This window comes from Pecten maximus, chromosome 7 (genome assembly GCF_902652985.1).
Source record: "Pecten maximus chromosome 7, xPecMax1.1, whole genome shotgun sequence".
NCBI lineage: Eukaryota > Metazoa > Mollusca > Bivalvia > Pectinida > Pectinidae > Pecten > Pecten maximus.
In genome coordinates, this window is record NC_047021.1 from 12558154 (window position 1) to 12680636 (window position 122483).

Below are 122483 nucleotides of genomic sequence, written 5' to 3' on the forward strand. Positions count from 1 at the left end.
TTTGTGATATAACTTCTGATTAAACAAAAGGTCAAGACCTGTAATAGGTCAGGAGAAAGGTTGTATGGAAAGAAGACAAAATAGGTCAAGGTCAACATAGTAAAAGTTGTTAAGACACCCCAGCAGGTTCTTCTGATTGACTGATCTACAATGGTGATGTATTCGCCACATTTTTATTGTTCTGATGAACAGACTAACTTTGGCCTAGAATCAGATTATTTGATTCCGACATACAGTAGTTTGCGAAAAGAATTACCTCGACCAATGTTCAAGTTAATATGAGTTGACTTTGTTAAAGAACTCTAACAACCAGGTCCTCAAAATCCCAAATGCAATGGATACAAATAAAGGTGAGTGGGCCCATGAATATAGCGGAAGATATCGATGCGAGCATGAACTTTTTGGATCCGGTCCGAGAGATATATCAAAAGGTAAATTAACTAAAATCTTCGCATGTTCAGCAATAACTAATCCATCGGTATAAGGTGTTGATTTCAGCGAAGGATTCGCGATTTCTTCATTCTAAGGCACATTAATGACGCGAGGGGAGACGAAGGATTGTTTTTTGCATTTTCACTGCCAAAAACTTTATTAACTGCATATGTGATCAGATCGAAAAAGTTTATGATCGTATCCATTGGATCGTATCTTCCGCTATATTCACGCCTCACGCTCCCTCCGATTGCAGCGCCTCGCCACCCAATACAAGATCTAGAGGACCCAAGTCCTGCGCCGCTACGACAATCAATCTAATATTAAAATCAGACTTGTAGTTTCCACTCCTCTACGATAAACTGCAAGGTTAGGAGAGGTTACTAATTAGTAAGAGGGAGAGCTATGCCTTGCAGTCCTTTCTGAGTCAGGGAGAGCTGAGCCAGGCAGTCCTGTCGGGACTTTCCATATCCGTCTGATGAACTACACAGGTGTACTGGTTCATGCAATATTCCAGCCAAGTTACCTGTGCTCGGAAAACCTCCACAGTTAGATGACTATTGAGTTCCTTTTAACGGTATCACGATATAAGTTGTGTCAATTTGTATCACTCTATAAGCTTGTCGTTACTGCTAGAGTTATCTTCCCTTACCGGGGACTCCCTAATACAGAAGCTGCCATGGACGCATACGTTTTACACGCGTCATGTTGATAAATAAAAGTACAAGAACACTACACTGCATCAGAGTACATTTACGTTAATTTAACCGAACACTACATTCCTAATACATGTACAGTAAAACTCACTTGTGTCGAACACGGTTGAATCGAATACATCGGATGAGTCGAACGTTTCGTTCGGTCCCGATTTTTTCCCTTCTTTATCTTAGTAAATTAAGCACGGATGACTCGAACACTGTTGAATCGAATACTGCGGTTGTGTCGAATATATTTTGTGGTCCCTCCCTTCTAAACTATACCAAAATTTCCATTTTTGTGTCGAACATCGAGGCGTCATGTTGTCTCAGGTAAAATTTGCTGGCCTCGTCTGATTGACCGAGTGTGACCGATCAGCCGTAACGGTGTTACCAGAGCCTATTGTTAGTTTCCGGCTGTCGGTTACGCATCATCCCATTGTTTATACAGGTGCTCGGGTGAAGTAAAACGTTCAGGTATACATAACTAAGAATAAAATGTGCACGTTTTAGTCTACAAACCAATATGTGTTCTGTTTACTGTTTTGATGCACACGGCCGCCGAAAAAAATAAGGAAAGAGTAAATGATAAATTACATATCTTCCATCGAAAAATGCAAAAAAAAAATACCTGTCTGTCAATGATTTATTTATATATGCCTAAATTCTGAATACGACGATGCAATAGTAACAATGATATGCGGGATGTTTTTACTTTGTTCAAAAGATTGTGGCAATGCATGATTATGCAGCCGATAAACACTGACCGCGGCCTTCACCTTTGATACAAAATCAGCACGCGTACGGTCGATCAATTTTCCCGGACTGTTTATTGTTTAATATTGTTAAATTGGAGAACAATATCAACGGATTTTACGATAAATAATATGAGTAGAATATATACACTTACATTCTGATAATGTATGTAACGTTTTCATAGAATATTATGTTGTCATTTGCGACTCCCGTGTGTAAATCGTGTGTCTATGTCAAAGATGATTTTACGCATGAACTTTGTTTTTATCTGTAACTGTGCACAATATTGTTTATTAGATAAAGGAATAATTGTTATCATGTACAATTAATTAATTTCTTTGTTATTATTTATTGCTTATTTTCGACTATGTTATCATGCAAGCACTTGTTCTGCATACAAACCGATGATAGTCGGGTATTTTGTCTCCGTATACAAGCACGGATAAGTCGAACCATCGGATAAGTCGAATATTTTGCTTGGTCCCGTCGACTTCGACTTATCCGAGTTTTACTGTAGTATAAACTTTAACATATTGTTTAACATTGTAAAGAGACAGTCACCATATAATCTGCTCATTGCAGATTCAAATTTCCTCAATAAATAGTTTTTGCTAGAAATCGTTACTATCAATAGCGATCCATTAGCCGTTTGCATCTATATACACACGCAAAGGGTTGGTTCGCCCTTTTGCATTTGAGTGTTGTCAGTGTAACGATGTAGTAGGCGAGCTGCATTGGCGAGTTAATAGAAACAGAGACCTATATACTATATAGTATATAGGTCTCTGATAGAAAGCTCTGTAAAGGCGGCGATTGCAATTTTCACAGGCGTTTGTGATTTGGGAATCCTGATAAAAAAAAAAGAATTTTGCAATACCTTCGAATTCATGTAACATAATATCAATTTACTGTCAAATTTTCAAACGCCTTGACAATTTTTTCCATAACATGATAATGTATGGTGTCACTATCGTTGGCAATGAACACTGACCATATGGACATTTACATGTTTTGAAATTAGCAAGAAAATCTATTTAATAATAAAAAAAAAACAAGCTCAAGTGCCCTGACACCGACAGATTAACTATATATATTCTTATTGTGTAACCCCAATTACGGGGTTTAGAGGGGGTGCACAAAGTTTAAAAAAAAATCATTTTGTAGTAGTAGTAGTTAAAAATGATAAAAGGGTATGTGTTTGGCCTAGTGTTTGTTTACCAGGGCTTCAAGGACTGGTTGTGGTATGTGTGTCTCGAAGTCATCTAGTGTGGTGCATTGTACTTCTGCTACCGGGAGGAGGTTCCATTGTTTTAATGTGTAAGGGTGTGCATGTCTTGTTCTGGAGTAGGTGGTGTGGAAGATTTTGCTGTAGTCTGTGGTTACTTGTTTTTGAATAATTTTATAAAAGTTTGAATCTTGTTTGTAGTCTTCGTGTTTTCAGTGATGGCCACATTATAGGTTTTTAACATCTCATATTCTGAGCTTGTGTATTTGGATCTGGTTAATTTGGTTTGTGTTGTTTTGGTCCCTGGACCCATATGGAAGAGCAATATTCCAGTTTTTGTCGGACAATGGCCTTGTATGGATGTTCTTTGATGTATTATCAGTTGATTTTTAGGTTTCGTTTCAAAATTCCAAGTGATTTGTTTGAGTTGGATGTGATGTTATTTAAATAAGATTGTTTTGTAGTGTTATGGCCAAGTGTTATTTCCTTGTGACTACTTGTTGTAATGTGTGGTTGTGGAGTTTGTATGAGTGTTCAACTTTTGTGTGTTTGTTAGATGTAGATATGATAATGCATGTTAGGGTGGTGGCATCCATTACATACCATTCCTAGTGTTTCTAGACATTCATAAAAATTGTATTAGTTGAAATAGTATGTGTCCAGTTTTCTTTCTTATATGTCAACAAGTACACAAAATACAGACATACGCTGACCAATATCAAAACACAAAGATAATTCAAATAGTGAAGATAAATTTAAGATATTTGAAGAGAGCCATAAACACAAAAATAGAGAAAGATACCTGGCATTCACAACTCTAAAATATTTTAAGTTAAAACATAGGGATTCATATACATATGTATTTACATTAGGGTGATTTGAGAGAAAAAAACAAAGACCAGAGTCATTTCTAGATTTTTATCTTTTCATAACTAGATAAGAAATAAATGAAACAGCAGGTGATCCCGCCAATGCACCATCGTTTACCGTGTCCTTCCGCTCCGTCATTTTTTGTTTGTTTGTTTTGCATTTATTCAAAACAAAAAGACATAAAATAACAGCAAATACAATAATTCGTGATAAATTAGAATTATTTTATGTCTATAGATGGCGAAGAAAACAATACGGAAATGAAACGGAGACTATATTTCGGAACTGATGTAATGTGTAGAAAATCAGCAAGTAAAACGATGTTTTCATACTATGTTTATAGGTTTTTCATGGTCAAATGTTTGTTATTTCATTTGGTATGTTCATATAAAAAATCAACTCTCAGAATGTAAATATATGCATACGATTTGCGTATCAAAGTTACCATGCATGAAGATTATAATTGGTTCATTAAGCCATCTGCAAACACTAATCGCCTATTATTGCTTACATATATCAATAGATTACCTAAAGCGAATGGATACAAGTATAAATAAAGATAGATATAGGGGCCAGAGGACCAAGTGATTGGAAGTCCCCTACACCTACAAGGATTCTGGTCCCAAAAGAGTAAGGTAAACCTATAAAGAGTCATTCAATTATATGTACATGAGCCTACTAGTTGTTGCATATAGTGCGTGCAACATACTGTGAAAGATAGGGAAGTCTTATATCAGCCTGAATTCATTTGGCAGACTGTTCCACACCTGAACCGTCTGGTACCAGAAAAAAACCTTTGTTATACAACATTTGCCCTTCTAAGATCATAAACGGTATTGTACTGTGTAATAAGATTCTGCAGGCATTCGGCAGATATCTTATAAATATTGTTTAAAACCTCGATTGACATACCTTTAATTCTTCTGACATGAAGGCATGCTAACCAAATATATATAGCACCAATGAACTTCTGGTTGTACAAGGGCATACATCAGTCCACCAGGAGCCTTAATAGTGCAGTCTGGCACCCATATCCCTTTCTGAATGCGGTAAAAAAAAAATTAAAAATATCAAAAATAATGAAAGTTTTTAATTTTTTTTGTCTATGATTTTCTTTGTAAAGTGGCCATGGGTACTTCTTTTTAAAAATGAGAACCACTTACGCCTGTTTGAGTTGATCAGGAAATATGTTTTTGGAAAAGCAGAAATTTACTAAATCATATAAAGGAGAACAGAAAAATTTGCAACAAGTTTGAGGACTTTAACAGAAATATCATCTACTCCTATAGCGTTCTGGCTATCAAGTTTGGATATAATGTTATTACTGTTAGAGGGATTGGTATGATACTTGTGTGAGGAGACAAATCAACATCAGCTTTCTGTTCAGTGCCGACTAGCCACGTTTACAAAGAAGTCATTAAAAACTGTAGAGACATCCTTTTGATCAGAAATAACGTTGTCGTTTTCTGAGAGCACCGTAGTCTGATCATTGCTACATGTGTTTGATAAAAAAAGGTTTGACAGTTGGCACACATCCGTAGATCTTTAATAATCTTTTGACTTTTCTTTATCTCGGTAACTGACATACATTGAATTATGCGTCAACATCTGGTTCTTCATAAAATTTGATAGAACATGATATCATTATCTGTTTTCTTTTTTAAGAAATTATAACCCCTTTTATTTTCCCATCAATTTTGTTTTTAAAAATATAGGCCCTAGCAGCTGTACCTAATATTAATAACATGATATCTTTAACTGTGAAAGGCTGAAGTAAGGCTTTAAGACATATATATCATGGTCAGATATTCTAGAGTCCTGTGTTCCATATCTTACTGTCGTCATAATGTGTACACAATGTTGGTTTATAATCCATTGTATTTGCATATTTATTTTTGAAACTGAAACAGAAAAAAACAGATTCAACATCAAAACAGAAAAAGTAAAGACACCCATTGTACATTTCTACAAGGTTAACTTTGAAGTTAACCATTGCAACATTTGATTTACAGGGGTATTTTAACAAAAGAAAAACGTGTATTTTACCACAGAAATTAAATCAATAAATAGTATTTCAAAACATCATTACATGTATATGTTTTTTTTACTCTGCTGCCACTATTTAAACTTAAATTTCATTATTCTTTCTACTAAATGGTATTTTCAGAAGTCAAAGAAATGAAATAAAATTTGAAATCAAATTAAACAATACATCGACAAATAATGTTATATGTTAATATCATAATATCAATATGTTATATAACCAATTATGGCCTGACGTTTGACGAGAAACCTGAAAAATACGTTATGTCCCTTCTATTTTTTTTTATTTTTATTTTTTTTTTGTACTCCCCAAACAAACATCTCAGTAAGTATGATCAAGCTAGGCTAGCCTACAAAGTGAATGTCATTTTGAAAAAGTATAACCAAGGCGGATTAGTTATCCGGAACAAATGAAATAAGCAATGGAAGGGACACAAATCTTAACGAGGATTAAAATTATAATACATGTATATAACATAATCTTCACCCTTTTCCTATAAGCATGAAAATTATCTAATCATTTAAAAACACAAAGGTAATTTATAGAAATATATATACAGTAATATTGGACCATAACCCAAACTGGATCTAAATCATGGTAAAGCAAGTTTATCATATTGTTACAAAGAAAGTGTAAGATTTTTATTGATACACTCAGACACATGAATATGTGTAACATGAGGACATTTGTGACAAACAATAGAAATAAGCATGACAAGAGTTTTGACAAGTGTAAAATGCAGACATGTACGAGGCTCGTATGTGGCTTCACAGGCGTTCGCTTCTGGTTAGAATAAACAGAAAAAATATTAGTCCCTACTCCTACAATTTTTCTATGAATACTAACCTGAAGCAGACGCCTCTAGTCTTAACACAAAATTTAAGTAAATGACAATATCCATATTCTTCAATGTCTAAACACAAAATGTCAAAGTAAATGACAATTACCATATTCTTCAAAGTCTAAACAGAAAATGTCAAAGTAAATGATAATTTCCATTTTCTTCAAATCTAAACATAAAATGTCAAAGGAAATGGCAATATCCATATTCTTCAACAGAGAAGCAAAAATGATGCAAGTGAGTGCATACAATTCTTAGAAACTTCTGTAAAATTACAGCTACATTGTATATAGGAATGCCATACTCGTCCAACTGAGGAATGAACAAACACAATATAAATAGAAAAAATAAAAATAATTCATGCATGCACTGTAGTGGTATTAGTATGTCGAGGGGAAAATATTTCAAAATTCAAAACATTTAACCATTTTAACAATTTAACACTATCAAAATTGACACTGAACTATGATGCAAGCCTTACCATGACACAATCAAAATTTTCAGAAATAATATTTCATGAATGCAACAAAAATTGCTGAAAATGTTGATATGCATGATAACTCATTTAATGAGCATCAACTACTGTACAAATTTATTTACAACTTTAGGTCATCAGTTTACATCTTGTTAATTCAACAAAAATGTTGCAACACAAAATAAAGAGAATGCCATGATCATGTATACATAGTTATTCAGAATTCAGTATCAGTTCAGCAATTTTATCAGATCAGGATATTGGGATACATAAAACACCAACTGGAAGCTCCAACATCGATAGATATGAAATGTCAACATATTGAGACATTCCGAAACATAAATATCAACATATTGAGACATTCCGAGACAAAACTGCCAACATATTGAGACATTCCGAGACATAAATACCAACATATTGAGACATTCCGAGACAAAACTGTCAACATATTGCGACATTCCGAGACATAAATACCAACATATTGAGACATTCCGAGACAAAACTGTCAACATATTGAGACATTCCGAGACATAGATGTCAACATATTGAGACATTCTGAGACATAGCTGTCAACATATTAAGACATTCCGAGACATAAATACCAACATATTGAGACATTCCGAGACAAAACTGTCAACATATTGCGACATTCCGAGACATAAATACCAACATATTGAGACATTCCGAGACAAAACTGTCAACATATTGAGACATTCCGAGACATAGATGTCAACATATTGAGACATTCCGAGACATAAATGTCAATATTTCATTATAGACAGGAAATCTAAACCTAAATCCCGAAATATTAAAACCATATATATACATTTCTATATCCAAAGGTACTAGATGTCAAGACATCCAAAATAATCAATGCTCATATCAAAAGACAACAAATGTCAACACATAAGGGCATACATTTACTTCACTTTAAGGTCGAAATGGCAAAATCTCAATAGGCGTAACATTTCATAATTATTAGATGAAAAGATATATGGGCATCTAGTTGCAACATCGCAAAATTTCAAATGTCAACATAAACACATAAAATAGTGACACGTTGAAGTATAAGACACATTGCATTAAAGCTTTCCTCGGGTAACCAAACAGCCTGTGTTGAGCAGGTTCACCACAAACGTGCACTTAAACTCTCTACCGTCCTTTTCTCTGTGCTAGCAGTCATCTGAAGAACATGTTAATGCGAACAAAGGTTTTATGTAGTTAAAACCACGAAAATTATAATCATGTTATGTTTTTCACGAGGAAGCGAATGACCCTGTGGTGAATCAGCCAAAGTGACTGTGTGGATGTCGCCATCATATGTCGAATCTAAATATGGAAAATCTGGGGAACTTAAATTGGAAGTGGAAATAAATACCTCCTGAACATTTAGAAGTTCGTTTCTCAGTATTGCTGCCCTAGTTCTTTGCTTCCTCGTCGTTGAATGAAACAAAAGGATAATTGCTGTCGTCCGTCGATGTGGGGATGCCAGAAAGATCATTTTTGTTTCGACAGAGTCAAGAAAGAAGTCTACTGGGATAAGTCTTTAGCAACCTTTAATTGATTTAGGTGTGCCACATTTTTAAAGTGTGACACAATGAGGGCTGTACACTGAGCCGATTAAAGGTCCTAGGCGGCCTGTGTAGCGGTGTACCTTTGGGTTCCATTAACAAAAAGACATAGTCTCCAACTTGAACAGATAGAGGATTTGTCACATTATTAACTATATTTGCCATTTCCACATTGGATTTAAGTGCATTTTCCATCACATCCTCACGGATAACAAAAGGTTAGGCAAATTGTTGAACATGCGGATGGCAGTCTTCAGATAAATGCAAAATTTCAGTTCGATCGGACGAGTGCATATTAATAAATTTTAGCATTAAATCTGACGAAGTTACGAAAACTTGTCCTGTAGTCCGGCAGCGGTCGACACTTGTGTGTCCAGGGCAGCTTGTTTACCCCCAGGAATTCATTAATGAAGTTTTTATTAATATCTTTTCTCAAATATACAGATATTATTCCCTTATCTAGGAACATAGAAAATTAATTTCACTTCGATCGGATGGTTGCATACCACTAAATTTTAGCATTATATCCTACGAAGTTGCCCTGAAGTCCGGCTGCGGTCAGCACTTGAGTATCCATGGAGGTTTTTTTACGCCCGGGAATTCGTTAATCAAGATTTTGCTATATTTTTCGATACTATTATCTAATGCTAATTTAATATAAAAATTACTTATTAAACTCCTTTATGTCCAATACATATATAATCTGTCAAAATGAATTGCAGTATGTTAAAGTTAGAACATGAAATAAAACACTAATAAAAATCTGATTATTTCATCAGTTACGTAGGATGATAAAAAAAAAAGATTAATCTCAACAGAATGTGAAAGCGAGGGTCTATACGGACGGAATATAACACTGATATGGGACTAAATGGGTGTTTTGTGGTAAATAAATATCTCATCTATCCATATATGTAAGGTAGGTGTTATGTCACGCCCGATTTTATTGCGTTTGCACCAAAATCTTGGCGACACCAAACGGTGTCGGAGAATTCCACGTGTTCATATACTTTGTACATTGTAGTAGTGCATTCTGGCCCTACACCAGACATGGTGTCAGGGCCAGAGGAAACTCGGGCCAGATACCTGTCTAATTCAAGATAAACCATGTTGGTACTTGAACTTTTACGTACACCAAGCAATCTTTTACAAAAAATATGAAATATGAATGAAATCCACCTATTTTACAACCATTAGCCTAAATGCTATTGGGATATGTATTAAATAAAGACAGTTGTGTTCCAAAAGTCGGAGCATAGATGGTGGCCCTGATCGTAAGAGATATCTGATAAAGCAAAGAATATTTGATCAAAGTCAACAATATCTGAGAGTTTTATTAGAGGCCTCACCTAAATGTGTCAGCACTTAGTAAACCAACATACCCTACAATAGTTTATGCTATTTGACAAAGTTTATTCCTATGAAATACCCAATCTGTTTATCAAAGCTTCGTCTTTCTGCACACAATTTAGCTTTTGAAACTGGTATATACAGTAATACAACGACAGAACAAAGACTCTGTATGAGCTGCAATTTAGATGTGGAAGACGAATATCATTTTATTTTAAGATTCAGGAATCATCATAATCTGGGAGTAAAATACATCAAACCATATTACTGGCGAAATCCATCCGTATACAAACTTTCACAGTAATTAAGTGTTGATAATATTTGTGATCTTCGTAAACTCGCTAGATACAATGTATATATTTGAGGCTAATTTGTATATCGACATAATTTATGTAAATTTATTTGATGATGATGATGATGATGATGATGATGATGATGATGATGAAGATGAAGTAATAAATGAATTGAATTGAATATATGATTTTCGATATCATTTCACGTTCATTCGCTACGTAACCGACGAACCAGTGAATAAGTTTTTGATTTGTATTTTATTTCAGGTTTCAATCTTTGTGACAGTTTAACAAATGATTATCATGTGAAGTGGACTAGGGCTCCTATAGACGTTATTATTGCAATCCAATAGTAGTAATTCACATCAATACACACTATCACTACTATAAATTCAATATATGTTACTTCCCTTACATTGCTGGACGTGCATGCATTGTATCCCGTAATATGCAACTGTCGATTAAAATTATTTTTGAGTAGCATTTGACAATGGTATCATCTGCATTTTACAGAAAAATATAGCAAAATCTTAATTAAAGAAGTTCTGGGCGTGCAAAAAAAAAAAAAAAAAAATCCCGGACATTCAAGCATCGACCGCAGCAGGACCGCAGGGCAACTTTATCGTAACTTCGTAAGATTTAAATTTAGTAATATGCAATCGTTCGCTCGAAGTGAATATTCTGTATATCACAGAAAATTATAGTAAAATCTTAATTAATGCATTCCTGGGCGTGAGGTAACCTCACTGGACTCAAATGTTGACCGCAGCCGGACTACAGGGCAACTTTATCGCAACTATTTCTTTTATTCCATCTATTTTTACGGAAAGGTGGGTTTCGTTCACTTAGCTTTTTCGGAATCAACTCAAATAACTGTTCGTACATAGGATTTTTTCCCATGGTTCTCTATCTTTGTATTTTATAAGCTTAATATAGAAAAGCGTTCAGGATATACAAAAACTCTTCAGACTTGGCGCATTTATCTAGAAATGAATGTATGGTAGATTCTGCCACTAAGTCAGGTTTGTCCTGATAGACAAATCCTCCAAGGCTTGACCAAAATATCTCAGTGGTTCTCTCTTATACCTGTGTGATCATTTGGCTCCAATCACATAGTTATCTTTCATGGCTAGAAATACTATTTTTTGTCACACACGATTATAGCTACGTTTGCATGACGTTGAAGACCGTAGATGCAGCATGGCCACGTAGCGTGCCTCTTCCGTTCCTCATTCCACATATTCATAAATGGGTCCTGTATGATCTGCTCTAGCTACATTTCGTTACATATGACTTCCTTGTTACATGGAGGGTTTATGGAAGGTTAATCTAACCCTCCCTCACCCACCATGGAAATCGCAAAAAATCAAAAGGCTCTTAACAGACAGGGATATATATGGGGCGCCGTTTTACTATTTATTCCCATTTGGTGATATCACCTATTCGAATAGGTGTTATCACCTATTCAATCAGTGATATCACCTATTCGAATAGGTGATATCACCAATTCATTTTTCAAATAAGTGATATCACCTATTCGAATAGGTGATATCACTTAATGAAACGAATAGGTGATATCACTTATTCGAATAGGTGATATCACTCATTCGAATAGGTGAAATCACCAATTGGAATAGGTGATATCACCAATTCGAATAGGTGATATCACTTATGAAATTTTATAAGTGATATCACCTATTCCAATTGGTGATATCACCTATTCGAATGAGTGATATCACTATGGGGCGCCGTTTTACTATTTATTCCCATTTGGTGATATCACCTATTCGAATAGGTGATATCACCTATTCAATCAGTGATATCACCTATTCTAATAGGTGATATAACCAATTCATTTTTCAAATAAGCTATATCACCTATTCGAATTGGTGATATCACCTATTCGTTTCATTAAGTGATATCACCTATTCGAATGAGTGATATCACCTATTCGAATTGGTGATATCACCTATTCGTTTCAATAAGTGATATCACCTATTCGAATGAGTGATATCACCTATTCGAATGGGCGCCCCATAGATATAGGGCCAACTACACATGGAGTACCATAACTGATTCATATATCCCTGTCAATTCAAGGCCATTCATTTTCAACTTGGTTGAAATGACGTGAGCAAGCTCTCGCGGTTGTTTGGAGCGCGCCAAATCTAAAGTTTTGAGATATATCATTAGAAGCTGATTAAATAATCCATATAGCCTAATCCATTATAACTAGCTGACCAAAGCGCGTGAATACTCATTAAATATAAATACATGTCTGTGCTAGGGATCGAGCCCAGAATCGCTGACGTGCTAGTCTAACGCTCCACCAAACGATCTAAAAAGATATCTCTAATTGTTGAGAGATTTCTCAAAATGTAAATATATATCTGTTAACCACGTGAACCTTGAACCATGACTTGTGGCTATTTTAAACCTACTGCTGCTTCTGAGATTGAATTATATATGGATTATAAATGTCATTGTTTATTTGCATGCGTTCGATGTGTATCTGGTGTTTGGATGACGTCTATTTTAATCCTCGAGGTGTCTCGAGAAGAGTAATACGAAGGAGGGGGCTGCTTGTAAACTTCGAAAAAAAATCAACTGAAGGACAAATCGGTTTATTAACAGTTACATGTACAACCAGAGATAAAATCCAAGATGTACACAGTTTTTTTCTATTTATATTATAAGATGTTAATTAGGCCTAGCAAACATCTATTTTATGACCCCTAGTAACATCGAAAATGTAAATAGTTTACCTCCGATAGAAAACTGCGGTCGCGCTGTCGGTCACGCTGTCCGACGAGACATATATACATACATACAGTTTTGACAAACAAGACGCCAGTACATCAGTCACGGATCTTAATCGTTAGTTTCTTTTCAAATAAAGAAATAATAATCTTATTTAATAAAATCCTCATGAAAAACGGCAATGTAGTTTGTTACAAGTTGCCTTCAAATCGTGTTGATATTTCTTGCGTATTCTAGCAAGATACAAATAAATATGAAACTGCGAACGGTCGCTGGTTTAGTTACATTAGACATAATCGCCATTTCGGCCGATTTTTGTTTTGATTTTTTTTTTTTTTTTTTTGAAAATTATGTGTACGCACTTGCGTACCCGCGTAAGTATCCACAGCAGACCTGTTCGAGACGAGGAACGCTAGACTCGCGCAGGTCAGCAACAGCCACATAACAAAGCGTAGCCGAATCAAATTGAATAATTCTTGCTTAAGTTTAACTATTACAATTTTTTTTTTTAAATGAATAAAAATCAACAACATGGCGCAAACTTTCTGTAAATTACAAGGTGAATACATACAAAAATCAAACCGAACTACTCATATCTTATATTTTTCTTTATTGATTTCATAAACCCACATGTTCCCACAAGTGTATCACATTTTTATTTACAAATACAGATTCACAAAACAAAACAAGAAAAAAAAGACTTCAACGACACAAAAATAAATTACTGTTGATAATTAAGATCCCGTTTAGTGTGTTACTGTCCGTGATAGCTGTTCCATCTGGACTTTGACGGGGGTGTGACTTAACTAACAATAATACACTGTTCTGCAAATGACAATGGAATTACTAATCCTATTAAATTCTAAAACCCTAGTAACTAGTAAACCTATAATATTAATGTAACAAGCTACACGTAGTAACCTATAATATTAATGTAACGAGCTACACCCAATAACCTATAATATTAATATAACAAGCGACACGTAGTAACCTATACTATTAATGTAACGAGCTACACGTAGTAACCTATAATATTAATGTAACGAGCTACACTTAGTAACCTATAATATCAATGTAACGAGCTACACGTAGTAACCTATACTATTACTGTAACGAGCTACACGTAGTAAGCAGCAAAGATAACTACGAGTAACGGAAACCATTATGGCCATGTGTCTTGGATGTAATCACGCCATCACATCTTATACATTTTGTGCCATTAAAAATAACCTTTTTCGAATACAAGCGCCACCTGTTTGAGTTGGATATTGAAGATTTTTTCATCTCAGTATAGGTTATATGTATTACATGTTCAACCCTCGTAATGATGCAGTGTTTAGCACTTAATGTACAATAATGAGTTAGAATTAGCTTAGACATTAAAACAAGGTTTAACGACATTGTGACATTACATACTTGTCATCCAAAGGAGAATGACACTAATAACAATGTACCGCTATCACATTCACTCACAGAAGAGAATCTTCATAGTGGATCTTACAAACAAACTGATGGTGACATCGTAACGCTATCTTACCAAACACTCACAGAAGAGAATCTTTATAGTGGATCTTACAAACAAACTGATGGTGACATCGTAACGCTATCTTACCAAACACTCACAGAAGAGAATCTTCATAATGGATCTTACAAACAAACTGATGGTGACATAGAATCTTCATAATGGATCTTACAAACAAACTGATGGTGACATCGTAACGCTATCTTACCAAACACTCACAGACGAATACCGGGCTTGGAATGACATCTCTCTAACCGAGTATACACCTAACCACTTAAAAGGAGAAATCAATTAAGAAAGACACGATATCTTACCGCTTGTTCACACAAGAATTACCAGTGTCTGATGATAAAATACTACATCTTACAATTTCTTCTTAATAATGCACAGTTCCTTATTTAAGTCTAGATATACATACTTCAAAGATGTAGCTTTCTGAAGTAATATTCCTTATACAAAATAAGGAATCATTTTTTTTAATATTTAACGGATTAAATGTTCTCGGGGTGAAAATGAATCGCCTACCTGGATTCTTCTGAACTCTATACTTGTACCAACTAACTTAGCGATGACAACAATCAAGTTTCTGATACCGATATATAGATATATGGGAATTAAAACACAGCCCTAATAACAACAAAATTTCTATTTCACAATAGTCGTCATCAAACCAATAGCTTTCTGAAGTATTATATCTAAGATAGCTAGTTGTTTGTAGTCTTGTTTTAAATACTTTCAGGCTGGTGAATACATTATCTTAGTACTCATATACGCTTATAAAATGTCAAAAATACCTGCAAAATGTCAACGATTGATTGAATGTTGAGGACTGGCAAATGCATCTAAAAACGACAATTGGTACAATACCATGCTTGACAAATGATAGTCATATTAAATTGCACGAAATATTGTTTTGTTATCATACATAAAAAAATGGTCCAAAATGATAAGTATTGATTTACATATGACAAAGGCGTCATTACTCACAATTCCGGTCAGTCTTTATGTAGACTTATACGTACAACTGTCGGCTTTAGTGATATAAAGTCTCATACATTTCGTGAGAAACTTTGTGTATGTTTCGTTCGAGATTGGTTTATAGCCTTGGCACACTAAATGAACAAACACAACTGGAATATGAACAAAGCAAATTAAAAACTGTAGAATTTAACGGTGAACTTCAATTTGTATTTACATACTGATTAATCATTGAACAAGTTTAAACAAATCTGACGCTCTAAAATGTAAAACAAAAGACAGAAAATATTTTTATAATACTGGTGAAAATAAAAAGCAAAAAACCATCATGAATATTTGGACAACGTGGTGTTTTCAGAAATCTCTAGTACATTTCCTGGTAGGTGTGTCTTGTAGCATTGCAATTGTGTCCGTGTAATTTGTGTCATAAACATGGTGTTACAGCAATTGTAATAATCTTTCTTCCTGTCTTAATGTTAACTTTAGTTGTCTACTTCTCACACATTTGATAGATCTGGGACTAATGAGAAGTGCAAAAATTTATATTGAAATACATATAAATGATATTACTTGAAATAACTGGCACTAATTATCATGCTTAAATCTCCAAAATTATAAATACACACTACACATACTTCCAGTGACTTGCTTCTATTGACTGAAACTACACATACTAATATGCCCACTGGCCAATATTCTCCCAATAACTGGGAAAATGGAACAAGATATTTCTGTTAAATGAACATGAAGTGTGACTCAAAACACTGCTTCATTATATTTTAATCATGCAATGTTGAAGGTAATTAAATCTGGAAATCATGTGTCATTTGTCTGTGAATGACTCTGAAATGATTGACTTTACAAAAGCCTAGTTATGAGGGGAAAAGAAGTTTATAAAAGTCACCATAAAAAAACTTTTAACATCGAGACACATTAGTCAGTGCCTGAGTTGATGCTCCCATTTTGCATTCTGCTGTTCAAGCAAAAACGGAAATTGAGTTATATTTTGGTTGTTGTATATGGTATCCTTACACTCAAAATAGTTAACTTTGGACTAATAACAAAGGGAGTGAAAGGAATACCATATAACAACAAACGTGACTTTGTGTGACCTGTTTCTACTACAATAGATCAGGTTTTCTGGGGATTAATTGACCACTTGTGTGTCAACATGTGTTCTTTTCTGACCTACAGTGAAATGATGCTAATTATTATGCAAAACTGACAATTTCAGAAATGTGTTTCTATGATTTAGACATGTTTGCAGCTCTGGATACAACAGCATAAAAGTTTTCAAAAAGCTGCTATCAAAATGAGAAGAAATTGGCACAAAAGAAAAAAAAAATACTGCAAACCTCTATTGAAGCATGGACATAGATATATCTAAATCTGTGACTGAAGTTTGACTGAAGTGAGTCTTTAAACAACAAGAGGCCCAAAGTGCCTTAACGATCACCTGAGATTTGAAATATTTCAGTTAATTTAATTGACCCTTTTTGGCCCCACCCGTCAGTCCTTGGGGTCAGTCAGGGCCAACATATGCATACCATCAAACTGTTATCCCATGCTGATAATGTTGACCAGGTTAGAATGAGTTCCAATACAAATCCAACAAATAATGGTCAAAAATGTGATTTCCCTATATAAACTATAGTAAAGTTTAACCCCTCCCCAGGCGCAAACGTGATACCCAAAGGGTCATGAAATTCACAATTTAAGTAAAACACCATGAAACCCTTCCTTCTATGAAAAGTATTTGATTCTATTTTATATAGGTATTGAGAAGAAGATTTTTGAAATTTCAGTCGATTTGACCCTTTTTAGCCCCGCCCATCAGCCCCTGGGGGTCAGTCAGGGCCAACATATGCATACCATCAAACTGTTATCCCATGCTGATAATGTTGACCAGGTTAGAATGAGTTCCAATACAAATCCAACAAATAATGGTCAAAAATGTGATTTCCCTATATAAACTATAGTAAAGTTTAACCCCTCCCCAGGCGCAAACATGATACCCAAAGGGTCATGAAATTCACAATTTAAGTAAAACACCATGAAAGCCTTCCTTCTATGAAAAGTATTTGATTCTATCTTATATAGGTATTGAGAAGAAGATTTTTGAAATTTCAGTCGATTTGACCCTTTTTAGCCCCGCCCATCAGCCCCTGGGGGTCAGTCAGGGCCAACATATGCATACCATCAAACTGTTATCCCATGCTGATAATGTTGACCAGGTTAGAATGAGTTCCAATACAAATCCAACAAATAATGGTCAAAAATGTGATTTCCCTATATAAACTATAGTAAAGTTTAACCCCTCCCCAGGCGCAAACGTGATACCCAAAGGGTCATGAAATTCACAATTTAAGTAAAACACCATGAAACCCTTCCTTCTATGAAAAGTATTTGATTCTATTTTATATAGGTATTGAGAAGAAGATTTTTGAAATTTCAGTCGATTTGACCCTTTTTAGCCCCGCCCATCAGCCCCTGGGGGTCAGTCAGGGCCAACATATGCATACCATCAAACTGTTATCCCATGCTGATAATGTTGACCAGGTTAGAATGAGTTCCAATACAAATCCAACAAATAATGGTCAAAAATGTGATTTCCCTATATAAACTATAGTAAAGTTTAACCCCTCCCCAGGCGCAAACGTGATACCCAAAGGGTCATGAAATTCACAATTTAGGTAAAACACCATGAAAGCCTTCCTTCTATGAAAAGTATTTGATTCTATCTTATATAGGTATTGAGAAGAAGATTTTTGAAATTTCAGTCGATTTGACCCTTTTTAGCCCCGCCCATCAGCCCCTGGGGGTCAGTCAGGGCCAACATATGCATACCATCAAATTGTTATCCCATGCTGATAATGTTGACCAGGTTGGAATGAGTTCCAATACAAATCCAACAAAAAACGGTCAAAAATGTGATTTCCCTATATAAACTATACTAAAGTTTACCCCCTCCCCAGGGACAAACATGAGACCCCAGGGTCATGAAATTCACAATTTTGGTAAAGCACCTTAAGACCCTTCCATCTATGGAGAGTTTTTGATTCTACCAAATATGAGAGTAGAGAAGAAGATTTTTGAAATTTCAGTCAATTTGACCCTTTTTAGCCCCGCCCATCAGCCCCTGGGGGTCAGTCAGGGCCAATATATGCAAACCATCAAACTGTTCTCCCATGCTGATAATGTTGACCAGATAAGAATGAGTTCCAATTCAAATCCAACAAATAATAGTCAAAAATGTGATTTCCCTATATAAACTATACTAAAGTTTACCCCCTCCCCAGGGGCAAATGTGAGACCCCAGGGTCATGAAATTCACAATTTTGGTAAAGTACCACAAGACCCTTCCATCTATGAAGAGTGTTTGACTCCACCATATCTGAGAGTAGAGAAGAAGATTTTTGAAGTTTTAGTCAATTTGACCCATTTTGGTCCCACCCCTCAGGCCCCTGGGGGGTGGGGACCATATAATTCACAATTTTGGTTGACCTTCAGCCATAGTAACTTTCTGCCAAATTTCATTGAATTTGGTTCAGTGGCTTGGAGAAGAAGTCGAAAATGTAAATAGTTTACGGACGCACGACGGACGACGAGGGACAAAAGGCAATTAGAATAGGTCATAGTTCTTTGTCTCAGGTGACCTAAAAATGTTCGAGTCTATGTATGTATACATTGGAATCCTCGGTACATTATATGATTGTCTATATTTTAATTCAAAAGCACATAAAAAAGCAAAATTTATCAGCTTAAAGTTGGTATACAGCAATTGAACCCTGAACAAAACAATCCAAGAAAATTAACAATTAAGTGGCAGAGTAGATAAACAATACAAACAATCAAATAATGTACATGTATAGGTAAAATGATTGTGTTTACGCCCTTTTCAACACCATAAAAATAGCAGTACATTTATATAACTTTATACCAAATCATAATTAACTAAAATCAGAATGAAATCTAAATTGCAAATTTTCTATAACTAAAATGGAAATGAGCAGATTGTGTTGCTAACAGTCAAATCAATATACAAATGTAGACCTATAAATCATTTTAAATAATAATATGATCATTTCAACAATACAGTGACCATGCATACTTTATGAACAATTCGGTTTCAAAACTCTGAACATTGTTAAAAGTGTATTGTAATCCTGTAGAACAGTTTTTTTTCATTTGGAAAATAAAAATCAAACAACATAAAGATATAAAACAATGTCTACTAGAGAGTTGATCATGTCACCAGTAAGATATTTACCAAGCAGTGGACATACACAGACATGTGTCCATTCTAAACACCATTGTTCATTCTATACATCCTATCATAACCCATCATTCTTTGAACACATTTACATAAACCACTGTTCACTGAACACATCATATACAAACCAGTGTTTATTGAACACATCATATATATAACCAGTGCTCATTGAACAGATCATATACATACACCAGTGATCATTGAACACATCATATATACATAAACCAGTGTTCATGGAACATGTACATCATATGTATAAACCACTGTTCACTGAACACATCATATATATACAAACCAGTGTTCATTGAACAGATCATATACATAACCAGAGTTTATTGAACAGATCATATATATAACCAGTGCTTACTGAACACATCATATATATAAACCAGTGTTCATTGAACACATATACATGTATTACCAGTGTTCATTGAACACATCACATACATTGTATATAAATCAGTGCATAATGAACACATATTTAAGCCAGCATTTATTGAACATATCATATACCGTTATAAAACCAGTGCTCATTGTACACATGGTAATATACATAAACCTGTGTTCATTGTACACACCATATACATAAATCTGTGCTTATTGAACACATGGTAATATACATAAACCAGTGTTCATTGTACACACCATATACATAAATATGCATTAAATTCATTGAACATGCCATATATATTGGTTGAACTAGAAGGTATAGGTACATCCTGTTTGTGTATATGAACCTATACCAACCATGATGAGTGCATCCCATATATGATCCTGTGTTTATTGTTCATTGTAAAACAAGAGCTCATTGCATTTGTATGTACCGTAATTTAGTGGGTATAGTTCCATGCTCGGGGATAAGTCCGCCCCCAATCTACGGTATATGGAATAGCTCCTCTATCAGCCATCATTGTCACAGAGGCATGAATTCAACATTAACAGCAGAAATAAGGAGAGACAAAACACACACCGTATTTGGCATATTACATCATTTATATTATACAATTAGTAAAAAGATTCAAAATTCATTATAAAATCTAACCAACAGATCAATATATGTCTGTAATATAAATGATAACATTTTTTTTAATCTAAATCTATAAATTTATCAGGAGACATTTCTTAAAACATAAATTAAGTTATTCAGCACTGAATCATAAACATAAAATACATAACCTTATGTAACTTTTAATACACACATAAATAAGTATCAAGTCCATGGCTTTACATTATGTAACATTCTCCTATCAAAATTTTATAAACTTCATTAGAGAATATATTACACAGTGCAACAAATGAACAAATTTTCCATAAACAAGACTTTTCTCTTTGTAGATTATTATCTCCAAGACAATTACAGTTCTAACACATATATACAGGTTAATGGCACACTCTGGATTTCCTGATAAAACCTCGTTGTTTTTCAAATTTATTATTTCTAACTAACATAGTTTAATTATTCCATTCTGGATTCATTTCAAAAAGTTGCCATATCTCATTTGTATCCTTGGTTATTGACAATACTAACAATAACAAACGATAAAAAACTGGATCCATATTCGTTAGGGTGTATAACTAATGGCATAACTTGTGTATTTGTACAACACAGTTTTACATAATGCATACATCATTCTCCTGTCAATATAGCTAGACACAATAGCAAGGTGTTTTATATGGTCTAGTACAATGGCAATCATACAACAATGTCTAACACGGTGCATGGTTAGGCGTAACACTGAGGGTGGTTGGGTGGCACAGTGGTAACATGCTTGCCTTTCACCTAGGCGGCCGGGTTCAATTCCCTGAACGGGTAAGAAGGTAGTGGGTCACCTGCCCGACCATGTTCCCCAGGTACCCGGGTTTTCCCACCAGACCAAGACCCTCATGCGCTTCCATCAAAGCCAACAAATGCAATTAAATTGATATATACTGCCTCAAAACTGTTGTAAAATGAATAAAGTTTACACCTACATATTACATTAGGCATAACATTTAATTTAAACATAGATCCTGATATAAATGTATGTGTGTCTACATTTGGTGATGTTAATGATAGTACTATGTATCTTACACTCATCCTCGGCCCCAAGTGAAAATCACACAAACACTGTAATACACTATACTTAGTGAGAGTAAAGTTATATTTCTCATATAACAGTTTAAATGCACTTATATTTTCAGTATATATCAAAAACCCTCAGCTGTAACAATGCTAATACTTTACTACAATATACTCTGGATCATATATCTTTAACGGTACACAATTTAAACAATAAATTAACTTAATGATTAAAGAACACATCATAGTCACTAGGCAAAATATTCAGTTTTTGTTTTTGTAACAGAGTCTTCATCAACTAAATGGTCTCCCTGCAGAACTTATATAATCCTTGATAAATTCATGTTTAATTAATCATGGTTAGTCAATCATGGTTAATTAAACAGTCCTTTATTATCAGCTTTTAATTGACACAATACTGTTTTATGTATAATTTATTGAACTCATGTTTTTTTGTAGTAATTTAAATCTCTCTCCTTTTTCCCTTTTGAATATATTTTTTTTTTAAAAGAAAAGAAAAAAATACTCTCCTTACTGTATACTGCAGTTCCTGATTCTCACTTAACAGAAAGGCTGGTATCATAATTGTTGTTGTAAGTATATTATTTAGCTTAAAGAGAGTGCAATAAAAGATTATATAAATAACTGTGGAATGGGAATAGGAAACTTAGGCCAACAGGGTACACACTACTACAAGAATACAATTGTTATTAGATTTGCCCTACTGGTATTGATCATTGTGAAGAAGCGTATTGAAAAATATTTCCTCCATCAATGTGTTTCTTTTGAAAAACTAACCAGTTCAGAAATAACACCAAATTATCAATTTAATGTAGGCATTAAATTTAGGACTTTTAATGTAATAAAAAAAGGATATACATTTGATTTTCACTCTCATATCAATTTTACCTAATTCATGATGACACTCTCTGGCATTTCATCTCGGAATTTATGATAATAATTTACATACCAGTAATGAGTGATAAAATAGTAAAAAAAAAAAAAAAAAAGATTATTCTTTTTAATACTGGAAAAACTGATTATTCAATATTGATTCTTCAGAATGATAGCTACACAGTATAGGGATACAAGGCATGTCAGTTATACTGAATCAGTCTGAAAATTTAATTCTGAACCTAAAAAAGGAGTAGTAGAAAGTAGAAGTAGGATGTAAATGGACGGAGAGATTATCCATAACATAGACATAGATCATTACTGAGACAATAAATGTGAGCCACATGGTATACCACAGGGACCTGAAAATTGGTTATAGCATATGTGACGGACCTATCTTTGTGTGTGTTGATCATTCATAAATGTTTATAGGGGCTCAACTAACATTCGGTAAAAATTGTCTTTACAGTCAACAGTGTCATTTTAATGGAGTGTTAATATTAGCCCCAGTCACTTAGTCTAAAACAAATTCTCAGATCCCTGTGCTTTCTATCTTGAGGTCCAAACAGTGATGTAAAAAATGTTAATCATATATTAATACCATAGTACAGGTAATTACTCCTAAGAAAATCATGAAAAATGAAACATATATAATAGATACATCTATACTGTGGTTAAGTTATTCATCTTGAACGTCTAGTTAAGAAAGGTAATGACTCCAAGAGAAATATGCAATTGAAATGAAAAATAAATAACAGGTGTGTACCAGGTTTTATAAGAATTATCTGTGAAAACAGAGTATTAAATGTACTCTGGAAAAACTTGTGTCCTTCTAAAGATGGGTCTCCTTATATCTCAATATCAGTATAGCCCCTATACTATGCTGACTTAAGTACTAACCATGCATTGATTAACGTAACAAACCATAAATAACCTTAGTTTACAAACTATCAATTTACCTAACAGACCATTCATTTATCTAGCTAACCTTGGTTTACAAACTATCAATTTACCTAACAGACCATTCATTTATCTAGCTAACCTTGGTTTACAAACTATCAATTTACCTAACAGACCATTAATTTACCTAACAAACAGTCTATTTACCTAACAAAGTAAAAACATTAACTTTTCTAACCAACTATTATTTTACTTTGTTTGAACATAACTTTAAGCTTTTATTAAAGATTATTATAAAGTTAAAAAGTTTAGTGTTTTTGTTTAAAAATATGCTATATTACAGTAAGGTATACAGGATTCTGATTTAAACATGTTCTGACACACATCGCTCATAAAACATGTTGTCTTTACCTTTTATATATGTGAGAATATGGCTATACTGTACCATAATATCTTCATATGTATTTCTGAAAATGTCCATGTAGGTATTAGCAGGAGGTATTGATACAAATTTATTTATATATATTATTTATTAGTATACAGTGCAACTTCCGAAAACCGAACCTTCTAAAAACCGAACACCTCTGAATACCGAACGAATTGTCATTGTACGGAATTGGTCCTTCTTTATTATAGTATTAAAAAACTTCCAAATACCGATCCCTCTGAATTCCGAACACCGGACTGATTTTGTGTCCGGTTCCTGTTAAAATATACCAAAAATTACTTCTGAAAACCGGCCTTACCTGGGCGATTATGACACGAGGTCAGGCCAGTCAACCGTGAAACAACAACTGTGACGGGTATTGTGTGAAGCCTTATTGTCTCGGGACCTACGTAGGTGATTTGTACAGGTATCCAATATATACCCCAAGGGGGCATTATGACGGAAGGCCTAGTGTATAATCAACACGACAATTATGAAACAATGCCACACTTCATTGAAGCGCGTCGGTTCGTTTATCTTCTCAATGCAAGTAGAGCTAGAAGCCTGAGTTTCGCATTTAATTTAAATGAGGCCCAAAAGGGGTTGTTTTCGTAAAGAAGCCCGTGATGTTTTTTTTAGACAACAGCGATGTCGGAAATACGACCAGTATCATCTGATCAATTGTAATTGATATTGAAACAAAACATCTTCACACCCTTTAATATTATTTGATGTGTAAAATATTCTGTATCGGACTATTGGCCCCATCCACATGACGAGGCTTCACCGGATGTAACAAAATGTAGGCCGATCGTAAAGTGCAGTTGTACATGTGAAAATACTGTTTAAAACTATTGTTATAGTCATTTGCCTTTCTTATATATTCTGCAATATAAACATTGATTAACTTTCATAATATGCATATTATTCAGACAATCCAAAGCAAGGTGCTTAACGAGGTTCTTAGATCGTAAACGACACTACTATTATACCTCAGTATGTACGTGCCGTTTTGGAATCGGGTGCATTCTAATAAAACATCGTCCAACCAATTATATCCGGAATTTGACCGGTCATTTTTCGATCAACTTCTCCAAACCGAACCCTCTATAAACCGAACAAATAGTCATGTCCCATGCATGTTCGGTTTATAGAGGTTCCACTGTAGTTGGAGTTTTCTCTGGCCCCCACATCATCAAAATGTCTGGTGTTGGGACTAGAAAAAACTCAAGCTATGCAAACTTAGAGTCATAGAAGATGATTTCTAGGACAGAGACAATAACCTAAGCACTTGTTACTTTAGTGGAAGGTGCTGGTACAAATTTGCTGTACATGTAAATAGATGCCATCACTAAAGATGCTCCAAATGCAAACTGGACAGAGATATGGAAATCAAAAAACAACACAGACATTAGACACGAGATGATGATGGCAGCTGACGTGGCAAACCCTTTCAGAATATTGTCAGCATATTTCACCACTACTGCCACAAGCAAGCCACCAAAGGCTTGAATGAAGATGACAATGAAAACAATGATGTCGTACCCAAAAAAGAAACCTTTATCGGCTACCTTTTCTCCATCTTTGAAGTACATGGCAATAAATCCAATGACAACACCTAAAGACCCAAGCTGTACATTTCGTATCCATACAGACTGCTTCGTTCCCTTGAGAATCTTCTCAAAGTAAACACCTGCAAACCCTGACATTAAACAGGAAATGATGACGGCGACAAGTCCGAGGGTTGGATTCTGATCTACCGCTGTAGATCCTGTGGTCGCTGTCTTGGATGATGTGTTGTCTGGTTGTGTCTGTACTATTGCTACCCCAATAAATAGCACAACTAGAGACACCCACTGGAACCGACTCAGTTGTTTCTTCAGCATGGCCACAGAGAACAGGGCTGTTGTTAAGATTTTCAGCTGATAGGTAACCTGTAGGTAGATAAGTATACATCTTAACTATAAATTATACTATAAACTATAAATGAAGGGATTCTGGTCAAACATAATTTGCAACAAACTGAATATTGCACATTGTAAGTCTATACATTGTACCTCCCCCTCCCCAGGGGAGGAAAGGCTGTTTTCATCAGAGGAAGTCACAAAAATTGGTTATGCTTATTCAAGTGAGTGCTTGAGTGACAATTAGTAAGTACTGTCAGTTCAAAAATGGGAAAATATTTGAAATTTTATGTAAACGAGACACGTTTTGCCATGACCACTTAAATACATTCATGGTGGCCATGGTCTGATGAACGTGGATATGCATGACGAGACACATCTTCTGATACCCATGATTGATTCCACTATATTACACTTAATGGAGGAGATACACATACTTGTTTATATAAGGGTGCATGGATATACGTATTGAATGCTATTTTTTAAGTTTATCGTAGAATTTTAATATTTCATGCGTGTCATTTGCTATATAGATCTCGTAAACAGTCTGACCTATTTATTCATCGTACCAGGTTATGTCTCAGTTATAACTATAAAGGGCTCAGTGATATTTTTGTAAACTTGTTTTGTAGTGACTAAAATAAAATACCAAACTCACCTGGTGTTGGTAAGCAATCAAATCAATGTAAAGACACTTGCTTGTGTTAACACATGTGCTGTAGATATACATGTATATAGGAATACATTAAACTGTTACAGACACAAAAAGATATGCTAAGTGCTGGTACTTGTGCTGTAGATAAATGTGCTGACTGCTGATCATATTTAACATCATAATAATGTATAAACAAAATTACAGGAATTAATTTTATTGATTAATTTGTTGACTTTGTGGAAATATTCTAGACTAATGACAGTAGAATCCAGGCACAACCTAAAATCATCTCTTAATTAATATAATACAGTTTTAAAAATAATGATATACACATTAAACTAATTTGCAAAATAACTGGGGAAAAAACTTATTTCACTATATTACTAAAAAAAAGATATTACAACTAAAATTCATCCAGATGGAAGCGTATGTGAGATTTTACTGTGGTAAGAAACCAGAGTACCTGGAGAAAACTATCAGGAAGTAAGATTGTTCTAATTAAGATATGTTGCATAAATGAATACCTGGAATGTTGCAGCATCTAAGTTGGACACAGCCACATATAAGAGGTTGTTTTGTAGGACGTAGATCAGTGAGGGTACTGATACATTAATACAGTCCATTGGTTGACTGAATATATTGTCATACAAATGTTTCATCCAATTCTTTACACTGAACTTTTCCTCGCAAAACACGATGATCAAGCATGTTAGGCACTTCAGAGCTTCAGAGATGATGACAGCCGTGGTCGCCATAAACATATCTCCCTGTCGAATCCGAACATAACGCATGACCAATATAAGAGCTGCATTCTGTAGGGTCAGCAACACCAAGCTGACCGACTTCAAAACAGCATTTGATTCTATAATAACACAAGACAGTTGACATTATTCTAGAACATGAACAATCATGTGTTAGTCATAGGTTTCAAATAATGCAAAATGCCATTGTTCTGTAGGAACAGTAATTTAAAAGTGTGACAGGAACGGGAATTAGCAATCCTCAGTCAATATATATAGAAAACTTTGTATTCCTATATAAACAAGGACATAGTCGTCAAGATTCCCCCATCATGCAAATATTGTATTAGCATAAAAACATGAAACACATGACAGAGTATTTAGAATCATTACATGTTGCAATAATCAAACTTGAGCTATAGTGACTTTGGTAACGAGTTTACCAAGCAAGTTTAATTAAAATCTGATCCTAATTCCGATTCTAAATCTGATTCAATCCTAAACAGTAGATATAGAGTCTATTACCATCTCGGACACTGCATATATCAGTGCTAGAACGCTTCATATTGGTCATTAGTCTGATGAAGGTGACAGTGTAGTCATTGAACATCACACACTTAAATATCATATTGATGGTGTTATATAACTTCTTTCATATGTTCTGTTTTACAGTTATCGTAGAATTTTAATGTGCGACATATGCTGTATAGATCTCGTAAACAGTCTGACCTATATTGTACCAGGTTATGTCTCAGCTATAACTAAAGGGCTCAGTGATATTTTTGTAAACTTGTTTTGTAGTGACTTCATCCATGATAAGATACCAAACTCAGGGGTTGCTAAGCAATCATATCAATGTAAAGACACTTGCATGTGCTATAGAAATACATTGTACATGTATACAGTTGAGTGTAAGCTAACCTTTACACCCTAGTGCACTCCTAGTGCACTACGTTTAAACTAGTAGTGCACTACATTTATATTAACCTACAGGTAAACTAGTAGTGCACTACGTCCAGTCAGGTGTTACCACAAATGATGGACAGTACGTGCCACTGGACACCTGTGTTAGATACCTGTAGTTGTTACATATACAGACCTGTGTAAATTGACTGCCTTATTTCTGTCATCCTGACTTCACCAGATATATTCAAATGTTGATAAAATTGTATCTAATATTAACACAAAATAAAATTGGCTGCGGTTCTTATATGGTATATTGCACAAGAGGAATTAAAACTCTATCAATTGGATTTGTAGTGGGTTTTTGTTTTTTTTAAAGATTTCATTATAGTGTAAAATTAAGGTTTATCTTCCTGATTTCAAAATTTTGATGCTTTTCATTTATTATTTTAGATGTAATTAATATACATTTTATATTAATGATTAATTCTACCTTAGGCCTTGATGACTGTTTGTGGATTTTTTTCTCATAAATATTTTTAAATTCTATGTATTGTTACTTCACAAATATCTGTTAATTCAACCATGAAATACTTTCATAGTACATAATCAAGAATCAGAAGTTTCATATATTCTCATTTATGTTCTGTAAGAGACATATAATATCTACACAACAAGTTATGTACATGTACCTGTATGTATAATTGGTACTTTCAGGACATGCATGTTGTCATGGCCACCTGGGCCCCAGGGCCCAAACTCTACCTTATGGACAACCATAACATCTTACCTATATATATGTATCAGATGAGGATCACAGTTTTAAGGTTAAGGTGTGCCTGTTTTAACACCTGGCTATAGTTTTGTCAAGTCCAATTACCCCCCCCCCCCCCCCCCCCCCCCCCCCCCCCGGGTCCATTTATAGCATGCTGTGCCAGGCTCCTCTGCCTTACCTACCTGTAATTAGCATCTAAAACTAATAATACTAATTTATTTCATTAGAGTGTCACACATTTGTTCAAACATACATAGGTAAAATATATTTGAATTAAAATGTCCAGCCTATTAGACTTATGAGACACTATTATAAAAAATATACATGCTGTATTATAAACATGAGAATAATTATATGCAAACTTATTTACACATCTAAAAAGAAACTGAACGAACGTCTCTTCTTTAAAAAACTAGATATCGTGCCATCAAAAAATAATTAATTTTTATTTACATAAATAAAGTTGATATGCTGATTTTCTTTAATTACAAGAAGAGGTAAAATCCCCATCAGTTATACATTTTAAGGTAAAAAACAATTAATCATTTTCTTAATGCAATAGGGAAACACTTAATGCTGATCAAAATGTATCCCAAAATTTAGTTTTTAAACAATATTGCAAAAAACATGTTAGCGTGAACTGTAGAAAAAAAACTTTGGCTAAGGTCCACATGATCCACATGTGTATATAATAATACATATATTAATTGTTCCCTCAGGCCATTATCTCATTCTGTGTTACCTGTAACTGATACATGTACCTAGAATCAGATCCATACCTGCATAAGGGTACATGCATGTACAGAAATTTCAACTATTTCAGTAATGGAAGATGGAAGGTGTATAACAAGTAACATATACCTTTTGTAAACTTAAAATTTTGAAATGTAGAACTGTTCTGATCACTTAATTACCAGTACATTCATAGAATCTCTTTCTTTACATGTTAAATCAAGGTTGAATAAATTTCTTTATGTGTTCAGGTTTCTGACTTTAAGCATTGGATGTATACACATAGAATGTACAACATATATTATGGGCTGAATTAGGTTTTAATAAGCAAATATCACATCAAAAATGAAATTATGAATATGCTGCTTAATTTGATCTGAAATTAAACTACAATATAAATTAAATGTATCAAATTGAAAAAGTTCAAGTAACGATACTTGTTTTCAAATGTTTTATTATATACTTTCATGTGATGAAAACAAAATTACTGGAATTAAACATGTGAAATATATAACTGATTAATCAATACAAAATATAAAGTACCAAAAGATAAATGAAACTTGGCTTGAACCACAGGTCCTAGCCTCGTCTGTCAATACATCCAATATATAATCATGAGGCTAGGACCTGTGCTTGAACAATTCAACTTAGTTAAAAGGATTTATAAGGTATATCTCTCTTAACTTAGTTACAGTGTAATTAACAAGAATAGAAAGGTTGAAATATAACATCAAACTAAACCTTTTTAATAACTCTTTGAATATAACTGCTAGATAGCCTATATATACAGTACAGGTAAAAATCACAGGTAGCCTTGGGTACTGCCCATTACCTGTATGGGAATTAATTTGCTGTTCATCACCTCTTAGGGAGTAGTGCACTACTAGTTTAACGTAGTGCACTAGGTGTAAATGTTAGCTTACACTAAACTGTATACATGTATATCCAGAGACATATATACAGAGAGATTGGCAGCTCTCTATTTGCCCTTGTGTTTACATAGTGGCCCCTGACCTTCCCACAATCCTTTGCGGTCGCTCGGTTCAGTCTTCACTAGACGCCATATTGGAGAAAACTTGAAAACCAGACACATAATTATCGATAATTTCTATTTGAAATCATCACCAAGATCCAATTATGTGCTTTAATTTTATTAATATCAAAGTGCAGAAGTGTCATCAATATGAAATATATCACAATTTGCTGTCCAAGTGTTTGTATTTTGAGTATGAAAGTCAAGCACAACGCAGGAAAGATCGGCGGGAATCTCCAATTTTCAAAAAGTCCCTATGGGGTTTTCGAGACTACGGATAAATGACAACAATGTGCATGATAATCAAGACCACATTCCATAAGTATGATAGTTTTTGGTTAATGTGGTAACTTTTGTAGTGGCCTAGATAAAACAATGTGCTTTTTGTGTGCGTTTAAAATTGACGATGTTTTGGTCGGACGTAATGGCTGCTTAATTACAAAACTTGGACATGTCGAATAGGACCCAATGGATTTTAGAAAATACGGATAAATGGCAACAATGTGCATGATCAATAAGACTATATCCCATAAGTATGATAGTTTTTGGTTAATGTGGTAACTTTTGTAGTGGCCAAAATAAAACGATGTGCTTTTTGTGTGCGTTTAAAATTGACGATGTTTTGGTCTGACGTAATGGCGGCTATTTACAAACTTGGACATGTCGAATAGGACCCAATGGATTTTAGAAAATACGGATAAATGGCAACAATGTGCATGATCAATAAGACTATATCCCATAAGTATGATAGTTTTTGGTTAATGTGGTAACTTTTGTAGTGGCCAAAATAAAACGATGTGCTTTCTGTGTGTATTTAAAATGACGATGTTTTGGTCTGACGTAATGGCGGATTAACCAGAACATGTCGAATAAGTTCCAATACTCTCGATAAGGGATATGCTTGAGTGGTCACGAATAAAGGGAGCCACTATGTGTACGGGGAAATAGCGATGTTACTAATCTCTCTGTATATATGTCTCTGGTATATCTAATCATAATGAGCTCGAGATTTATAATCAAATATACTTTTAATTGAACTTCCACTTATACTAATTTTTTAATGGAAATGAAAGCTTGTATTGAAAGCTTATTATTTATTTAGGTACACGTAGGGGCTACAGCTCCCCTACATTAACCCTTGAAAAGCTTGACTTGTGCCTTTGAATTTATTTTACTTCCCTCATTCAAGAGAATTTCACACTCGATCGTGATCATAATACAAAAGATTTTATTCATTTTGTTAGTGCATTAAGACCTAAAATACTGTATACTGTTTGATTACAAAATGTGATATGCCACATGATATTTGAATAGATATTATTATTAGATTAGATTCTTATTTTCAAAAGTTCAACTATTTAATAAGGATGCCTAGTTAAAACTTCTTGAGAAGTGTGCAAAATAATGATAGGATATATGATATAAATTGGTATGTATTCCATACCACACACAACCTAAACAATTCGAATATTTTCAACAGGATACGGAGACAGATTTTTTTATAAAGGTGGATGCATGAGAAACGGTTATATCTGGACTACGTGGCTGCCAACTTGACAACGCTATCAACAACCAAGCCAGTGAAGATAAGTTACAGACTTGCCGGTAGCTGATCGTGAGGAATCAATTGTATGTAAACATTGATTAAAACCTGTGTGGAAGTGTAGAGTTACTCGAATAAAGGAATAAACAGCATGATTATATTTAGATAATGTAAACCGTGATGTTATCAGTCTCACCCGATGGTTTGGGGGCCGCCATTGCGTTGGTGGAGTTACGGGTCGAATTATCTCCGACGTTGTATTGCAACATTACTTCCGTTTCCTCTTTGCTTTGAGCCATTATTATGTTTTGGAGGCGTGGTGATTTTAAACGATATTTACATATCACAGGGTCCAATTGCTGTGTCACAGCTGTGGTGAAGTCAGAGTCAATACTTAACACATCAGAATGGACTGATATCACGAATATGTCCACCGTACAGCTTCACACCTGTCACCTGTCTTCGTGTCAAACCGGAACAAAACAGTAAATAACAAAATTAGAATCATAAAGCGGGCACATTTTCCGGACCTAACGGGGAATGTCACCTCGCATGCTCAAACTGGGACCACAGAAAATATACAATTGATTTTTTATGAACAGTGCAACCACAATAGCAACAACAACAACTAACACAACTACATATGTTGATCTCTTGTCATGATAACATAATTCACTGTACTGTAGGTCCTACTGTATATTTCTCCACAGACGTATATACTGATATACAAGTCTCTGATTTCTCGGAGTAGAACAGACACTTTATATATAAATATATACTTTGAACAGTATATTTCCCAATATTTATTCAATATCTTTTTTAAATGACCTTCCAGAATACTTTGATGAATCTTCTGGCCCTGCGATTTCCAGTCGTCTTCCATTGATTGTTTAATGTATGCAGATGACATTGTTTTATTATCCTCTTCTGCTAGTGGCGTGCAGAAGAAACTTAGGCATATTACAAAAATACTGTAAAGACTGGTGCCTGAAAGTTAATGTTGATAAAACTAAAATTCTAATATTTAATAGTCCCGGTAAACTGATCAAATTGATATCCATTCTTCTTCAACAATCATATTGTGGAGTGTGTTCAACAATACAGATACCTAGGTATTATGTTTTCCTCTTCTGGATGTTTTGCTGGAGCCAAATAGGATTGTGCCAACAAGGCACGAAAAGCTTATTTCAAGCTAAGGAAAGATTATTTAGCTTTCGATCCTTCTGTAAGAACTAGCACGAACGTCCATGATCATACTATCAATCCAATAATGTTGTATGCCTCTGAAATATGGACAGAACGAACTGCAAAATTAGTACTTTTGGTATGAACTCCCAATACCAATTTACACATCTTCATGTGGAGAATTTCACTTTCCCACTTGTTATACAATGTAGATATCATCAAAACTTATGAACTGATTACGCTTAAATCTAGTTGCGGTGTTGTTAAAACAACCACTTGAAAGATTCCCGGTACATTTTAATATCTTAAAAAATATGCGTTTACACTGGTTCCATCTGGAACACTCTGTAGATAAATTCCCACTACTGCAAGAACCTGTAAACTAAACTAATTGATTATTTTGGCGTCCAAACATATGTTGTTCTTGAAAATTTGTCTGAAGAGGATTTCGTCAAGACCCTTTTTAAGGGCAACCACGAAAAACTATATTTTGAAAATGAAACGATTCATCAAGAGTTCATATTAGACTGTGCATTTTACCTCCGAAAAGCTGCAAACGTATACTTCAATATTGATAACTAAATATATGTCCATGAAATAAGAGACATTGTAGTTACGACTACCAAAACAACATAATTTCTTTGTAAATATTATTATTATATACATGTACTCTCATTTTTGAGGAATAAAGAATGATGATGATGATGATGATGATGATGCTCAAAATTGCTAAGCCAAAATAATAATCACTCTTGGCATAATTGTATTAGATTTATATTATCTACTTTAAACATACAGCAGAACACAGTAGACAGATTTTCCAGTGCTACTCAATTTAAAGGTTTGATAAGAAATTACTTGAGAAAATATTATATTGAAAAATGACATCAAAACAGAGAAAAAAAAAAATAGATGGGAAATTGGTACGCTACCTTAAAGCTGAAATGTAATTTTGGGGTTTAACCCTATACTAGTTCTATAGCAAATTTTCATGCAAGAAAACATATTGCTAAGCTTCTCATATCTGCGCATACTCATGATAGAACAGGGTCGCTATAGAAACATTCCCCGGAATGAACGTTTATGTACACACTGTGAAACTCGCTGTATCGAGGATGAAACTCACTTTATAGTACCATGTACTAAATACAATGCTGATAGGAAGGAGCTATTTAATTTATGTTGTATGAAAGCTCTCATTTTTCAAATTTAGATCCAGAACAAAAATACATCTGGTTGATGAATAATGAAAATGGAGATATTTTAAAGTTGTTATCTATTTTCATTATGTCAAATTTAAAATAATACAAACTATTTCTGTATCCATTGTGTAATGATTTTGTAATAGCTAATCTAGCTGACTTCCAAGTCATGGGTTACAACATGAACATGTTACAAGCAATTTGTTTATGTGTTTGTAATTTATATTAGTATAAATGCATGTCCATTCATATGTCTTTTGGCCACTCTACCTCCTTGTGATTGTATTTCCTATATTGCCCCATGTGGGCCGGAATTCGTTAATAAAGAATTGGATTGTATTGTATTTCGACTAAATCATCTGGCCTTCTTCAGCTTCAGGAGTGAGTGCACTGACAGTCACTAGACCTTAGGTGGTCTTGTGATAGGAGCAACAACAACAAAGTCAGATCTGTGTAACTCTAAAAGATACAACACTTTTAAACTTAAGCTTGATGTCTGCCAAATGAAAGCACCGCCTGATGCAAGGAGATCTTAAAAATATCAAGTGATATAATTTGTTTGGCGTGTCTTCTGTGAGCGTCCGAGTCTCTGATTAAGATTGTGTCCCTTTGGTTATTTGTATGATATATATATTTATTTGCAACATGACCATACGTGCATATACTTACAATAGAACAATACAATCACTTTAAAAATAACACGTCTTTATGGTCATTTAGTCTGATCACAAGCATCTGCATTTGGCCAGTACATGTACTTATAGAAAAAAAGTAGGGGTAGGGGCAGAGACGTAACTAATGTTAGTGTATAGATCTCTGGTAGGGGCAGAGACGTATATAACTAAGGTAAGTACATTGTATATAGATCTGTGGTAGGGGTAGATACTTATATAACTAAAGTTAGTATATAGATCTGTGGTAAGGGCAGAGACGTATATAACTAAGGTTAGTGTATAGATCTGTGGTAGGGGCAGATACTTATATAGCTAAAGTTAGTATATAGATCTGTGGTAGGGACAGAGACTTATATAACTAAAGTTAGTATATAGATCTGTGGTAGGGGACAGAGACTTATATAACTAAAGTTAGTATATAGATCTGTGGTAGGGGTAGAGACTTATATAACTAAAGTTAGTATATAGATCTGTGGTAGGGGCAGAGACTTATATAACTAAAGTTAGTATATAGATCTGTGGTAGGGGTAGAGACTTATATAACTAAAGTTACTATATAGATCTGTGGTAGGGGTAGAGACTTATATAACTAAAGTTACTATAAAGATCTGTGGTAGGGGCAGAGACTTATATAACTAAAGTTAGTATAAAGATCTGTGGTAGGGGTAGAGACTTATATAACTAAAGTTACTGTATAGATCTGTGGTAGGGGCAGAGACTTATATAACTAAAGTTAGTATATAGATCTGTGGTAGGGGCAGAGACTTATATAACTAAAGTTAGTATATAGATCTGTGGTAAGGGCAGAGACGTATATAACTAAAGTTAGTATATAGATCTGTGGTAGGGGCAGAGAATTATATAACTAAAGTTAGTATATAGATCTGTGATAGGGGCAGAGACTTATATAACTTAAGTTAGTATATAGATCTGTGGTAGGGGCAGAGCCTGACTTATATAACTAAGGTTAGTGTATAGATCTGTGGTAGGGGCAGAGACTTATATAACTAAAGTTAGTATATCTGTGGTAGGGGTATAGACTTATATAACTTAAGTTAGTATATAGATCTGTGGTAGGGGCAGAGCCTGACTTATATAACTAAGGTTAGTGTATAGATCTGTGGTAGGGGCAGAGACTTATATAACTAAAGTTAGTATATAGATCTGTGGTAGGGGCTAATATCTTTTTTTTCTATAAATACTGACCAGAAGCAGACACCTGTGAATATAGTGATATTTCTTTGAGAGTTAAATATTTGTCTTTCCCTATCTACATATATATGCTTGATAACATATCTTAGAAAGGTTGTCATCTTACAGACTTCATTAAAAGACAAATCCTATTTTGACTATACTATAGTACTCAACAACTGGCAGTATTGAAACAATTGTCACGTAATCACCGCTTAGCAAGGACAAGACATCAATCAATAATCGATGTAAATAATTCCTTTTTTTATTCTGCTTCTGTCTTTTACAAAATTAAAAAAAAAACTTTCGTTATGTGCCATTCAACATACTTTAAAGGAAATCGCGTGAAAAAAAAACTAGGAAAAAAACTGGAGTTGCACCTTTTCTCATAAATATCACCGTCGTTTTGCTTATTGACAATTGTGCCATTGGGGATTTCGAGAAGCACATATCCTCTAAATAACGATAGTAACCAATTACAATGTAGTATCATATCAAAGATTTCGCCCAAAATAAATATGTTGGGGAAATACAAATTTCCTTTGGACAGATATAGTCTACAAACTACATGTATGTCTTTCATTCTAATTTGACTGATATATCACTACGGCGATGTCATTTGTGGCATCGCCGTAGTCTTACTAAAGCTCAATCCCAGCATTCATTATCAATCGTGGTACTAGACTAACTAAACTGAAACAGACTGGCTTAACCTTGAGGAAAGACGTAAACAGCATAAAATCATTCTTTTCCACAAAATGCCTCAATACCTTCTCAATATTCTTCCCTATCCTTAACCCATCTTTAACCTTAACCCATCTCCATAACCTTAACCACATCGCCCTAACCTTAACCCATCTCTTACCTTAACCCATCCCCCTAACTTTAACCCATCTCCCTAACATTAACCCATCTTTAACCTTAACCCATCTCCCAAACCTTAACCCATCTCTCTTACCTTAACCCATCTCCCTAACCTTAACCCATCTCTCTAACCTTAACCCATCTCCCTAACCTTAACCAATCTCTAACCTTAACCCATCTCCTTAACCTTAACCAATATCCCTAACCTTAACCCATCTCTAACCTTAACCCATCTCTAACCTTAACCCATCTCCCTAACATTAACCCATCCCTATCAACCACGCTAACATTTACCCATCTCCCTAACATTAACCCATCCCTATAACATTAACCCATCCCTACCTTACCCATCTCTAACAGAACCCATATCCCTAACATTAACCCATCCCATAACCAACCCAATCTCCCAACCCTAACCCCATCTCCCAAACCCATCTCTAACCTTAACCCATCACCCTAACCTTAACCATCTCCCTAACCCTAACCCTTCTCCCTAACCTTAACCCATCTCTAACCTTAACCAATCTCCCTAACCTTAACCCATCTCTAGCCTTAACCCATCTCCCTAACCTTAACCCATCTCCCTAACCTTAACCCATCTCTAACCTTAACCCATCACCCTAACCTTAACCCATCTCCCTAACCCTAACCCCATCTACCTAACCTTAACCCACCACCCTAACCTTAACCCATCTCTCTAACCCTAACCCCATCTCCCTAACCTTAATACATCTCCCTAACCTTTACCCCCACCCCCGCACACCCTATTTACTCACATTTTCATAAAGCCACTCAAATTACGTTGACAAGTAAATTGTGTACCTGTGTAACTGTGTATGTGAATTTCCGTAATTAAGCCATCATGACCTAATTAAATTAAATGATGCCAGAAAATCGGATTTATATAAGTTGCTGGATCCTATTGATAAGTACTGTTCTACTTGTTGTTATGAATTTAGCCCGACTTTCCTCTGGCCCTGACACCATGTCTGGTACCAACATCAGACATGATGTCAGGATCAGGACAAACTAGGGCTATTATGAGCTTAATGTTGAATTCTGAATGAAATAAAGTTCACTGATTAATTAATATTTTAGTGGAAAGCGAAAATATGTCTAAAAATACAATAGTTTATTATAAAATCTCCACCATAATATGTTTATAAATAATTATGTTTTTCGACCTTTAAAAAATATGGTATAGACCTATAACTACGATGATCGGTCAAAAACACCAGAAACTTCAGGATCAAGTACTTTGGTATATCAAGATAAAACTTGAAATATGATAAAGAAATACATGCAAGTGGAAATTGCCATGCGTGTGTCCTAGTTCTTTTCCAAAAATAATTAATGTCGGAAAAGCACGTTAAAAATGCTAATGAGAACGCGGGAATATATTATATATGGACTTGGCGTTGGATTTCACGGCGGTTAGATCAGTCAATAACTGGTCAGAAGTCCAATAGCCCCGGAACTTTAGACATGAAATTAAGCCATGGCAAGCAGAATTAAGAGTTGGACGCAAACAATAGAACTCAAATTTCTGCACGGAAACCATTTTTTAATATCGACGAAAAATAGAACAAATCATTAAAACCGACTTTCTACTGATAGTAAACGATGACCTTGAATTTCATCTTTCTAACACGGGAAACGATCTCAAACAGATCTGGTTACTGTCGACAATCAGACCTTATTCTCAAACAGACCTAAAGTAAATAACTGATGAAGTAGGTAAAGGTCACATGATTTCTTAATGGTCTATTTTAATATCAAATACTTTAAGAAAATGACCGAAAAACCATTACAAACCCCAAAATAGATTGACAACCAATGATCACAACTACATTATGTACACTTGTATATATATTTGGCAAGTTAATGGTCCCGCAGGGTCTTGCGGGGTTTATCAGTTATTATCTACCTTTCCCCCCACTGAATTCTTAAGACCTGCTAGTTATTTATCAGAAACTACAAAAACTATGATTTTTACTATAATATTTATTTTGTAAGAACTTTGAACAACAACATAAATGTTCATTTTACACCTCACACTTTGACCCCCCGATTTTCTACGAGCACACACAATACGGACTAGTGTTTTGAATAGCATACCATATGCAGCTGCTCTTTAAAGTATCTTTCTCCAAACTATTAGCCTGATCAATGATTGGCCGAAGAAATGCACCTCTCCTTTGTTTCCCTGTCTTATGAGTTAGCCATAACCTTGAGTTTGTCTGAGCTTGTACAATTGGCCATAAATCACGCGTGAATTGCTTCCTATATAATTGACCTACAGCTTATAAAGGAACAGGTTTACACAAACATACATGAAATGTCCACAACCTCTCCCAATAACTCCATTGTATCGTTCAAATATTGTTGCTAGCTGAACTTTTAAACATTTTTATCATGAAAATGTTTCTAATATTTTCAACAAACTAACAATGCTCATGACACTAACTCGAGATCTGTACTAAACCTTACGAGTGAATGTGGTTATCTTTAGTCTGGTTCATGACCGAGAATACAAGAGAGATAAAGTATCTTACAGATAAACACAACGGGACAATAAACAGTGACGGAAAAACAGGATAAACACAAGATCGTGACAACAAACAGTGACGGAAAACCAGGATAAAACAAGATCGGGACGTAAAACAGTGACAGGAAACCAGGAAAAACACAAGATCAGGACGTAAAACAGTGATAGGAAACCAAGATAAACACAAGATCGGGACGCCAAACAGTGACGGAAAAACAGGATAAACACAAGATCGGGACAACAAACAGTGACGGAAAACCAGGATATAAGCACAGGATCGCGACACCAAACAGTGACGGAAAAACAGGATCAACACAAGATCGGGACGTCAAACAGTGACGGAAAAACAGGATCAACACAAGATCGGAACGTCAAATTGAAGACTGAAAACCAGGATAAACACAGGATTGGGACGTCAAACAGTGACGGAAAAACAGGATCAACACAAAATTGTGACATCAAACAGTAGACGAAAAACCAGGATAACATGTCTTCGTTGAAAGAAATATGTGAGGGTCTCCCATTGGACCCTCTCCCTCCGAGAAGACCCAGAGACGAGTCCGTGCCCCACGCTCCCGTACGGACCCCCGATCTGTCTCCCGCGGAACAGAGGGTAGGTTTAATGATGTAGATAGTACAGTACAGTATTTACAATTATACATTAGATTAACAATATAGTTACATTATTGTTTTAGTAAATAATACTCTACCGGTATAGTTACTTAGTACATGCACTCTTTCATGTCTGCAGATAACCTTATTACCTTCATCAGAGTATACATATATATATACATACAGCGTCACGTCACCCTAAACACGTACCTCATCATTCGAGACTGCAATTAACATATCACTGAATCACTAGATGACATCAATATAAGTGACTTTAGTGATGTATGGTGGCATTTTCCCATAACTGGAATATTATATACTTTCTCAGGTTTCAATCATTTTACATCTATTTATTCATAATTGTGTTTTTGAGCCCTCTCTCTCTCATCTAAGATCTCGATCAATTCATCGTACACAACCCCTAATTAACTACACCACACCCTTCACCACCAACAGTACCGAACCGCATTAATATACATGTACATGAATTTACCTGTATTTGTTTTTTTAACGTTTTTATGATTTTTATCAACCTACTATAGATTACCTGTTATTTTTTTTGTAAATGACGCCATCATTTCCCCCAGTGGTTGACATAATGACACTCTGCATTTTAATCAAAAAGATATTGTTTCATATCGATCATGTTGAGGTGTAGCTTATTATTCCCTCAAAGATCGGCAGGTGATAAACAATGCTGCTGTCCGTCCGTATTTCCGCCGTTAATTATTCTGTTTACATCACCTTTTCCGGACAATAGGACAAAAACCCATGTTCAAGAGGACCGATCAAACTCAGGAGGACCGATCAAACTCAGGAGGACCGATCAAACTCAAACTTCAGTCGCGGCTTTCAGATCAAAAGTTCTCGCTTGAGATTTCTTTCCGGAGCAAAACGTCAAATTTCAAGGCCATTGTTAACTACAAAACTGGTTTCCGGACAATAGCTCAAGCACAGTATAAAAAAAAATCAAATCGTGGCTCAAGTGAACCGATCAAGTCCAAACTTCACACACCGCTTCATGATTAGGCGTGCTTGATTGGGATTTTTTTTGCCGGTCAAAATGTCAAAGCCCAAGGTTATTACTTCAAATCAAATTTTGGATTCCGCTTCCGGACAATCACTCAAGTTCAAATTGAACCGGCCCACTCAAACTTTGTAGCTACTTCCTTATTTGGACTTTTTGTTTGGGATTTCATTTTGGGCCAAAGGTCAAAGTCACTGACACTATCAATAGAGGATTTGATTATCCCCAATTGCTCATGTTCCCGTGGACCGAATGATAACCTCTAATTCACAGAGTGCTTCTCTATCGATACAGGCTTTTGATACGAAAATTATGGTCAAATATACAGGTCACTGTTTCTAATAATAGAAACTTATGTCCGAATTACCATTTCCTCACAATAACGAAGTTCAAGTAGACTGGTCACAATCAAGATTCACGAACTGCTTTCTTATGGGGAGTGTGTGCTTAGGACTTCTTTACATGTCAAAAGGTCAAATGTCAAGGTTATGGTTACAACAGATAGATAACTGGCTTCCGCCGAATAACTTAAGTTCCTTTATAACGAATATACTCAAAGCTTCACACAGTGGTTTACTACCGACACACCTTGATTGGAATTGCTTTTTGATTCTGCATGAGTGATCAAAATCAAACTTCGCATACGACAGAAGTGCCCCCTCGCAATTGATTTTGAAATCAAGACATCGAAGTTCAGATGTCAAAGTCAATCATTAGAAACCTTTCAAACCCATGTTAAAATATTTGCATTTATACTTATTTTCAATACCAATAAAGAAAAAAAAACAAAAAAACCCAGAAAAAGTAGAAATGAACGAGAAAAAGTAGAAAGGAAAGAATTATATATCCCAAACTAATACATTTGTTTCAATATAAACGTAACTGTCAATTAAATCTGTATTTATTTTGACAGTTAGCATTGGAAAACTCTTTGCGATATTTCCCGTCGAATCTACACGAGACGTTGGCCCCGGAGTTCGCCGAGGAACTACAAACTTATGGGCATATATACATGTACCGATTCCTGCCTCAGATACAGATGAGGTACTTTGGGTATTCAACTTTGAAAGATACGTCAATAGAGTAACATTCACATAATTTGAAATACATATATTTTGCCCGAGTGCATAGCATTTTGTGAACTAATTAACTATGTTTCCTACCACAGGACATTTAATCTACTCTCCGTCGGCGTTCCACTCCGACAAACAATTTTGATGACCGATGTATGCCTATGTTTACTGTTTGTTACTGTCCTACAGTTCGTTTCGATGTTAGCTGTGATGTCATACGTTATGACATATAAGGGTGTTTCTATCAATACGCCACTTGTATCGATTTGTATTGATGGGTAACTATTTCAGTTCTCAATTACAGGGCGTTTCCTATCGGAGAGATACCGGCCAGAAATAGACATGCCGCAGCTATAATGCATATGATTTTAAATAACCTTGATCCCCGAGTGGCTCAGTTCCCACAGGAGTTAGTGACGTATGGTGGAAATGGACAGGTGTTGTCCAATTGGGCACAGGTAGGCCAAGGCTATGTAGGTTATGCTGATGTTTATAAACGTTCGTTTGTGTTTTTTTTTCAAATGATCTATAATCTTTACTCCTTTAATCCTCACTAACAAAAACATCGCTTACAAGTGTGTAAACATCAAATGTGGTGCGTAGGAATATATCAGCCGTACCGGTGCACACATGCGCAATTACTGTAAATGCGCGCAATGACTATTTTCGTTTCTGTTTTTATTTCTTTCCCAATAAAATATGAAAAAGATAATTAAAATTAAAATTTAAAATTAAAAGACAATCATTCACAGTCAAAATAAAACGAGAAACACAAAACTTATCAGTTTTTGTCATATTATGAAAATGAACCGATATCTTTGTTAATTATTCCTTGCTATTTAACAATCAGTTACCTTTTTGTTTGTAAGTTTTGGTTGGTGATGAAATACTTGTCGGAGATGACAGATGACCAGACACTAGTGATGAACTCGGGACATCCACTGGGGCTGTTCCCGAGTAGTACGTCAGCCCCTCGGCTGGTCATCACTAACGGCATGGTAAGTAGGTCCACACAGACAAACCTGGTACCTTAAACTAAAGATGGTAGGTCCACACAGACAAATCTGGTACCGTCAAACTAAAGATGGTAGGTCCACTCAGACAAATCTGGTACCGTCAAACTAAAGATGGTAGGTCCACACAGACAAATCTGGTACCATTAAACTAAAGATGGTAGGTCCACACAGACAAATCTGGTACCGTTAAACTAAAGATGGTAGGTCCACACAGACAAATCTGGTACGGTTAAACTAAAGATGGTAGGTCCACACAGACAAATCTGGTACCGTCAAACCAAAGATGGTAGGTCCACACAGACAAATCTGGTACCGTTAAACTAAAGATGGTAGGTCCACACAGACAAATCTGGTACCGTCAAACTAAAGATGGTAGGTCCACACAGACAAATCTGGTACCGTTAAACTAAAGATGGTAGGTCCACACAGACAAATCTGGTACCGTCAAACTAAAGATGGTAGGTCCACACAGACAAATCTGGTACCATTAAACTAAAGATGGTAGGTCCACACAGACAAATCTGGTACCGTCAAACTAAAGATGGTAGGTCCACACAGACAAATCTGGTACCGTTAAACTAAAGATGGTAGGTCCACACAGACAAATCTGGTACGGTTAAACTAAAGATGGTAGGTCCACACAGACAAATCTGGTACGGTTAAACTAAAGATGGTAGGTCCACTCAGACAAATCTGGTACCTTAAACTAAAGATGGTAGGTCCACACAGACAAATCTGGTACCGTCAAACTAAAGATGGTAGGTCCACACAGACAAATCTGGTACCTTAAACTAAAGATGGTAGGTCCACACAGACAAATCTGGTACCGTCAAACTAAAGATGGTAGGTCCACACAGACAAATCTGGTACCGTTAAACTAAAGATGGTAGGTCCACACAGACAAACCTGGTACCGTCAAACTAAAGATGGTAGGTCCACACAGACAAACCTGGTACCGTCAAACTAAAGATGGTAGGTCCACACAGACAAACCTGGTACCGTCAAACTAAAGATGGTAGGTCCACTTAGACAAATCTGGTACCGTTAAACTAAAGATGGTAGGTCCACACAGACAAATCTGGTACCGTCAAACTAAAGATGGTAGGTCCACTTAGACAAATCTGGTACCGTTAAACTAAAGATGGTAGGTCCACTTAGACAAATCTGGTACCGTTAAACTAAAGATGGTAGGTCCACACAGACAAATCTGGTACCGTTAAACTAAAGATGGTAGGTCCACACAGACAAATCTGGTACCGTTAAACTTAAGATGGTAGGTCCACACAGACAAATCTGGTACCGTTAAACTAAAGATGGTAGGTCCACACAGACAAATCTGGTACCGTTTAAACTAAAGATGGTAGGTCCACTCAGACAAATCTGGTACCGTCAAACTAAAGATGGTAGGTCCACACAGACAAATCTGGTACCGTTAAACCAAAGATGGTAGGTCCACACAGACAAATCTGGTACCATTAAACTAAAGATGGTAGGTCCACACAGACAAATCTGGTACCGTCAAACTAAAGATGGTAGGTCCACACAGACAAATCTGGTACCGTTAAACTAAAGATGGTAGGTCCACACAGACAAATCTGGTACCTTAAACTAAAGATGGTAGGTCCACACAGACAAATCTGGTACCATTAAACTAAAGATGGTAGGTCCACACAGACAAATCTGGTACCTTAAACTAAAGATGGTAGGTCCACACAGACAAATCTGGTACCTTAAACTAAAGATGGTAGGTCCACACAGACAAATCTGGTACGGTTAAACTAAAGATGGTAGGTCCACACAGACAAATCTGGTACCGTCAAACTAAAGATGGTAGGTCCACACAGACAAATCTGGTACCGTCAAACTAAAGATGGTAGGTCCACACAGACAAATCTGGTACGGTTAAACTAAAGATGGTAGGTCCACACAGACAAATCTGGTACCGTTAAACTAAAGATGGTAGGTCCACTCAGACAAATCTGGTACCGTCAAACTAAAGATGGTAGGTCCACACAGACAAATCTGGTACCATCAAACTAAAGATGGTAGGTCCACACAGACAAATCTGGTACCTTAAACTAAAGATGGTAGGTCCACACAGACAAATCTGGTACCGTCAAACTAAAGATGGTAGGTCCACACAGACAAATCTGGTACGGTCAAACTAAAGATGGTAGGTCCACACAGACAAATCTAGCTGGTACGGTTAATCTAAAGATGGTAGGTCCACACAGACAAATCTGGTACCGTCAAACTAAAGATGGTAGGTCCACACAGACAAATCTGGTACCGTCAAACTAAAGATGGTAGGTCCACACAGACAAATCTGGTACCGTTAAACTAAAGATGGTAGGTCCACACAGACAAATCTGGTACCGTCAAACTAAAGATGGTAGGTCCACACAGACAAATCTGGTACCGTTTAAACTTAAGATGGTAGGTCCACACAGACAAATCTGGTACCGTTTAAACTAAAGATGGTAGGTCCACACAGACAAATCTGGTACCGTTTAAACTAAAGATGGTAGGTCCACACAGACAAATCTGGTACGGTTAATCTAAAGATGGTAGGTCCACACAGACAAATCTGGTACCGTCAAACTAAAGATGGTAGGTCCACACAGACAAATCTGGTACCGTCAAACTAAAGATGGTAGGTCCACACAGACAAATCTGGTACCTTAAACTAAAGATGGTAGGTCCACTCAGACAAACCTGGTACCGTCAAACTAAAGATGGTAGGTCCACACAGACAAATCTGGTACCGTTTAAACTAAAGATGGTAGGTCCACACAGACAAATCTGGTACCGTCAAACTAAAGATGGAAGGTCCACACAGACAAATCTGGTACCGTCAAACTAAAGATGGTAGGTCCACACAGACAAATCTGGTACCGTTTAAACTAAAGATGGTAGGTCCACACAGACAAATCTGGTACCGTTTAAACTAAAGATGGTAGGTCCACACAGACAAATCTGGTACGGTTAATCTAAAGATGGTAGGTCCACACAGACAAATCTGGTACCGTCAAACTAAAGATGGTAGGTCCACACAGACAAATCTGGTACCGTCAAACTAAAGATGGTAGGTCCACTCAGACAAATCTGGTACCTTAAACTAAAGATGGTAGGTCCACACAGACAAATCTGGTACCGTCAAACTAAAGATGGTAGGTCCACACAGACAAATCTGGTACCGTCAAACTAAAGATGGTAGGTCCACACAGACAAATCTGGTACCGTTAAACTAAAGATGGTAGGTCCACACAGACAAATCTGGTACCGTCAAACTAAAGATGGTAGGTCCACACAGACAAATCTGGTACCGTTAAACTAAAGATGGTAGGTCCACACAGACAAATCTGGTACCGTTAAACTAAAGATGGTAGGTCCACACAGACAAATCTGGTACCGTCAAACTAAAGATGGTAGGTCCACACAGACAAATCTGGTACCGTTAAACTAAAGATGGTAGGTCCACACAGACAAATCTGGTACCGTCAAACTAAAGATGGTAGGTCCACACAGACAAATCTGGTACCGTTAAACTAAAGATGGTAGGTCCACTCAGACAAATCTGGTACCGTCAAACTAAAGATGGTAGGTCCACACAGACAAATCTGGTACCGTCAAACTAAAGATGGTAGGTCCACTCAGACAAATCTGGTACCGTTAAACTAAAGATGGTAGGTCCACACAGACAAATCTGGTACCGTCAAACTAAAGATGGTAGGTCCACATAGACAAATCTGGTACCTTAAACTAAAGATGGTAGGTCCACACAGACAAATCTGGTACCGTCAAACTAAAGATGGTAGGTCCACATAGACAAATCTGGTACCTTAAACTAAAGATGGTAGGTCCACACAGACAAATCTGGTACCTTAAACTAAAGATGGTAGGTCCACTCAGACAAACCTGGTACCGTCAAACTAAAGATGGTAGGTCCACACAGACAAATCTGGTACCGTCAAAATAAAGATGGTAGGTCCACACAGACAAATCTGGTACCGTCAAACTAAAGATGGTAGGTCCACTCAGACAAATCTGGTACCGTTAAACTAAAGATGGTAGGTCCACACAGACAAATCTGGTACCGTCAAACTAAAGATGGTAGGTCCACATAGACAAATCTGGTACCTTAAACTAAAGATGGTAGGTCCACACAGACAAATCTGGTACCGTCAAAATAAAGATGGTAGGTCCACATAGACAAATCTGGTACCTTAAACTAAAGATGGTAGGTCCACACAGACAAATCTGGTACTGTCAAACTAAAGATGGTAGGTCCACACAGACAAATCTGGTACCGTCAAACTAAAGATGGTAGGTCCACTCAGACAAATCTGGTACGGTTAAACTAAAGATGGTAGGTCCACACAGACAAATCTGGTACCGTCAAACTAAAGATGGTAGGTCCACACAGACAAATCTGGTACCGTCAAACTAAAGATGGTAGGTCCACTCAGACAAATCTGGTACCGTCAAACTAAAGATGGTAGGTCCACACAGACAAATCTGGTACCGTCAAACTAAAGATGGTAGGTCCACACAGACAAATCTGGTACCGTTAAACTAAAGATGGTAGGTCCACACAGACAAATCTAGTACGGTTAAACTAAAGATGGTAGGTCCACACAGACAAATCTGGTACCGTTAAACTAAAGATGGTAGGTCCACACAGACAAATCTGGTACCGTCAAACTAAAGATGGTAGGTCCACACAGACAAATCTGGTACCGTCAAACTAAAGATGGTAGGTCCACACAGACAAATCTGGTACCGTCAAACTAAAGATGGTAGGTCCACACAGACAAATCTGGTACCGTCAAACTAAAGATGGTAGGTCCACACAGACAAATCTGGTACCTTAATCTAAAGATGGTAGGTCCACACAGACAAATCTGGTACCGTCAAACTAAAGATGGTAGGTCCACACAGACAAATCTGGTACCTTAATCTAAAGATGGTAGGTCCACACAGACAAATCTGGTACCGTCAAACTAAAGATGGTAGGTCCACACAGACAAATCTGGTACCGTCAAACTAAAGATGGTAGGTCCACACAGACAAATCTGGTACCTTAATCTAAAGATGGTAGGTCCACACAGACAAATCTGGTACTGTCAAACTAAAGATGGTAGGTCCACACAGACAAATCTGGTACCGTTAAACCAAAGATGGTAGGTCCACACAGACAAATCTGGTACCGTTAAACTAAAGATGGTAGGTCCACACAGACAAATCTGGTACCATCAAACTAAAGATGGTAGGTCCACACAGACAAATCTGGTACGGTTAAACTAAAGATGGTAGGTCCACTCAGACAAATCTGGTACCATTAAACTAAAGATGGTAGGTCCACACAGACAAATCTGGTACGGTCAAACTAAAGATGGTAGGTCCACACAGACAAATCTGGTACCTTAAACTAAAGATGGTAGGTCCACACAGACAAATCTGGTACCGTCAAACTAAAGATGGTAGGTCCACACAGACAAATCTAGTACGGTTAAACTAAAGATGGTAGGTCCACACAGACAAATCTGGTACCGTTAAACTAAAGATGGTAGGTCCACACAGACAAATCTGGTACCGTCAAACTAAAGATGGTAGGTCCACACAGACAAATCTGGTACCGTCAAACTAAAGATGGTAGGTCCACACAGACAAATCTGGTACCTTAAACTAAAGATGGTAGGTCCACACAGACAAATCTGGTACCGTCAAACTAAAGATGGTAGGTCCACTCAGACAAATCTGGTACCTTAATCTAAAGATGGTAGGTCCACACAGACAAATCTGGTACCGTCAAACTAAAGATGGTAGGTCCACTTAGACAAATCTGGTACGGTTAAACTAAAGATGGTAGGTCCACACAGACAAATCTGGTACGGTTAAACTAAAGATGGTAGGTCCACACAGACAAATCTGGTACCGTCAAACTAAAGAAATGACTGTAAAGTGGAAAAAAGTTCCAATACTGATTAGATGATAAGTCCAGACGAATATATTAATTTATTTGATTAGATAAAACGTTTTACAAATATGTTACAATAAACCATTACATTGATAGGTTATACCGAATTACTCGTCAAGGGCGGACTACGAGAAGATGTTCGCATTGGGAGTTACAATGTAAGTTGTGTTTGTTATCCATCAATAAATCCTCAACATAAAATGTCCATTTGATCACAAACAATTCAAAAATCAAACCATTTTTGTTGTGTGTGTGTGTGTGTTTAAGACAAGTTTCACTTTGTTGAAATGCCTCGCTACAATATCATTAAGCCTACGCCACCTTCCCCAGTTTTAAGATATTTCTTCTGTTTGTTATCCGTACTAGGTATGGTCAGATGACAGCCGGTAGCTATTGTTATATTGGGCCACAGGGAATTGTTCACGGTACCACGGTACGTATAACTAAACAGGCCAAACACATATCAATATATCAGTCGTTTAATGTTGGCAAATAGTGCTCAAGCAAGTCTTTTGATTTCTTCGCTTACTTTCATGCCTTGTTTTCTTACTCATCCTAGAATAATGTTTCGAGTATTTCATAGATAAAACAAAGTCACAACTCACAACTTTATGTGATATGGTATCCCTCATGATAATTGGTTGTTAATTACATACAGTTGTGTGTATTCTTTCATTTATTCTTAACTTAGTACAATGTAATATTGTATTACCTTTCTACAATGGACTATTGTAGTATCTTACTACAATGTAATACTGTATTACATTACTACAATGTGATACTGTATTACCTTACTACAAAGTAATACTGTATTACCTTACTACAATGTAATACTGTATTACCTTACTACAATGTAATACTGTATTACCTTACTACAATGTAATACTGTATTACCTTACTACAATGTAATACTGTATTACCTTACTACACTGTAATAATGTATTACCTTACTACGATATTATACTGTATTATCTTACTACAGTGTAATGCTGTATTTCCTTCCTACAATGTAATACTGTATTACCTTACTACAAAGCAATACTACATTACCTTACTTCAGTGTAATTCTTATTGATATTCACTTAATGTGTAACATATTTGTAGCTAACCATACTTAATGCTGCCAGAAAACACCTGGGTGTCACGGACATGGCCGGAAAGGTAAACCAGACATTGGATTAAACTTAAAGAATTGTATATATTCCTTTGGTAGATCATGTTGAATGCCACTCGGGGAAAAAGGAAAATATTTTTTGCTATATTTAATGAGAGAAACTTCACATCACTCAATGTCAAATTTACTCCTACATCTATGTCTCTACTGTCATGTTACCCCATAATTAATTATTAAGATATATATGTACATGTAGATGCATTTTTCTTTTGAATTCAAATTTATTAATTGATTTATACAGTACTGAAAGTAATTCATTTTGATGTCTTTTCTCAGTCACCGTATTTAGATAAACACTTGAATCCTTTTGTCTTTTAAGATATAACAAAATCATACATGATGGTTGAGATACATGGATAGTTATATAACTGTTCCAGGTGTTTGTGACCTCTGGCCTAGGTGGAATGAGTGGGGCTCAACCAAAGGCTGCTACTATCTGTGGTTGTATTGGACTTGTGGCAGAGGTATCAATTTAAAAAAAAAATCTGTTTTTGTTAAGTTGCGAAAAAGACAATAATTTATGATTATACCATTATCGTATTGTTGTTAAAGTTTTATATTCAACACTTTCCGCGTGGTCGATAAAAATGAATAATGTTAAGTGCAAATACACACACATACACACATATGTACACCCACAGAACTATTGTCAGGGATGGTAAATATGTAATTAGGCTGTTTGATTCTGTCAACAGGTGAGCAGGGAGGCGTTGGACAAACGACATAAACAAGGATGGCTGATGCAAGTCACTGACAGTTTAGACGAATGCATGACAATCATTCGTCAGGCGCGGAAGCAAAAGAGAACATTGAGTCTAGGGTACCATGGAAATATAGTGGATGTTTGGTAACTGCAATTTATTATTAATTTCTTCAAAGATACATCATGATACTTCCTGAATATTGAAAACAGCCTAAGCACCACTATGAATTCGTATCATTAAAGCGATAGAAATAGCATGAGCCCAATTGGCAACGAAACAGTGCAATGTTCGTACAGTTATCTCTTATAAATGATATAGCTTACCAGTATTCCTATTTAGCAAATGGGTTCTACTTATATGTTGTTGTTTTTTTTTTATCTAAATATGAATAGCCCAACAAAAAGAATTAATTAATAAAATGAAAGTTTATTTTCCAGATAATTATACGCATATTGTTTATGAATTAATAGGGAGAGATTTGTTTATGAATACGAGAGTACTGGAGATATGTTGGTGGAACTGGGATCAGATCAAACCTCCTGCCACAACCCCTACCTCGGCGGATACTACCCGGTACAGGTATGGTCATTAATCCGGAAGTACTGCCCTGTACAGGTATGGTCATTAATCAGGAAGCTCTAACCGGTACATGTATTGTCGTTTATCCAGAACGAAACCTAACGATTGGCGAAGAGATGTAGGCGGTAAACGAGTAATTACATCATGTAGTTGACAGAGACAAAATCTAACAAACCAGTAGCTAACTATAGCTTGTAGAACACTGACTATAGTCAGTTAAACGAAACCTAACAATAGATGGAGTCATGTAGACAATAAACCAGTTACTTACTGATCTATTACACACTCCAATAATATCATATATTTATTACATGTATGGTGTTCGATCTACCATTGCACACGTTTCTACCATAATTACGCCACGACGAAGTATATCTGTTACGTGTATCCATGGATTAAAACAGCTGTCTTGATTGATGTATTACATCGACCCATCTTCCTGTTAAATCAATTGACCTAGTCAAACTGTTTCTTATGTTTGCATCTTGCGGTATGTTTGACGATATCTTAGTTATATTGTATATACATTTACACGTAGGCAGACCCTTGCTGCGATGGACGACGGACGGTCAATGTCTGACAGATGACAGTCGTAAGAGCTAGGATTCCCTTCCATTGCCGTTAGTGTTGCAAAACAATGATCCTCGAAAATGCTACAAGTATCGGATATCTTTTAACTTTGCAGTAATATCTAGTATAATTAAACATTTATAATGCATTTTAGCAATGTGTTAGCCTACCGTCACATCTTGAAATCTTTAAAATTTAAAGAGAGCAGTGTAGGCAAGGTACATGTATGAATATTCGTCCTAAGTAGACACGTCCTCGGCGCTATATAGTGAGACGCATTTAATTGATAATCCACTTATCCCTATATCCAGATCGATTTTTGTTTTTCGAAAGTCTATCCCTGTGGTTTAAATTATTCTTGTGAAATATGGGGGAGGTCTAAATGTGCAATAATAGAAAGGATTCATTTGGAATTTTGTAAAAGTATACTTGTCAAGAAATCTACCTGTAATGCTATGGTTTATGTTGAATTAGGTCGATTGCCATTGGCAAATGAGCACATATTTAGGATGATAAAATATTGGTTTAAGTTGTTAAGTCATGATAATTGTATCTAGAATGAAGTTTACAGATTTTTGTTACTAGAAACAGAAAAAGTTTGTCCGAAATCTAACAGGTTAGTGTTTGTAAATCAGAAACTTTTTGAACTGGGATTTGGTTTTATATGGGTGAGACATACTCCTTCCGACATCAGTTTATTACCTTTGATCAAACAGCGTCTAGAGGGTCAGGCTAAGCTAACCATATTTAATTCTTTAAATATTTCTAGTAAATGTGATTTATATAAGTATCTAATAGACAATGTCACTTTACAAAATTATTTAACCAAGTCATTACATAAACAACATAGAATTGCAATTACTAAGCTACATTTGTCTGCACATAATCTTGCTACAGAAGTTGGTAGAAGTATAAACATTGTTAGGAATAATAAACTTTGTAACAGCTGTACACAAAACGAAGTTGAGGATGAATTTCACTTTTTACTTATATGTCCTAAGTATTCAGAATTAAGGAAGAGATTTATTAGAAAATATTATTGGTAAAATCATCGGTCTTTAAAGTTTTAAATTTACTGAATTCAAGTAAAATAAAGGAACTGCATATATTAGGTAAATTCATTGTACATGCAAATAAACAGAGAACGATGTGATATGTGTTTAATTATATTGCAAATTTATTGATAGTACACTATATATGTTTTAAAAGTGGTAAGATGATTCGATACAAGTAATAAATATCACCATACATATGTGTAACGATGTAGATTGTTCTTTATATTATGTACCTTATGTAATATGTATATCATGCATGTTAATGTTGATCTCCATATGTTATCCTTTGTATTTTGTACAATATGAAGTATTATGTTTTTTACAAAACTGATTGGCTGTCAAGCCAAAGGTAATAAAAGATCTCGTAATTATTTCAGAGCATATTAGTATCATTAAAACTGTTCTGTAGTAAAATTTGGACATTTAAATACATTATCTTTTGTTGTAGGTTTCCTACGAGGAATCATTAACACTAATGCACGAAGACCCTATACGATTCAAAAATCTTGTTCAGGAAAGGTATTCGTTTTAGATACCAGCTCTGTATGCTAATACACAGGAGTTTTAACAATGAATCTGGCAGATTAATTTGATACGAGTATTACATTATGTAATGTGCATACCGCTATAGAAATAAAGAAACCACAAAGCTATCTTCTTGGCCAATTTTGCGATCTGGGAAAACTGATCTACTGTCTCTTGTTTGACCTTGTACGACCTTATATTTTAGATCATTAAGGCCACTGGTTGACCATGACCTTGTGTTAATGAGAATTAATGAGATATTTTATGACCTTGTGTTGGTGGACCGTTAAGACATTATATGACCTTGTGTTGGTGGACCGTTAAGACATTATTTGATATTGTGTTGCTAGATCGTTAAGACATTAAATGACATTGTGTTGGTAGACCGATCAGACATTAAGTGACCTTGTATTGGTGGACCTTAAAGACATTAAGTGACCTTGTGTTGGTGGACCGTTAAGACATTAAATGACCTTGTGTTGGTGGACCGTTAAGACATTAAATGACCTTGTGTCGGTGGACCGTTAGGACATTATATGACCTTGTGTAGGTGGACCTTTAAGACATTAAGTGACCTTGTGTTGGTAGACCTTAAAGACACTATATGACCTTGTGTTAGTGGACCGTTAAGACATTAAATGACCTTGTGTCGGTGGACCGTTAGGACATTATATGACCTTGTGTCGGTGGACCGTTAGGACATTATATGACCTTGTGTCGGTGGACCTTTAAGACATTAAGTGACCTTGTGTTGGTGGACCTTTAAGTCATTAAGTGACCTTGTTGGTGGACCGTTAAGACATTATACAACCTTATGTTGGTGGACCGTTAAGACATTATATGACCTTGTGTCGGTGGACCGTTAAGACATTATATGACCTTGCGTTGATGGACCATTAAGACATTATATGACCTTGTGTTGGTAGACCGATCAGACATTAAGTGACCTTGTGTCGGTGGACCGTTAAGATATTACATGTACATGTATATATGTCGTGTGTATTTAACTGTTAAGACATGGTGTTTATGGATATGAAAGATCGTCAATTTAAGACATTATACAGGGTATGGACAAGAGTTGATGAGTTGTTAAACGTGATTATTATAACCTTGTTCGTTTAGGACTGTTACTACTGCTAATTGTTCCTGTGTAATATTGCATGTATATCTATATTGTGTTGATGGACCGTTATAAACCATTTCAGCCTTCGAAGACACATTGCTGCTGTAAACAAGCTTTCCGATAGAGGAATGTTTTTCTGGGATTATGGGAATGCCTTCTTATTGGAGGCCGACAGGGCAGGTATACCTGTCTTCTATTTCCAAAGAAACAATAGAAACAGTTTATCATAATTGTTGTGACATGTAATTGTTTATACCTTATACTACGTTGTAACGTCAGACACGTATCTTTTTGCACATGTGTATTTTTAGTTGGACTTGCACCTTTGACCTATTCATGAAGATTCCCAAAAGAGAGTTATATTTTCCCTAGAACTGTTTCAATGTCCCACATTATATCACTCGATCGATCCTCAAATGTTATAAACAACACACAAGTTTGAAAGGAACGACATCTTGAGCTAGAACCTGGTTTTTTCTGTACACTATTTTTGTCTGGGAAACGTGTTTTTGGTTCTTCATTTTAGGAGCTGATGTTGGTCGACAGCAGGGACTGAACGGGACATTGTTTAGATACCCTTCCTACGTTCAGGATATCATGGGCGACATATTTTCCCTAGGGTTTGGGCCATTCAGGTATATGTTATCTACCAAAATCGACAATATCTCATAGCCTCGTTAATTTATCCTCTGACCACGTGTGGTATATGCACCAGCGGTTGAAAACCTTCGTATTTAATATTATCATTCAAATGTTGTAATTGATTCATGCTGTTAGTTCTGGCTCAAGTAATGGTTCTACTCTACAGAAGTGTATCTCTAATCGCCTGTGAGATTATTTTTGTAAAAATATCAATATCATATTATAAACAACACACGAATTCAGTAACTATAAGAATTACACTTACAGATGGGTGTGTACATCTGGCGACCCGTCTGACCTTGAAAAAACTGACGAAATAACAACATCAGTACTGGAGGACATCATCAACAAAGGAGGTATGTTGGAGTAGCTAGGATACACTATCATCAACAATGGGGTATGTCAGAGTAGCTAGGATACACTATCATCAACAATGGGGTATGTCAGAGTAGCTAGGATACACTATCATCAACAATGGGGGCATGTCAGAGTAGCTAGGATACACTATCATCAACAAAGGGGGTATGTAGCTAGGATACACTATCATCAACAAAGGGGGTATGTCAGAGTAGCTAGGATACACTATCATCAACAAAGGGGTATGTCAGAGTAGCTAGGATACACTATCATCAACAAAGGGGGGTATGTCAGAGTAGCTAGGATACACTATCATCAACAATGGGGGCATGTCAGAGTAGCTAGGATACACTATCATCAACAAAGGGGGTATGTAGCTAGGATACACTATCATCAACAAAGGAGGTATGTCAGAGTAGCTAGGATACACTATCATCAACAATGGGGTATGTCAGAGTAGCTAGGATACACTATCATCAACAATGGGAGTATGTCAGAGTAGCTAGGGTACACTATCATCAACAAAGGGGGTATGTCAGAGTAGCTAGGATACATTATCATCAACAAAGGGGGGTAAGTCAGAGTAACTAGGATACATTATCATCAACAAAAGGGGTATGTCAGAGTAGCTAGGATACACTATCATCAACAAAAGGGGTATGTCAGAGTAGCTAGGATACACTATCATCAACAAAGGGAGTATGTCAGAGTAACGAGGATACACTATCATCATTAACTGGGGTATGTCAGAGTAGCTAGGAAACATTATCATCAACAATGGGGGTATGTCAGAGTAGCTAGGATACACTATCATCAACAATGGGGGCATGTCAGAGTAGCTAGGATACACTATCATCAACAAAGGGGGGTATGTCAGAGTAGGTAGGATACATTATCATCAACAAAGGGGGGGGGGGGGTATGTCAGAGTAGCTAGGATACACTATCATCAACCTTGGTGGGGGGGGGGGGGTGGGGGGGGGGGGGTATGTCAGAGTAGCTAGGATACACTATCATCAACAAAGGGGGGTATGTCGGAGTAGCTAGGATACACTATCATCAACAGTGGGAGTATGACAGAGTAGCTAGGATACACTATCATCAACAATGGGAGTATGTCAGAGTAGCTAGGGTACACTATCATCAACAATGGGGTATGTCAGAGTAGCTAGGATACACTATCATCAACAAAGGGGGTATGTCAGAGTAGCTAGGATACACTATCATCAACAAAGGGGGTATGTAGCTAGGATACACTATCATCAACAATGGGGGTATGTCAGAGTAGCTAGGATACACTATCATCAACAAAGGGGGTATGTCAGAGTAGCTAGGATACACTATCATCAACAATGGGGGTATGTAGCTAGGATACACTATCATCAACAATGGGGGCATGTCAGAGTAGCTTGGATACACTATGCTAATCATCAACAAATGAGGCATAGAAGAGTAGCTAGGATACACTGTATAATCAACAAAGGGTAATTTAAATGTCACTGTATTGATAGCACCTATGTATATATTTACTAATCACATGAAAAACTAATACGGTACTGTAGAAATAATTCGATGTGGTTTCTTGACAATTTTATGATACAAGTATTTCTCATGAATACATTTTCTTTTTTCAGTTCCAGAAGGAATCAAACAACAATACAATGATAATATTAGATGGATCAAGGAGGCGAAAAACAACAGATTGGTAATACAAATTAAGAGGCCAACTATCTCGTTATCATTTATAAAAAAAAACCAGATTGGTAATACAAATCTAGAGGCCCAATATCTCGTTATCATTTATAAAAAAAAAACCAATATAATGGTAATACAAATTTCGAGGCCAACTATTTGGCTCCTATCAATATCTCGTTCTCATTAATAAAAGAACAAAAGATTGGTAACATCTAGAGGCCATCTATCTCGTTCTCATTAATAAAAAAACAATATAATGGTAAATACAAATCTAGCGGCCATCTATCTCGTTCTCATCAATAAAAAACAACATATTGGTAATGCAAATCTAGAGGGCATCTATCTCTCTCATCAATAGAAAAATAACACATTTTTAATGAGATAACGTCATAACCACTGACTGATAAATAATGTTTGATTAAAAAAAAATATGTCTCAAGATTATATTCAAAACATTTACCTGTTAGTGACTCCACCACCTCTGTGTATACAACACTGGTACATTGAGTGAAGAGGATGACCCCGGTTACATCAAAGTTCCTTCCTTTGCATTTCATAGGAATGATTACACAATTTAGCGAAACAATCTTAGTTATTGAATCTTCCATAAATTCTGTACTGATTTCGTAAAGTAAAGGGATATTGATGATGCCCCAGATAAATGTATGATTTTAATTTCGCTAGGTTGTTGGCTCCCAGGCGCGAATTTTGTACTCCGACCAGAAGGGTAGGATAGCAGTAGCAACAGCTTTTAACGACGCGGTGGCTGACGGGAAACTTAAGGTACAGTGTACAATAACATAATACTGAACATAATATTATAATAAATATGTTATTTATCCTTTTATCTACACCTCAATATTTAAATTGTTGTATAACTCCTCTTATATCGGAGATCAGGTTCCATTTAGAAACATCGTGGGATTTTCAACGGTTGACCTAGTGATCCCTTGTTCCTTGGACGTGGACAACATTCTGGAATACATCAAAACGTTTTCCGAAGATTTTTTGGCAATCGTGCGACTGTCATACTTGACGGTACATATATCTTTATTCCTGAAATTCTGGTCACAAACTCCAGATAATCTACAACTGTAGCGAGACGCATGTTATCAAGGCCATCGTAAGAATAGTAGCAGCTTGTCTCAATGGAATCATAGGGACTCATATATGTTAGAACACCGAAGCGAGACGCAAAGGATATGGCGCTTGCTGACAAAATGAAAGCGCGCCTTGGTCTTCAACGTGTGAAAGATGAGTCAGGTCGTGCCAGAAAGGCCAAGTCACTATTTTGTCAAACCAGATGCGACTGCGGATAGTTGTGACTTTCCGAAGTTAGACATGGAAAATATCACTGGTAGCTGGCTACATCAATGAGCACTTCCGTGACGATGTCGACACGCACGGGACATTGTACGATGTCAATTGTAAGTTTGGATCCGGCATGGCAGCTCCGACACTATTAATCCCATAGAGGATTATTATTGCCAGTGTCCTGCTGGACAGAGAATTATGGGGTATGCGCCCACGTAGCCAGTATCCTATACTATTTAGGAGACTACATGCATTTGAAGCCTTTGCACCTAGAATTCAAAAGGTGGAAGACAAACCTCAGGTAATGTAGATTGTTATGTAGCTATACCAACTGTTATCTTCCGGGTAATAGGTATGGTCCACTTGGACAATTAGAACTAGGATGTAGACCAACACTGACACGACCAATCAGATTCTAGGACGGGGAAGTCATATTAGATTACAGATTAGGTGGTTTCATGTGTACACCTAACATCAATCTATCATGCGTCAGTCCCTGTGTACCAATAAAACAAAGTATAAACATTTTATTTCAGTTCACTTTACAATATTTCAATGCAATCATATTTTCCCACTGTGCTCGTTTGACTTTTAAAAAGTACATAGCAATATTGTCAATACATTTTATTAACTTGCACAAATCTCATAAATACCATTCTTTGGCAATTTATCTTATTCTGTTTGAATAAGTTTAGAACATAATTACGAATGGACTGCAATAGGAAGTTGTATTTTTGATCTTCAGAAAAATTTGCTTAATGTAAAAAGAGCATGCTGTTACTCAAAATCCATCAGAATTTTTCTCCTGCTCCTAGTGTATTCAAAAATGCAATTTCTTCCTTGGTATATATGATATCTAAAAAGCATACTTTTTTCACAAAAAAATGGGGCTATTATTCTTGAGTATGTACATGTTTGGACTTAAATGCCTATCCTATTTGTAAATATAGGACTACCGAGGCTACCAATAGCACAGACAAGCCATTTTGAAACCCCACCTTAACCAGTACTCATGAAAGAAGTACGAAGTCATGAATAAATCGTCATTAATCGTCATTAAAACATACTTTTGGAATACACTGCCTTTGAAGTCACCAATCGGAATACAATGCCGTTGAAGCTACCAATCGGAATACAATGCCTTTGAAGAGATAGATTGGAATATAATGCCGTTGAAGCCACAGATTGGAATACAATGACATTGAAGCCAGATTGGAATACAATGACATTGAAGCCAAATATTGGAATACAATGACATTGAAGCCACAGATTGGAATATAATGCCATTGAAGCCAGATTGGAATACAATGACATTGAAGCCAAAGATTGGAATACAATGACATTGAAGTCACAGATTGGAATATAATGACATTGAAGCCACAGATTGGAATACAATGACATTGAAGTCACAGATTGGAATATAATGCCATTGAAGCCACAGATTGGAATACAATGACATTGAAGTCACAGATTGGAATATAATGCCATTGAAGCCACAGATTGGAATACAATGACATTGAAGCCAGATTGGAATACAATGACATTGAAGCCAAATATTGGAATATAATGCCATTGAAGCCAAAGATTGGAATACAATGACATTGAAGCCACAGATTGGACTACAATGACATTGAAGCCACAGATTGGAATATTATGCCATCGAAGCCACAGATTGGAATACAATGACATTGAAGCCACAGATTGGAATACAATGACATTGAAGCCACAGATTGGAATATTATGCCATTGAAGCCAGAAATTGGAATACAATGACATTGAAGCCACAGATTGGAATATTATGCCATTGAAGCCAAAGATTGGAATATAATGCCATTGAAGCCAAAGATTGGAATACAATGCCATTGAAGCCAAAGATTGGAATACAATGACATTGAAGCCACAGATTGGACTACAATGACATTGAAGCCACAGATTGGAATATTATGCCATCGAAGCCACAGATTGGAATACAATGACATTGAAGCCACAGATTGGAATACAATGACATTGAAGCCACAGATTGGAATATTATGCCATTGAAGCCAGAAATTGGAATACAATGACATTGAAGCCACAGATTGGAATATTATGCCATTGAAGCCAAAGATTCCATTTAAATAAATAAGTACATGTACACGTAAACGAATAAACATAAGTATACGGACGTATATGATTTAATACATATAACAGGGCCCAGTGGTGTTGAGTCGAGATCATCATGATGTCAGTGGGACAGACAGCCCGTTCCGGGAAACGTCCAACATCTCCGATGGATCAGCATTTACAGCAGGTATGGCAATTAATCAAACAGTATGAAACGCGTTCTTACAAAATCCATTACCAAGCGGTTCCTGTCTGCATCAGAGTTTCGCGTCCGCTTTGAGTAAAACATGGAAACACGTTTCTATACAATATCACCTGATGTTGATGGCATTCCGACCAATATTTTAGCAAGTTAGTTTTTCGTTAAAGAAACAATGAGCTTGTCCCGAAAACAAATATATTTATTCAAAACTATTGCGTAAAGGTTAAACTTTAGTTTTTATACAGTGCATGCATTTATTTCAAATTCATAAAATCGTGAAGAAATGAAAGCAATCTTTAACATTTACTTTTTCACTTCACTCCGCATTATTAAAACTACTAAACTACGATCACGTCATTTCCCGATGAAAATTTTGGGTCGCGTGTTTCTGTTCTGACCGGCGCGTGAATACATTGATTTATACCGCTTCAGACTTCGATTTTGCAAATTTTGTAACATTGGTATACACATATAAAAATCAATTACGAGTACATGTATATCTATATGTGTAGTTTGTCCTTGTCGTTTATTTGCTTCAATATGCGTTGAAAATAATATCCCACGTTAACTTTAGAATGTATTATTATGAATAAGTGAGTAATGAAAACTCATTTTATACACGCAATGTATTGTGTAATATCTTACGAAGTCATTGTTTGCCATCCATTCTTTTTTTAACAGACATGGCAGTGCAGAACGCGATCGGGGATGCTTTCCGAGGGGCTACATGGGTAGCTCTTCACAATGGCGGTGGAGTGGGTTGGTGAGTAAATAATCATGTCAATATATATTAACTTTCAATGATTATTCCTACTTCCTTGTAACAAATCTTATCAAATTAGCTTATTAAATTGTTATTGTTTTTAAGACGGTAGTAAGAATTATATTGTTGAATGTAAATATATGTGACGACAGTAAGAACTATTTATAGAATGATTAATTACTTGGTATGTAAGAGTGGATGCCTTTTTCCTTCAATGTATATACTATGTTATCCATTCAGTTGTAAAAATCAAACTTAAATTGAATTGAATTTAGATGTCGTTCATTGACAGTTTCTAATTCATGAAATATTTTCTTCGTGTTGTTAAGTATGAATGTGAATTTTTTTTCGTATATCACGTTTGATAAACGTCGTGCACTTCACACATAAGTGAACGCTTCACTGTCCATTGGTCCGATGAAGGTGGTCGAGAGTTTAGTCACCGAAAAGTCAAATTAAAAGTCCATTACAGGTTGTCATGTAAGAAAGTCTTTTCAGTTTCAACTTCCATTTAAAGATGCTACATCGCCGTCAGCGTAAACACTACTTAATAATGCAGAGCACTCAGGCTATAGAAACATATCTAATTAACACCATCAAATAAAAAAAGAGTCCCCAACAGTCCCCGATACCGATTTGGACTTTTAACTTTCCTTATACACTTCCCATTGCTACATTTGTAAATTGATATAAATATACGTGTCAGCTGCGCGCGTTTTCTGTACAAATTAAACTTCCAATGCATATTGAAAGGATAGTTTAATGCCTTTATGTTTGAATATTGTGTTCTTTCGTACTGCATGTACATCACGTACATCAGATCGCCGGTGATAAAAATGGTTATGGTCACCTCTGCTTTCCTAAAGTGTCTGTGCATATGTTGAGACCAACGATTGTATTCTTTCTTTAACAGGGGCGAAGTGATCAACGGTGGATTTGGTCTTGTGTTGGACGGATCAGAGGTATGGAATCATCATATTCGGCCATTAATATCGTAATATTGATTTTAAAATATCGAAACTGACAAAAGAATAAGCTAAATCCGTAATCATAACTCATTATCAATCGGTTCACGCTCATTAGGATATTCATGATGACTGAAGACATCACAGAAAATATCTCCTGGTATAAATTCTGTATGGATAAACATATTTGTTTGTACCTTAGGATGCTAGACAGCGAGCAAAACGTATGCTGGCGTGGGATGTATCCAATGGTGTAAGTATTTTCACAAAGACCAATGTACTGACGTGCAATAGTTCGAAACATAGCTTATGCGTATATTTAAGGAAAATCAAACGCATTATGTAATACATATGGTTATACAAGTAGTGGGGCTACTCATGGTGATGTCATGAAGGAGGGTAGTGAGAGCGGTATGCTTCCCCGTGGTGTTGATAGCTACAATACATTGTAGGTTTGTTAAATGTAGTTAACATGCGATTGTGTTCACTTTTAGAGGATTATAATTGATCAGGGACTCTATATATATGTGCATTCGTGTAAAGGTATCTGCAAAGTATTCCAAGTAACACGAACAAAAACTGGGGGCAATTCCCTACAAAAGTACATCAACACATTGCCAAATGAATTCTGGTTAATAATGAACGATGCACTGTTGAAACTCTTCTACTTTAGGTGGCGAGGCGGTGCTGGTCCGGCAATAACCGAGCGGAAGAGACCATTTGTCGGACTATGGATGACAATCCTAAGTTGAAGGTCACTTTACCTAACCATGTAGAGGACAAAACAATCCTTGATAAAGCTCTCGGTAACGCGTGATGTCGGTCATGTGTTTTATTTCCTTCCAATAACCAATAGCGTTTGTCTGGGACGGTGTAAGCAATAAAATGACTCGATAATGTATCACTATCCAAATGCACAACCCATAAATCACCAATGCCTCTTGCAAAACAGAATATTAAACGGCCAATCATCAGTATTTGAGTCCTACAATGTATGACGAAAGCATTTTTTTGGCCGAGTACAGCAATCAAAGATATAAAACTACCAAAATCTAAAAGACTTTAAAAATATACATTCGCAGTGAGGACCATATGCATTGGTTTATGGCACGCTAAACTGTAGAATTATATATATATAATATTTAAGGGAAAACGGTCTGACCCAAAGGGAAATAAAATTTACAAAATATAGTGAACATTTGTTTGCCATTACGTGACGTGATACTTCAGGTTAAATGATTTGACCTTAACGCAAGATAAAATTAACACTTAAGGTCAAATCATTTGTGACGTTCAGGTTGACGAAATAATATTTGCCTTTAAGGTCAAATCTTTTTTCCTTATATGTACTCAGTATTATTTTACACTTTGGCATGTCATATTGGTTAATGCCTCATATCGGTATTTTGCAAAAACAATTTATAATTTGCATGTAAATATATGTACATTAGTCTAGTATTAATCTCACTTCACCTGATTGGTAATCATTGTTTTTGCATTTCTGTATTTATATGTACATGGATGGTATTTTATGTTTTTATTAATATTTCACTGTGAAACGAGATATGGAATAGACACAAAAAATACTACAATACAATAAAATGTGTGACGGAATCATCTTATGCCAAACATGTACTATGGAGTCATCAAGAAATAACAAAATGTCAAATTTTACTTTCTTCAGTTTTCGTCTCCACATCTAGATTTGCATTTATTTTCCAATGACAGCATCATTTCAAAATCTTTGTGTATAACGGGTGGCAAGCAATGATCTCCAACATCTTCAACATCCTACTGTACATGTATGTATACAAGTAGCTCAATTTAAGTACATATTCTTGTTTGGAAAGGCAATATTGAAAAATGCATTTTTGAGAGATCTGGTTCTGTATGAAGGAGAAAATTATTCATTTATGTTTCACTGTGACGATATTGTCCAATCAATTTATGATTTCTCATTTTGGAAAAATTTCAATTTTTTTGTGGATGTAAAGTTAAATACACTGCCATACTTAAGTTCCTTGACATTTACAGAATAGTTCGAAATTCAGTTTATCTTGATTAATATTTGAATCTTGTAATTTCTTAATATAGACTTTAAAGTCGATATGGATAATGATCTTCAAATCCTCAAATGGAATATTTTGGCAATATTAAGTCATTTTAAAAAAATTGTTAAATTGAGAGCATATTTCCAGAGATTAAAACAATATTTTGAAGGGGTTATAGAGCATGTTATGATATATTTTAACAAAGATTTGTATGCCTTTTTAGAATATAGGTCCCTCCCTTAACCCCATCTTCGCTAGTCAAGGCTTCCGATTACCTTACACTCCAGTGTAACGTAATCAGAAACCTTGGCTAGTGAATAGAGTGTAAGGTAATCAGAAACCTCGGCTAGTGAATAGAGTGTAACGTAATCAGAAACCTTGGCTAGTGAATAGAGTGTAACGTAATCAGAAACCTTGGCTAGTGAATAGAGTGTAAGGTAATCAGAAACCTTGGCTAGTGAATAGAGTGTAACGTAATCAGAAACCTTGGCTAGTGAATAGAGTGTAACGTAATCAGAAACCTTGGCTAGTGAATAGAGTGTAACGTAATCAGAAACCTTGGCTAGCGAAGATGCCTCAACCCTCCCTGAAATTCATCGAGGTGGGTTATTTGCATGAACATTTTCATTATCACTGAAAAATATGTAATCTTAGAGAATTTCAGAAGTAAATTTTGATGCACTTGTAATACTTACCGAGTTTAAAGTGTGTGCATTACTATTATGGATAGCAGTGCATGTGTTCTCTAATACTATCTTCCGTCGATTACTTTCAGGCGTTGGTAATCTTAATTTTGTATTCTTGTCATGTCCCTTTTGGGTTTTTTTCAACAGTCTTAAAAAACTGTATAATATCCGATTCAGCTGTTGAAAGGTAATAAATTATATGCACTGTATTTACACTTCTAGTTGTTATTTCATATTGTTCTTTTCAATTTGTTTTGTATACACACAATGTATTAAACAGAGAATAAATATACAATGTAACCTTCAATGATAGGATAATGGGTATCAATTCACTCTTATGTTTTTTCTCCATATGACAATATTTCTTAAAATGCCTAATATAGCAACAATAGCGCTGGATGTTGGATACATTAATGCGACAAATTTCATAAAAACATACATGTACCCTGGTAATTTAATTTCAGCCATACTAAATCTATGTGCTAATACATCATTTACTCTGTAAACAGAAAATTTCCCTGCAGAATCATATTCAAGCATGATTTAAAGAATGTTTTTTTTTATTTACACATCAATGTTATTTCAGTGTACAAAAACTATGGAGTACACACATGTAACTATCAGCATGACAGATAACAATTGTGACATTTGACATGTACACTCATGCAGCACATGAAAATCAAGTGTTCTCAACAATCAAACTTGCATCTACCATTGTCTATAACAGAATTACCCAACATATATTGTATACATACTAATTTGAATGTATTTGAATTGCACCAGTGACATTGCTGACAAAAACAGCTTTAACTTCATTGCTACATTATTTGTCAAATCATATGGACATGATCAGTGAGTGACTTATGATAGGATCATTGAAAATTGATCATGTTATGTAAATGTATATAACACAAGCAAATTGTAGCTTGTCCTTTTACATCTAAGATGTGATTATACTATCACAATGAACAAAGATTAACTTCCCTCAAAACATTATTTCAGTTTTCTTTTTTTCACTTATTTTTCCATATCTGATGCAGCTTTCACTTAATTTTTAAAACAATAGATGGTCAATTCCATTTAAAATATGTTCTTTCAGATTCTGTGCATTTAGTTTGTTTTCAAACCGGAGATGGTATCATCTGTTCTGCTGTCCAGGGGTGGCAGTTTTCCTGAAGGCATTGAAGTGCTCCAGGTACTGGTTGATGGTATCTGCCGGAGTGTATAAAGTGTCCATTTTATTCTTTATATATGGTGGTGGAGTATCTGCTGTATTACCAACAATACTTTGTAAAAGTTCTTTCATTAGATTCCAACAATCACTTGGAACTTGACAAGGACAATATTCAACCTGAAATGAAGTAAATATTAAATTTTGTTGATATCAACCATGCTGACAAAAATATTTTGTCTGAACGTTGATTTCAGAAATTTTTCAGTACTGTTTCAATATACGGGAGTACATATCTGCGGGTTCAGCACATAGATTGGTATGTTGTACATGTATAGAAGGTACATTGTATTTAGTATGGTGTACAGTGATCTATGTTCACATGAACAGACTATCAAATTCTTAGTTTCCCTGAGTAAATTTAAAACTTGATCTTACCTCTATGAGAACACCTTTGAAGTTTGCCACAAGGGACACAGAGCCAATCTTTATGACGAAGTCTGCCAGCTCATATCTCTGGCCACGTGACTCTATTTTGAAACCTTTTCTCTGCTGGAAGAATCCTTCACGTCCAGATTTGGCCTGAGTCATTGTATTCATAATTAAGTCAAATAACATGTCCGACACTAAGACGGTCCCAGAATCCAAAACAGAAAAGCAAGACGCTGGTTGTTCACTGTTATGCAAAATATGTATAGACCTTTGTTGAGCTGCAAAAGCAATCAGTTCTGTATGAAATTATTTTGTTTTCCAAAGACTTCAATAACCAATCACATTTGGGACAAAATATTAAAGAGAATAATAGCAGGTCTTTGAAAAAGAGTAGAGAGTAGGTTTTTACTGGCATAATTTTACTTTCTTTCAAAAAAACATGTATATACATGTATAGTGCATACTGTAATTACCCTATAATACGCCCAGAGGACCAACTCATCATCTCTTAGAAAGAAGGAGGATGGGCTTATTTTGTTTACATATTATCACAGAAAATGTTTCGAGTTAAAATGTTCAGAAAAAAGGGTGTCACATTTTTATTTAGGTGTATTACCATTCTGAGCATGCGACTGGTACGTTTCACAATCCACACAGAAATTGCCTGTCTTGGTTGCACCAATGACCTCCATCTGTTTTTGTAGACCATCCACCACCTGCTGCCCACTTTTACCCTCGGGTATGTTGTATGCATAAACACTGCAATATAAACATAATAGGCAACACTTTTAATGCTGAACCAGTATAAAGATGTTTTATCTAAAATACACTAACTGTTATACACAATAATTATAGCTTTTTAAGTTTTATCAATTTGACAAAATGCTAAAAGTAGAAGGGAATATGGAGAGGCAACTGAAGGGATGATTTAAGATTGTTTACAGGGTGGTGGGGACTAGTTATATAGAGGTTACACAACGAGTGGTTGTTGGATATGGAATTTATTTCTCACGAGTAAGTTATTTTTTAAAAGTTACAAAAGACACGAGCTTTAGCGAGTGTTTTTTGCAACTTTTAAAAAATAACTTACTCGTGTGAAATAAATTCCATATCCAACAATTTCGAGTCGTGTGACCTGTTTCTACCACAATAATATCGGCTTGAATCAAAGGGAAACGTTGTCAAGTATATAATTTCGCGTATGCAAATAAAGTGTACCGGTGATGTCCGGGACCCGGTGATGTGACGTCATTAGATTATTGATGACGTCAATAACAATTGCAGCTTGGGTCAAAGTTCACCGTGTTAGCCAATCGAAATGCGTACAGAGTTTATACCACGTGTGGTATAAACAGATTGTTAATCAACAGCTGTGATGATTAACTGATGGTCTGAGAGTTGAATAACACCGCGTATTGTGGTAGAAAAAAGATATTAACAATATCCTTATGATGTAATCTTAACAGCCTATGAGAAATTAAGATCTGGTACAATAACTTGGGAGCCTGAAAAGCCTTTTTTTCATACATGTACATTTGTAGATGCTAATTTTGCATTTAAACTATTATATCAATGTTGTGGTTATATACATGTATAGGGCCACCACAGGTACTCAAATTTCAATAACTAACCTGTACGCAGGTAGCAAACATATTTTGACCATACGCAAATCACATTGTTTATAACAGACAAAGAGACAAAAAAATAAACACTTTTTAACTATACTTTGTTCATGATGGTATTGTTTTCTTTTCCTTGCATTAATTGCCTGTGTGCAAATGAAATATTAGTTTTTAAAGTTTGTGGTATTGTTATCTTTCACGAGATATTGTTAGAAAAGCTGACAAGAAGAAGATGAAAATCAGTTATGGGACATCAAAATACTAGTAATAAAATGACATTTGACACTGGAGGATATCAAACCCAACTCTTGTTTGAGTACTTGTAACAGCTCTAGTTAGATGTACATTTCTACATGTACTAAGGCAGGCAAATTATTCCAGATTGTTCGTTCTTGGTCAAGTATACTCTTAAATAACAACAACTAATTTACTTAATGATGGATGGTCATGCATGCATGACTGTCAGTTTTGCTTATTACCAGTAGATTGAATGTAGGAAAACATTTGCAAACAGGGTCATCAACCTTTTGAATGGTTTGCCCAATGAGGCTGTTGCTGTGAAATTTGTCAACTGATCTAAATAAAAACTCCACAAACATTCAAGGAACCTCAGTGATAAACTCTAGACGATTGACACCAACTATTCAATGCAGAAATAGTTATATTCCAGCTTAGGAATTCAGGCAGCCTGTAATCTATTGGTCAATATAGTAAGATACTAGCATTTAGTTGTTGACAGACCATTAAACATTACTTGAACACTAGTTTTTATATTTCATTTGTAACATTTATTGCCATTAACAAGGTGTTTGGGGATTGGTCTACTACTTGTTATCTGGCCTCAATTTTTGAACCATTTTACATTATAGGATGTATCAGATTTAGAACAATGAATGGTTTAATCATTAGTTATAGTGCATAGTTCTCATGACTTCAAGACTTTCAACGAAGCTTAATTCTACAAATAATGTAATGAATAGGGTCCTTCAGACTGACCTCATACTGATCAGAATAATAGATAAGGTATGTCACACCCACTGGTAGTCTTAATTGGCTTAGGTTATTTATAAATAGAGTTAAATGGTAAAAAATACATGTGAGCTGATAACTATTGATATAGTAATGGCAGTGAAAAATGAAAGGAAACCATGGGAAAGAGAATTAATCAATCTTCTTCTTGGTACATGACATTTAAAATTTGATAAAGTAAAAGGGAGATATGGACTATTAAAGATGCTGTGATACATAGTCAGACCACCAAAGTCAAACCAGCAGTGGGCGGGGCTAAACTGGACATAGTGACATCACTTATCGCTGTATGAATGGGTTTTTGTTATCGATATGTAAGTACATATCATCCTTTTATGACCCATATCATGACTATATTAGTTGGTCAGTCACATCAATACAGACTCGTCAGCTGAAAGGCCGTAATAGTGGATGTTAAACCCGTTTAATAAATAAAATAAATCAATACAGTACTAGGATATATTATTTCTACCACAGGGGCATGTCTAGTAGTGTTGTATCAAAAATACTTGTACTTTCTACACAAATGCAGCCACCGAATCCCGTTACCTGATGATGACATGAATACAGAAGTTGATGTTCTGTCAATATGTCAATAAGAATATATAATAATCCACATACAAATAGCCTGTATACTATTATTCTAATTGCTAGAACGTACAATATCCTGTGGCATGAACCAGTCTATAAGTGTACAACATCCTGATGATAGTGAAAGTAGAAGTTAGTTAGTGTTGCACATACAGTCCATAATCCAATAATCAATAACATTGATGTTATGTGAAGACATGGTTTATGCATAAATATAATAACAATATATGAGTTGCAGTATATAGCGATACTTACCAAACAACACCCATCCTCAACAATCAAAAGCTATACAACCGACCGGTTTCTGCTGTTTTTGCCGGTGTGAAGTTGCAAACAATGGTTGTGATATTGCACTTAGAGTTATAAGCGGAATACACAACTGCAATTTGTCTTGTACTAGGGTATGGCGTCTATTCTTGTTAATCATTGTGGACATTTTAATTTAAACACATTTATGAGTTTGATTGGTTTTTTTTAAATATTAGAAGTTATATGGAAATTTATGAATAAAAGATACATTTTTCCGCATAATACACATTTTGTAATCTTAAAAATGTATTCAAACACCGGAAGCAAGTACAGCGCATGTCATACGTTCGGACCACGCTTTTGCAGCCAAAACATAAAGAAGAGTTTCGACGACTTCCATCGCAAACATGACGGTAATTATCAATACATAAAGATTAGGCGCCGTGCATTAGAATAGTTCGTTTATCAGCGCGGTAAATGGTACTTCACATGACTCATTATTGTCTTTTTACGAGGGAACATCTTGGTGAACGTTGAAAAAAAAGGGGGGGGGGGGGGGGGGAGTCATGTCTCATTAATCAATGTGATATTTCCCTCATTTTCTTGCTGAGCGACACACAGGGAATATTAAAAAATAAATCCGACCGCTGTATTTTAAACGGGAACTAAATCGTACTATTAAGATATATGATAACTTTCAGGGATTGACACTAATTAACTATTATTAGCAATAACAGACTATTTTTTTTTAATTATAGGAAACATTTCATGTTATACATTGTTGGAAAGGTCTTTACAAATAGGGTTAAATGGTGAAAAAATGAAGACTCTACCTTCAAAATTGACAGAGTTATGGCACTTTGAAATGTAGGAAAAACAACTGGATTCTGCCATCAAAGGATACTTTCCTATTTCTTCAAAAAATAAGGCAACTATCTTCAGGAAGATGTGTTTATTGTTATATTTCAAGTCAATATAATTGTAACAAGAAATATCTTTAAAAAAGATAAACGGCATAGTTTTAATGCTGGTGGTTATCATGTAAAACTGATGGTGAAATAAATTTACGAACTAAAGTGTTTTAGCACGAATAACTAAATCATTTTTAGTAATAATAAGACTGCATGCATTTGAATCAGGAATATAATTTATAATATTTATAATTATGAAAATGGAAATGTATTTGATTATTGAATTGATTTCTTTGTGAAAAAAATGAGTCAAGTGCAATCTGAATCTATACATTTAAATTAAAGAACATACTTTTATATTATTACCATCCATTAAAACTAGAGATCACCACTCAAATTGACGACTTTTTCGTGTAAAAACGCTTGATTAATAGGCCTACCGTACGTTTTTATATTCCATAAGTAGTGAACTACGACTACTAGATTAGAGGTATCCCCCTTCGAAAATCATGGCGAATTACATTTCAGTGGGGAATACTCATCTTCTTTGACCCTGCGCATGGTTGCGCTTCATTCTAAAGTTTTGACAGTTATGTTTTCTGAAAGAAAAGTGCCCTAGGTTTCATAATATCACTAGTCAAGGGGATGTCGCAAAGGGTAAGTAAAGAAATATTAACGATTTTATCGGTACCTCGTCTCTCCGCTCCAGTTTCTGTTGCCAAACTATTTTCTTTTCTGGTTTACTACATGTTTAGATATTGCTTTGCATTCCTTTTAGTCAAAACACACAATTGATTTCGATTCACACGTGTCTTTATATATATTTTAAGCCTCTTTTGCTGTCACATGGCTACCAAAATGGCAGCGATGACGCCATTTTTACGCTGTGGGAGGCTATGAATAAAGGCGTTTTTGCTGAAGAAAACATCGATAAACGTAATAATCATATGAAAGACAAGTAGAACATACTTCATTGTGATTACTCTTTAGTGAAAATAGAAAGAACAGACAATTATAGCTGGTAAACATGGAATTAAACATTGACCTATTTATCACGGGGCAGAATGGGAAAGTGCCATAACTTGCGTATGCCTGTCATTGCTACAATTACTAACTTGTACATGTACCTTGACAAGACCGCCGGGCTGACAAGTTTTGGAATGAGGCAGCCAAAGAATTGTCCCTCAAGCTCTTAACCCAACACTGAGGAAACAAATGAATATTCTAGATGCAGTTTCCTGCATTCTAGTTCATTCTGAGCATAAAATATAAGATCTTACATCAAAGGGTTTCATGAAAAATGTTTTGAAAATAAAATTATTGAAGTAAATGAAGAAAAATTTAGTTGCACATTATACATTTGACTGAAAATGTTGGCAGCCCAAAGGGCTGCTGGTCTGGACATTCTGGCAGCCCGACCAGATTCCAGGGCTGCTAGGCTACTGTTGGTATCGATCCCTGACTGTATATAATTTCTCTAATTATGGTGATCTAGTGCACGTGTCATTACACGAGTCATAGCTTCGATAACGTAGCTTTGGAGGATGGACGGACAATTTCTGACAAATGGTCGTCGTCACAGCTACGATTCCCTTCCATTGACGATAGTGTTGCAAAGTAGCTGTTGAAATCTCGCGGGAAATCTCATTATCATAAATTTATTTTGATTTCCTTATAAAGAAATTGACCTTTACACTTTAATCAAAGATGGCGGTATGTGCGAACTGATATCTCTGTGTCTTGTTTGTTTTGGATTTTACTTTGTTTGTTTTGGATTTTACCATTTATTGTCAAAGAAATGACGTAATGTGCAGGTTTGTGGATTGAATGTTGATATATAGATACCAGAATCATCAATTTCCATGTGTTTCTTTATCCGAGTGAATTATATTAAATCATAGCTTAATACTGCCCAATGTGAATCACATCAGGGCTTGCTACACTATTGGCAATGGGAGGGACTTCATACCCTGTCGGAGAGCAGTGTAGGCAGGGTATGGATATTCGTTCTACATGAGTCACAGTGTTTGGAAAAACCACCAACTTGCGTATGATATGCAACCTTACGTATTATGGTTACTAAAAATTGCCAAAATCACTCTAAAGTAAAAAAAAAAAAAAAAAAAAATCTGTCTGGGTTTCATTTATTTAGTCATCAAACAAAACAAATAGAAAAATGAAAATTATTTGCATGTTGGAACGTACCAAAATTTGATGCAATGCTTTCCGATAGAGTAACATCAAGTTGCTAGGTAGAGAACTCTTTCAGTTTCATTAAATTAACAGTAGGTAAAATATTATTAACCATCAAACCACCATTCAAAAATATATTTCAAAATTTACTGTTTAATTGATTTTGACTATTTTAAGTCCATACTCCAATTGGTGTATCTGCCTATTTATATATATTATTTTTATATTATATGCAAGATGGCAGTTTACCCCAATCTGATGTAATTATGTTAACCCTGTTAATCTTAACTGTCCGCGCGAGGTTAGATCTTTATTAGCATTTATTAGCATAAATAATGGACGCAGGCTTGTAGCCTCTATATCCATATCCATATCAATACATAGTATAATATAAATATTTCCTGTGTCTAACATTATTTCAATTTTTATGACAGAATCAGCATTGACAATAATTTGTGGCAAGCTATTCCATAAATCAATAACTCGGTAACTGAAAAAATGTTTCCTTCCATCAAGACGACATCGCTTTTTGAATATTTTCTTATCGTGACCTCTGGTTCTACTCATATTGTCCATTTGGAAAAAGTTCTACTCATATTGTCCATTTGGAAAAAGTTTTTTGTTATTCTACTATCGTATATGTTATTTACTATCTTAAAAACGTTAATCATATCTCCTCTGGTCCTACGGTGCTGTAGCGTTGGGAGATTTAACTGTTGTAGCCGTTCCGGGTACGAGATATTTTTAAATCCAGGGATCAGTTTTGTTGCCCTTCTCTGCACATTTTCAATGAGTTCTATATCTTTTACTTTTGATGGGTTCCAAACACTTGCAGCATACTCAAGGGGGGGTCTAACTAGAGCTTTAAATAGCATTTTGAACACAAGTTCGTCCAGATTCACTTCCAGTTAATCATAGTATGCCAATCCTTCAACAGAACATTATGCAACCACAGACTTTTCAAAGTAAAACTTATGCACAGTACCTTTGAGTGGCCTTTGCACTTTGATTTTAATCCAGACTCGTTCTGTCATGATGGATGATGCTTATTTACATTCAATGGCCATGTATACGTAACAGAAGTCATATTCCCCCATCAATAATTCTAAGTGTAATGTATAGTGTAATCATTGTTGTGATGACTTTAACTTATCTGATTGATCTTTCAGTCAACACTGCCAATGAACCCAAAACCATTTTTGAATGGTCTGACGGGAAAACCTGTGATGGTCAAGCTAAAGTGGGGTATGGAATACAAGGGCTACTTGGTATCGGTTGATGGCTACATGAACTTACAGGTATATCCAACAGAATGTACATCATGGCTTTGCCCATACTTTGGTTCTTCTTAATCCATAGATATTGTTAAAATGAATGAGTAAAATTTAATAGCTGCATTAATTTGTGTTTGTTCCATATCAAGATTTGTATTTTCTAATTTTGAGTTTAACTGTGTCACAAAGTCCTGTATTTCTTATCTATATGATACTGGTCTATGGAGAAATTTGTTAGAAGTGAAGGAATTCAATTTTAAAATAGAATTATCCTTTTAACACAGTTAAGTGTCTAGTTTAGACATAACTATTGCAAAATTGAATTTAAAATTTTCACTAAAAATTTATTTTCAGTTGGCAAATACAGAAGAATTCATTGATGGTGCACTCACAGGAAATCTCGGTGAAGTTTTAATACGGTAATGAAATCTGAGTATACAAGTGTAAAGTACAACTTGGTTTGGTGGTCCGGTCTAGGATCTTCAAAATAAATTAACAAAGAGGGGCTTTCATTTGTACTGACTGTTAATTTTGGTCCAAAAACTACACCTCGACTTTTACACATTCTAAGGTCTATGTGAGCAGACAATGAGGTTATGAATCTCCCTGGTTAAATTGGAAGTAGGCAGTTCTGACGATTTTGAATTATATCACCTTATTTTGTGCATTTGTTTCTGTTGTAGGTGTAACAATGTTCTATACATCAGAGGAGTAGAAGAGGAAGACGAAGAAGGGGAGATGAAGGATTAAACTTTTGATACTCTGATATTGTAATGTGTTTTAAACATTATGTACTGCCAGGTGCCTAGCAAGCAAGCATGTAATGCAAAGGCTGCTGTGGAGAACTGAACAGAAACGTACATGTTATTCCAGTGGTGTAATAAAGGCGACATGATCAGTGTACGGCGGATCTGAAAATACCACTATAACGTTCCAGTTATCGGAGTAGAACAGTGAAAAGACGTTGAGATGATTAGACCATGCTGTCATGTTTCTTTAAGATGAAAATAGATAATGAAAAAGAATTTTGCCATAGATAATAGAAATTACAGAAAACAAATATTCAATCTAGGATAAATTGCAAATGTTTGAATTAAAGCAATAGACACAATCCATTTTGAAAGGGTTACTAGAATAATTTGAATTAGTGAACAGGGTTCAATATAAGCAACTCTAGCAGGACTGGATAAGGTGAACAAGCGGGGGGGTATTGTGTCTATTGGAAGACACTTGCAAAAGTGTGTCTAAATGTGACCATGTTATCTTTCATTAATCATCACTTTTATTGCATTTTTGTTGCTTCATTATTGTTTTATTTTGTCATGTCATAAAATAAAAGTAAATACTAAAGTAAAACTCACGTGTCTCTTTTTCTTGATGAACAAGATTGCAGGGCCTGCAAAATCATTTTTGGGAGAACCAGGCCAAAATGAAATATTGTTTTCCTTGTAATCAATTTCATGGTGACCTTACCTAGTATTACAGTTCCTGACTGAAGTTTTGAGGTTGAATACATGTACATAATGCAACTCCAGTTCAAACATTTCTGATAGTTGCGGTCCTTTGTAACTTAGATTTGTACACGTCTTTTGATAACCTCTTGTGACTGAGGAAGTTCAACAGTTTTGAACAAAATGTTTCACATATTTCATTCATGTGACATGAATGAAGCTTCTTGGCACATGAAATTGCAGAATTGTAAGGATGCACCATTGAAATCTTCTGTAGTTATGTCTTGTCAAAAGATGTGCTAATATTCTAAATCGCAAAAAATCTATATTTGAATTTTCCTGCTACTGCCTACAAATGGTCTTGAATACAAATTCTGTCTTTTGCATGTTATGCTCTGCAGTGCTCTTGTTCATTCTTTACGATATGTCTAGAAGTTCAGGTATCACAAACTGGCCCACTTTCTAGATGGATTTTGTTGTTGGCAACCAATATTACTAATCATCATTGTACTAGATGACCATTTCATTGCAATGTGATTTTTAGCTTGCAGTGAGCTTTACGATTGGTGTTTAAGTGGGATTCTATCGTCCAACTTTTAACTTCTAGAAAACTATAAGCAACTGAGAACTATTATTTGGCCAGGAGCTATGTGGGGAAGAGTACATTAAAAGTTATGTTGTATATTACAACCTATTTTCAAGGTCACAGGCCAAATATTAAAGACTTCAAGAATCTGCTGAGTCCCGTTCCTAGGGCAGAGTTGTATACATTTTCCTGATATAAATGACCAACATGTTTTCAAGGTCACAGAGGTGAAATATTTCAAATTCATTTGAGAATTTTCTCAAATTCTTTGAGAACAAAGGCACTCCTCTTTGGCCAGTAATTTAAGTTCTTGCTATGGTTTCCTCACACCAATCGCCTTGACAAATGACAAGGTCACAGTATAGTCATATATGTGAAAAAACTTTGAGAATCTTTTTCTGCAGTTTCAGAGGCTTGTTACCAGCAGGTACGTAGGACAGTGGAATAAAATGTCCTCATATAAATTACCTTGACCGTTTTTAAGGTCGCAGTGGCCAAGTAGTTGAAAAACAAATGGTAAAGCTTATTCCAAAGTTCTTAAATACCCAGGGTAATCATCTAAGGCTATTAGGTTCCTGCTATGGACTGATTTGAAATTTCCTCGTAATAATGACCTTGACCTGTTTTCAAAAATCACAGTGGTTAGATATGTAAAAAAATTCCAATAATCTTATTTTTAAGTTGCAGATGATATATAGGCATAACATTTCCCCAGCAAGTAACAAGGATTGAGTGCTATAAAGATTCAGCAATAGCATGCAAATGACCCTTGCCTAAATTCAATATCTACGTAACCAATATGAATATGTGACCATGTACACTATGCATACTACCCAGGGTCAACAACATGTATAATGTCATATTTCTACAAGTTATGGGTTTCACATTGGTTGTGTTTGATTAACAAAAACACCCAAGAGATGATTTTTGGTATTTCAATACCATTACTGACTTGGACAATGGATCTATGAAAAAATCTACAGTATGATTCATCAATGCACCTCTGTTAGAAATATTGTATACCATATCCTAAAGTATCACTAATATATTACAGTTAACATGAAATTGGAAATGGTTATTTTGGCATTTTCCTTACTGGCCATGTGAGAGATTCAGGCCCTCTGGGCCTCTTGTAATATATTATAAAGTTTTGCCTTTATCCTACATATTAACCCCATAAAAGTACAAATCTAACCAACACTACAAGGTTCATATGGATACTGCATTGCTGGTCCATGGTATTTGCCCATTTGATTCTTGATTAATTGCAGGAAACGGAACAGGCAATTGATAATAATGTACATGTATACAAGAATATTGATGCTGTTTGGCACAGACAATGCTACATTTCCTTAACCTTCCATGATTTTTGTGCCAAACATGTCAAAGAAGACACAACTACTTTGTATTTAGATATGGTATCCAGCCACTCGCACAAGTTTAATACACAACAACATTTAAAACATGTACTCTTAACAAATTGTCATTGTCGCCATCCACTATTTATGTTTAATTTGCCACTTGCACTGTAACAATCGCACACTCTTCAAATGGAATTTTGCCAAAGTCACTGGGACCAATCTGAAATTCAACAAAAAATGCTATAACCCTAATATTTCAACTCTAAATAAGAAGATCATTTCAAACACACTTATAAAGCAGCTTTTTTTTCTGCCAGTCATCAACAATACATGTAGCTATTTCTGAGAAGCAGATGTCGTCAATTCTTCATTGATGGATGGGATTTGCACTTGCGGAAATAAATATATGACCTAACAGAAGCATAATCTTTAACTTGAATGATATATCATTGTCAATTTTCACAGAACATACGATACAATTTTGATAAAGCAGACAGATACTGCCTCCTGACGATTATTGATTTTTAGACTTTATTTTATCGGATTCCATGAAAATATTTACATACAGGTATATGTTAATCAAAAGTAATTGTCACCCATTAAATTCAAATAACAAGTAATGATAATGGTCTTACCAGATTTTCCAGAATCTGATAGAGATGGTAGTTTTGTTAAATACATCAGTTTGTAGCAAGTCGGGAGACCTCTCCTGCCAGTTTTCCTGCCTGATCAGCCACCCCTGCTGTTGCAGCTGCTGCCATTTCTGCAGCTGCCATATCCTCTGCAGCCGACATATCACGTGCAATGTAGATGGCTCCTAGAAAAAGGCCCCAACTGAGCACTAATTTTCTGAAAAAATCAAGTTTGCAGCAATGCTAAATAAATATCATAGAATCTCTGAAGAAAACAATAAAAGTTGCAATGCAAACATTATAGGGATCAATTTACAGATGTGAACACAGTGTATTCCTATCTGAACAGTTAAACCCTCTCAATTAGCTTGACTTGTACATGTTATTAAGTTATTGATAATCCCATGTTATATCAAATGTACATGTAGCAAATATCGGTACATTTGTGGACATTATATACGTATCGGTATACTATGTCACTATTGTCAGAGGACTTTATTGATACCACAAGTCGAAATTATTTACAGGGTGTAAAACTTTCATGTGGAATTTGAAATTCGTGCTTTGGGGTGGTGTTTACACTGACAGTTGTTAAAAAAATACGATGAAAAAAATTGAAGCCTACAATTATGGTTAGTTTAGTTGGCTATACATGTATGATTTTGTTTTGTAGTGTACATGTGTTATCTCCCTTGTACCAAATATTGTAAGTTGAAAATTTTTTAATTTGTTGAAGCACTTTTTTACAAAAACAATATGAAATTTCAGTTATACCAGACTTTTTTACCTTTCACTTAGTCCAAATTCACCATACATTGGACAGTGTATTTACAAGAATATGTGCATATGATTAACTGCAATATCATTTAAATATCTGTATTCATACAAAAATGAATCGTGATAATCTGAGGTGTTAATTCTGTCGTGATGAACCAATTGGGACATTTTTTACATCCTTGCATTGCAATGGGACAATTATAGATATGTACAAAAAGAATGCAAACAACAGCTTAGGAAAGCAGAATGGAACTACATCAACCAAACTATCAAAGAAGGTCTGGAAAACAAAAACAACGTACACAAGCCATTCTGGAAATACATAAAATCAAAGCATCAAGACAACATTGGAGTTTCCCCACTAAAACATAAAGGCTCCTTAACAATAGATCAAAGGTAAAGCAGAGATCCTGGTAAACAAATTTTAAATCACGTGTCCACCAGAGAAGAAACTGCACAAAATACACCACCAACAACCAAAAAAATATCATCGGAAATCAGAAAAATAACCATCACAACAAAAAAAACCTAAAACTACTCTGTAAAATTAACCCATCAAAAGCATCAGGACCTGATAAAATTCCAAACAGAATCCTAGAGGACTGAAATAGAACCCTCACATTTGGAACATTACAAAACAAGAGATCCCAGAGGGATCTTGGCGCCCACCATTGAATGATCTTTATAGGTTCCATGTCAGATTGATCTTTTCTCTACTTTTCCCTTCCTCTAAGTCTTACTAATCTGTGTAAATTCAGAAACAGCCCTCTAGTACTTTTCAAACAAGGGAAACCTATATATAAAATTTAAGATTTAGCGATAATGGCTGTCTATCGGCCATTTTGTTTTCGGATTGGTCCCAAAATGCAACACCAGGGACCAAGGGGAACCTACATATGAAATTTGAGAAAGATCCTTTCAGTACCTTCTGTAAAATAGCGATAACAAACTTCAATTGTCAAAATACAAGATGGCTGCCTGTCGGCCTGGTTGTTTTCTGACTGGTCTCAAAATGCAATATGCATAACTAGGCACCGAGGGAAACCTACATATGAAGTTTGAGAACGATCCCTTCATTACTTTCTGAGAAATAGCGATAACAAACTTCAATTGTCAAAATCCAAGATGGCTGCCTGTCGGCCATGTTATTTTCCGTTTGGTCTCAAAAATGCAATATGCATAACTAGGCACCAAGAGGAACCTATATATGAAATTTGAGAAAGATCTCTTCAGTACATTCTGAGAAATAGCGATAACAAACTTCAATTGTCAAAATCCAAGATGGCTGCCTGTCGGCCATGTTGTTTTCCGTTTGGTCTCAAAAATGCAATATGCATAACTAGGCACCCAGAGGAACCTATATCTGAAATTTGAGAAAGATCTCTTCAGTACATTCTGAGAAATAGCGATAACAAACTTCAATTGTCAAAATCCAAGATGGCTGCCTGTCGGCCATGTTGTTTTCCAATAGGTCTCAAAATGCTTTATGCATAACTAGGCACCAAGGGAAACATACATATGAAATTTGAGAAAGATCTCTTCAGTACATTCTGAGAAATAGCGATAACAAACTTCAATTGTCAAAATCCAAGATGGCTGCCTGTCGGCCATGTTGTTTTCCGATTGGTCTCAAAATGCAATATGCATAATTTGGTACCAAGGGGAACCTACATATGAAATTTGAGAAAGATCCCTTCAGTACATTCTGAGAAATAGCGATAACAAACTTCAATTGTCAAAATCCAAGATGGCTGCCTGTCGGCCATGTTGTTTTCCAATAGGTCTCAAAATGCAATATGCATAACTAGGCACCAAGGGGATGCTACATATGAAATGTGAGAAAGATCTCGTCAGTGCATTCTGAGAAATAGCGATAACAAACTTCAATTGTCAAAATACAAGATGGCTGCCTGTCGGCCATGTTGTTTTCCGATTGGTCCCAAAATGTGATATGCATAACTAGGCACCAAGGGGAACCTACATATGAAATTTGAGAAAGATCCCTTCAGTACTTTCTGAGAAATAGCGATAACAAACTTCAATTGTCAAAATCCAAGATGGCTGCCTGTCGGCCATGTTGTTTTCCGATTGGTCTCAAAATGCAATATGCATAACTAGACACCAAGGGGAACCTACATCTGAAATTTGAGAAAGATCCCTTCAGTACTTTCTGAGAAATAGCGATAACAAACTTCAATTGTCAAAATCCAAGATGGCTGCCTGTCGGCCATGTTGTTTTCAGATTGGTCTCAAAATGCAATATGCATAACTAGACACCAAGGGGAACCTACATCTGAAATTTGAGAAAGATCCCTTCAGTACTTTCTGAGAAATAGCGATAACAAACTTCAATTGTCAAAATCCAAGATGGCTGCCTGTCGGCCATGTTGTTTTCCGATAGGTCTCAAAATGCGATATGCATAACTAGGTACCAAGGTGAACCTACATATGAAATTTGAGAAAGATCCCTTCAGCACTTTCTGAGAAATAGCGATAACAAGAATTGTTTACGGACGGACGGACGGACGGACGGAGGGACGGACGGACGGACGGACGGACGACGGACCACGGACGCAGGGCGATTTGAATAGCCCACCATCTGATGATGGTGGGCTAAAAAGCTAGTTCAACTCTTGGCTTCCTAAAAAGAAACCTGAAACACTGCCAATCCTTGTGCAAAAAAAACCAGCATATATTAATTATATCCCTGGTACGTTCCATCCTCGAGTACGGCACCATAATTTGGGACCCATACACCAAAAAAGAAATTGACAAACTGGAAAGAGTTCATGATCAGTGACTGGCAGCCAGATTTATAATAACACCTATATATAGGACCAGGGAGGAGGGATGCGTCACACAGATGCTAGAGGACCTGAAACTCCCAACTCTTCAGACCAGGCGTGTGGAACAAAGAGTGACCTTCACAGGCTTCATGTACAAAATAGTTGAGGGAATGTTGCCATCCATACCCCCAGACGAATACTTAACAAGGCAACGGCCATAAAGAAGCATCAAAGCTAAGTATTTCGAAAACTACATCACTTCGAACATAATAGAAAAAAACATCACAAAAATTCCAAACCACTTACAATATCAACACACAATTGTGAGCAATACAAAAACCCATTTTTTGTACGCACAGAGATAGGCTGGAACCACCTTAGATTAGGTGGTTCTAGTCTATCACTGATTCACTGTACACATTTGCCTACAAAGAATGAGTTCTAAGATGATAAAATAGTGCGTGCCCCCAGAGACATATATACTGTATATAGGTCTCTGGTGCCCCATCATTGGAGGTTTTCAGGAACGCATTCACACACCAATATATATATAGTCCCTCCAAATCTCTCTCTTTACCGTTGTATTAAAACCCGAAAGGGTATTACAACGTACTAAGATATAGATTGGGGCAATACACGTCTCTGATTGGGGTAACGTTATTAGATGCACAGGTACTTGTGGACATGATTATGATATTTCTAATTCAAATGTTTCATTATAGACGAGTAAATTATTGTATTACAATCGCATGCTTCATTTGAAAAAATATATCGTACCTCGGCCTTATAAATACTAAATTATAAGGCCGAGGTACGATATTTTTTTTCAAATTAAGCATGCGATTGTAATACAATAATTTACTCGTCTATAATGAAACATTTGAATTAGAAATATCATAATCATGTCCACAAGTACCTGTGAGATAATCGTTGAACTTCAACTTGTCCTTGATATGGACTAATTGATGACAGCGTATATATCTGTATTTAATTCATCAAAGCTGTATCAATACGTTGATATATTTCAACATGAAAAGCGATTTTGGATACCTTACCGTATAAACGGGTCGGAACAGCATTGCTTGATAGTGTTTTTGATGTTAGCCATGCTGTGTTTTGGAAGCGTCTCACAAACGTTGATCGCCATAGAGTAGTCAAGATCACACAGACGTTTTATTGAGTATTTGCGGTTAGGAAATGATGAACCGATTGCTATGAAAATTGGCATGTTTTGTTCAAATTGCAAAGATTTGTAACGTCAGAGTTAGGCTAGATGTCATAAGCTTTCCATGCTATTTATTTTCTATATATTTGGATGGCATTTTTATTTCTCTTAAATATGGAAATTTGAGCATTTTTTTTTGTAAAACAAAAAACAAAAACAAACAAATCATGCAAAACACCAACATTTTGCCATGAACGAAATCGTATTATTACTTTTCTTTCAGTGATAGCTAAAAAATTAGATTATGGAAGAATTAACCTTATCATAGAAATACAATCAATAAACACATTATTATGTTTTCTTGTTGTCACTTAAATTATAATTTGTATAAATGGGAGTTATCTTTCCTATATACATGTAGCTATCTATATAATTTCATCAAGTTACTCTCCTCAATGTCTAATAAAGGTTCGTACCAGTGCTCACAAGGCAAATTATACCAATTACATGTACAAGTGTACTCAAACGTAGCTCTGACGTTCGATTGGATTTTTTTTATGGAGATAGCATTTCATGAGTGTAAATTGTCAAATTTGTTGATCCTTTATTAGAATCTAATTCCTTTTGAATTTGAGATCTGTTTTATTCTACCAGAAGCAATACTTCTCCTATAATTTGAAAAGCTCGCAAAGAAGAGAATAGAAAGCATCACAAATAAATCAAGGGTCCTGTGTTATAAAATTGACAGATTTGGACGTCTTATGTCGTCTAGATCTTACAAGAATCACATGATAGATCGACTTAGATTCACATGGGATCACGGACACTCTAAATCGGGTTGCGGTACGTTCATGTATAGATGGGTTACGACAAACTACAGTACAATTGGAGAAAGAAAAAGATAAAATACAGAAATACAATTTATAATTATCTGCAGCAGAAAAAAAAGATCTACATACCCCCAATCAATGCCAGTTTCAACGGCAGCGAGGTCTTTCAGTGTCATGAGAAGGGTAAAGACAGCTTCGGTCAACAATGAAAACGGGGCGTCTCTGGATTGGCAAGATATATTGCTTCAAGACAGTGGAGCTAGATTTAGACCAAATCGTCACAAAGTTTGCAGGCAAGAAAGACAGAAAACTTGATTTTGTTTAGTTCCGAAAGCATTCACAATTTCAGCTTATATCATCAGTGTCAAGCACTATCTGGAGATTAGAAAAATCTTTACTCCAACATAACCCCGAATAGAACTCTGGCTATATATTTTATAATGAGTGACATGTATCAGATGCCTATGCAATCATGCTCTTAGTTGTCATGAAATGATCTCACCTAATGCTAGATAATCATATTTCCAAATCGTTTCTTAATTATTTCGGTCTCTTTCTTCTGTTTTCTACGGGTTAATTTCTTTTATTGTAGTTAATTTTTGGTCAATTCAACTTCCTTTCCTCTTCAGCGTTTGAGGGGCTTCGCGCCCTCCCTCATCCCCTTCCCCATACCAGGGCTTTGCCCCTTGACCCAAAGAGGAGACTTCCGCCCCCTGCACCCCAGCCAATTTGCGTACACATTAAGATTGTCTGGCTACGCGCCTGGCTGAACCATTCATATCATTTGCTGGTTTCACACCAAGGTTTTTACGAATCACAGTAAAACCTTTAAGAGATAGATCTAAGACGAGAAGGGGCTTATCAATTGGGTTTTATACCATCTCTGGAAGCTATATAATGAATATATCTCTACCAATAACTTTGTTGACATCAAATGATGTACATTGTATATTGTTCTGGATAAAAGTTTAGGGTTGATTTAATATTGTCAAACGTCCTACAAATAGTCAGGGTAATTTAAGGACGACCTCCATGTGTGCGAGGCGAATGCTTACAGGTGTTTTTGGGAGGCTAATTATGTTAGTGTTAGTCTACAAGTGATAGTGCGGAACTGATGCCGAATTTAAAACGCTTTGCTTACGTCACTGAACTATACTGACAAAGACACACGTCAGGACACCCCACCCGGTCACATTATACTGACAAAGACATACGTCAGGACAACCCAACCGATCACATTATACTGACAAAGACATACGTCAGGACACCCCACTCGGTCACATTATACTTACAAAGACATACGTCAGGACACCCCACCCGGTCACATTATACTGACAAAGTCACACGCCAGGACACCCCACCCGGTCACATTATACTGACAAAGACATACGTCAGGACACCCCACTCGGTCATATTATACTGACAAAGTCACACGCCAGGACACCCCACCCGGTCACATTATACTTACAAAGACATACGTCAGGACACCCCACCCGGTCACATTATACTGACAAAGTCACACGCCAGGACACCCCACCCGGTCACATTATACTGACAAAGACATACGTCAGGACACCCCACTCGGTCATATTATACTGACAAAGACATACGTCAGGACACCCCACCCGGTCACATTATACTGACAAAGTCACACGCCATGACACCCCACTCGGTCACATTATACTGACAAAGACACACGTCAGGACAACCCAACCGGTCACATTATACTGACAAAGTCACACGCCAGGAAAACCCAACCGGTCACATTATACTGACAAAGACATACGTCAGGACACCCCACTCGGTCATATTATACTGACAAAGTCACACGCCAGGACACCCCACTCGGTCACATTATACTGACAAAGACATACGTCAGGACAACCCAACCGGTCACATTATACTGACAAAGACATACGCCAGGACACTCCACCCGGTCACATTATACTGACAAAGACACACGCCAGGACACCCCACCCGGTCACATTATACTGACAAAGACACACGTCAGGACACTCCACCCGGTCACATTATACTGACAAAGACACACGCCAGAACACCCCATCCGGTCACATTATACTGACAAAGACATACGTCAGGACACCCCACTCGGTCATATTATACTGACAAAGTCACACGCCAGGACACCCCACCCGGTCACATTATACTGACAAAGACACACGTCAGGACACTCCACCCGGTCACATTATACTGACAAAGACATACGTCAGGACACTCCACCCGGTCACATTATACTGAAAGCTCCCAAATATACAGTGCTAAAATAAGCAAGATCCAGTATGAAGAATAAAATTGCTAGAAAGCAGAGAAACGATATGATCCCAAACTTAGTTATCTCTTACGAGCATGCGTAAGGCGCAACAGGATAATTTGCAACTGTAGATATGATAAACGAAACTGAAACATTTATAAATTCACACTTTTAACAGATAAGTAAGCAATCCTATACATAGGGGATTTCGGCACTCTCCTCGTTCTACATGTTTGTAATTCGATATAACAGATAAATGGTTCGAGTAGGTGCCGAGGCGAAAACCCAGTCGGAAAACAAAGACTGGTTTTAAGGAATTAGTAACATATACACGTATTGGATGTCAAAGAAAATTAAACAACACGTAGAAATGGTTGACAGTCATGAGTTGAGTTTGCAACAACGTCGGGGTACATGTAGGCAATAGCCTAGAACACAATAACTGACCATAACCGCAGGTTTCAAAATACAGACCATTGTCTTAATAACAATGCAGTGAAAACAGTTTTTCAATGTGATACATAAGTATTTCGCTGGTTTAAATGTAATAAAGCTCCATACAACGCCAACTATGGCCCATTATGGGATCTGAACGATGTCTAGGTTGTGGCATTTCAAAAGATGACTATTCCAAGTTGTCATCTATTCACGGAACGATGTTGATCCAATACTTATGCTATTTTAAGTACTGGATCAACATTACTCCAGGAATAATTGAAAACTTGGCTTACCAGAGACGACAGTTCAAAACAAACTTCTGAGTGGTCCCATCATGAATATGAGTACGGACATCTTCACACGTTCTTCGCTGCCACAAGAGGCAAACAAAACTAACACAACCAACCGATTGTTAAATTTATTCCATTGTGTCGGCAATCAATCAATAATGCCAGTCAAACGAAAGGATCTTTCTCTGTCCAACATAACTTAGGAGTTCCCACATAACTTAGGACTTCCAATAGAACTAAAGAGTTCCAATAGAACAAAGGAGTTCCAATAGAACTAAAGAGTTCCAATAGAACTAAGGAGTTCGAATAGAACAAAGGAGTTCCAATAGAACTAAAGAGTTCCAATAGAACAAAGGAGTTCCAATAGAACTAAAGAGTTCCAATAGAACAAAGGAGTTCCCACAGAACTAAGGAGTTCCCACAGAACTTTTGATTTCCTTCAGAACTAAGGAGTTCCCACAGAACTTTTGATTTCCTTCAGAACTAAGGAGCTCCCATAGAACTTTTGATTTCCTTCAGAACTAAGTAATTTCTACAGAACGTTTGATTTCCTACAAAACTTTGGAGTTCCCACAGAACGTTTGATTTCCTTCAGAACTAAGGAGTTCCCACATAACTTTTGATTTCCTTCAGAACTAAGGAGTTCCCACAGAACTTTTGATTTCCTTCAGAACTAAGGACTTCCCACAGAACTTTTGATTTCCTTCAGAACTAAGGAATTCCTACAGAACTTTTGATTTCCTTCAGAACTAAGGAGTTCCCACAGAACTTAAGAGATCACACATAATTTGATTTTCCATAGAACTAAAAAATTCCCACAGAAGTTTAGACTTTCCACAGAACGTATGATTTCCTACAGAACTAAGGAGTTCCCACAGAACTTTGGATTCGATTTTCCACAGAACTTAGAAGTTCCCACATAACTTGGGAGTTCCCACAGAACTCGGGAGTGGCTGTCTCTATGTTTTATAGAATGTATCATTGGTTCTTGTTTGTGCCTCGAGAAAAAAGGGCGAGTGACTCAATGCTCTAATCTGATATGATATCATCTAATTAATATGTTAGGTAATGTAATTGTTTCGTATAGTGTTTTTGAAAGGTTCAGATTGTCTCTCAAACTCGATAAGATTCCGCAAGTTGTTAAGACGATTACGTGCATGCATTCTATTGACCTATAGTCGCCAAACTGAAAATCAGATTAGAAACCGACAAAAAAAATGATGAGGGCGAGACGAAAATTAAAGAAATAAAATCTCATCGTTGCGAACATACATAATTTGATACCATAGCAACCTTTTAAACTGGTTACGTCAGATTCACTAATGTATTTCTCTCACGACATAATGCCATACTAAGATGTAATTTAAATGATTTGAATTGGTATTTTTTCAGAGTTCATCATAAATGACAAGGATTTTCAATTACGCATTCCTGGTTTAACTTAATATTCTTTCTACATAATCTATAGCACATGTGCCTAAAACATTCTTGAATGCTGCAAACAGCTTAATATACTATCGACGTGGCATTGGTGCAGAAAGGTGATCGTATCAGAAGGAACGTTGTAACTCTTACCCGATAGCTATAATCTGTTGTAGGGTAGGCCGCACCAGGAAGTCTGTGTACTACTGGCAGTGAATTCATTATGGCCAGAGTGTGTGTTAACGTGTATACTTTCATGTTGACACATTGATGCCATATTTTATACAGAACTTCCTGAATTATTCACCGTACTGTGACATTCAACTGACGTATGTTTGTGTTAGAATATTGTTTACTTCTCTATCCCCTAGTACTGGAGCTAGTTAAAGCAAATAACCAAACGATTTTTAAATAAGGACCATTTGTGTGTGTGTGTGTGTGTGTGTAATAATCATGCACTTTTCTCCAGGTATTAGTTCTTATCTCCATGATAGGCGACATATACGTAGCCTTACTGGCATTAAAAAATCAACCAACCACCGACATTATAGAAATAATGAAAATATACAATATCAAAACAACTAAATCCATTCTAAAAATCATATATATTTAGTTTAAACTGTGTTTTATTTGTCAATTTCCATTTAACAATATATATACAACATATAAATTATACACAAAGGAATCAGACACAAGTGTCAAGACACTATACAACTGTATACATTACATAACATAACAGCATAGACATGATAAAACACAACATTGTATCATAATGACAATATAGACAAATGTTGGAATTTGATCAAATAATTAAATGCATTGTAGTAAAAAAAAAGAATGAGAAACGTGAAAGTGAGATTTGCTGCTCCCATCTGTTTGTAGATATATATATTTAATGTGGTATTAATCTAAAATGATAACGTACAGAATATGTACATGCTACGTTAACATGGGAAATCTGTTTAAATTTTACCAAGGAAATTTTGCACAGCAAGGAAAACTCCTGTTATCGTAGATGGAAGGAGAAGCATTTCTAGACAGTAATAAACTTTCAGTTATGTTATATGGTAAGTTGAGAATATGCTTATGTCGTAGAAAGGGAAAAATATTACATGTTAAGAGAAAATGAGAAGTTTCCTCAATTAGACCACAAGTATACAGAGGTGAGGGAATTAAGTTTCTTTTAAACACATGACCATTCAGTGAACTACTGTTCATTCTCAACCTGGCATGATAGATTTGACCTAGACGTGTCCCACAGTAGGAATAAATTAGTGTTTCCGACGGAGATGATCCTTTTTAGATAAGTTTCGAGACAAGAAAGAGATGGATTGTTACGTATGCTAATTGGCAAATTTTCCCAACAGTCAATAGCAGAGGGAAGGAAAGCATTAGCATATATGCTAGTTCTACAACGATTCTGTGCAATATTTTCAGACCGTCTAGTCCTATGGTTGTGATCTGATGACATTGGGTTAGGAACAAGATTGCTAAGGTATTCATTCTGGTGTGTTATGATAATGCTTTTTATGAAATTGGATGATTTTGTGGTTTTGTCTTCTGTTGATCAATTTAAGCCAACCTACTTCACTGTAAAGGTTTTCAATATTAGTTAATTTGTTAGCAGCGGTAACTATTCTGTCAGCTTCTAAATTCATATTTCAAACTTTTGTACATATTCGTATGCGATTCAGTCCCAGACGATGTCAGCATACTCTAATATAGTGCTATTAAACGAGAAATATATATTTTGTAAAGCACGATTATCTAATTTGAATTTGAGTGATTGAAGTTGTGATATAATTAACATGATCTGGCCAATCACCATTTTCTGAGAACGTTACACCAAAGTGATCTTTGAATACAACAAATGACAATCATCATTCAGTCTTTCTTAATTAATCATCCGCATTTTTACACCTTTGCCCCTAGTTAGACTGGATACAAAAATAAGTTCCTGCAAAAAAATTGTCCAGGTGAATTCTAATACAATCTCATCTGCCACTCCAAGAGATCATTTTATTATTTTCATTTATAATAATAAGGTTCTAGAGAGAGACCCGTCAATTCCGCAGAATTCCCTAGAATCCCTAACGAGTCCATTCCATGGTATCCCCGACGAGTCAATTCCCTAAAAGCTTTGGCGATTCCATTCCCAAGGATTCCTAACGAGTCCATTCTCCAGAATCCCTAACGAGTCTTTTCTCTAGAATTACCGACTCGTCTATTGTCTCCCGAATTCCCAGCGAGTACATACCCCAGAATTCCTGACAAGTCCATTCCATGGTATCTTCGACGAGTCCATTCCCTAGAAACCCTGACGAGTACATTCCCTAGAATCCCAGACGAGTCCATTCCCTAGAATCCCTGACGAGTCCATTCCCTAGAACCCTGACGAGTCCATTCCCTAGAATCCCTGACGAGTCCATTCTATGGTATCTCCGACGTGCCCATTCCCTAGAATCCAAGACGAGTGCATTTCCTAGAATCCCAGACGAGTCCATTCCCTAGAATCCCAGGCGTGTCAATTCCCTAGAATCCAAGACGAGTCCATTTCCTAGAATCCCAGACGAGTCCATTCCCTATATTCCCTGACGTGTCCATTCCCCAGAGTCCCAGACATGTCCATTCCCTAGAATGTTCTTATAGATACAACTATAGTTTTTGTAAGAACAGGTACTTGATTTTTCTAGCTGTTATATACAGTAAGCCATATTTGAACTGGTTTACACTTGACGCTAAGACTTACACAGTTTAAACCGATCTGTATGAAAAGCCAAAACATATCATTCTGTTCGAATAAGTTTGCACTTAAACCATAAAATGACTGATTAATAACGTGTAATAGGGCCAGCGAAGTTGGAATCTAACTTTATGTACTGATAAATAGCTTCGAAATGATACATTTAAATCCTCGATTACACTAATATCTTCTGTCCATTTATCCAAAACCTTTAATAATTGAAGTGTAGTTGATGCCCCTGCAATTGCTTGTTTTCCTCAGTAACTTTATAACATGCATATGTTCCTTTAAATGATCCAGAATTTGCATATAGTGGATGTTAGACAGCAGGTTATTTCATTCGTTACATCGATATCTGTCCCCATTCTTAAAGAAAGCAAAAAACCCTCGATCTGTTTTCCATTCATCTGGTATATTTCATATTGAGGCTGATAGATATTTTCGGACTTATACTTTTTAGAGCACTTTTCTAGTCTTGGATTGTTTAACTATTTAACTACCTCTTCCTCTCTAACAGTTAGGACCTTCCCCCCATAATTTGATCCAACTTTCCTTGATTCTATTCTGGAGATTTATAACTTTATCTCCGTGTATTATCTGCAGTTTGTCTTTTATTATGTCTGAAGGTTTACTTTCTGTTCATAAGCCACGTTGAAAACCTGAACTCAGTGGTCGCTCCTACCAATTGCGCTTTCGTATTCAATACCTGAAATTGAATTTTCGTCTTTAATTTTCATCAAATCAAAGGTATCCTGGTTGTTTTCTTCCTTTAAATATTGTATCTTGTTGTTATTATCTGCAGTTCCAGAGTTTATATGATACTAGGAGTTTTGTATGGTAACTTGTTTTGGTCTCTACAAATATGTTCTAAGTCTACTTCCTCGGGTGTCAAATTCGGGATTGATGAGAAATAACAATCCCCTGTCATGGTTGATTCCGTCATTTTAACTGTTCTGCGTTTGTATGTATACATATGAGATTATTGATCGACTTTTGTTGCCTTGATCTCAGTATCTCATCTCCTGTCCTATGTTACTTCCCCTCACTAGATGCCATTAATTTCTCCATTTGGGTCCCTGTTTTCCCCGATGGGTGCCCCTTTTTTCTAGTTTCTTGCTTCCTTCCAGGTTGCGTGTAATGCATATTCATATACACATACAAAAGACATGTTTTTGTTAAAAATTGAATATCAACATTATAATTTCGCACACGAATTATGACACATTCGTTTTATGTATTCGATATAAAATCTGACTGGATTTTGCGATATTTTGGTTGATGCTAATTGATCACCGGCTTCTTCAGAAAATAAATCTGACCGCAATGGGCATACATGTTGTTTAATATAAACAATTCAATATATAAAGTGAATTCTTAATGATTGGGAATCATTAAATCTATAAGTATATTGATCAATCAAAGTATTCATGATAACGTTATTTTCTAGCAATCTTTATAATCGAAACCACAACCAAGTGCACAATTAGTAATGTTACAGGTTTTATCAAATGTAAAAGATATTGAATAATTTACCTCACGTATATTTATATAACTAAAAACAGTGATCCCCAAACTCTACGGTCGGTCTCCAAGATTATGTTACTTCAATGGAACAGCAGCCAGCTCTTCATTTCAAATTCCACCGGCCCGGGTTTTCTTCCTTTCTTCGTTGTGACGTGAGGTTTTACATGGCAGTGTGATAACAATAAATTGGGAGAGCTATAGATCCACACAGTAGCATACATGCAAAATTTCCTGGAGTTTACAGGAAGCCACAATGTTTACGCGGTCAAATATTTTTGTGGTGTAAATATTTTAACGAGTTTCATTTAATTACATCTTTTTTTATGTTGACTTAAAACTATCTATGATTAGAATCATAGGTTCACTAACTTTACGGAAATCCTTACTTTAATAAATATACATTCACATTATGCAAAGCTGTCGTAGATCGTGATATTCGGCACGTATGCACAAGCTCCGAACATCAGGAAGTCAGCGAGGAAAATATAGTGTTGCAATCATCACATGTTTTTACGGAAGCGTGCTTCAATTCATGTAGGCTAATCTTTAAATCTAAAAAAGAGACATCGACATAATTATCCATGGACCAGAACAATCCACAGTACTCAAAGTATCAAAGCATTGGTTGGCTATTCATATGTAGTTTTTTGTTGTTTTTATTGGGTACTCTTTCATGTTTCCGTTCCCTTTGTCATCAGTGTTGCCTACTGTAATTAATAGATGATCGTGAATGGTTGTATAGTGTGAGGTTACTATGGGTAATTAGTAATTATCACTGTAGGAGACGAGTTTAACACATACTTTTTTGGTCTATCTACTATGTATTTGTTTTTTAATCCTTTCATTTTTGTATATATACTATTGTACAATCAAATAAAGTTTCAACAAATTATTATTGTAAGTGTATGCTGTTTCTTGGCATGCAGTTTGGATACTTAATGGGAATTTGGCTAATCTTTATTTTTGTCACATGCTATTTTGATACCGATTAAGTAACACGTGCGTCATTCGGACAGACGCCAACCATCCAATATACTTTTCTTTCGTGAACAACGCTGTTCTTAAATTGCCATGAAGGTAGGGCGTAAGAATTGTACCTGCTGTCTCCATTGCATGATCGTGAAAGGTGACTAAAGTTTTGATCTTATCTTTTCTCTTTCCAAACAACTTTCCTCCTAGCGTCTACTTTACGTCTACTATTTGACACTGCCTCACTTTTGGCCTTTAGTTGAGCGTCCGCCTTTGTTAGGAAGGCGTTGGGTTCTGTGCCTTGGTCAAGAGTCTATATACGCTTAGCTTTATTGGAGAAGGAAGACTGGTTCGCCCGTTGTCAGTGTACATGTAATGTGCCCGGTCTTGCTAGGTGTCTTCGGCAGAATGCTTCAGCGAAGTAGCACTATAAAGTCGACATCACTTTCTCACTACACAAGCAGTCAGACATGAACAAAACACACACACTCATGCACCTCGCACACAGGTGAGAGCCTCTTTAGATGGCCTTAGGCTGTTGATAGGGAGGTAAACAATACCAAACCAAACCAAACCTCTTCTGTAATGTATTTTGTTTACATCGACAGGTATTTCGCTTACGTGTACCATTTAAAGTACGCCAGGGATTGCTTTTGCTTGAATGAGACTACGTCATTCGGGGATGACAAACACCACTTTTATGTGACATTTCCCTATGACGGTATCAGTCATGAGATCTCGTACACGCCTGTACATGATGCATTTAGTTATATGAAATCCTATCAAATAGGAATGTTAAATGTGTAGGTGATTAGTTTATCGAAGGTTTTTATGCTGACGTGTTGCTATTTAGATTGGACTATTCGCCATCAAATGCGTCAAGCTCAGACATTTAGGGTATATCTCGTTGTTTTCCGAGCAATATATCAGATACCTAGCAACAATTACGTCCATTTGCATACGTGATATCGATATATCAGTGTAAGCATAAGGTTTTGTCCATACAGAATAGCATTTCATTTAATGTTTTACGTTTGGTATAATTGATTGTCCGATTATGTACGTGTTTCTTCAGATTTCACATACAATATAAATATGAAAACATTTAAATGACCAAAAACCTATATTTCCTCAGCTTAAAAACAGTGACAGACCCAAAATTAATCTTGATTCGCCGATAATGTTTTTACTTCTTTACATTATCTTTGTTATCCATAAAAAAAACGTTCAATTTAGGCTAGATGTAAAGCATTTTGCTGCAATCTCTGCCTCGATTTGGAGTTTAAAGCTTGGTATTTATTCATAAACCAGTAAACCTTACGTCATTACAGTAAATCTCTTAAACATTACACTATCGTCTAGAGAGGAAGTGGACTGCCGGTTTAAATATACAAGCGTTGGTTTTCATTTTTATTTAATTTTAATACTGACAATTCGTTTGAAATGTGGTCCTACTGGATAGATTCAAAGAACGTACTCCTCAGAGGCCACATTTATCTCCCGATGGTCTAGACCATTTACGAAAAACAGGTAGCTGCCCATTCATGTATTGTTGTTAAATATTTAAATCAAGATCATTCGTAAACTCAAGCTGTAATCTTTGTGAGTATATCACATAGACAATACACCCATCCTGTTTATTGCAACTGTGGTTACTTCGACAGTCCAGGAAGCTGGGAACATACATGTATATGATCATTGTCGGGAAAAGTTAATAAATTCCCAAGGAAGGTGCACGCGCACCTCGCTGTACCAGGATGTTCTATCAATGTTTGTATACAAACAGTATATTGTTTACATTCTTTGTTGTGAATTTTATGTTTACCTTGCACAAAGTGATACCATGATAATATACATACATACCGAAGTAATACTTCCTCATAAACAACATGTTTTCCACTAAAAACACGACATTTTATTTTGTAGTATGAAATATTTATGAATCAGAATTTTAATAATTTAAAATAACCTTGTTTCACATTGTTGATGATTCCCAATATTATATGATGTTGTAACGATAATTTCTGTAAACTTGTGTACATTGTATATACATGTAGTATTATCCGAAAACACCAAAATCACCAGAACTGTTAATCAGTTTATAACAATTTATAGTATTATTGACATAATTACGCACTTGTGAAAGTAAAAGAAAAGACTCCTCTCGATATACACATGTAATTGATGTGAAATATGGCCACATGTCTGAAAATCACTCTACGTCTAGGGTATTTACAACTGATTGTTAATATCCTTGTTTTTGACTAGCCGATATACTTATATTTTGTCGTTAAACAGCTAGAAACTTCAGACTTTCTTTCAACCATTTACCTGTCAATATGATATATAACACAAGAGTTTCGAGAGATACAGGTTGATAGACAAACAATAACATGAACTTTCAGCTTTTTCAGTGATAGATCTTACGATATTTATTTTATTTAAGTCTTAAGTGTTGTTAAACTTCTCTGAATATATGTGTTATAATGGACAATCTTTATCCAGGGCGTTCCACCTGAGAACCGTAATTTTCACTGAAGAGTTTCATTATCCCCATAACAACATATATGGTTATGATTTCATTGTCTACAACGAATGGAGTCTTGTTCACTGTTTTGGACTTTTACCCACATAATCCCGTTGATATTTCGATGACATGATATATAACACAGGAAATTACATGTATGCAGAACAACTTATAATCTCAATTGTATGACGAGTAATGATAGTTTCTTGTTTCCTTTGTCTAATTGCCTCACTTATTTGCAAACTATTTTACATTTGTCTGTTTCATTGACTGTCTTTCCTTTTGTTTTGGCCCTGTAAACATATAGAGCAGTAGGGTAGTTATAGATGGATGTATGTAAACATGTAGAGCAACATGGTATCTATAGGTGGTTGTATATTATAAAGTGAATATTGTTATAGAGTTAGGTATTGTTGCATAAATTCATTCTCAGACTGGATTATATAATAACGACTGAGAGTGAAGCGGTCACATCCGTCCAACACTCGGTGTTAGTTTATTTGTCTCAGGGAAAGAAACAATGTATAATAATGTCCATTTGTGTCTTAACCATGTAAATATTGTCACGTGAGGCTCCTGAAGGTGTGAACATTTATTTTCCTCTTTTCGATAAAATTATGTCATAGAAAATGAGGTTTGACAGAGGCATGAATCTAGAGCATAGGTTTAGACTTGGTTAATAATAATAAAAACAAAAACATAACAAACAAATGGTCAGAGAAATGAAACTGTTCAGTGGCTCATTACTTATCAATAACCAATACAGTTATACAACATATCCTCATAAAATTTCATGTAATTGAGAAATGATAATAGAATACCCCGGATATGCCCACCCACTTATCTTCTGATTTCAAAATGTTTTCCTTAACCTTATGTAAACATCATAATGGCCTTCTGATAGAAGAAATCCACGCTGAAACCAACTCTTATCATTCTGGTGACTGTAAAGTCATCTGTTATCGTACACACGCCCATGGATTGTACCGAGTATCATGATCAGTGTATTATTGCTGACGTGACATCATGAATAGCATGTGTTTATACACCTACAGTGGGTAACCTGGGTATACCCCTGTACAGTCATACCTATGTGCCTTTGACTGACACAGATATAACGTATACACTCTTGTTATTCACGAACACGGGATCTATTTGTTTTGTTAAGTTTGCGTGTACCCTCATAAAACCAAACTGTTGACGTGACACCACAATACAATTATATATGGTTATACGCCTACAGAGGACAAGCAGGGTATGTCCCTGTACAGTCATACGCGAGTTCTTTTTCTGACATAGATCTATATATCGTACACTTATGAAAACAGGACAAATTGAGAGTCAGAGTCAGTAGAGCCAAAATGAGTCGCACTGCACCACACAGATGTTTAGACTGGGTGGCTTATCAAATGGGTGGAATCTATGGGATAATGTATAGTTTGAACATTTCATCTATATTTGTTGTAATGTATTGTATATGTAAGTTTATATTTCAGATGGTGTAAGACCGAGAGAAATAATGAAAAACAATATAATATTGGTAGCATTAGTTAAGTCTATATCTTTGCGACAGTATATAATTTGTTGATTATATTGCATCATCATAAGTCAATCAGAACAAATTTCTATTGAAGACGATACGATTCAGAATTTCTATTTGATTTGAGCTTTCTGCTTTATACAAATATGACATATATGATATGGCGGAGTGCAATTTTAATGTATAACAATGTATTTGACGAAAAAAAATTTTTTTTTAATAATTTTGATGAAGATACCACGAAGACTGAGATAATTTAACACAATAACAAAATGAATTATTACAATATCATAGTAGTGTTTTAATTTGATGGAAACATTTCAATGTCTTTTCTGTAATTGTTACTACTGTATCATATTTGTATTTTGATGAAAATATACTGAAAGGAAAAAAAACACACAATTAAAAACTGTTCGGTTCACTACGGTAAATCAAAAATGTAAAAATAGTAAAACTGAAAGATTTGAAAGATGGATGACATCATATCTCTTTCAGGATATTTTTTGGAATGATTTAGATGAAAACAAACTGAATGATCTAAATCATTCTTGTTTGTGAAAAATGAAATACCGCAACAAAGACAGTCAATAACAAAAAAAAATACAACACGTTATAACAATACGTAATCTTTATGTCAATTGAAATCACGATGAATACCATTTTCTATGAACATTTATATAACACATGTACACTGCTTACATAAGTTGTGTTTCCTATTGCGAAAGGCACTGATGACACAATAGTATTCATTACAACAAACATTTAAAAACTTAACAATTTCTAACAATTCACCACACAAGGACTGATAGTCGTTGGCAGGTGAAAAATAGTACTGAAAGCACATTGGTCAATATCATTTATGAAACCACGATCATACACATAGACTAGTGCCTAGTGGCATCTGTCGGAAAATCTGCACAGATCAAAACTTTAGGTGATCAGACCCGGCGTTTACCAATATGCTTTAGCTTGAGGAAATTATCTTTTAAAAATCGTAGAAAAACATTATAGAATTTAAGGATTGCACTTCCCTGATTACGTCTTTTCCTTTAATTCAAGTATGGTTTCCTATGATTTGTTTTGATAAGAAATTGCCTTAAGAAAAAGAATATTGATGAGACAAGGGACTATTCGGGGGGAAAATCTTATTCAAACATATTTAATTGCCAAAAAAAAGGATTGGGAAAAATCATATGTAATCCTGTCATAAAAAAATCACTAATTATGAAAAATATTATAAATATAAGCTGTGGATATAAAGAGGCACATATGGTCGTCTAATGGTTTCGCAGGAGTTATCACAGATAAATGCTAGATAGCAGTAAGATACTACAATGACCCCGGCGTCTGTATAGGACAGGGGCGAGACTAGATATACATCATATATAACATACCGACACATTCCATCATCGTTCAACCGTGTACTGAACGCCAAAGTAAACAACATACTACGCCAACCATGACGTCAATCAATTTTTCCTGAAGTACATTATGTGTATAGAAGATTAAGTACTTTGTCCGTATCAATGATGTATACGTATTCAATGTATGTTATGTTACTGTAAACAATCAAAATATTCAGGAAGTATTTTAGTAATTCTCACACTTATACGAGGCCATGATAAATCGCTACCAGCAAATTGTATTTGACAATAGTAGTATTTCCAGGCAATTTTACATTCCGTATTTATACCGGTGATTTACTGGTAATTCAGATGATAAGAGATTCACGAAGTAAAATATCATCAAACTTGTTTGTTCCTTAAGAATGCCGCATGAAAAGTAGTTCATAGTGATTTTGAAATATTTGCAATATAAGAAACAAAATCTGCAATTCTTGAAGGTCTGTTACTTTGTAGCTCAAGACAAATATGTAATGTACTCACGTATGGATACTTTTAGAATGTTAAACACCTTTTTTTCAACTACACAATGTTTTCACAATCACGTGACATGCAACAACATAAATTCATACTTTAATAATAATGTAATATCATGTGTGTCTTAATAAAACAAGGAAGAGTCCGTATTAGAAGACACAATGCCCACACTTATGTTTGTTCGGATTTCTGATCGCAGTAAGAAGCACTGGTATACGTCATTGTTCAAGCGTCACTATATTGTTGTACGACAGTTGACTTTTGTCTGGACAGGAAGTAGATAAATCGTTTAAATCGTTTTTCAGAAAATGGCATACAGGATTAGAATATCCTCCATTAGCACAATGTATAGTCCGAGTGGAGGGCGTGTAAGGCACGTGTGACCTTGGTGTATAGTTGTCTAGCGTTCTGTTGTGGACACAAGAGTTCAGGGCAGGCTTCTCTGACTTTGCGACTGTGCGCGGACATACTGTACTGGTATTAATTGGTGATTTCTGTCTTTTAATCAATTCCTTAGTTTGCACTGAAATAGAAAACAAAATCGATAAAGAAAGCTGTCATTCCTATAAAATTGCATCTCTGTCATACATTCGATCTGATCTGAATGACGATCCTCTTTAAGACGTGAACGCTGTCTAACATTAGGATGTTATAATTTAGAAAATACAAATGACGTTAAAGTAATGTGTTTGACAACTAACTTCTATTTTTCTTTTCAAATCTTTGATCAAAGTAATGAAAGTAACACTTACATATTTCGGAAACTGCACGAAGATAAGAAGCAATCTTATTGTGCCCGGAGTTTTTCGCTAGATCCATCGCCGTTTGTCCTTTGTTGTTACGTAATCGTATATCGGCCCCTCCCTCCACTAGAAGTTGTACGACCGTGGAGAAACCCCGATATGCTGCCAGATGGCACGGTGTGTTACCGGAACTTGTCTTAGAATTTACATCAGCATTCAACTTCAGCAAAAGTCTGTAACAAAATGGCATTAACTTATTATTGAATATTTTTCAAACAAAAATAAAGCAATTTGCTTATTTTCAGAAGTACATTTTAACAATCTGATACAAAGTAAGTCTGTTGTCTTAATTTTAAATAATGTTTTTTTAACATGCACGTCCAAATTTTAAGTGTTGGAATACTATTCTTTACGATGGTGTAATAGATATATACGCGTTCCACAAATGACGTCAGAGCTGTGCACTAACCGACCCAGAGAACACTTCAAATGACGACATCAACATGCAATGCATCAACATATTGCACACAAAAATAAATGATAAAAAATAGGCAAAAATACGGTGTACAAAAAATCTGCAGTAAGTACTTTGTAGAGTATGCCAAAATACGTGAATGAAAAATGGCATTCCAATATCGTGAATAGTGACGTGCAACATAGTATGGTATGTAAATAACAAAAAATAACCGTTCAAATTTTGATTAATTTGTATATGAACTTTCCTGGAGACACGACCGACTCTGACCTTTGAGTGTAAGTTATATAGAACATGAGATGTATGTCATGCTCCTTCCGCTTACAACATCCAGCAATTTTCCAGACGAATGGCCCTTTACACGGAAGGGATGATCATAATACACCATCGTTAATAATATCACTAGCTGACATTTATGTGTCAGCCCTACCTACACTACCGCCTGTCTTTCATGTTAATTTTACGTGTGATAGGCGCTATGATGAGGCTAGGAGGTTGTAGGTACAATGTTATTCTGATTTGTGGCGTGTACGTCTATTAGTGTTTGAAGATGATGAGCTTCATAAAATATTCTCCATATTTAGAAGTACCTTTGGTGCTTGTGGTTTTAAACTGTATCATTACACTGAATAACAAATGTGATGTTATTATAAAATTTAAATATAGTATATTGATATTATCAATGTATAATTGACATTGTAGAGACACTAGATATCAAACAATTGATTTTTAAAATCGGTGTATCGATCACATGCATTTAATCTTAATCAAAATTGGTAACATATTTATCATGATTGGTCATGAAAAAGAACATGTTTTCAACCTATTTTCTTGATCAGTCATACATTCAAAAAGATAACACCCCCCTCCCCCCTCTACGATAGTAAACTTTGCGATAGTTTTATTATCTATCCTGACGGGCCCCAGAATTACAATACGTATGGATACCATTACGATAGTTACAAAGTGAGCACTACTGGTGTTAAATAGAGATTATTTGCTATTTACTGAATACATTCCATAAAAAATACTAATATATGTTTAAAAAATCATATAACTTTTTTGTTCAAAACAGAAGGACTATATTTTAACTCTTGAAATAACAGTTAGAATTAATATTCAAATATTGCAATTAGAAATATTACATATGTATGAATACAAATCGACTTATTTCTTATGCAATATTCAACATCTTTAAAATTGAATACCTGTATATCTTTATGACTTAGTAGTCAATTTCCATTCTAAGTTCGTAAGCGCATTAAACGAAGTTGTCTTTTTTTATCTAAATATTGTATATAGTTTACAATATCGTAGTTGATACATATAAAGTTTATATACTGAAAAGATTTTGATAATTCGAATCTATTCTTTCAAAGAGATTTTATTTTTTAGATTTGTTAAACGGGAAAAAATAAATAAAGTGAAGTGAACTCTCTGTCGTCTATGCGCGCGTCCGATAGCATTATTTAATGCTATGGTTTTTCAGACCCATCCATCGCATTGACTTAAAACAATCATAATTACAAATTACTTGTTCAAAGACTTCACAAGTAAAGTTTCTATATGCAGAAAAATAACGTATCTGCTGCCTTCGAACCTAACGCTATATAAAGCTTCAATGATATATTGTTTAATTCAATGTAGAGAAAAATAAGAATGAAATACAAATTGGTTGAAAGACCTCTATCTTTAACTGGAGTCATACAAACATATCACTTTGTGGGCCTCTACATTCGATGTTACTAGCTAAGGCACTTTCATAACTAATGGTTAATAAAAATGATTATTCATTACTCACTGAGAAACGTCTGTAACTAATTCCAATTTGATAAACATAACTATCCACTACTTACAGAGAAACGTCTGTAAGTAATTCCAGTTTGATAAACATAACTATCCACTACTCACTGAGAAACGTCTATAACTAATTCTAATTTGATAAACATAAGTATATATATGTATCTACTACTTACAGAAAAACCTCTATGGCAAATCCAGTTTGATAAACATAACCATCCCTTACTTAATTAAAAAAAACTTCTTTAACTATACCCAGTTTGATAAACGTAACTATCTACTTCTTAATTAGAAAAACTTCTTTAACTGATTCTAGTTTGATAAACATACCTATCCACTACTCACAGAGAAACTTCAATAACTATTCCCAGTTTGATAAACATAATTCATTAATATACTTATTAAGAGAACTAAACAATTAACTCTAGATTGATAAACAAGTTAACTTAATAGGACTTGCTGATGTACTTTTTAACTCTGGTTACATATGATTTATAACCATTTACGATTATTCAATGAAGTACCTCTATTTATCCTACCACAAATATTACATAATAAAACTTTAAGAAATAAATAATCATACCTGACGATCTGAGTGTGATTATTGTCGGAGGCAGCAGAAAGGGGTGTGGCACCCCACTCGGTCCGGGTACTGGTATTTGCCCCCTGGATAAGCAATAACTGCAGTATATCCAGGAACCCCAGGCTACACGCCCAGTACAGTGCAGTGCCGTCTCGAAGACAAGTTTGTGCGTCAATATTAGGATAAGTATTATGCTGCAACATCTTCTTTGCAGTTTTTAAATCACCATTTCTAATGGCATCTATTAGACTGATCGCCATATCGCTCAATGTGTTAAAATGACGGCCATATACGAAATCATACAACTTATATGTATCGTACTTATTTTTCAATAACAGAAGCTCTCATCTGATTGGTCGACTGGAAGCCAACCACGTAATCGCTGGGTTCATTGCATTCCGGACACAGACGGCGTAGTATTATAATTATATACTCTTCCGGATATAGTGCAGTTGGACTATAGCTTTATCGGATTGATCCAGATGTTGACTCTTTGCCATATGTCGTTGATTTTATACTCGGTTGGTGTACAGCTGTTATTTAGAGGGTTTCCCCCGGTCATTTTCTCTTTTCCACAGCAAAGTAGGTCTGGTGACTGAAATAATAGTTATGATTCCTGTTCCCGTGATAATGTGTCATCATACTTATCCCTGTTTATTGTTAAACATTATACATTTTATATTGATTGGTAAACTAGTCAACAAAAGTCTTTTCAGCCCACAGTTCGACTGGGTAATATTACAAGCCGAACCCACCTACACTGCGGTGGATGTAACGTTATAAAGTACGTGTATATATTGTTGTCAGGGCCGCCCAGTGATATCCACAATTTGTCCTCATGATATCTAGTGTCCAGATAACGTGGGGTCATCTCAAAGCGTACCATTACAGACCAAAGTACACAGGTGTCCGACAGACATATATGTATATGGTCTTGTTGTGAACATTGGGAAATATTTCAAGCTAACTATGCGTCAACTACACACACATACACACACACACAACTATTTACACACTCGTTACTCGTACTGCGTCATACAACACACATCGATCTTTCATTGGCCAAACCGACTTCCTCTCAATATTAGTTAATATGCAATAACTAGTACATAGAAACCAGCCAACTGGAGAGGTAAACAGTTATGCTGTTGTGTACGAAATATTGAAAGAATTTACGCTCATTAAATATTTCTTTACAATGAATGCAAACATGTATGAATGAGGTGCACGTAAATAGCTATGCGTCTAACAAAAGTATTCGGGCTATGCTGTGTGGAATTTAATAAGCATATTTTTCAACCAGTGGTGTAGATGTGCAAGATTTTTCTTCGGTCAGAGAACAAATCATATTGACCCTTGTAGTGATGGTGGGTGGGAATGAAATCCACTGATGGGAAATAATTTTCATCATTTGATTGGCGTAATAGCTGTTATTCTGGAAAATGAATATAAAGAAGAAAACAACCAGTAAAAGTGTGCGTCAATCTCTTATTCGGTGACCTACATACCAACCAGTATCCTACCTCTGCTTTGCCTTCGTTTTTATTGAGAAATGGTTCCCATTAACTGGTTTGCTATATGTGTTGTTAAATTGCAAGGGGCAAATATTTCGCGGAATCTCAGTCAAACATGTCTCGTGGGTATTACATTTAACGCTACCATACAAACATAATGTACACATTATGCACTAAACACTTCCGTACCCTTATTCGTTGACCCCATGAGGGGTCAACGACTATGGTATTGGCTAACTTGACCCAATTCTATGGGGGGAAAACTACATTCTGCGCATGTGTGAGAGGAATTAGGACAGCCTGCAGCTGCTGATATCAGTATATGACAAGACCTGATGTCATTTAAATCCCCTACTACAGCAATGTTACATGATATGTGTTTGATAATGCCGCTGGTGAGGAATCTCAGTCAACTCTTCCATACGATCCGGGGGCTATTAATATTAATTAGTAGTATACTGGTCCACTATATTCTGCTATATATAGTATCGGTTTTAATGTTACTTACAAGTTTACGTTATAATTAGCACGTGCGCGTCTGAAACTGTACTTAAGCGACTGCGTTGAAATATCTTTAACAGCTCTCATTTGATCTGTAATATCCACCTTTGGACTATCTCATAGTAAAACTGAAGACAGCGGAAGGCGGAGGTAGTATGATTTTTTGATGTATATCAAAGGAAAAAGGGATGTTCAGTTGGTTATAAACAAAATAAATACAGTATATGTCCTCCTGAACTGCCTTCAATATTATTATGAGATAGTCCAGGGGTGGATATAACGTCAGTGATAGTAACCCCTGGAGTATCGAGGGTGATACAAATGTTAATTGAAATAAAATTGACAAAGCAAAGCCCTAATATATCCCTTCTTAAAAGTAAAGCCCTAATATATCCCTTCTTAAAAGTAGTTAGCCAAGAAAAATGCCTATTAACCTGACTAGATTCCTCTGGTGTAACCAACCTATTGGGTCAACGATTGCTTTTTAGAAGAAAGCAACTTGTTTATTTTCGTAATATATTTAATGATTGCGAAGAAGGACATAGTGTTGGTTTTTGCACACTAACTTCAGACTTATTTTATTGTAAATAGTCATCTTTAAATATCTTTAATTATGATTAATGAGTAATGATTGTTTCCCTACTGATGTATATTTTTAACATTTCATTCAGATAGCGTCTATAAATTCATTATGAAACTAGAATCATCAAAATGGGGTAGCCAGGTAATTGGCCAATATGCTAATTGTGTTCTGAAGCACTCTTTTTCAAATTGTAGCACTCTCTTCTTTAGGTCTCGTGAATCTCAGTCGTCGGCTAAGGAAGAATCAACTAATTCTAATTTATTTTTAATTTGTTTTCTTTTGTTATTTTCTAGTCATTGTATTCAGACTCCACATATATCTCTAGTAATACAAAACATTCAAAAAATTGAGGAAAAAAATGTGAATAAAATTGTTATGAGTAAAAGTTTTAACACCGAGACTATTGAAACAGGGGCATAAAACAGTTGTTCTCATAGGGTAAGTGTCTGCTTCATTATTGACATCCGCCATATAAATCTGTGTCAAACACGAAGTACAATGTATTAGAAAATAGGATAAACCCTGTCAATCATCCATTAGATGTTTTTTGTCAAAGGTAAAATGCACAGTTTCATGTTTCTTTATCACGGACAGACATTGCCTTCTTGCATACAAAATAGACGTCCGGTTTTGAAACACTTTTTGCAGGCTTGTTGAGGGCATCAAGTGATTGATATAGTTCAAGGTTTCTACAAGCCAAATGTTGTCTTGGTTAAATTCATTTCTGGTCGTATTTACATCCGGATCATGTCGCTGGCTTATCAAACATGATCAGGATCATTGGCGACTTGTTGGTGTTTACATCAGTTTTTTACCAACTGTCCTTTAAACAGTAAGCATGCTGGAATTTCAATTTAAAGAGACCGTTTCAAAATAACTACATAACTCGTTTGGCCACAGATATTTTTGTACCGATTAGTCTGATCTAGCTTGAGTGATGCCAGTAACTGATCTGCTGACGATTGCTGTGTTACTAACTGTGGTAACGATTGATGTGTTGACAGATGGATGTTTAATGACAGTCGGTGGTTTAGCAGGTGTCAGGACAGTAATAGGGTTCATAAAATACCTGTGAGATGTAGTGACAGGTAGTTTGATATTGTTGTATACTGCTATATACATGTATATTCCATTTTGCTCAGAAAGGAAAAAACATTTCTCATTTAAATTTATAACACTGGTGCAACAAGTGAACACGGTGCTAAAAGTCACAATGCTGAAATTTTTCGTCAATGCTTAAGGCACGAATACGTTGCTTAAATAGTATAACATAAAAAGAAGGGGTTATTGCTGTGGTAATATAGAGTTCAATGAAGGTTCAAAGGGTCAGGGTCGTGCTCGTATGCTGTCCACGAATAGGTATTTACTATTTAGACAATGATTGGTCTGTTGATCTTATTTTCTGTTTCACGACACTCACCTATATCATTCAAGCATAACATTTTCGTTAGTTTGGACATCATGTACCTTTCCTGGATCGCAATGTATTAACATACAATGTACATGGATGCGAATTGTACTCATATTGCAAATATTCACAGCACAACCTAGACAGGAATTTCAAATCTTTACCTTCGGATCACCAACACATGATTAGATATACATAACATTGTGGCACAGGAGTGTGTGTGTATATAGATATTTACGACTTGTGCCCCAATCGGGCCTCGAACTCACGATTTACGGCACCTAATCGCCTAGCCAGAAATATCTGCAAAGAACGTTTCAATGGCGCAGTGAATACATACATGGATATACATTGCGATCCAGTATTAATATCATCTATTAGACGACTTCTTTATGATCATGTCAGGATATCGGGCCGACCATCATTGCGCCATTGAAACGTTCTTTTAGTCGCGTTAGAGAAAGGCGTTAGTCAGTGTTGTGCTCACATGAAACAACGGGAGACCTATAGAGGGATTTCCTGCATTGCAGGAAACACTCACACCCAGTCTGAAAATTTCCTTGAAATCAAATAATTTTCCCACTTCAATAAGAACCGCCCTTGAAGTTCATAACTATTATAGGGCATTGTAAGAGTCGTATGATATACAGCGCTGTGATTATGTGGGCGACAGTTGTCACTGTTAATGTGACGGGGTCTAGGTCAAAGATAAAACGTGTTATATGTAGATATTGCGTGTTCGGTACGCCGCAAATATTACAGTAACTAATGAGATTGTGGTCTGTGAAAACCATAACAGGGAATTGACTTAATAACGACACAAAGACAGCAAACACAATGCATTGATACTACTTTGTAAAACAAGAGAGTAAGATATCCTCTTAAATAAACAGGGTAATAACCTTTAAGTGCAATAAGTGTATGTACATGTATTTGTTTACCTGTGACGTTTAGATTCGAACATGAAAAAATTATATATATGACAACAGCAAAATTATACGGAAGAAATCAATTACTACACACTATTCATAAAACTACACACGTGTGCTGTTTATCATATTTATTTAATTAAAGTAATTATTGATACTTACCAATTGTGGCAACATTTGAAAATAATTTAGAAGGAGTTGACCTCGATTTCATCATTAAATCCGAACATCATTTCTTTTACATACGGATAATCTCTTATTTTACCGTTATCTAAATGTTGTGGTTTCATAACTACTCAGGACCTTGCTGAGAATTTTTAAGAACTAGTCAAACTACGTTTTACGGTGAGTATAAACTTTGGTTGTTTCTATTTCGATTTAGTCAGATATGCTTGATCATATCGGTACTTCGTTATTGACAGTATATCACTGATTAGATAGTAAAGGTCTCCGAGGTCACATATAGACCGGCACTTTACATTCTAACCTCTGATTTCCTAGAACATGTCTCTATGTTTTAACCCTTATTTTAACTATGTATTTCCGCAAAGTTGTATGATTGGATCTAAAAGCGCTGTCAAGCTAAAACTCAGTTTATGCAATATTTGAAGTATTTGGGTGCGGAAATAAATCCATGATAATTATTCTACGTAAAACTGACTGGTAATTTAAATTGCCTAAACAGAAAACAACCTGACCACCAGAGGTTTGAGAAAGCTAGATAATTACATCATATAACCGAGTTTGTTTATCTGATCTACACATGTATCAGTGCAGTCAATTACAGGATCGCTATTCTTTCTTTGATAACATATACTGCAGACATCATTACATTTCAAAGTTACTTCTGTACATATCAGACACTCTGTGAAATAATGATACCTCTCCTATGTAATGAAGATTGTTAATTACTTTGAAATACTGACAAAGATCACATGTATATTATTGGCGCATCGGAGATATCGGAGAAATGTGTTAAAATAACAATAATTCCTGTTATGTAAGCTGTGCTTGCACGTTTATAAATAACAATAAATATTTACATTTGGCAGTATCCCATTATCCCAATGTTAATCTGGGCTGCAGTCTAGAGCACATGAGGTGATTGTTACGTCATTGTGATCAACGTCATGGAAATGCTTCGCAATGCGCTGCAAATGAATCAAACACAGCGAGGACTCCAATTGAGAACAATTGCGTTATAATGGAGTCTTTTTGGTCATAGTCACGGCAAGGCTTCTGTTTGTCTGATTGCATGCGAATCAGTCAAAGAAATGGATTTGAATTAAGAGAGAAAGACAGAGTTGAACAAAGGTAAATGTAAACACAACAATAAAACGCTTGTTATATTGTATTTATTGTCAATATAAATGCAATCTAGTTGACAAATCAATATTCATTTTGACCCTTTGGCTTCATGGTCTTGACCTTTGATCTTGATTTTTTGGTTTCAGTATGGATTATTTTGTGAATTGAACATATTGACCAAATTTTATTTAAATCGGCCTATAAATACAAAAATCAATAGCCGGGAAATAAATTGGTGGATGCTAAGACAGGCAGCCAGACAGACAGATGCCACTCGTGTATCCAATATTGGGATCCTAAATCAAAATCATGTGATTTCTACAAAAGGAAAACTTAAGAATAAGCTAGATTTTTCATATTGGGCGGACCCCCTCCAGGACACCAGACCCACCTTTCATACGAAAATAATTTCTTTGAACCTAAGAACGGTTTATACAAAATTTAGGCAGAATTCTGTTATTGAAACAGAAGACGGATTTGAAATGTTTCCCTTATTGATCCCCACCCATCAGATCCCCGGAGTCCAGCATTACCGCTGATGCAAAATGTGTTCCCCTTCACCAAAGCGTGCTTCAGAACAAATATGGACATTCTTTTATCCCATTAGAAGAGAAATGATTTTAAAGAATTTGCTATATTTCCCCTATTGGGCCCGGTACTCTGGCCTCTGGTTGGTCAGTCCAACTTCCTGTACAATTTTGGATCACCATCACCCAAGGAAGCTTTCAGTCAAATATGAATGATTCCCAGTGCATAGTTCAAGAGGAAAAGTCGTTTATATAGCCGAATTGCTACCTTTCGTCCCCTCAATTTTGAATCCTCACCACCTGGGGTTGCTTCCGATCAAACTAAGATAAATTAGTCTTTCCTGTAGAAGAATAAGTCGTTTGAATAAATTGTTGATGTACGGACGGATGATAGAGGACGGACGGACGCCACGATATGGCATTAGTTCACTTTGGTCCTTCGAACCAGGTGCGCTAATAAATACAATCTGGGTGACAGGTACATATTCGTGGCGCCCTCAGCCATTCTATGTATGTGTCACCTAGATTGCATTGAAAGTGCAATAAATACAATCTAACAAGCCTTAAGTGGTTACAATGATATCCACATCCATAATAAGATCTCCTTGATAGTGTGCAAATTAAGTCCTACGTGAGCATCAACCAGAAACCTATATCAATAGACAACTGGGGAAAACTGTATCAATATTCATTCAAAATATAAAGAACACATGCGTGGAGCTAGGTATTGGAAAGGATAATCATTTAATGTGGTCCTGGTTGTAATACTGACGGTGACGTACATATTTTATGTATGTCCCTGATACTGTGAAGAATATGAATCACCTAAATGATCAATGAACATATCGCAAACCCGTTTGATTTCAGGATTTAAGTCCATGTTCACCATTATCGTCGTACTTTCTCAAAGTAAATGTAAACCTCTCCGAATGAAAAACTGTTAACAATATGTTCAGCGAATACCTAAGATAGTGTCCCTTCTGTTTCCTGGTGCCACCAATGAAGTCTCATTAACCCAATTTGATGAGGTGCAGTGTTGTACATACAAAAACGTAATTTTACCATTTTTCCGATTTAGGACATGGTTCCCCTGCACCTAGTACATCAAGTCTGTTACCGGGCCAACATAACTGTCAACTGTCAACTGTGAAGAGTACTTATCGAATTATGTCGGCATAATTTCTGATGATGTCGACATATTCACAGAAATGTTTCGCCATATTTAAGTCGTAAGACTCGATGGCAGAAATATGCCACCATACATATGTGATGATGTGCATGAAATGTTTTTTTTTCGGGATGAATTGAGTAAATATATGACCTGTTATTATTTTACCTGGATAATATATAACATCATTGTCCCAATATTCTAAATACTCCAATACCGAGCCTGCCAAAATCGACGAGTCTTTATAAGATACATTAACTTACTTAACTACATATATAAACCCCATGTCAGTGACACGATACCTAGAATAGAAGTTCTATACATATTTTTCAATACTGCGTTAAGTTGATGTTTCATTGATTTTACCTTAAAGTTTAATGCTATTTTTTGTTGCTTACAATGTATTTGGAATCTGTAAATATGCAGCATTATGTTGAAATTATGTTATAGATAACATTGCTTTGTATCTTGAAGTCTAGATGTCGATTTGTTAATTAGAAGATGACTAATGAATGAACAGACATCACCAAACGAACTTCCTCAATAGATTAGTTACTGGCGGAAATGACATTCTACTGATTAGACTCGTGTTATACACAGAACAGGACCCGATTTATTTCACCGCCTGGCATGTGTCGCCACATTCAGGTACTACTGCTAGACATGTCATATTATTTACCGTATCGTGATGTACAAGTGACCCTGGACATGACTATATACAGAATAAAAGCATCATGTATACAGTTCATTAAACGAATCCTGAATTAATGTATATGAAAAAAAAAAACTATTATAATTTCAGTTTAATTTTGGCTTCTTCTGGCAGGGATATCTGGTATATAGTACTAGCCGACCGTCAATAACCTTGAAACCAGAAATCAGCAAGTTGCTTCAAGATAAAAATCAGACGTTTTAGTTCACTCTAAAACAATTTTGCTTTTGGCATGTTCAACTTATGAAGCATGAACCTGATATACATAGCTCACACATGGCGACAATGCGTGTTCAAAGTCACATCGACGTATTAACACAAACGTGACAATGCGTGTTCAAAGTAACACCGACGTATTAACACAAACGTGACAATGCGTGTTCAAAGTCACATCGACGTATTAACACAAACGTGACAATGCGTGTTCAAAGTCACATCGACGTATTAACACAAACGTGACAATGCGTGTTCAAAGTGACATCGACGTAGTAACACAAACGTGACAATGCGTGTTCAAAGTGACATCGACGTAGTAACACAAACGTGACAATGCGTGTTCAAAGTGACATCGACGTAGTAACACAAACATGACAATGCGTGTTCAAAGGGACATCGACGTATTAACACAAACGTGACAATGCGTGTTCAAAGTAACATCGACGTATTAACACAAACGTGGCAATGCGTGTTCAAAGTGACATCGACGTATTAACACAAACGTGACAATGCGTGTTCAAAGTCACATCGACGTATTAACACAAACGTGACAATGCGTGTTCAAAGTGACATCGACGTAGTAACACAAACGTGACAATGCGTGTTCAAAGTGACATCGACGTATTTTAACACAAACGTGATAATGCGTGTTCAAAGTGACATCGACGTATTAACACAAACGTGACAATGCGTGTTCAAAGTGACATCGACGTATTAACACAAACGTGACAATGCGTGTTCAAAGTGACATCGACGTATTAACACAAACGTGATAATGCGTCTTCAAGGAACATTGAGGTAGGAACACAACCTTGACGAACATGCGTCAAAGTGACATTGACAGTACAGTACTGAAGTAGTAAGTAAAAGACCACGTCATGAATACGAAACCGTAACTCTAACTCATAATCAATAACATATGGTAGTAATGACGGATAAAATAGTTATTTGTATGGAGACTATTGAAAAGGTAGAATAAAAAGGAGAATTAAGTCGGGTTTTCATGAATGGTAGCGTCTTTTGCTTCATTGACGGCATCTGCCATATAAATCTAGATCAAAGCTGGGTTTAGTTACAACAATATCATTTCAGGAGGAAGGGGTATTATGGATTGTGTTATTATCTGTCTTTACTACTAAATCATTTCAGAAGTTTCATTTTCAAATTCCGATGTGTCCCGTTGTCTGTCAGTACTGTCAAAATCTCTGCTTGTGACGATAGTATATAAGCCTTCCTGTCTCATTCATTGATGGGATGCCTTTGGGCACGGTGCATGTCTTTAATTTACCTAGACACATCATCTCATGCTGACTTCCATTGTTTGACAAATCGTTATCAATCATTAACATAATTAATAAAGACTATGATTTAGTGTTCTTATTAAGGTGCCTACTTCCTTGCCCCTAGGTAGTTGCGTATAAAGGATGTAATCGATTATAAAATATATGAATATAACAAATAATGTAGTTGGTATAGTTTGTTTCTACCATTAATTTGTACAACAGTGAAAATCAAAACAAAGAACAGGGAAATCTAGCGGGTTGTAAACCATGTTTATATATACTTTCGGTCATATATCCCGAGCTGAGAGACCGGAGACTACATCCTTGTGACCCTGTTTCCACAGCGGATGTTCTCTGGACTGGCCGGATTGGCTTACTATAAATACAAAGGTCCCCGCCGGAAGTCCGTATTGAAAATATCTTGGCATGTAATGTGTCTTCCGTCAAATCCCAAAGCAATAAAAGGATACAGGATGTGCATGAAAATGATGATGCTGGGAGAATACAGAACGAGTATGACAATGAGGATGCAGGGACGATACAGGAAGTACAGTGAGAGATAATGGGTGAACAAAGACAATAATCAAGCCAAGCAGAATGTATTTAAATTATGGTGGCTTGTTAGGGCCAAATATCAAGTCTCGCAAAAGGCGAGAATGCGAAAACGCGACGGCGAGGGAGCGATAAATCTACCTATTGACCAAGCGTGAAGCTAGTTAACGCGATCGTATCACTATTTCACTAGCTGTACTGCAGCTATCCTAGGGCGCTAACGTAGTCATCCAAGGGTGCTATTACATAGTTATTCATTAACATTCAAGGGCCATGGCTTTTAACCTTTGACCCTAACTAAGTTAGGAGCTAACTTTCGCCCCTGGGAAAGCTATGTTAGGACACTAACCAAGTTAGGGCCCTTAGATGGCTAATTTGGTCCCTGGGATAGCTATGTTATGGGTTGAACTAAGTTAGGGGCCCTTAGATAGCTAACTGTGGCCCCTTTGATAGCTATGGTATTTTCCTAACTAAGTTAGGGGCCCTTAGATAGCTAACTGTGTCCCTCTGGGATAGTTTTGTTAGAGCCCTAAGTTATCGTCATAACTTACTAAGATAGGACCTCAGGATACTAAGTTGAGGCACTAACGGCGAACTTCGGGACTCCACAAGCAGAGCTTACGCAATATGGAAGGATTAACAAGACACAGTGAACAGTGCCGTTTAATTTCTAGTCAGTTTTAGGAACACTAAATGCCGAATGAATATGAAACTACATCATGTCTCGCTCTCTAGAACTTAGTGATGCTAAAGCCAACATTTGGTGTGGAAACCCAAGGAAGGTCAAGAACATCAATTTTATCATCAAAATATGGAGAGAGAAAACAATATGAATTAATCGATTTCATAAAGTTTGATAATGAATCCAAAAACAAACATGTTACCGTCATGCAACGTTAGTCTCATTTATTTTGGAGTGATTTAATAATTCTTTTTATTATACAGAGATATGGAAATGCAGAATAGGTTGTATGTCATTTCACCCTCATTATAGTTCCTCCTGTGTTAAGGTATCACACTAAGTTCATTCCAACCACACAATTACAATACGGATGATCAGTAGACGTACTATTGGATACCCTTGTTACGGAAATGGTGATACTTGGCCGTCACGGGACCTACCGCGTCATCTCATTAAAGATAGCCTGCTGTGTGATATCATGCCAACAGCAATCTCGACCTTTGATTAAAGTCGTCCTTGATATATGCAAATATAGTGAACATTTGCAAATCATCATTTATTGCAAGCACTTGTTTTTGATTAATGAGAAATCAGTGATAATTGAACTTGTGATTTACGCGTGTTGTTGCGTCGATCTGATTCGTCACGACCATAGTAGGATATTGGTTTTCCTTTGTGGTAACCATTGCTAGTTCCTGATACAACGACAGTCGTCGATACTACTACCGATCGAGGCGGGTGTATAAACTACATACCATAATAAAGGTATTGATATATCAGCATATATATTAAATCGTCATGTAATTGAAGTATTGTCATTATATCATAAATATATATGCAAATGTTCTTTCTCGATTGTCATCCTGAACAAAAACCGGTTAATAACCAATGGAGTGGTTTATGCCACAAACAGTATGACATAGCATATTGGTGTTTGGAGAACAAACGTGTAGATAGAAATACATTATTGGCTGGTTATGTTATTTGTGATTGGTGAATTGTTGGTCTTATCCCGGAGTAAGTCCTTACCACACAACTTGAGACACTTGTTATTGACACTTGTAAAGTGTGAAGTACTGGTCTGAGGTCGTAGCACGGACAACAAGTGTTTATACCACACAAATGATTGTGATAAAAGACACACACGTTTACATGATCTTACATTATATTTAATTATGAACAAAAGTTGCACAAGTAAACACAAATCTTAATGTGAATTTAGATAACAAAAATTCACAAACAAAAGTTCATATGAATCAAGATGAGAGAATATTTACAAACAAAACAAATTTTCATATGAATTAAGATGAGAATATTTACAAACAAAACAAAACTTCATATGAATTAAGATGAGAATATTTAAAAGTAAAACCAAATCTTCATGAGCATTGAGTTCATCCTTTTGTCTCTTTGGATCAAAACGTGTAAAACAAAAACAACGGGGAAAACTGATACAAACCAAAAAAGCCTTACCTGATATTGTTGAAACATTGGAGGGAGACGTATTAATACCAACCAGTTTGGTTATTTTTAGATAATGGATATATCAGACAATTTATTGAGAATATTGAATACGTACGTATGTTCTGAACCAGTTTTTCAAATTTATTAGAACAAACCATCAAAAAGTCGAATTCTGTCTATTTGGTAGATCAGGATAGATTTTAGAGGTAGTCATCTTTCCTGAATATGTTGCGACCCCATTTATTCTGAAGTTCGGCGTTTAGGCGACTTTCTTTTTTGTCTTTCTTCAATAATACATGAACTACTTTATCTGAAACAGCGATACACTTGATGAACATGACACAAGGATGGACAAGTGTTTCATTAAATCACCTTTACAAAACGGATACAGTAAAACCCTGATTATACAGACGTGTTTAGCAAATAAAAGTACATATACAAAATGTATAATGTGTGTAAATCATTCTATATTTATTCAGTATCAGAGAAACTGTCAAAATAATATCCATATCCCGTGTCAGGATTTGTATCATCATCCTCATAGGAGAACCCCCCCCCCCCCAAAAAAAAAAAAAAAAAATTGAAACCTTATCTGTATATGAGTGTTAAATATATTGTGTTTATGTACTAGAATGGGAGTGTATTCAGTCGTACATATCTATCTAATGACAAGCCAGGTGACAAAAAACATGATATATTGGTCGCCTGTTCATCTTCTTGCCTTTCTGCTTACCTGGTGAGTCTTACACCTAGGTAATGATTGTCATCAAAGACGATCGGGGAGGGACAAGGAGCAGTGATGAATGGAGTCAAGGTGTGATGTACACACAATCATCAGGCTGGCCATGGACTTACCAGGTGTGAATGTGGATGATTTGCTATGCGACAAGCATTATTTTAAAAAAGGCGTAAACTTAAATATTAGGATCTCTTTATTTAAAAGAAGTATCTCATCAAGCTTTATATTTATGTTTAACTTACTTTTATCAGTGACTACTTAAACATGTTTTTGTTAGTATTATATTTTCAATATTTCATCAGTATTTTATTATTGTAATCCATTGATATAATATGCATAAAGCACATTACCTGGTATTGCGTGATATATAAATGAATGGAATTATCTGCTGATTATTTTGATTAAGTATCAAAGGTATACATAGTAATCACATACCATTTTTTTTTTAGACATACCGGTTTTTACAAGTATTCTCAAGATATACCAGATACATACAATATTTTTACATTTTTTTTTTACATAATTGATAACATGCTATTTTCTCCTGTCAAGAAAGTGCAATTCGGAATATTTTTTTTTCAGAATAACAATTCAGCCATCTTCTATCTTACATCATTTTTCCAGATAAAATAATTTCCATCCCTTCTCCTTTATGTCAGATCAGCTAATTTCTGCCTAGTCATATATATAGGATTTGTATCGCCCTCCTTTACCTTGAATGTCTATCCCTCTACTTTATGTTAGACATGTTCATTTATATAGCCATATGGTTTGTATCTCCCCTACTTAATTTAAGATAAGCTGATTTCTATAGCCAATATGATTTGTATTCCCTTAAGCTTCCTTTACGTCAATTAAGCTGATTTCACAGCTGTATGATTTGTATCCCCCTCCTTTTTACTAGTTTCAGCTGATTTCCATAGCCATAGGATTTGTATCCCCTCCTTAATATAAGGTAACATGATTTCTATGCTCGTAGGATTTGTCTAACTTTACGTCAATTAAGTTGATTTTCTTTAGCAGTAGGATGTGTATCCCCCTCCTTTATGTCAGTTAAGCTGATTTCTATATCCAACGGATGTGAACCCCCCTCGTTTGTGTTAGATATGCTGGTTTTCTATAGCCGTAGGCTCTTGCTCCCCCTACTTGATGTAGGTTAAGCTGATTTATATAGCCATAGGATTTGTACCCCTCCTAAAGGATATAATCCATATTGGATTTCACGTAACCGCATCAAATAAAGTATCTTTTTTATTGATTGTATTTTAGTGCTTTCAAATGTATGTGAATATGTTTTAATGAAACTGAACTTATAAGCTGTGCAATTAAGAGGAATCTATTGAACGCACAAATATAGTCTTTATGCACTATATTCATAAAGCGTTAATTGTACATTTGGAGGGCTCTATAAGTGTGAATGATGTAATTAAAGGATTTTATCATACATGTACAAGATATCTACACTGTTGGTTTGAATAAAATGCGCCATGATTTTTTTGTATAGTTAACTGTATGTATTCAGATACACTTACATATATGCATGTATACAATCTTTGCTCTAGCTGACAATTGTCCAATGATTAAAAGCAATCATTATGAGTCATTCCAATTGAAGAAGATAGAAATTTAATAATATTCAAAATTTTTGTTGCTATCACCTACCTTATTTGTTTCCGATAAATTCAAAAGTCAGTACAACAAATAGTGTGATCAATGTATGTTTCACATTTCGATATTTATAAAAATATATTATATAATGAACATTTTTAACAGTTTTGGGGTGTATATATATTTTTGTCATTTTAAAGAGTCCTAAATGAATAATAATAAGACAATTGTTTAATTCACTAGAAATTAAATTCAAATTTTAAAGTAATGATTAACTATGTTATTTGTTTCGTGTTCTTTTTAACAATGACGATATAATCTTCTACCCAATCCATTCATGTACACAGGTGAACAGGAGGTAGGTGATACTAATTAGATAACTATTTCCGGGGGTCATCGGTTTCCCCAGGTCACCCAGGGAAGATTTTTGTCTCTACTTCTGTAAGTTTCAATAATTACTGCTTCAGTTACTAAACCAGACTTGATCAACCATTCAAATTTTTTTTTGTAGTTTTGAAACAATTCATCAATTTTATTGAAAGAGATCAGATCAATAAATTATGAAATAAGATAATAATACTTAATTTTTTAAAAACTTTCCAAGCCATATAAATGATAATTTTGTTCTTAGTTTTTTCCCATTTTTTCATTTTTAGCCTATGATGGATTTTAAGGGGGATACACTTCCTATGGGGAATTCTTATCCTATGGCCATTTATTATATCCGGATACCTATCTTATAGCCAAATATTGTACCCGGATAACCGGATTGTGGGTGTTTGGCTTACATCTTTAGAACACAGTTTTTGAGTGGTGGGTTTAATAGAACATAGTATTTGAGTGTTGGGTTTATTAGAACATAGTTTTAGAGTGTTGGGTTTATCTCTTTAGAACATAGTTTTAGAGTGATCGGTTTAGTGATATAATGTATTTTGCCTCCACTACTTGCTGAAGGGAACATCTCTATATTGTTTGTCTGTCTCCACTCACTTTCTGTTGTCTTTAAACATTATAGCTATATTCTAGGTTAGATACAACAGACGACACCCCGATCTCCTCTCTCTACCCTGTTTTCTTGCCTGTCACTACATACTATATCCCATTTCCTCATTTTCCTATCTTTTCTCGTCCACTGAATGGTCAAAAAGCCGTTATGGCGGACGCTAATCCCGATTATAATAACACTAAATACAAAATAACTTCACTTTTAAACAAAACGTAGTTGTGGTGCGATGTTATAGTTTTTGTCCCTATTACATGTATGTTTAAACTATTTTTCTTTTCAAAGAATAAATCACCTACAGAAACAATAATAAAACAATAAAACATAATATCGCCATCGTGTCCGAATTAAACTTTACATATATTAACCTCAGATGGACAGTTTGGATACGTCGGGGACCTTTCTGGACCTTAAGCTTTTTAACAGTGATATCAACATTCATTGTAATATAAACGCTTTAAATGTGAAAAATGAGGTGACATTTTATTTTACCCGTACACCATGACCCGAGGACATTCGAAGTCGAAATACATAACAACCCAGATTACTCGCTATCATGCATTCCCAAATCAATAGGATGCTACCAGAACATTCTAATGCATTGTCACTGTGATTTTCATTGATCACTTTATCAGGGACTCGGAGTACCTTTCCCGGAAGTAATCTTAAATACTCCTGTTTCGACCCAGGCGCCATATCATGCTGACTGGTAGTGACGTCATCTGTGGTGTCGAATAGGAATATTTATAATATATACACGTCGTTAATAATATATGTTGTTCCGCGGATACTGGAATTAATTTTTGGAGCCTTAACTCCCATGTTGGCGATTCGAGGAACTGCGCTCGGGAAGTCTGGGGTCATTTTCTGAATCCCCATTAAATTACTCGAAAGTTACGTTTTATCATCATTCATAAATACCTTGACACAAGGGAATATCTATTTTGGCCATGGTAAACTTGTTATAACTATCCTGGCCATGGTACACTGTCATAATTATCCTGGCCATGGTAAACTGTCATAATTATCCTGGCCATGGTAAATTGTAATACTTATTCTGGTCATGGTAAACTGTCATAACTATCCTGGCCATGGTAAACGGTGATAATTATCCTGGCCCTGGTAAACTGTTATAATTATCCTGGTCATGGTAAACTGTCATAGTTATCCTGGCCATGGTAAACTGTCATAATTATCCTGGCCATGGTAAACTGTCATAATTATCCTGGCCATGGTAAACTGTCATAATTATCTTGACCATGGTAAACTGTCATAATTACCCAGGCCATGGTAAACTGTCATAATTATCCTGGCCATGGTAAACTGTCATAATTATCATGGCCATGGTAAACTGTCATAATTATCCTTGCCATGGTAAACTGTCATAATTATCCTGGCCATGGTAAACTGTCATAATTACCCTGGCCATGGTAAACTGTCATAATTATCCTGGCCATGGTAAACTGTCATAATTATCCTGGCCGTGGTAAA

At 35.7% G+C, this 122483-nt stretch overlaps 5 protein-coding genes and 2 long non-coding RNA genes across 7 annotated transcripts; 2 read left to right on the forward strand and 5 right to left on the reverse strand.

The window, feature by feature from the left end:
* Positions 1-22562: 22562 nt before the first annotated feature.
* On the reverse strand, positions 22563-24472 carry LOC117331638. The gene is made up of 2 exons (XR_004533617.1): positions 24027-24472; positions 22563-23972 (listed from the first exon to the last, which is right to left on the reverse strand). It is a non-coding gene; the product is annotated as an uncharacterized LOC117331638 (long non-coding RNA).
* A 1064-nt stretch (positions 24473-25536) lies between these two features.
* LOC117331640 (UDP-galactose translocator-like) lies at positions 25537-33111 on the reverse strand. The gene is made up of 3 exons (XM_033890468.1): positions 32847-33111; positions 27449-27786; positions 25537-26299 (listed from the first exon to the last, which is right to left on the reverse strand). The coding sequence occupies exons 1-3, from the start codon at positions 32947-32949 to the stop codon at positions 25649-25651; spliced, it is 1092 nt and encodes a 363-aa protein (XP_033746359.1). The 5' UTR covers positions 32950-33111; the 3' UTR covers positions 25537-25648.
* A 6713-nt stretch (positions 33112-39824) lies between these two features.
* LOC117331641 (urocanate hydratase-like) lies at positions 39825-66742 on the forward strand. Its single transcript, XM_033890469.1, has 21 exons — positions 39825-40927; positions 42867-42997; positions 43331-43484; positions 43896-44024; positions 50119-50180; positions 50389-50455; positions 51127-51183; positions 51574-51660; positions 51892-52043; positions 52371-52479; positions 54553-54623; positions 55835-55932; positions 56279-56387; positions 56662-56750; positions 58385-58455; positions 59130-59228; positions 61950-62049; positions 62746-62827; positions 63741-63789; positions 63995-64045; positions 64466-66742. Exons 1-21 carry the CDS (start codon positions 40802-40804, stop codon positions 64607-64609), a joined length of 2037 nt encoding a protein of 678 aa, XP_033746360.1. The 5' UTR covers positions 39825-40801; the 3' UTR covers positions 64610-66742.
* Positions 66743-66969: 227 nt separating this feature from the next.
* Positions 66970-71787, reverse strand: LOC117331642 (mediator of RNA polymerase II transcription subunit 20-like). Its single transcript, XM_033890470.1, has 4 exons — positions 71630-71787; positions 68749-68891; positions 68139-68410; positions 66970-67880 (listed from the first exon to the last, which is right to left on the reverse strand). Exons 1-4 carry the CDS (start codon positions 71641-71643, stop codon positions 67668-67670), a joined length of 642 nt encoding a protein of 213 aa, XP_033746361.1. The 5' UTR covers positions 71644-71787; the 3' UTR covers positions 66970-67667.
* Positions 71788-71922: 135 nt separating this feature from the next.
* Positions 71923-77357, forward strand: LOC117331643 (small nuclear ribonucleoprotein F). Its single transcript, XM_033890472.1, has 4 exons — positions 71923-72036; positions 75897-76025; positions 76356-76420; positions 76685-77357. The coding sequence occupies exons 1-4, from the start codon at positions 72031-72033 to the stop codon at positions 76749-76751; spliced, it is 267 nt and encodes an 88-aa protein (XP_033746363.1). The 5' UTR covers positions 71923-72030; the 3' UTR covers positions 76752-77357.
* Positions 77358-79440: 2083 nt separating this feature from the next.
* Positions 79441-84772, reverse strand: LOC117331644. The gene is made up of 3 exons (XR_004533618.1): positions 84650-84772; positions 80035-80248; positions 79441-79619 (listed from the first exon to the last, which is right to left on the reverse strand). It is a non-coding gene; the product is annotated as an uncharacterized LOC117331644 (long non-coding RNA).
* Positions 84773-99924: 15152 nt separating this feature from the next.
* On the reverse strand, positions 99925-105832 carry LOC117331645 (ankyrin repeat domain-containing protein 10-like). Its single transcript, XM_033890473.1, has 3 exons — positions 104796-105832; positions 101947-102170; positions 99925-101717 (listed from the first exon to the last, which is right to left on the reverse strand). The coding sequence occupies exons 1-3, from the start codon at positions 105053-105055 to the stop codon at positions 101413-101415; spliced, it is 789 nt and encodes a 262-aa protein (XP_033746364.1). The 5' UTR covers positions 105056-105832; the 3' UTR covers positions 99925-101412.
* Positions 105833-122483: the final 16651 nt, after the last annotated feature.

What these genes read in the sequence shown, in the direction of transcription:
- LOC117331645 (XM_033890473.1), bottom strand. Translation starts at nt 105,055, where the DNA reads ATGGCGATCAGTCTAATAGATGCCATTAGAAATGGTGATTTAAAAACT. An exon ending in AATCACACTCAGATCGTCAG is followed by an intron (nt 102,171 to 104,795) that starts GTATGATTATTT and finishes ATTTTGTTACAG; the next exon opens with ACTTTTGCTGAAGTTGAATG. An exon ending in TCGTGCAGTTTCCGAAATAT is followed by an intron (nt 101,718 to 101,946) that starts GTAAGTGTTACT and finishes TTTCTATTTCAG; the next exon opens with TGCAAACTAAGGAATTGATT.
- LOC117331643 (XM_033890472.1), top strand. An exon ending in ATGGCTACATGAACTTACAG is followed by an intron (nt 76,026 to 76,355) that starts GTATATCCAACA and finishes ATTTATTTTCAG; the next exon opens with TTGGCAAATACAGAAGAATT. An exon ending in CTCGGTGAAGTTTTAATACG is followed by an intron (nt 76,421 to 76,684) that starts GTAATGAAATCT and finishes TTTCTGTTGTAG; the next exon opens with GTGTAACAATGTTCTATACA.
- LOC117331642 (XM_033890470.1), bottom strand. An exon ending in CCAGTCGCATGCTCAGAATG is followed by an intron (nt 68,411 to 68,748) that starts GTAATACACCTA and finishes TTGCTTTTGCAG; the next exon opens with CTCAACAAAGGTCTATACAT. An exon ending in TCAAAGGTGTTCTCATAGAG is followed by an intron (nt 67,881 to 68,138) that starts GTAAGATCAAGT and finishes ACTTCATTTCAG; the next exon opens with GTTGAATATTGTCCTTGTCA.
- LOC117331640 (XM_033890468.1), bottom strand. Translation starts at nt 32,949, where the DNA reads ATGGCTCAAAGCAAAGAGGAAACGGAAGTAATGTTGCAATACAACGTC. An exon ending in GGCGGCCCCCAAACCATCGG is followed by an intron (nt 27,787 to 32,846) that starts GTGAGACTGATA and finishes GTGTTATTATAG; the next exon opens with AATCAAATGCTGTTTTGAAG. An exon ending in TAGATGCTGCAACATTCCAG is followed by an intron (nt 26,300 to 27,448) that starts GTATTCATTTAT and finishes ATCTACCTACAG; the next exon opens with GTTACCTATCAGCTGAAAAT.
- LOC117331641 (XM_033890469.1), top strand. Translation starts at nt 40,802, where the DNA reads ATGTCTTCGTTGAAAGAAATATGTGAGGGTCTCCCATTGGACCCTCTC. An exon ending in TGTCTCCCGCGGAACAGAGG is followed by an intron (nt 40,928 to 42,866) that starts GTAGGTTTAATG and finishes TTATTTTGACAG; the next exon opens with TTAGCATTGGAAAACTCTTT. An exon ending in AGGCGAAAAACAACAGATTG is followed by an intron (nt 58,456 to 59,129) that starts GTAATACAAATT and finishes TAATTTCGCTAG; the next exon opens with GTTGTTGGCTCCCAGGCGCG.